This window comes from Manis javanica, chromosome 1 (genome assembly GCF_040802235.1).
Source record: "Manis javanica isolate MJ-LG chromosome 1, MJ_LKY, whole genome shotgun sequence".
NCBI lineage: Eukaryota > Metazoa > Chordata > Mammalia > Pholidota > Manidae > Manis > Manis javanica.
The window spans coordinates 153,828,526-153,972,704 of record NC_133156.1 but is presented as its reverse complement, the minus strand read 5'-3'; the positions used below and the strand labels follow the sequence as shown (position 1 = coordinate 153,972,704).

The window sequence follows — 144,179 nt, the reverse complement described above, 5'->3', positions numbered from 1 at the left end:
TATATCTTGTTTTAAACTGAGTTCCCTGTTTCTTCCCTGGTTCCTGCCCAAAAGCTGCCTTTTATTTTAACCAATCCCACTGAAGATTGCCTCTATTCCTAATTTGGTGCTTTCATCCTAAAGAATTTGTGTGACTCTAATGTTGCTTAATGTTCAACATGGAGTTTCAGAGTTTTAGTAAGAATTTCTTTGCACATATTGTTCTGACCATAATTATCCTGTTTTGCTTCTTCCTGAGGCTCTCACCCTACTCTGTCTAAACCCAAGGTCCCTGTCTCACCTATAATATATAAAAATAAGGTAGGAACATTGCACTTCCTCTTTCTTACCAAGTTCAAAGTTCTATGTTGCCAGCATTAATAAATGATAGATTAGCATAAGCAATTAAAATGCCTGCGGGTGATTTTAAATTTGCCTCCTGCTCAATCCTAGAATTAGAAGATTGTAATCACAGCTTCCAGTGATTAAAAAAAGTGTCCATAAAGTACCAGATGTAAAATCTTTAGCATTAAGAGAAAAAGATTAATTCTTTCTGTATTAGAGATTTTATATTCCTTTGTGAAATCCTTAATTCTCTCAATCAAATCCCACCAGCGGAAAACAGGCAAATTTAAGTAATAATTACAATGACAACTGAAAAACAACACTGAGCTCAGCTGAAGTACTGGGACTTGGGGTCTTTGCACCTCCAGGTGCCTCCACAGAGCTGCTTTCCTGGAGGCTGTGACCCTGACTGGCAGCTTCATCTCTCCCTGGTCCTGCCCTCTGAAGCTTAGCCATGGTTGGTGCTCTTGCCCTGAGCTGGCCCGTGGGGAGTGCTGGCAGTCGCCCGAGCCTGGAGCCGCTCACTCTGCAGTCATTGAGGCTGTTCTCAGTGGTGCAGGATAGAGCTTTCTCTCTACCAGAAACTTCTCTCCAAACGGTCACCTAAATCTTGGCGTCTTATTGGACTAGCTCACAAGGAACTGGGAGCAAAATGCTCAAGACTGAGAGGGACCCCAAGAAGAACCACAGGGTTTGAATCCTGGAGTTCACCAGTGATTGACCTCTAGAGGTGGAGCTCTGCTCTCCATTAACTCAGGCAGGGCTCTGGGCACTGTAGCGCCCTTCTGCAGTATGTCAGTTTTGAGGATTTTCATTGTAAGTCTCCACTGTAAATCTCAAATCTCTTCCACTGTTTGGCCAAATGACCTAATAGCCTCACTTGAATTCTTGGTGATTATTGTAGACTGAATTGTGCCCAGATCAAAAATGTATACGCTGAAGCCAGCGTGTACATATATATATAAAACTCACGGTAGCCCAGCATGTAGCCTTATTTGGAGATGACCTTTAAGAGGTCATCAAGATACTATTGATGCTGGGGTTCTTGTTTGAGGAGCCGAAGAATGAGCTTCACAAACAGTCAAGGTAGGAGAGCAAGATACAGGCTTTTATTTAGAGATACAGTGAAAGGACAGAGCTCCTGGCTCAGGCCAGGAGGGGACAAGAGAGTCCATAGTGGTGCGTTGTCTAGGGGGTTTTATAAACAGTTGAGGATTTTTTGAGAACATGAAAAAAACTTAGGGGTGTGGACTTTTTAAGTGGTCTCTGAATATTTAGAATGAACTTAACACAAGCACCTTCCTCTGATGATTTCTCACTGAGATACCAGTATCTTAGTCTGGGGGCACAGGAAACAAGGCCACCTGCTCAGCCCCCAAGGTTAAAGAGTAAGTTAAGAATTTCTAACTTCTTAACTTCTTGAGTATTAAAATGCAATTTTATCTTTAAGGTGGAATCTTTCCTGCCTTTTACTGTGTTTATGCCTGGGCTTACTTGCTAAATTAGTTGCCCAGTTTGCAAAATCACTTCATCAGATCTGAAGGAGAAAGACAGCACATAGGCCTGGGCCTTTTAGTATGCTAAAGAGAACCTTACACACAATTATAAATGGTTAGCATAATAAAACATGTGCTACTCTTCTTTATCTGGAGAACATTAACTGATTTTACTGAAGAAGAATGATTCTAGAGATCAATGTTTAACATAGAGTTTTAGCAGGGGGGGTTCCTTGCATGTAGTTACATTGCTCTGACTGAAAATATTCCGCCCTGCTTTTCCCCGGAGGCCCTTACCCTAGTCTGACTACACCCACAGTCCCTGACTCACTATGAGGGCAATAGAATGGCCCACCACGGCTGGTGTCCTTACAGGAAGAGAAACTTAAGGCACAAACTCATACAGAGAAAGACAATGTGAAGATACAGGGAGAAGAGGATCTACAAGCTGAGGAGAGAGGCCTGGGTAGGTTCCCCATCACAGCCCTCCGAAAGAACCAACCCTGTAGAGAGCTGGATTCGACTTCCAGTCTCCAGACTATGAGATGATAAATGCCTAGGGTTTAGCCACCCTCTATCTTCAGGCCTTTGTGATGGCAGCCCACACAGGCTAACACAGGGTCAGCTAGGATCCTTAGTCCCTCACTATCTTTATAAAAATCAGGTACAGTTAGATATGTGATGGTCTGGCTATGTACTTGTTCACTGATACAGGCTGATGGGTAGGATAATCATGTTATGATTATACATATATTTTGAGGGAATCAGGGGTGCTGTCATCATTGTTCTGAATAAACAGGGACAACCTAGGGCTCTCCTAGGCCAACAGGAGGACTGGTCATTCATGTAAGGAGTGCATAACAATAGGACAAAGTCTCAACCCTGCTCTCTTTCTCTATTTATTGAAAGAAACCTGTGGAATTTGTCATAGATAGATTTTGGTCATTGCATCCCTGGAAAGTCATTGTATATATTGTTTTAACCCTTTCACTTCTTCTAGGCTGCTAGTTAATGTCTAGAGACTTCATCAGATTCACCTTTGATTGTTTCTGCAAGACCTCATTGGTGGTGCTGGTTGCTCCTGCCGCCTGCGTTAGGAAGCACACACTGCCCAGGGGTTTCTTCTGTGGTTCTAAGTCTGAACAAGGGATTCCTGCATGAAGGCCTGATCCAACTTCCACAGAGTTCCCGTCAACCTTTCTGAGGGTGGTGTCACTGCTTAGGACTGTTGTGTGGGTCCATTATTTTTACTCAGGTTTGCAAAATGATATGTTCTGCCCTTCTTTCTGTATTCATCAATTAGAATTCTATAATGAAGAATTTTCCTGATCACAGATTTTTTTCTTCTGCTACACAGTTTTCTGTGAAAGGCAGGAGAAATCTTTGATTCTTTCCTTTTATTTGCAGTGAAGGCCTAACGTCCTCCAAAGTTAACTGAGTTTGGGTTTATTTACTTTCTTTAGGATCTTCTGGATTTTAACATGTTGATGTCTTTCAGTTCCCCAGTCACTGTCCTTAAGACCCCAGCTGTCCCAGCTTTGACCTGTTGGAGCCGTTTCCACCCTCTGCAGCTGGTTCATGTACACTTGTGACCCCGGAATTCTTTATCAGTGTCTTTGCTTTCAGGTACATGATACTCCAGACTCATCTTGTTCATTTTCTGCCCCAGATCTGGGAGGAGCCATTTTTCAAGGAGCTTCAGTTCTTTGTAGTGGAAAATACTACTTAGATACAACAATCTGAAAACCAGTCATTCTCATTGTAACTGACTTATCATTGTTTCTGGGTCTTTCTGGAAGAGAGAGGTAGAAAACTATTTTTAAAAGAGAATTATATAACAAGTTCATACTGTTATGTTTAGTTCAAATTTAAGATTATAGTAGTTTTACATATTCTCTTTGATTTTATGCAGAGAATGTTGGTTTCTAACATTATTTACACAATTATTTATTTGCTTTGTCCTATTACATATACAATAGTTTCAAAACAGCAATATAACTTTATTTAAGAATTTCATCACTGGTTGCAGTTTAATATATCATGGCCAGTTCTTTCTGTCTTTTGATCTCTCTAGGTCATTTTACTGGACATTGTTATACTTCTCTCCATGGTGGTTAAAACAATTAATATCCCCACCACAAAATATGAGTGCTGTATCCCCCAAGCTCCGCCCCAGAGTGTGGCACACTTAGATTTTGTTCAGTCTGATTGCTGAAAAAATATGTCATTATAGTTTTTTAAAAGAATGTTTTCCTTTGTAAACCTATGTATTTTATCTACTGGAACCTTTATTCTGAAAAGGGGTCCATAGTTTAGGTCCATAATTTAGGAGCCTTAACACTCAAGATGTTTTTAACAGCAGGATTCTACAAAGAAATGACTGTGAGTCACCTCTTTGGCAAGGAATCAGTGTCATTTAAAATTTTTCTTAATAATTTCTTAATTTAATTTCTCTCACAGGGTGCTAGATTGAAAATCTTATTTTTAAAGGTATAATTCTGGGGTAAAATGTGTTCCCAGCCTGGGGTAAATTAAACTTTAAAGCTGAAATCAGTCAACGTGAGTAATAAACGGAAGCCCGTTTATTGCAGGCAGCCTTCTCCTCCTACTTGCCCATGTCTCTGGCCACTCGGCTGTCAGGACTCCACCAAAACTCTCTGGTCCAGTGCTCGCTCACTCCCCAGCCCCTTGTAATCACCTACTGATATGGAGATGGACTACTTCTGTCCACCCCTTGGAAATACCTATTAGTGCAGATACCTACTGCACTAGGGCGAGGCAAGAGATTCTGGAAAGATTGCAATTTTACCAACAAAAGGCCCTCTGCAATTTTGTGTGTGTGTGAATTGTCTGTTCTTATCTCTTGCCCATTGTCCTATACATTTTTTTTCTACTTTTGGAAACTTTTCTAGGACAACCAATACTTTGTGATATGAATAACAAATAGATATTTTCTATGTGTCATTTAGTTACATGGTTTATTCTGTTTTTTATCCAGGTAGAAGCATTTGGATTTTTTTAGTGGTAAAATTTATCCTTTTCACACTTATTACTTCAAATTTGAAAGTTATAGACAAGAAATATTTCCCATTCCCAGGTTTTTAAGAGATTCACCCATGTTTCTTCGAACAATTTTATGGTGTTATTTGTTCAGTAGTTCATTATTTTTTTCATTTAATTCTTTGAGCCATTTGGTTTATCATGTTGTTTTGTGAAGAATGTATCAAATATTATCTTTTTCCACATTGCTTTTCTAGTTATCCAAATGTTTCTTGTTTAGGAGTCCATCTTTATTTCACTGATGAGGTGCAGATTTTTCATGTCATATTATATTATAGAAAGGTCTCTAGTATTAGTCTTCTCATTCAAAGTTTTTATAGTTACTGAGGCTTGCTTGCCATTCCAAGTGAGCTTCATGATCACTGATCAAGCTTCATAATAAGAAGAAAACATCTGAAAGCAGTTTTCCTGGGCTTGCAAATATGTCCAAATAAACTTACAGTCTTTCCTCTTTCTCTGTCTCCTCCTGCTCTTTCCTTAAGGACTTTATAATGTTTGCGACACATTCCATGTAAAGGAATTCAGTTGATGCAGAAAATGTAAGAAGAGACGAAAAAGACTCATGCAATTCCCAGATAAAATAATTTTATTAAAATGGGATATTTTTAATCATGCTGTATATCAAATTTTAAAAGCCATTAATTTTTTCAAAATTGTAATGGAAGGGAAAAGAAACTAACACGAAACTGAAAGGGAAATATTTGTCGTTTCTTTCTGTTCCACACAGTCACTCAGAAACCCAGGACTCCACATCTTATCCCATTTCCTCTATTACACATGGAAAAAGTGGAGAATTCACAAGGACTCAACTGTCCTGGCTGTGAATAACACCCACTACTTTTTCCCATATCCTTTAGCCAGAGCTTGTCACTTGGCCTCCACCAGCCTGAGAAGGGCTGGAGAGTGTACAGCACGTGTGGGTGTCATAACCACCAGGTACGGTTATGTGCGTCACCACACAGGTAGGTGTGTCCAGGCAAACATTGCTCTGCTCACGTACTGATATGAAGTAATCTAACAATGGCCTTGCTCTCCCATGTAGTTTATTTTTATTTCCTAAATGCCTGCAAATATTTTCTTTATTGTTGAAATTCATGTCTTAACTTGTGTAGTAAGTAGTTCTTCAATTTTTTCCCATTAGAATAGAGAGGTTTTTAAGTCAAACTCATATTTTTCCTTTATTTCAGTACAGTTATTCAGTTACACATTTGAACATTTTCTCCATTTTATATGTTGAATTTTCTCAGCATAAGTTACCCTTTTACATATTATCATGTTTCCTTTTACATTGCTCTTTTCCTCAGATCTGTTCTTTTTTCTTTTGAAATCACCATGATTATCTTGTCTTTCTTCTATGTTAATAGTAGAATTTTGACATCTCTATTCTTTCTAGCTGCTTAAAAGTTATGTAATTTGTGGTATAAAAGTATTAGCATAAGTCCTTAAAACTTTCTGCAAAGTCCCTTTTGTTTCATTCTGTTGTTTAACCATATCTTCTTTGAGCTGCAGTTTTCATATTAGGACCTTATTAAATTCTTCTTGAACATGAAAAAAACTCAATTTTTCCCTCTCATTTTTTGTTCCAGACAAAGTACTTGGCCTGTGTTATGTGTGTTATTTCCTTTTCCTCCTTCCCTTTCCTTTTCTTTATAGAAAATGAGGAATTTGCCATGACATTTCTGTTCATCTTGATCATGCCCTAAACCAGCTGTCCCAGCCCACCCCTTCCTATTTTCTCTAACTTAATGCATGTTAAGTCATCATCCTCCTTGTGGTTATGATTGCAGGCCGGCTACTGTCTATGTCACCCAGATTTTTGAGGCCTAAGCTGGGAGGCTGGGGGGAGTAGGTGGAGGGGAGCCCAAATTCAACACTGGATAGTTGTTAAGAGGACTGGGCTCTATACTCCCTTCTGAGAGAGTGCTTGCCTTCCCGGTGAGATGTGTCTTTCAGTCTCAAAGAGACCTATTGGCTTTGAATCACTCCCCAAATCTAGTAAGTCCTGCGGATTTGCTCCTTTAGGAGAGGGGCAGCCCTGCTGGTGACTGTCTGTGGCAGTTACCGCCCACCAGCAGCACGCTCACTACTCCGCAGGAGGAACATTAAGAAGAGGGTACTTCCTCACTTCTCAGCTCCACTTTGGATGACTTTACTCAACTTAGACACTGGTCATCATTCTTGAATTTTGCTTATTTCTTTCCCTAGCTCCCATCTACGGACATTTCCAACATAAGGGTGTGTTCCTTGTTTGCATGCTGGGGAACGTGTTTTAAAATGTTGTCGTTGTTTTCACTAAGTGCTCTGGAGAGGGCGCTTCATTCCACGAGCTTCTCTCAGAGACCCTTGAAGATGTGTTTACAAAAATGTGACAGTAGAACAAAACACAACAGAAACCCTTAGATGTTTGTAAAACATGGATTCCTAGCTGTCTTGCAAGACAGATATATGGGAACAGAATCTCTGGGAGTGAGGTCTAGTTTACGCATTTTAAATAAATTTGCTGGTGAAAGCTAATCACATCAAAACTTGAAAATCCCTGACTATGAAATCTTACGAAATCTACTTTTCCTGTTTCCAGCCCATTAAGGATTCTTAAGGCAGTATTTCCTTTCCATTCATTTTGAAAAATAGCCAAATAAGGTATCTATAGCAAGAAATAAAGAAATTCCATATTAGTATTCAGGGGTGCCCACAGTTCCATACATATGTAATAAGCCTAATTTAGTAGAAAAATGATCTGATGTTCTTATTCCAGACAACTCTTTAGATAAGAGGGAAATATATACAAAAGAGCTGATGTGTTAAGCTCTACCCAGAGGCCATCTTAATGCTAAATAATCATAATTTAAGTTAATATGTGGGTTTTTATATAGCAACAATATGTAATAATTAGTAAGTTTTAAAGCTTTTCTTCCTATGGGTTTTTCAGGAAAGGAAGATGGGTTGTTTCACTGTTGGGTGAACCACAAGAGCTTAGGCAGAACAAAATTAAGTGTTTGCTTTCTAATGTTTATTTCCATTTCAGAAAATTATAAGATTGCTCATTAACATTAGCACCATTTACAGAGCAACTAACCTTCTCATATGTATTTTCTCACAAAAAGTGTCTGAGTATATTGCTTATGTAGTTCTCAACATCTTATATTAAAATAGTGAAGCTGCACACCTAAAGGAAAGGGAGCAGATAAAAATGTGGGTCCTGCAGTGGTAAAATTATGAGGGAAGTGATAGCTGCAAAGAAGCTTCATCCTCTCTCCGTACAGATGTCCATTCCTTCTGAATAGTTCTCAGACCTGCTTTATGGAGATTACTTTCAGTACAACAGCTGGACCTTCCTGTGGCTCACTCTGCCTGCCATTCCTGGTGCCCATTTCCCCAGGAATATTAGAAAATAAGCCAAGTTTCCTTAGGTGTCATCAACCTTTGGATACAAATTAATACCCTTAAAAAAAAAAAGCAGATGGAGTTTGCAACAACATGGATGGAGCTGGAGGATATTTTGCTCAGTGAAATAAGTCAGGTGGAGAAAGACAAATATCAAATGATTTCCCTCATTTGTGGAGTATAATGATGAAGCAAAACTGAAGGAACAAAACAGCAGCAGACTCACAAACTCCAAGAAGGACCTAGTAGTTACCAAAGGGGAGGGGTGGGGTGGACAGGTGGGGAGAGAGGGAGAAGGGGATTGTGGGGTATCATGATAAGTGCACATGGTGTGTGTGGGGTCACAGGGAAGACAGTGCAGCTCAGAGAAGACAAATAGTGACTCTGTGGCATCTTACTACACTGATGGACAGTGACTGCAATGGGGTATGATGGGGGGACTCAGTAATATGGGTAAATGTTGTGACCACAATGTTTTTCATGTGAAACCTTCATAAGAGTGTATGTCAATGATACCTTAATAAAAAAAAATCAAATTGTTAGACTGGAGGAAGGAAAAACAAGGACATGCAAACAGAACAGAGAGATACCATAAAAGAAGAATAGACCAGACCCCAAGGTCCATGCCTTATATGGAAAGGAGACAGCTCTTCCTGAATTCCATCCTGATGTGCCAACTAAGACCCAGATGTCAGCCTCCTCCCTCTTGGTAGGAAAAAAAGTTTCTAGTTGTCTATTATGTCACCTTTAGCCAATCATAACTCTCCACACCCCCTAGGATAGCTTGCCCACTCCTCCCTGACTGGGTGTGACTTCCCCAGCCTATAATACCCAGATCAGGGAACAGCACTCAAATAAACTGCCTGGCCCTTTGTTGCCTCTCGTCGTCTGCTTATTTTGGCTAGAATTTATCTGACACAAATAAAGGATGCATTCCTTTCCTGTGTACATGGATGATACATCATGAAAAAAATATGCTGGATGTAAATGAATATAAAATATTTGAATTGAATATATGAATATAAAAAATATGGAATTTTAAAGAATATATTCTTCCCTTTATACAGGAGTTAATTGGGAAAAAAAGAAAGCAGTAACATAACCTTAGGATGTATAGATGTATAAGGTACAAGCAGGAAGGGGGTGTGAAATCGGGCAGAAGTATTTTAAAGCCCTTGGTTTGGTGCCCGAGTAGGAACAGTGGACTCTGGCTGGTGTTCAGTAGCAGAATGGGGCCAAGCACATTCCAAGTGTTAGTTCTTAGATAGAAAAGGGAAGAAAATTTTGCATTAGATGATCCTAAAATGTAGTAAAGGAACTCTGCAGTACTTCTGGGAAAATGGTTGATTGGCACAGAGAATTAAATGGCTTTCTCATACCTTTGTGAAATTTTGTTTAACTACATTTTGAAACCTAAATGAAACTTGAGAAATATTTTAGGATACAAGAAAGGATAAAAAAGACCTGTCCCGAAGGATAGACCAGAGTGTGGGAATGAGGAAAGAATGAAGATGCTGAGGAAGGTTTCATTCTAGTAAAAGCAGCTTATTCTCAGAGGATGGCTCATGAAGGTCAGCGCCACCCACTCTTTCCAAGAACCCTCTTTCCGGAGCAGATGTGACTCTTGGTCATGACTAGATAGTTTTATAAGATCGATCTCCTCTGCATCATATTTAAAGTTTCTTTCTCAAAGAGGAGAGGGAAGCACACAGGTGAGGTCTGCGGGGGTGATGTAACCATAGCAACTACCGAGGGAACAACTTCACAGTGATATGCTGTTTGGCGGTCCTGGAGGGATGAAGGGGGGCTAGAGGCTGTTAATGAGGCAGCTGCCCTTCCCTAGGTTTTACTTTTAGTTCATCAACAAGTATGCACTGAGCCCCATCATGCGATGTGTGCATACAAAGATGAAGAAGCCACGGCCCTTCTCTGGGGGAGGCTCACAGTCCACTGGAAACGCTGTCCCATGGACCTCCCTCCTGCGTGGCAAAGAGAGGTTAGTGCAAGGGTCTAAGGAAAGTTCAACGCAACTTATGTCTCCTGAAGGGAAAGTTCCCAATGAGTTAGCCAGGTGGAAAAGCCGAGAAAAAAAATCCAAGAAGGAGGAGCCTGGGAAAAAGGCAGAGCTAGAAAACAGGTGCTATAGGCAGCTTGGTATTAACAAATTGAAGCATAAGGTGAAACATGTAGGAAACAGGGGCCAGGTCTCTACTAGCAAGCTAAGTGAAGGATTTCATTTTGTTGTAAATACATATTTCCTAAAATGTCAGTATGGAACCTAGTGTTTGGGCTCTGTGCACTGTCCTATTCCTCTCTAGTTGGTCAATTGGACTAACACCACACTTTGGAATATACTTTTTGCCTAACTGTCAGTGCCTAGGCACACTGGAAACGTCTGAGACACTGGACATGACTTTGTCCAAAAGTTTCTTGAATGATAGACTATCTCAAAATAAGACTAGACCAGAAATGTACTAGGTGTCACAAAACTAATCAGCTCATTTAAAATTGTTCAATCACTTTCCCTTAATTTCCTTTTTCCTTTTTAATTTGGTAACATTAATCTACAATTACATGAGCAACATTATGGTTATGAGACTCTCCCCATTATCAAGTCTCCCCCACATACCCCATTGCAGTCACTGTCCATTAGCATAGTAAGATGCTATAGAATCACTACTTGTCTTCTCTGTGTTGTACAGCCTTCCCCGTGCCCCCACTACGTTATGTGTGCTAATCTTAATGTCCCTTTTCCCCCTTTATCCCTCCCTTCCCACCCATCCTCCACAGTCCCTTTCCCTTTGGTAACTATTAGTCCATTTTTGTGTTCTCTGAGTCTGCTACTGTTTTCTTCCTTCAGTTTTTTCATTGTTCCTATACTCCACAGATGAGTGAAATCATTTGATACTTGTCTTTCTCCACCTGGTTTATTTCACTGAGCATAATACCCTCTAGCTCCATCCATGTTGTTGCAAATGGTAGGATTTGTTTTCTTCTCATGGCTGAATAATATTCCATTGTGTATATGTCCCACATCTTCTTTATCCATTCATCTACTGATGGACACTTAGGTTGTTTCCATTTCTTGGCTATTGTAAACAGTGCTGCAGTAAACATAATGATGCATATGCCTTTTTCAAAATGGGCTGCTGCATTCTTAGGGTAAATTGCCAGGAGTGGAATTCCTGGGTCAAATGGTATTTCTACTTTGAGTTTCCACAACGGTTTCCACAATTGCTTTCCACAACGGTTGAACTAATTTACATTCCCACCAGCAGTGTAGGAGTTTTCCCCTTTCTCCACATCCTCATCAACATTTATTGTTGTTTGTCTTTTGGATGGTGGCCATTCTGATTGGTGTGAGGTAATATCTCATTGTGGTTTTAATTTGCATTTCTCTGATGATTAGTGGTGTGGAGCATCTTTTCATGTGCCTGTTGGCCATCTGAATTTCTTCTTTTTTTGTTAGATAATTATTTTTTATTGAAGGGTAGTTGACACACAGTATTACATTAGTTTCAGGTGTACAACACAGTGATTGAACATTTATATACCTGATAATTCTAGGTACCAGCTATCACCATACCAAGTTGTTACAATATTTTGACTATATTCCTTATGCTATACATTACATCCCAGTTACTTATTTATTTTACAATTGGAAGTGTGTACTTTTTTTTTCTTTTTGTGAGGGCATCTCTCCTATTTATTGATCAAATGGTTGTTGACAAAAATAAAATTCTGTATAGGGGACTCAATGCTCAATGTATAATCATTAATCCACCCCAAGCCTAATTTTCGTCAGTCTCCAATCTTCTGAAGCATGACGAACAAGTTCTTACAGGGAGAACAAATTCTTACATAGTGAATAAGTTACATGGTGAACAGTACAAGGGCAGTCATCACAGAAACTTTCGGTTTTGATCATGCATTATGAACTATAAACAGTCAGTTCAAATATGAATATTTGTTTGATTTTTATACTTGATTTATATGTGGATACCACATTTCTCCCTTTATTATTATTATTATTATTATTATTTTTAATAAAATGCTGAAGTGGTAGGTAGATGCAAGATAAAGGTAGAAAACATAGTTTAGTGTTGTAAGAGAGCAAATGTAGATGATCAGGTGTGTGCCTGTAGACTATGTGTTAATCCAAGCTAGACAAGGGCAATAAAACATCCACAGATGCAGCAGATTTCTCTCAGAACAGGGGGGGAGAGGTTCTAAGCCTCATCTCTGTTGATCCCCAATTTCTTACCTGATGGCCCCCCTGAGACTGTGCCTGTCTTAGGTTGTTCCTCCCTTGAGGAATCTTACCCGTCTCTGGCTAACCAGTCATCTTCCAGGGCCATACAGGGAAATATAAAGTTGGTAAGTGAGAGAGAGGCCTTATTGTTTGAAAAGGTTAGTTTTTTACTTCTTTGCATATTTATGCCCTGTGGCTTCTATGCCCAGCATTTGTCTTGAGGTATCTTTACCACTTGGAAGAATTGTGATACATGGTAAATTCGATATGAGGCACGAATTCTATTTAAGGGTTGTAATTAGGAAGGAAGAAGAAAAGCTATAGAAGTAGCAGGCAGAAGAAAACATGGTAAGATTGATTATTTCTTTGACATATCTTCTTGTAGAGTAACTTCAGCATGTATAAGTTTTAAACTACTAATTAAATTGCGCACACACATTAACATAATAGGAGTACAGTTACATAACCAAAGCATACCTATAATTACCAGCCATCTCCAGTGAAACCAAGAAAACCAGTTAGGCACCTTAGGCATTTGTGAAAACTTATCTATGATATGGTGGATATTGTCCAACTGAACTTGAACTGAATTTCTTCTTTAGAGAACTGCCTGTTCAGATCCTCTGCCCAGTTTTTAGGTGGATTATTTACTTTTTGTTTGTTGAGGTGCATGAGCTCTTTATATGTTTAGAGTGTCAATCCCTTATCGGATATTTCATTTATGAATATATTCTTCCATACTATAGGATGCCTTTTTGTTCTTTTGATGTTGTCCATTGCTGTACAGAAGCTTTTCAGCTTTATATAGACCCACTTGTTCATTTTTGCTTTTGTTTCCCTTGCACAGGGAAATATATTCATGAAGAAGTTACTCATGTTTATGTCCAAGACATTTCTGCCTATGTTTTTCTCTAAAAGTTTTATGGTTTCATGACTTACATTCATGTCTCTGATCCATTTCAAATTTACTTTAGTGCATGGTTTACATGTAGCTGTTCAGTTTTGCCAACACTAGCTGTTAAAGAAGCTGTCACTTCCCCATTGTATATCTGTGGCTCTTTTATCATATATTAATTGATCATATATGTTTGGGTTAATATCTGAACTCTTTACTCTATTCCACTGGTCTGTGGATCTGTTCTTGTCCCAGTACCAAATTGTCTTGATTACTATGGCTTTGTAATAGAGCTTGAAGTTGGGAAGCAAGATCCCTCCTACTTTATTCTTCCTTCTCAGGATTGCTTTAGCTATCTGGGGTCTTTTGTGGTTCAATATGAATTTTAGAACTATTTGTTCCAATTCATTGAAGAATGCTGTTGGTATTTTGATAGGGATTGCATTAATCTGTAGATGGCTTTACTCAGGATGGCCATTTTGACAATATTAATTCTTCCTACCCAAGAGGATGGGATGAATTTCCATTTGTTAGTGTCATCTTTCATTTCTCCTAAGAGTGTCTTGTAGTTTTCAGGGGATAGGTCTTTCACTTCCTTGGTTAGGTTTATTCCTAGGTATTTTATTCTTTTTGATGCTATTGTGAATGGAATTGTTTTCCTGATTTCTCTTTCTGCTAGTTCAACATTAGTATATAGGAAAATAACAGGTTTCTGTGTATTAATTTTGTATCCTGCAACTTTGCTGAATTCAGATATTAGTTCTAGTAGTTTTGGAGTGGAGTCTTCAGGGCCTTTTATGTACAATATCATGTCATCTACAAATAGTGAACAGTTGACTTCTTCCTTATGAATCTAGATGCCTTGTATTTCTTTGTTTTGTCTGATTGCTGTTGGTAGGACCTCCAGTACTATGTTGAATGGAAGTGGGGAGAGTGGGCATACCTGTCATGTTCCTGATCTTAAGTGAAAAGCTTTCAGCTTATCACTGTTAAGTATGATATTGGCTGTGGGTTTGTCATATATGGCTACTTTATTATGTTGAGGTACTTGCCCTCTATACCCATTTTGTTGAGGCTTTTTATCATGAATGGATGTTGAATTTTTTGAATGTTTTTTCAGCATCTATGGATATGATCATGTGGGCTTTTGTCCTTCATTTTATTGATGTTGTGTATGATGCTGACGGATTTTCCAATGTTGAAACATCATTGGATCCCTGAGATGAATCCCACTTGATCATGGTGTATGATCCTCTTAATGTATTTTTGAATTCTGTTTGCTAATATTTTGTTGACTGTTTTTGCATCTATGTTCATCAGAGATATTGGTCTGTAATTTTCTTTTTTTGTAGTGTCTTTGCCTGGTTTTGGTCTTAGAGTGATGCTGGCTTCATAGAATGAGTTTGGAAGTATTCCCTCCTCTTCTATTTTTTGGAAAACTTTAAGGAGAATGGGTATTATATCTCCTCTAAATGTCTGATAAAATTCAGGGGTGAATCCATCTGGCTTGTGGGTTTTGTTCTGGGGTTGTTTTAGATTACCAATTCAATTTATTTGCTAGTAATTAGTCTGTTTAGACTTCCTGTTTCTTCCTAGGTCCTTCTTGGAAGGTTGAATTTTTCTAGAAAGTTTTCCATTTCTTCTAGGTTATCCAGTTTGTTAGCATATAGATTTTCATAGTATTCTCTAATAATTCTTTGTATTTCTATGTTGTCCATAGTGATTTTTCCTTTCTCATTCTGATTCTGTTTATGTTTGTAGATTCTCTGTTTCTCTTAATAAGTCTGGCTAGGGAATTATCTATTTTGTTTATTTTCTCAAAGAACCAGCCCTCAGTTTCATTGATTTTTTCTATTGCTTTATTCTTCTCAATTTTATTTATTTATTCTCTGATCATTATTAGGTCCCTCCTTCTGCTGACTTTGGGCTTCAATTGTTCTTCTTTTTCCAGTTTCAATAATTTTGACTTTAGACTATTCATTGGGGATTGTTCTTCCTTCTTTAAATAGGACTGGGTTGCTATATGCTTTCCTCTTAGAACTGCCTTCTCTGCATCCCACAGAAGTTGGGGCTTTGTGCTGTTGTTGTCATTTGCCTCCATATATTGCTTGATCTCTGTTTTAATTTGGTCATTGATCCATTGATTATTTAGGACCATGTTGTTAAGCCTCCATATGTTTGTGAGCCTTTTGTTTTCTTTGTACAATTTATTTCTAGTTTTATACCTTTGTGATCTGAGAAGTTGGTTGATAGAATTTTAATATTTTTGAATTTTCCGAGGCTCTTTTTGTGGCCTAGAATGTGGTCTATTCTGGAAGATGTTCCATGTGCACTTCAGAAGCATGTGTATCCAGCTGCTTTTGGGTGTAGAGTTCTGTAGATGTCTATTAGGTCCATCTGTTCTGTGTGTTGTTCAGTGCCTCTGTGTCCTTACTTATATTCTGTCTGGTCGATCTGTCCTTTGGAGTGAGTAGGGTGTTGAAGTCTCCTAAAATGAATGCATTGCATTCTATTTCCTCCTTTAATTCTGATAGTATTTGTTTCACATATGTCAGTGCTTCTGTGTTGGGTGCATATATATATTTATAATGTTTACATCCTCTTGTTGGACTGACCCCTTTATCATTAAGTGGTGTTCTTCTTTATCTCTTGTTACTTTCTTTGTTTTGAAGTCTATTTTATCTGATACAAGTACTCCAACACCTTCTTTTTTCTCCCTATTGTTTGCATGAAATATCTTTTTCCATTCCTTCAATTTTAGTCTGTGTATGTCTTTGGTTTTGAGGTGATTCTCTTATAAGCTGCATATAAATGGGTCTTGCTTTTTTATCCATTCTATTACTCCAAATCTTTTGATTGGTGCATTCCGTCCATTTGCATTTAGGGTGATTATCCATAGATATGTATTTATTGCCATAGAAGGCTTTGGATTCATGGTTACCAAAAGTTCAAGGGTAACATGTTTACTATATAACCATCTAACTTTAACTCACTTATTATGCTCTTGTAACCACAGTCTGATGATTCTTTATTTCTCTCCCTTCTTATTCTTCCTCCTCCACTCTTTATATGTTAGGTGTTTTATTCTGTACTCTTTTATGTTTCCTTTGATTCCTTTTGTGGATAGCTGATTTTATTTTTTGCCTTTAGTTAGTATTTGGTTTGTCTGCTTTCTTTGCTGTGATTTTATTTTCTCTGGTGACATCTATTTAGCCTTAAGAGTACTCCCATCTAGAGCAGTACCTTTAAAATACCCTGTAGAGTTGGTTTGTGGGAGGCAAATTCCCTCAACTTCTGCCTATCTGGAAATTGTTTAATCCCTTCTTCAAATTTAAATGATAATCTTTCTGGGTACTGTATTCTTGGTTCAAAGCCCTTCTGTTTCATTGCATTAAATAGATCATGCCATTCTCTTCTGGCCTGTAAAGTTTCTGTTGTGAAGTCTGATGACAGCCTGATGGGTTTTCCTTTGTAGGTGATATTTTTTCTCTCTCTGGCTGCCTGTAATACCCTGTCCTTGTCTTTGATCTTTGCCATTTTAATTATTGTATGTTTTGATCTTGTCCTCCTTGGGTCCCTTGTGTTGGGAAATCTGTGGGCTTCCATGGTCTGAAAGACTATTTCTTTTCCCAGCTTGGGGAATTTTTCAGCAATTACCTCATCAAAGATACTTTCTATCCCTTTTCTCTCTCTTCTTCTGGTACCCCTACAATGCGAATATTGTTCTGTTTGGATTGGTCACAGAGTTCTCTTAATATTCTTTCATTCCTGGAGATCCTTTTATCTCTCTCTGCCTCAGCTTCTCTGTATTCCTGTTCTCTGATTTCTATTCCACTAACAGTCCCTTGCACCTCATCCAGTCTGCTCTTATGTCCTTCTGTTGATTGTTTCATTTCTGTATTCTCCCTTTGGACTTCATCCCTTAGCTCTTCCATATTTCTCTGCTGTTCCATCAGCATGGTTAGGACTTTTATTTTGAATTCTTTTTCAAGAATATTGGTTATATCTATCTCACCAGGCCCTCTCTCTGGCATTGTTTGAGTGATTTTTAACTGGACCAGGTTCTTCTACCATTTCCTGGCAATAGAAGTGATCTATGGCAGGTGGCACGTGTGTCAGCTTGGAGAACAAAGTCCCTTCCTGATTTCTAGTCACCTTGCCCTTCTTCGCTGCCGTGATGGTTACCTGCACACAGGGAGCAGTCTCTGGGTTAATTCCTTGAGCTGCCATGGGCAGGGTGGCCCTCAGGACAGCCTAGGGCACTGCCGGGTGTCACAGGTACACCGGGTATGTTCTTCCACCAGAACTGTGCCCCTTCGTGCCTTCTGAACTTTTCACTGGCCTCCTCTGCCTCTGTTGGGCAGCTGCATGCTGGCAGCAGCCTCTGGGTCTGTCCCAGTTAGTTGCACACTGGGAAAAGACTCTGTGTGGTTTCTGTGGGCATGGCTGCTCTCCAGCTGGTCTGCAGCAGTGGCAGGTCAGCCAGTTTGCTTGCAGCACTGGATGGGGAATGGGGGAATGAAGGGCACATTGCTTATTGCCATGAGGGATTTCGTAGCTGCATTGCCACCCAGGGGTTTAGGGTGCCTGAAGTTCCTTAAGATTCCCAGTCTGCTGGGCTGAGTGTGCCAGGATGATTTTGTCCACCTGTTAAACCCTTGTCCCTTTAAGACTTTAAAGTGCCTGCTTTTCTTTTGTCCCAGGGGAGCCAGCTGTGGGGACCTGCTTGCAGTCTCAGTCTTGGATTTTACTTTTTCGTTTCTCTAGTATCCAGTACACCATGCTGTGTGTGTCTGTGCTCTCAGTGCAGATTACTAGGGCTGGTTATTTAGCAGTCCTGTGCTTCCACTCCCTCCCCACTCTGATTCATTTCCTCCCACTGATGAGCTGGGGTGGGGGGTGTGCTCGGGGCCTTCCGGGTCACAGCTTTGTATCTTACCCTTTTTGTGATATGCTGGGTTCTCGCAGATGTAGATGTAGCCTGGCTGTTGTACCATATCTTTGGGTACCTCTTTTAGGAATAGTTGTATTTGCTGTATTTTCAAAAACATAAATGGTTTTGGCAGGAGATTTCCGCTGCCCTACTCATGCCGCCATCTTGAGTGCCTCCCTTAATTTTCTTTTGTGGATTATCAAAATGTTGCCTATTTCCAAATATCACATTAGTTTAATTGGTTTAAAATGTTTTACTTCTTAGTCTCACATTGACAAGCAACATAAACAGGATGCTTGACTTGGTGACATCTTCATAATGCTGTGCAGTCCTGGTGAAGAATGGGGGCAGCTCTGCTTCTCTGCATGCTGGGCTGCACAGTGAAACTGCAAATGCAGAATGTTGCTTACCACAGAACCAGCAAATGTTCCATTATTCACACTTCAAGAAGTTTTCTTTGTGGAAGCTGATATCTCTCACTGAACATTTTATTGTCCTCATGGAAGAATCCAGTGTTGAGATAAATGTTATTCCTGGAACCAAAAGTTGATCACTTGTTGAACACTCTTCTTGTTGCTGTAAGCTGTGAATATTCTATGACTGATAGTCTTAATATTTGATTTTGGACATAATATGAATGCTGGCACAGAGATAGGAATGGGGTTAATCTAATTTATATATTGGAAACCTTGGACATATCTTTAGCTTTTGAATCTCTCCTTCATATGTAATATGGGCATACTCTATTTCACTCTGAAATGCCTTTGGAGCTTCTCTTTCTACTGAGAAGTTCAAGGAATAGAGTCAGGGTACACTGGACTGTCAGGAGATGCTAGCTTCTGGAATCAAAGATACTTGGACTGAGACTCCTGAAAGGATGGAGACTTCCCACCTGTTGCTAGCTTTTCTCCTTCTGCAGCCTGTGAAATGCCAAAATGTTTAAAAAACAAGAAGGTCACACTTTGAGAATCCAAATAAAAGCTGGAGAAGCACGTGGGGTGTGGAAGGAGAGGGGAGTCATGGCTCAGGTTGGAAGGGGAGCGGCAGCCATGAGCTCCTTTCTTCCTACTCAGGGACCTTGGCCCACAGCCAAGGACCCAACAAAGCACAATGATGCTTGCGCAGTGAGCCAATTGGTGAAAGGAAGGCACCTCGGCACCTGCAGCTTCCTTTGCCCCTCTGCCATCCCAACAGGAGACAGTACAACCAAGGGGAACAGTGCAGGGAGGACAGTCTGCTGACCCTCAGGCTCGTGCACTGTAGGGCTGAGTGCCCAGTGGAGAATAAGGACCCCAGGGTTACTGCCCTGTAACTTATCAGGCTTCTGTCATGGCCTGTCCCATGTCCCGACCACATCCAGAACAACCCATAACACCCAGGAGTTGACTCACCAAGACCTGTTGCCAGCTACCTCTCCGCATACACATTATAGGCCTGGGCATAGCTGACATCCCCAGGAATAATGTGCTTATTGACAAGCATACCATCATAAATGTACATACTTGAGCATTTTCAGTAGATGAGTAGGGATCAATGGACCAAATTAAGAACTTAGAATAAGCATAGTAAATATTCTCAAATAGGTTAAAGTGAGTAATGGAAACATGAAATAAAAAGAAGCAGTTATACAGAAGAAGAAACTTAATGTACTTGGTTTGACAAACGTAACAATTGCAATAAAGATCTTGATTAAACAGGCTAAATTGTTAAAGGCAAATGAGTGGGCATACCCTGAAGGCATTAGGAAAAGAAGAAGATAGAAACTGTATGATGAATGGAGGAGAGAAGTAAAAGTGTTGTCATTCATGGAATCATCTTATTTCAAATATAGAAAAAGAAGTAAATGGAAGAAGTAGATAAAGAAATAATGATTGCTAAATTCTAGGGAGTAGGAACAGATGAGCTTCAGATTAAAAAATCTCATAGAGGGTTTATGGGATGGATAAGGAAAAAACTCCACACATGGACATATTAAAATAATTATATTATTCTATTCTATTAGAATAAAATATAAGAACATCAAAGACAATAGGAATGTTTTAAAAGCTTCCATAAAGATCGCACTAATCACCCACCAGACAAAAAGAACCAGGCTGGCAACTGAGTAATAATTTCAAAACACTGAAGAGTAGAAATTTTGGCCCAGAATTTTATATTTAATTATATATTGTAAGTGTTAAAGTTAAATAAATTTTTTTTGAGGCATGAAAAGCTCAGTGGGTTTGACACAGAAAGACTCTTTGAAGATAGTCTTGAAAAATTCTACTTTCAGTAGTATGGGGGCCAGAATTTTTGAATGGCCTTTTTGAACCACATCAAGTAGGTGAAATCTTCAAAGCATAACACCCTCCTAAAGTTTTGAGATGAAATATGATCTAGAAAATGAGCTGTAAGCACAAGATAAAGATAAGCCCACCTTGTGGGCATGTGCCACCTCCTTATTGCCATCAGGAAGCTGAGCCTTGGGCAAGTGTGCTGTAGAGGGAAGATGCTCCCAAATGGCAACACACTTGCTCGGATTGTGGAAAGAGGCTAATGCAGGGCCAGGATGGTAACAAGTCTTGGCCCCTAGAAGGGTAAATGCATGTCCTCTGTGCCAGAAATTCTCTTTATTTCATGACTGCAGATTTTTTATGGATTAAGAGAATCTAAATAAGATCTCATGATCAAGGTCACCAAAGAAACAGAACATGTGGTTGAATATAAGCAGAAATAAGAGTAACAGATCTGAACACAAGGATTTCAGATATTACAATGATCAGACATGTAATAAAACATTATAGAAGCTCATCAGTCACTAAGCAATAAAAGGCTATTAAAATATAACAAGGCAGATTTGCAAGAGAACCAGCTAGAGGTTTCAGAAATGAAAGTAAAATTAGTTAAATGAACAAAAGTGGGTGGTTTAAACAGTAGATTAGATACAGTTGAAAAGAATTAATGAATTCTTGAAAACAAGGCACAGATGGATGTGAAGAAGCTGTTTACCATGGTGAGCACCTGGGCATGATCCTCCTGGAGCGCCCGGAGGAGCTCTATAGACTGTCCATCAGAGTTGGTCCATAAAGGACTGAAGCCTGGAAGCTCTACCCACTGCCTTCCAGTCCCCTCTGGGTGGGAGACCCCTGAGTGCTGACACCCCTGTATGGTGTGGGGAGGAGCCAAGAATGAGTTGGAGGTGGCTGCCTACAATGTGCAGGGAGCTGCCCATGAAATCATATGTGCAGAATGGTCATGATATGAGGGCAGCCAGTGTCCTGCAGACTGAAGAGTCAGCTAAGGTGAGAAAGTTACTGACCCAGGTGCCATGGCTGCATGTCTTAGAGAATCATAGTGCCTGTAAGTGACTTGAGAATCCACCCTTTTTAGAATACATCTCCAGTGCAGTTTGCTCTGCTCACTAAAGTTGGAGAAATCCTAGTGTCCATTATCCGCAATTTTAAAAATGTAAGCTCATTCTATTTCTTCCTAATATATATGTTTTTAATATTGCCATTGCAATGGCCTTGGAAAAAACATCCCATGTTACTGTCTATTTTAAAAAAAGAAAAAATAAGAAAAGGAGCTTATTTGACGTCAAGACTTGAGTTCCAGCAAACACCTCCAATTATGTGCTTCTCTCTCTCACTCCCTTTGGGTTACAATAGAGTAAAAAGTAAATTGCAGAAAATACTACACTACTTTGAAAAAGTCTGTAACTATTTCTCCACATTCAGTTTTGTCTTTTTCTGACTAACTTTTCTGCCTCACTTTACTGCTCACATTTATACCTGATATCATAACATCCTTTTCCAACCTCATAATCTCAGAAAAAAGAAGGGCTATCTGGAATATTTACCTTTTGGGGAAAACTTTCAAGAAAATAAAAAAAACTTCTTTTATACCTGTCTCCATATAGCTAAGTGGTTTTAGTGAGTCCTTTCTTTTAACCACTTTGTCAGGACATCCAATTTTTTAGTTCCCCCCAAAACTTAACTCTTCCACCAATGGCAATTGATCCTACAGACTTAGGACATGAGATAAACCAAGCACTGCTCCCATAAAATGTATTACATAAATTATTTACACACAGAAGACTTTCCTAACTTGCTAACACCTTTCTCATTTATTTGTTTTGACTGCCCTGATAATGTTGCTGGGGTTCTTGTTCATGGAGTCTAATGAACTTCTTGAGAACACTCAAGGTAGGAGAGCAAGTGAGCGGCTTTTATTTAGAGATAAAGCCAGAGGACAGAGCTCACAGCTCATGCCAGGAGGGGACAGGAGAGCCTCGGGTGGTGTGTTGCCTAGGGGTTTTATAGGCAGTTGAGAGACAAAGGGCTAGGGATGTACACATTAAAAGTAGTCCCAAAATGTTTATCTTTGAAGAGATATTAAGTTTCTTATTAGTTTTCCTGGTTATTTACAAGAAATTAACTGCTCTGATTTCCTCCCAGGATAGCAGCTTCCTGGCCTGGATGCATATCACTTAAGACTGCCTGCTTTGCTCCCAAGGTGGGCTGAGTTACTGTCTGTTTGTTAAAGAGTATGTTAGGAAACTTACTCTTTAACAAATTGGGTTATAAAATGCAATCTTATTTTCAAGATGGAATCCTTCCTGTTTTTACTACTTGTTTTGGACCTGCTTGCTACATTGCCCAGGTTGCTAATCATTTGTTTAGGGCTGGAGGAAGGAAAGCAGCACCTGGGTAGTAAACACAGAAAAACAAGCTGGGCCACCCAGCAGGCCAAAGCAAATCCTACAATGGATTATCTTGATTTGTTTTTCTGGAGGCCCTCACCCTACTCTGTCTAAGCCCATGGTCCCTGTCTCAATAAAATATTAAGGCAAATCATGAAGACAAAAAATAAAGACAAACTTACATTTCATTGCATGTCTCAAGCCAAAACTAAATGGTTTGAAGAGGTTTTCTGTGGATGCTAACCTAGGGCTCCTCACCCGCATATAATATGTGGTCCTTGAATTTCCTTATTCTTTCACAGCATCTCCCTCAGTTTTCCTTTGTGCCTTGATAATCTTGTATTGTGATCACCTTCCTTTCTATTCATTGTTTATGGGGAAAATATCTATTTTAAAATCTTTCCAGCATTATTCACAATAGCTAAGATATGGAAACAACCCAAGTGTCCATCAGTGGATGAATGGATAAAGAAGATGTGATGAGTTTTATATATATATATATATATATATTTAAAAAAATGTTTACTACATATGTATTAAAGATAACTCCTCAGTTGCCTTCAAAAGAGGTACTTTATGAAGAAAGAACGTTTTATTTATGACTTATTTTTATTTCAGTATGTTATTCTGCTGATGGTTGACAGTCCACTGAGAGCTCTTCACTGTGGATGTTTGTGTGAAACACAGTCACAGTTTTCCTTCTTTCTTCTTTCTTTCTCTCCCTCCCTCCCTTTTCCTCTCTCCCTCCCATCCTCTTTCACTGCTCCCTCCCTTCCTTCCTTCCTCCCTTGTTTTCCTCCTTCCTTCTTTCTTCGCCCTCATGCTTTTTGAGACCTTTCTGCAAAGGGCTTAGCTCAGGTGAAATGGACTTAAAAATACTTGAAATACTAAGCTGGTTATCATAAGGGGCAAATGTCCAGAGAAGCTCAGGGAAATGACTAAGAATTAATGAGCAAACTGTAGATGATATGCAGATGAAAGCTGTACTGAGTAAATCCAACTGCAGTTAGTCCAGGGAATCTTCCAGGGCTATTAATGTACACAACACAGTCTTTACTTCTTGACTTCAAAGCAACTGAAACAATCTGGTTACTTTAATACTATAAGAAATGGAATTCTGCAAGCTGTAAAAGGTCTTTATGTGTAAATAATGTAGACAATAAATTTTTTAGCAACAGTGTTGTGGCTCCTTTCATGCTGTAGAAAGTAGGATGGCCATATGTCCTAGTTCACACAGGACCGTTCTGTTTTATGCCTGTTGAGCCCCAGTGTAATAATCAGTAGAGGCTTTTATTCCCAGAAGCATCCTCATCTGGGTAATAAATGACACATTCATACAATAGATCTGCAAAGTATTTACACATAGGTATACTTGAGTTATGTAGACTTCTGGGTCATCTGGGCTCCTACTTCAACTGTAAATCTTTAGGGTAAAAAGGATCCAGAGGTGTAATTATGGTTGAAGTTCTGCTTAAGCAGCACACAGCTGAATTATGTCTGTCAACATATTATAAAATTATAGCCTCCATACTGGCCAGACAGAATAACTGCTGACCTATGTCTGGAGGAAGGGATCTTGCACTGCAAAAACTATTATGTTCTGTGAAAGGGATCTGGAGGAAGTCATGAGCAAACTAAGTTAATGAGTGGGGATGGTGGAAACCTAAGTCATCAGCCTGAAAAAAGGGGGAAAATGACCTCTGCATCAGGAAGCTTCCGTTGACCTTTCCTATATTTAAAAGTAGAAAATCAACTGAAACTGAGACTTCTCCTGTTAACCAAACTGATCCAAATGTAAAGAGGAGCAGGGAAAAGAAACATCCAAATAATTCAAGAGCCCTGAGGCCTACAAGTAATAGAAGATGCAGGGATAGAAAAATCTGGAATGATGTTAATATGAATGACGCATGCCTCCAGAGTTTAGATTTACATGGTGGTGCCATTACCATAAAAATACATGTAATTTTTACTTTAACAATTTATTTTAAGGGCTTCAAAAGGAATTTTCAGAAATTCAGTATTCAGGGTACCTACAAAAAATAAGATGTTTATATGACTTAACTATAAGTCATATTTGGTAAATTCTTGGAGGTCAAGGTGACTTTCAATCATCATTACCAACATGAGAACATATTAAATGCAGCCAAAACATTGTCTTTTGCATTTTACAGAAAGATGTGAAGTTTAAAACCCTCTTCTAACATTCATTTCTCTCAGATGCCTCTCAGTAAGAGCTAAGAGAGAAAGAAGGAAAAAGATCCTTGGAGCTTTATGTCAGGCAGCCATTATTTGCTGTATTCTAAGAATTTGTCTGTGTTTGTGTGTTCATGCATGTGTGTGCAGGTGCATGTGCACACACACACGCACTTTTCTGTGCTGAACTCTGTACTTCACCATGAGCGGCAATGACACATTTTATGTGTTGTCCTAGAGATAGGTGCTGTCTGATAATTTAGTAACTACCAAAAGGGTATCAGATGTAACTGCATGTGTCACTCCACATATTTAGTAGAAATACCAGGAGAAAGAGATAGATTTGCTGTCACTTTATCATCTGATGGGGTAGTGTTCAATATAGCTTTCTTTTATGTTTCCACCAAGAACCTTTTTTGATAGTACAGATGTCATCACTGACTTGTTCCAACTTGGAACAGGTCTAACAGTTAAAAAACGATGCTAAAATTTGACCAAGTTTTTAATCCCAAAAGTTGTTAAATACTATTCATTCTAAAAAAGAATTTGCTTCAACTATTTGGTTTGATACTTTGGAGTGTCTGAAATTTAGCAACCTATTTCAAAATCTTTCTTTCAGTATTGGTTATACAAGTCCACGAAGTTAAAAAAGTTAAATCACTCTTGGTTAGAAAATACACTCACTAGAACCATCAAACTTGATAAAAGATGACTGAGGTAATATTTTGCAAGTGTGGTAAAATAAATCTGGATCAAAATGTCTTTACCCTTTATTTCCTTTAGAGATACTTGATGTTGTGCTAGTAGAGAAAAATCAGAGAGCAACAAAAAGAATAAGAAATTTCTAAAAAGCTATCGGAAAATTTAGAACATTTTCTGCCATGAGTGTTACAGCTTCTGTCAGTTCACATAAAACTCTCCAAATCTTTGTTCTGAATGGAACCATTTTTTAGAGTGAAATCTGGGTCTAAGAGGTAAAAGTAACTAGATTAAGGTATACACACGGAGAGAGGTTTCTTTGTGAAAGCTAAAGGACATTATGAATTAGATATGTTTTCTTTAAAAAGAGTCAAGTGTCTTTCCGTAAGTGTGTTTTTGTTTAATTCTACAGTCTTTTAGCACATGTTGTTACTTAACAGTGTGGCCCATGCAAACTTGCCATTCTGAGGCAAGATAAAGAAAAAAGTCATTGTTGAATAGTTGGGAGTAATTTTATATCTGTTGAATCTAATTTTTAAAAGGGAAGCCTTATTATATCTTTTTAGTCTCTAGTAATTGTTTTATAAATATTATACAACTGGAAATTCTTAAAACCTTGTATTTCAGCATACATAGTTTGGGAAACATTTTTCTAGCATTCACAAACAATTTCTAGTTGGTTTTCCAAAAATAAAGATGTACAATGACTTCCAAATGCCTTGAAAAATCACAAATCATTTAGATCAGAGTGAGCATCAAAATTAGTAATGGTAGTAGTATGTATAATTTATCCCCAGGTGATTTTTTTGATGGAGACAACTAAATAAGAATTGATTGAGAATGTATTTTGGAAGCTGTCTATAATTTATTATTTCTTTTACAAAAACATAAGGCCATGATGTGTAAAGAACAGAAAGAACAGAGTCGCCTAGTTAAAATTCTTAAGTTGGGAAATATTATTCCAGCTTCATACAGAGGACTTTTTCTCAAGCCTTAAGTTTCTTTCCTTGTGACCTATGAGTCCTGTTAAGTGGTATCAGATCAAAATGGGAAGGCCAGAAGGAACTTGACCTGGGTCATTCTCTGCCTGTTAGAGGGGTGTAAGACCAAGGAAAGGAAATCCTGAGGCAAAGTACCTCTAAAAACCAAAATCAGTCAAAGGGAGAAAAAAAGTTTAAAACCCATTTATTGTTTACAAACTGCAGTCCAGGGTGGTCTCTTGCTCCCCTGCTCCCGAAGAAGCAAACCAGGCCCTCCCCTTAAACTCTCAGTTTCAGACATGCCCTCAGTTGCCCAAGTAATAACCCATTGACATGGAGATGAATTTGTCCCCACCCCTGAGGATGTGCAAATATACTAGAGCCAGGAGAGATACTCTGGAAATGTTACAATTTTACCCACAAGGGGACTGCCTCACAGCAGGGCAGGACGTGGTCAGCGTGGGCAGCACTCACAAAGGGAGAGAGCTTTCTTGCTGTGGTCCTGAGGAACACCCATGTTCACCAAGCTGAACCAAAGTGCTAGGCTGTTAAGTCCAAGATGAACTACCTTCCTTTAAAGTGTGCATGGAAATGAAAACTTAGATCAACATTCCTCAGTTTTAAGCTATTTACCATGATTTTAAAACTCATGGGGTCTTCCTCTCTGGATTTTCTTTCCAGGAATAGCTATAAAGAGCTTGAAGGGAAGTTTCTCTTTCTTTAAATGTGATTTCTTAAAAATATTTCATGCATTAAAAATGTTAAGATGAGGAGATACATATTACATGGAGCTATGTATTTTTGTTAGGAAACTATCTTCCTAGAACACAAAGAGGACTTGTTTATACTAGAAAACAACACGGCATCCAGGTATTTGCACCTGAATAAATTCTGAGATTGAGTGGCTTAGATCAATGCATGACCAGTCCTTCCTATTCTGCACAGGTGGACCATCTATTCATACTGCAAGAACTAGGATTTTAAGGCACTTTTTTTTTAACATCCCAGAATAGTGTTCTCTTTAAAGGCATGTGCAGAACCACCTCCTTACTTCATTGCAAAGGAATTAATTGCTTTTGTCCATTCATTCATAAATATGTATTAAGTGTCATTTGTATGCCAGGTGCTAGGCTAGTTACTGGGTGCCCAGCCACTTCATCTAGTCCTTATCCATCTGTTCAGCTTTTCCTAGAGATGGTGGCAATTTATCTCCTTTCAGATCATTCTATGAAAACATCTTCATTGTCTATCCGTATGGTTCTCATAAGAAATTTACTACCAAAACTCATTCCAATTTGCCATTCCAGATCAACTGAATCAGAATCTCTGGGCATGGGCCCAGGCACAAATATTTTTTAAAAGAACTTCTGTTGATTCTAATATAGAGTGAAGTTTGAGAAGCTCAGCTTCTGTACCAGTAGACCATCAATGGCATCATGGTGAGATACCCCTGCAGGCTCCATCCCCGACTCACAGGGGTCTCCTAGATCAGCCACAGCCAGCTGTGCTGGCCAGGGCAGGCCACATCTTACAGCCCTGCAGAGGCCAAATGCTATTATCTCTTCCTGGTTATGACTAGGTTCTCCACATACCTCACACTCCATCCCTGTCCTATCAACCTGCTTCAGAAATACGCAGGTGAGCTATGACTTGCCAAGAAAAAATGTCTACCACTGAAAACGTATGCCTCCCAAAAGGACATACCCCAGGTTTTCCTTTTTCTTCTCATCACTATCTTTCTCCCCAGTGCTTGGACAGGAGGCGTGGGTCTGATTCAGTCAGCTGTCAGCTCCTTTTCCTCATGCCATTCCCTCACCCTGGTGTGCTCTCTTCTTATACTGATCACACTTTCTAGATTTTCTGCAATGGCTTTGGTATCAAACCAAATATCGTTTAATGTGTAATGTAAAATTAAATGTTTTAGAATTCAAATGTTTGAATATTAAGACTATATTCAAAAATCACTCCTTGTACCAAAAGTAGAAGAAAAAAAGGCATGCAACCCCCTCAGAGGAAGCATGAAGTCACTCTGCTCCTCCTCATTACCCACTGAAATCCTAGTTAATCTCCATGGTCTGATTCAGAGGTGACCGTCTTTATGAGGCCTCCCTAGATCAAACAAGAAAGAACTAAGCTCTTTCTTTCTTCTGAATTCCTAAAGCAGGCTGTCTGTATAACTTTGGGAATTCATTACAAATTGCCCATGATAGATAATTTTTATAGACATTGTTGTGCCCAAAGTCGCGAATCCCAGAAGACCAGCAAGGAGCCAACACTGATGCAAAAGCAAAGAGCCTTTATTCGAACTAGCTCGAACTCACTCTCTCATCTACACCAACGCAGTGGCAAGATGCCAGAGAAAGAGAGCGCGTTTTCCCCAGAACAAAGATTTTATGGGTTTCCAGGGCAGTTTGGGGGCTGATAGCTGTGGCGCTGGAGGATTGGCTGGGCCTGGGGGTAGTTGGGGGGGTGATGAGTCGTGGCTTTGGTCAATTGGCAGGGTCTAGGGGTGGTGGGTGTACTTCTTGCTGACTGGAGGAGAGAGAGGCCAAACACCGATTGGGCGAAATAGGATCCGGGTCCCAATTGGCTGAGGTAGGATCCAGGTCTCAATTGGCTAAAATAGAATCTGGGAGCTTGCCCTTTCATTTCCCCCTTTCTCTGGATCCTAAGAAGGGACCCAATCATGGGTCTAATAAGGTTTTGCAGTTGTAAGGAGACAAAGGCTGATACTGTTGTCTTAGCACTATTAGCTTGACTGTATTAATTCTATCTTTAACAAGTTATCAGGTAAGCAGGAGTAACAAGATTACTAGGGGCTTGTATTGAGCAAGGAGGACTATCAGTTGGACGGCCCCCACGTGGCCTCTGACGACAATCTGGACCAGCCTGTTGATGATACAGGGCCTAAGGGTTAGTAAAAGGAGTAGGATGGCAAGGGGTCCTTGATTAAAGATAATCTCCTGCCTTGATTTCTCTCTGGGACACTGGCGCCTTGGTCCAGGGGCACATTAAAAGACTGCGTGCCCAGCCTCTAAGGTGGGCTGAGATAGTGTATATTTGCTAAAGAATCCTGCCTTTTACTATGCCATCTACAGCTGGGTCTGCATGCTAAGTCAGTTGCTCAGCTTGCAAAATTACTTAGATCAGAAGGAGGAAAGACAGCACATAGGCCTGAGCTTTTTAGTATGCTAAAGTGAATCTTATACACAATTACAAATGATTAGCATAATAAAACGTGCTACTCTTCTTTATCTGGGGAACATTAACTGATCTCACTGAAGAATGATTCTAGAGCTTAATGTTCAACATAGTTTTAGTAGGAGGGGGGTTTCCAGCATGTGGTTACGTTGCTCTGATTGCAAATATCCTGCCTTGCTTTCTTCAGGGGCTCTCACTTTGTTCTGTCTAAGCCTATGGTCCCTGTCTTATTCTCCCCTCTACAGATAGAGACTATAGCTGCTGCTAGGGAAAAGGGGTGATGACCACTCTGGCTGCTTCGTGCTGAGAAGGGGGCACAGTAAAGGGTGCAGCTAGGTCTCCATCACTGGTCAGTTGAGAGGACCTCAGAAGGTTGGCACTTCTATTCTGGGTTTCATTTCTATTACTATTTGCAGTTTTGTGGCTTCTAGGCAAGATAAAACAAATTGTGGTATTAGGTTATGTAGCAACATCTGGAGTTGGATTTTCCATTCTGGAAGGAAAAACTTGATGAGATTAAGAATGCATGGTTGAATATGAGAACTAGAAATAGTAAAATTTTAATTGCAATGACAGGAGAAAACTAAAACATACCTAGATATTTTGAAGAAGCTGGAATTCTGGATCTAGTTTATGTCCCAATGACTAGATTAGGATTTAGTATGGATAAGGCTGTGTTATTGAAACAAGACTTTCTCTAAAATCACCCTCATTTTTATTAGAAGTAAGCAGGTTAAGAAAATAATTAACAGCTGGCTAGATTATTTGCGTAAGTGCAGCAAGAAGAGCAATTGATTACACAGGCTCTTCCAAATATGCTTTGCTGGAACTTTTTGTTTAAGGAATTTCAGATTGAATTTTTAAGGGCTTCTTGAGGCCAGAAAGCCAAGCCAGACTTGCCATGAGCTTGTGCCTTCAGTACCTGTAGATTTGGGTGAATTCTTCTCTTCTTGAGGTTCCTGCACTTGCCAGGAAGTGACCTTCCTTACTCACCTGGTAAGGCTGCTGGGTACTCTGTAGGCAAGGTACCAGGCCAGTTCTTCTAAGGGGCTTTGTTGGCTTTATAAAATCAATCTTAGTTCCTTAAAGTTGTTCATATCTGAGTTTATGCACATGTCTCTCAGGCATGACATTCCAGTCAAAGCCTTGGTAGTATAACCAGTGTTTTTAATTAGTCTTCTTACAAGGAAAGCAGATTCTTATTGAACTTGTGCAAATAAACATACTACCATGGAATATAAAAATAGTCACTGAAAGTTTTTAAATTCTGGAGGGATCAGGTAGAGAGAAAGATAAATGTTTCAATTCTGCTTATAAAGATAGTCATTTACTAAACTGTTGTCAGCTTAAGAGAACAAGCTTAAAACACTTTATCAGCAACATTTGAAACAAAAAGATACAAAATCATTTTCTTTAGTTTATGTAATCTTATGTAACTAATACCTGTTCTGCTGAAATCTAGTTCTTTACTAGTTTAGGAATAATAAAACAGTGACTATAAATGACAAAAGACTTACAAATGACAATGGTTAAATACTTGATGAGAACTTACTATAAGAGTTGATACAAGAAAATTTGGATATTTCTGTAACACAAAACATTCAGTAACAAAGTTTAGCATCATTCTCTTTGACAGTGCTTTCCTAGTAAATATATATATATATATCAGATAAATAAGCCAAATTACTCAAATACTTTCTTCAATGAGAAAAAATTCCTCTGACATGTTCCAGGGGCCCTCTGGAAAATATCAGAGTTAGCTAGAGGTAAAAGCACCTTTTTGCATTTAATTTTTTTTTTTTTTGGCACTTACTTAAATAGGATTATAGGTTGCTATGAAGCAATACTTATCTATTTAACTAGAATGATAACAAAATATTTCAAAGGCAAGTAAAGGTTACACAGTTGTTAACAAACTTTAGCTTTTAGTCTTTTTAATATTAAAATTTCATTTTTTTAAATATTCTGGCAACTCACTGAGACTTTAAGCATGAGAAACTGCTTTGATTAAATAAGAGAACCTTTTGCAATCTTTCAACATTAAGAGCAGACTAACAGTTAAATAAAACTTTTTTTTTTTAAACTGGAAACAAAATTCTAATTTTGCTGTGCACTTGATATCAAGACTTACTTGCTTTAATTTCACATAGCATGACTGTATCTGTAAGAATATAGTAATTTATTCTTCTTCTTTTGCCCCATGGTCCCAAGCACATAAGCAGGTAAGAATTATGCCTAGGCTTGCCTGGGGCTTGACTGAGTTTATCCCACCTTATCTCTAAAGATCCTGACTCTCCCCCAAAGCAACAGGCTTAGCGGATCTGCCACAACAAAAGGCACCACACTGCTGCACCACACTGCTCTCTCTTTGTCTCTGTCTCTCTGTCCCCCTTTAAATAAATAGCTGTACTTTAGAACAAAGTTACTTTCTTTTATCAAAAAACACATTCTTTGGCATGCAGATGAGTTTTCATTCTTTACACCTTCTCTTATTAAAACATACATCTTTTAGCATAGAGAAATGTTTTCCTTATTTAAGTAGTTTTCATTAGAACTTAAAATCATTTGATACTTTAACTTTCAGTGAACACTGAAAAATAGGCCACCATAAACTGTTACACTAACATTCTTCATATTGATACATCTATGAACATATATTATCATTTTTGGAAATGTGCTTTACAACACAATTTCTCATTAGGCACAAAATATGTCTATATAACTTAGAAAACTTTAAAAATTTTGGTTACCACAAAAATTCTCAGGCTGTTTGCATATATACACACTGTTATACATTAATACAGTATTATTAAGATGGTTATTTGCTACACTTGTTTACTTATTTTTAGCAACCATGCTAGATTACTTAGAAAACTTTAACTAAACGTTAGACAAAGTCAAGCTTTTCTTTAAGCATCTTCTTGAAATGTTTAACAGGTAACATCAACTTAAATGACTTTAAGTAAACTTAGGCAGCTGATAACTATAAGGACATGCATGTGTCAGCCAAACCCAAATTAGCATTAATGCTTAACATTTTTTTATCAGATTTTCTGGAAGTTTTAGAATGCCCAATTTTCACAAGCACTTGTCTTTAAATCAATTTCATTAATACCATCCAGAGGTAGAAAGATATTTTCATTTACACACTTAGACACACAAACATACAGACTGAGACATAATGATAAGGTTCCCTCTGGCAGCCATCCGACATTGAAAACTGGCTACTCGCTAGAACAAAAAGTCTGCCACCGACCCTTCTGGACTTCCACTCTGAGGTTGTTAGCTCTTCCCCTGATATCTTTAACCTGTAAGAGAGTGGTTGGATTAAATGTTCCCTCCAGCAGCCAGCCAACGTTAAAGGACGGCCACTCCTGTAAAGGAGTGCAGAGAGCATCAAGAGTCAGGAAAAAGAACTAATAAAACTTAGCTAAACCTTAACAGCAGACCATTCCGGAATAGTAAGAGATTCAATGTCTAAACTTAGAGAGAGGCTGGGGCAAAGGAAGAGAGAGCGAGAGGCCAGCCAAGGGCTATTTGAATCCTGGTTTACTAAATCCCCATGGTTTACAACCCTGATATCCACCCTGCCAGGGCCCTTGCTTATTTTTATGCTGCTTCTCACTTTAGGTCCCTGTATCTTAAACCAGCTAATAGCCTTTGTTAGGGAAAGAGTGAGTGCTGTTCAGGTGCTAATGCTGAGACCGCAGTATCATTCACTCACACAGCAGGAAGAAACAAACATTCCATGATTGGAATGGTCAAAAGAAAGTGAGGAAATGTAGAATCTAAGCATTAGTAAGATTAGTAAACTGGCATAAGCATAGCCATCTTAGAAACCTAGAAACCATTTCCTGAGGGTGTGACTCAGGAAGAAGAAGAAAAAAAAACCTGGACCTGGGTAAGGCCTTGAAAAACAAGTTAATAATGAGCACTGGGTTGTGGGCAGCTGTGACCCTTGGTCAGCTAACCTTGGTCAGCTAATCTTACATACCAAGCTTATCGTGCAGAACCTCCCTAACCATTGAGGAGTAGTCTTATCCTGCCCTTGCTTAACCCCAGGATGTATGTCTTGCAAGAATAATGTAGAGTTGTGGAAAATTACTATGAGTTAAGGGCTTTGAAAATGCTATATAAACCCTTGGCTCTGAGTGCTTGGGGTCCTTGTTGAGACCCGCTGCGTCGGGCTGACACTTGGACCCCAGCTAGCTGGCTGAATAAAGACTTTGCTTGAATTTACATCTCTATGCCTGTGTAGTTTGTTCTCTGGAGAAGCCTCGGAAGCCTGGACCCTAACATTCTGAGGTGCAGAAAACACGAAATTTTCCCTGACATCCGTGCTCAAATTGTGAGCTCTCTCCCTAACGTCTGAGAAAAATGGTCTGTCATGAGAGAGAAGGGGGTCGTCTGAGTCTGTCCCATTTCTTCTGTCAAAAAGACTTAAGACAAACACAAGAAACAACAAACAGGCACCTACAGAGAAGAATCTGCCGTGGCCGCAGAGGCAAAACTGAAAGTAAGTTGAGGGCTTGTTGGACTGCAGCGGCAGCCAACTTTCCTCACAGATGAGGACTTCATCCTCCAGACGGGAGCAAGGGACATCTCCCAAGACCCCTGGTCGACGACCTGCCAGCGCGTCCACCTAAGTCAATGCCGACCCTGATACAGATTGGAGCTCCTACAGGCTTATACAGGCTTGTTTGCGAACAAAAACAGTGAGACACAGACAAAGACAGACAGATAACTGAGTGCACTCACCCGCTGGCACAGGGCTCCCTGGGTCGGGGGTCCTAGGGGTCTCTGGGATCCCGGACGAGCCCCCAAATGTTGTGCCCAAAGTTGCGAATCCCAGAAGACCACCAAGGAGCCAACACTGATGCAAAAGCAAAGAGCCTTTATTCGAACTAGCTCGAACTCACTCTCTCATCTACACCAACACAGTGGCAATATGCCAGAGAAAGAGAGCGCGTTTTCCCTAGAACAAAGATTTTATGGGTTTCCAGGGCAGTTTGGGGGGTGATGGCTGTGGCCCTGGCTGATTGGCTGGGCCTGGGGGTAGTTGGGGAGGTGATGAGTCATGGCTTTGGTCAATTGGCAGGGTCTAGGGGTGGTGGGTGTACTTCTTGCTGACTGGAGGAGAGAGAGGCCAAGCTCCGATTGGGTGAAATAGGATCTGGGTCCCAATTGGCTGAGGTAGGATCCGGGTCTCAATTGGCTAAAATAGAATCTGGGAGCTTGCCCTTTCAGACGTAGGGCATTCCTTCTGCTCCCTACTCAGATAAAGGTTTATCGAAGAATTATTTTTACCCTTTGTCTCAATTTATCACAGTCTTTTGCAATTTTTAAAAATACATGGGTCAGTACATAAGTCAGTGGATGAGAACGTTAATCTGAAATATCATTTTACCTGACTGATTGTTCAAGTTGTTTGGCAGGAAAATAGATATAAGCAGGGTGGAAAGAAAAAAAGACCCAAAATTCATCCATTAAAGTCAAAAAGCCAAGAGCAACTTGGCTGCCTGGAATGTTTGAATATTTTCCAGATAAAGGAAGGTACCTCAGCATAGCCCATGTCTTTGTTGTGTTAATCATGCAGGCCCAGTTTACTTCTTTACCTTTACCTATATGCTGTTTTTATCTCCTTCCAGCCTAATTAAATAGTTTGTAACCTAGGCAACTAATTCAGCATGCAGGCCCAGCCTTAAACAACATAGCAAAAGGCAGGAAAGAGTCCACTTAAAGATTGTATTTTAATACCCAGGAAGTTAAAAATGTAAGATTCTTAACTTACTCTTTAGCAAACAGACAATAGATCAGCCCACCTTGAGGGCTGGGCAGGCAGCCTGTTTGATCTGCTCCCAGACCCAGACGCCGGCATCCCAGGGAGAAATCAGAGCAGGAACTTCCTTGCCTTAAGTTAATTCTAAGTATTCAAAGACCACTTGGCAAGTCTGCACCCCCAGCCCTGAGTCACATTCCTAAAGAATCCTTAAAAGGGGGAACCCCCAGCCTTTCAGGGCACTCCTCTCTCTGAGGTCATCCACACTTTCTAAGTGTGTAACGTTTTATCTTAAACTTTCTCCAAACCTTTCAGGGCGCCTCTCCTTCCTGAGGTTGCCTGCAGCACTTCTCTCTTTAAATTACTTTAAATAAAACTTTTATTCTGCTTCACTGCTGTCTCTGCCCTTCAATTCTTTGTCGCGGCGGGGACAAGGACAGAGGAAAATACACAACGCTCCCCCAACAAATCAAGTCAATCATATACTTCAGCAATGTACAAAAATCCCTGTAATTCCTTAGGGACTTATTTACTAAACTCATCATATGATCACAATATCAATATTATTAAGTAGCTATTGTATTCTAGGCATTGTGCTAAGTGGAACTGTGGGATACTGTGGTGAGAAAAAAAGAAATGTAGTAATTATCTTTGCATCTTTGCTCTGAAATGTATACACCAGTGGGGAACTGTGGGTAAAATTGAAACATTTCCACAATTTCTTGTCTGGCTTTGGTGCATCTGCATATCAACAGGAGTTCAGAGGTGTAAACAAGTAGGCTTTAGTGCATTTGCATCTTTCCTCAGGGATGGAGAAGTTCATCTCCATATCAGTGGGTAATTACCTGGGCAACAGAGGGCTTATCTGTACCTGAGAGGTGAGGGGGAGGGCAGGTGTTGTGGCTGCTTGAGCAGGAGAGATGGGCTGGAATGCAGTTTTGTAAGCAATAAATGGGTTTTAAACTTTATTTCTCCCTTTGACTGATTTTAGTTTTTAGAGGTATTTTTCCCTGGGATTTCCTTTCCCCGGACTTATAATTGGCATAGTTGGCAGGATTCCTGTGAAACCAAAATCTGTCATAATGGGTGCGACCTTTGGAAGGGCCACCCCTAGAAATAATGGGGAGAAGCAGCACTCGCACTGAGGGACATGTGTCTACACTCGTGTGGTCTTGGAGGCCCAACCACCACTGCTGGCCATGCCGACCCCACCCGTGGCCTTAGCCTAAGGCTACCGCTTCTGCCACTGCTGCTGCTCTTGCTGCTGGCTGGAGCCTGGCTGCAACCATGGAAAGGAGCAGAGGTCCGGGTCACCTTGATAGAGAAACAACTGGTTGCTGTGTACCATGCCTTGCTGGCTACAGAGCCCATTGCTGGAACAGCTTTGACCGAGGTAATAACAACTATCCCATCGCAGGTGGATGTGAGAATGGACCCAAAGGCCACAGAGTGGCGTGGCACAGACATCTACTATATATTATGTGACTGGCCACTTGCCTTTGGCATCCCCAGGAAATGATGAAGCAGACACATTGGCAAAGATGTACTGGCTAAAAGGAAAGCCTGCCTCTGATGTGGCACAATGGCTACATCGGGGTGCAGTAAAGGGTGCAGCTAGGTCTCTATTACTGGTCAGTTGAGAGGGCTTCAGAAGGCTGGCGCTTCTATTACTATTTGCAGTTTTGTGGCTTCTAGGCAAGATAAAACAAATTGTGTTATTAGGTTATGTAGCAACATCTGAAGTTGGATTTTCTATTCTGGAGGCTGCAGTTATTGAAACAATACTTTTCTCTAAAATCACCCTCATTTTTATTAGAAGTAACCAGGTTAAGAAAATAATTAACAGCTGGCTTGATCATTTGCACAAGTGCAGCAAGAAGAGCAATTGATTACACAGGCTCTTTTAAATATGCTTTGCTGGAACTTTTTGTAAGGAATTTCAGATTGAACTTTTAAAGGCCTCTTGAGGCCAGACAGCCAAGCTAGACTTGCCATCAGGCTTTGCCTGCAGTACCTGTAGATTTGGATGAATTCTTCTCTTCTCGAGGTCTCTGAACCTGCCAGGAAGTGACCTTCTTTACTCACCTGGTAAGGCTGCTGGGAACTCTGTAAGCAAGGTACCAGGCCAGTTCTTCCAAGGGGCTTTGTTGGCTTTATAAAGTCAATCTTAGTTCCTTAAAGTTGTTCACATCTGAGTCCATGCACATGTCTCTCAGGTATGACATTCCAGTCAAAGCCCTGGCAGTATAACCAGTGTTCTTAAGTAGTCTTCTCACAGGAAAGCAGATTCTTATTGAACTCATGCAAATAAACATACTGCCATGGAATACAAAAACAGTCACTGAAAGTTTTTAAACTCTGGAGGGATCAGGTAGAGAGAAGGAAGTTTCAATTCTGCTCATAAAGATAGTCATTTACTAAACTGTTGTCAGTTTAAGAGAACAAGGTTAAAACACTTTATCAGCAACATTTGAAACAAAAAGACACAAAATCATTTTCTTTAGTTTATGTAATCTTATGTAACTAATACCTGTTCTGCTGAAATCTAGTTCTTTACCAGTTTAGGGATAATACTATAAATGACAAAAGACTTACAAATGACAATGGTTAAAGATCTGATGAGAGCTTACTGTAAGACAGTTGACATAAGGAAATTCTGATATTTCTGTAATACAAAACATTTAGTAACAAAGTTTAGCATCATTCTCTTTGACAGTGCTTTCCTGGTAAATAAATAAATATATATCAGATAAATAAGCCAAATTAGTCAAATACTTTCTCTAATGAGAAAAAATTCTTCTGACATGTTCCAGGGGCCCTCTGGAAAATATCAGAGTTAACTAGAGGTAAAAGCACTTTTTTTTTTGAACTTAGCATAAGTGTCCAAGACCAGATACAAAAAAAGCAGAGAAAGTGCTTAAGTCTACAGGTCTTCTCTGAAAGCTTCAAGAATGTTTTACTCTTTAATAGTAGATATAAGCTGCTATGCAAATTCTATTAAAAGCTCTAAGATCATTTGCATTAAAAAAATATGAAGAGTCCTCTGAAGGACTACTACTAGTAAGATGGCAAACTTCCGGCTTCTCTTCGGGGGGTCCTTGGTTTCCGCCGGCGCCACCTGAAGCCCAATCACCTCTCGCTCCCCTCCCAATCCCAGCACCTAGCCAACAGCCACCAGCTCCGTAGAAGTGACACCTCAATCAATTCATGCCCCTTCTTATATAACCCAGCACCTTTCCCTAATAAAGCGGAACTCTCCGGTTAATTGCTGCTATGTGTCGCTTCTTTCCTTTCATCCCCCATGTTTTTTTTTTTTTTTTAAAACATACAGCATATAAATTAAACAAGACCTGGTGGTTGTCAAAAAAATCTATTACAACCTTTCTCAAAAGTGGTCACACGTTTGTCCATTTAAACTTTTACAGTGAAACTTGTTTTTCTGGGAGAAACATAATCTTGTCTAGATTCTAGTTTAATTTTTAAGAATAAATTTTGGTTTGTTAACTAAGTGCATTTAATCAGCTGAAAAAAGCTTTGTTACCATTCTGCTTAGGAGGATAAATTAAGAAAACAAATAATCAGTAACAACTTTAATCATTTGTTGGTTAGAGATTTTTCCACTTATAAAAATATATGGAATAAATAATTCAATTTCTCAGGCCATGCAATCGTTTTCAATAACAAAATATTTCAAAGGCAAATAAAGCTTATACAGTTGTTAACAAACTTTAGCTTTTAGTCTTTTTAATATTACGATTTCATTTTTTTTTTTTTTTAATATTCTGGCAACTCACTGAGACTTTAAGCATGAGAAACTGCTTTGATCTTTCAACATTAAGAGCAAACTAACAGTTAAAGAAAACTGTTTAACTAGAAACGAGATTCTAATTTTGCTGTGCACTTGATATCAAGACTCACTTGCTTTAATTTCACTAGGCACGACTATATCTGTAAGAATATAGTAATTTATTCTTCTTTTGCCCTATGGTCCCAAGCACATAAACCAGTGAGAATTAGCCTGGGCTTGCCTGCGGCTTGACTGGGTTTATCTCACTTAATCTCTAAACATCCTGACCCTCCCCCTCAAAGCAACAGGCTGAGCGGGTCTTCCACAACAAAAGGCACCACGCTGTTTTCTCTCTTTAAACAAATAGCTGTACTTTAGAACAAAGTTACTTTCTTTATCACAAAACACATTCTTTAGCATGCAGAAGACTTTTCATTCTTTATACTTTTTCTTATTAAAACATACATTTTTTTAGCATAGAGAAATGTTTTATTACTTTAAATAGTTTTAATTAAAACTTAAAACCATTAGAAACTTTAATTTCCAGTGAACACCGAGAAGCAGGCCATTGTAAACTGTTAAACTAACATTCTTTAGATTGACAAATTTATGAACACATTTTATAATTTCTGTAACCATGAGCTTTACAGCACAATCTCTCATAGAGTATATCTTCTTAACTTAGCAAAACTTTAAGGTTTTAGGTTTCTACAAAGATTCTCAGGCAGTAGGTAGGTATACACACTGTAACACACAATTAAAAAGAGGTTCACTTGCTTCAGTCATTTAGTTCACTCATTCGTAACAACTATTCTAGATTACTTACAAGACCTTTACTGAATATTAGACAAAGCCAAGCCTTTAAGCATTTTATTTTTAAAAGATTTAGCAGATAACATGACTTAAATGACCTCAGGTAAATTTAGGCAGCTGATAACTACAAGGACATGCCCGCCTCAGGCAAACTCAAATTAGCATTAATGCTTAACACTTTTTATCAGGTTTTCTGGAAGTTTTAGAATACCCAATTTTCACAAGCGCTTGTCTTTAAATCAATTTCATTAATACCATCCGGAGGTAGAAAGATATATTCATTTACACACTTAGGGGGTCGTCTGAGTCTGACCCATGGTGAGAAAGAAGGAAAAAGAATATGAGGGAGACAAAGGCGAAGGATGAAGATGCCACTTCAAACAAAATGACTGTTGTATGTGCTTGTGAACGAGTGCCTGTCGTTGCACAGTTTTCCTTCCACGGGGGACGCGAATTTATCTGGGATTCGCGGCTGTGACCCCCTTATCCTGTCACGGGAGTCTTCTAGCGGCGGGCGCCCTAATGGCTCTTAATTGCCCGACCCGTGCCCGCGGGGAATGATGTAGTGGCAGAAAGGAGGAACGGAGAGAGCAGGAGAACCTTAGAACAAGGAAACTTAAAATGAGAAGCGCAAAAAAATATAAACCGAAACCAAAACACAGTAAAACAGTCAATGATAACACCAAGCACACACACACCACATCTGATCGCACTCGTTCGGACCGGTCCTTCTCTCACTCTGGTGCGCACCACACTCACCACTTTCAGGGTCTTCAAAAACTCTCGTAATTCTCCTGAAGGGCGTCCACTCGGACTGCCGCAGGGTGACGAGCTCGATCTTTTCCTCCTCGGGCGCCAGTTTTCTGCCGATCGGATTTGCCTTCCTAAGGCCGAGTCACTCGGACCCTAGGGCCAGGATTGGTTACCTGGGCTTCACCCAGGGTCGCTAACCTGGGGGCCGGGACTACCAGCCCGGACTTCCTCACTCGGGACAGTGTTTGTTGCATGTGGGGCAAAAGACAATGTGGGCCTGTCAGTGGGGCTTGCCTTTCACCTTTGAAGAAGTCAGCTGAGCCCAAAAAGAGTGCCCTGACATTGTGCAGATCAGCAAACCTCCAAGAGGGGCCTAGATTGTCTCTTGTTGCTGGTGACTGAGAGCGATCAAGGTACCCACTTTATTGGACATGCGTTGCAAGGATGGGGGCAGAAATTAGGAGTAAAATGGACATGGCCCTGGACATTTCAACACATGGATCGGCAATGGCTGGCTCTTCTGGCACCTTGGGAAAAAGGCCTGGAAACTGGCCTTCTGTGTATTCCTGTATTAACAGCAAATTGGCCCCTGACAATCAACGGTTATTTGCTTCTATGGTCTTTGTGTCCTGGATGTGCCCCCTGGCTTCAGCTGTCACGTGATGGCTGGAATGGATGAGTTTTGGACTTAATCTGCATGGGACTTTGAACCTAGCTGAGTCCTCTGGTTTGTGAATTATGATTGTGTTGCTGTTGTCAAGAAAGTAATGTTTAAAGACAGGCTTGACTTTGTCTAATGTTTGGTAAAAGTTTTGTGAGCAATCTAGCATGATTGTTAGGAATGAGTAAACAAGTGTAGAAACATTTTGTGCTTAGTGAGAGATTGTGCTGTAAAGTACATTTACTTAATCTGCATAGGCTGAATCCTCTGGCTTGAGGATTATCAAGATTTTGTTGCTGTTGCTATTGCATATTACTAGATTGGTTGGAAGAGGGGGATTGAGTAAATTGTAAGGGGAGATTTTTGGAGGGGTAGACTGTGGGTAAAATTGAAACATTTCCACAATTTCTTGCCTGGCTTTGGTGCATCTGCATATCAACAGGAGTTCAGAGGTGTAAACAAGTAGGCTTTAGTGCATTTGCATCTTTCCTCAGGGGTGGAGAAGTTCATCTCCACATCAATGGGTAATTACCTGCACAACAGAGGGCTTATCTGTACCTGAGAGGTGAGGGGGAGGGCAGGTGTTGTGGCTGCTTGAGCAGGAGAGATGGGCTGGACTGCAGTTTTGTAAGCAATAAATGGGTTTTAAACTTTATTTCTCCCTTTGACTGATTTTAGTTTTTAGAGGTATTTTCCCCCCAAGATTTCCTTTCCCTGGACTTACAGGGACACAGACATTAACCGATTTATCACACAAAGGCATGAATAATGACAACTGTATAAAGCACTTTGAAGGAAATGTCCTTCTTTTGAACATCATATTTAAAATACTGTGTGTCTTTGTTGTATTTCTTCTATTTGCCTTATATGTTCACAAGGCTCTGATTTCAGAACTGAAACAAACTTAGAAAATATAAAGAGAATGAACTGATGAATGCCTGTCCCACAGTAGTCAGCATTTCAGTCACAGCTGTTGCTCATACCTCCAGTGTTTACACACCTTAGGTATTTTCAAGGGTGCTAATAACCTTGACCAGGGAGCTGCTCTGAAGGAGCTTAGAAGATTAATTCTGTAGTTAGAGAAAAAATGCCCCTGGGTTTCTTCATTGTTAGAGACGTCTGAGAGCATAGAAAAATCATTCTATGTAATAGAATCATTCTGAATGATTTCACTTTGATGCAAGCAGATTTATTTCTGAGTTCAATGAATTTTGAACGTTACTGTTGATTCTTTCAAACTTCCAATATATAAAGGTCATTATTTATATACACATACATACATACTTCTTCACTGATTTAAATAATCAATGTTAGGAAAGAATAGAGTTTTTAATCTCAATTTTAATAGTGCCTTTCTCTCTTTAATGAGATTTCAGGGGAATTTTTGGTGTTTTTTCTTATAAGTTCCAAATTTTTAAAAATCAGTGTATTTCACTTTTGTAATTTAAAAATGAAGCTTTCCAATTAGTAAAACTCCACTATCATGACAGAGGGGGATGTCAGCTCTCAGCAAATTCACTCTGGATCTGGTGAGACTGAATAACAACAACAGAACATTAAGGGTAGAAGAGTTCATGCCAAGCTTTATTCTCAGAGTGGCAGATCTAGTGCTATAATCACATCTGCCTCTGGCAAGACCACAGTCCATCTCTGTTTCCGCCAGCTGGCCACCAGGCAGGGCACTGGGTGGAGCTCTTTATACAGCAACACTGACAATAATGGCTCATTGCCAACAGGTGTGTAAGCATGTGCCCAGCAGCAGGCAAACAACATCATCGCATGTGCACAGTGGCAAGTAGATTAGGGTGAGGATCCTGGCCATGGGAATTTCCATTTTCCCTACCTGCACATTCTTAATTCAAGTTCTGCATAGATTTCCTGCTGAAGAGGTAAGCATACTGCTGTATGACATGCATAATGGGAGGGGCGATGGCAGCTGCTGACACTCAGGCTTCTGCTCCCATCTTAAGGGTTACAGTGAAGGTTAATTAGATGCTATTGTGGCAGCTGTGTCTTCACAACAATAACCACCAGACTTCTTAGAGTGAATGTCTGGGCTTGCAAAACATCTGTTCTCCATTAAGTTTGCTGGGACAATTAGCAGAAGTACATAATCATGCTCAATGTCCTATGACTAGAAAATCCCATTTGCTCTGGGCCAACACAGTCCAACAACTGCTTTGCTTTTAGCAAGAAAGCCTTCCATTTCTAAACTTGCCTTTGGATTGGAAGCCCACATGCAGTGTGCTGTTCTCTGATGCTCTCTTGTATGTGTGTTACTATGGCTGCTGTGTACCGCTGCAATATTTAATAAGCTTTTATTGGACAAGCTCCCTGAAGGTCTTACTTAAGTGGAGGGCCCAGCTTTGAACATCCAGTACATAAGCATATATGTGCTCTGAGAATGAAAAGGAGGAGAGTGTTTAATTTACCACTTGATGCAATTCTTCCAGATGCTGATACTTGCATTTGTCAGAAAATATTGCCAGCATTTCCTGAACTAGTATGCCAACTTGGGCTGACCTAACAAAATACCATGGACTGGGCAGCTTAAACCACAGGCATTTATCTCTCCCAGTTCTGGAGGGTGGAAAGTCCGAGATCTGGGTATCAACCAATTTTGTTTGGTGGGAGGCCTCCTGGTCTGCAGATGGTCTCCTTGCCGTAACCTCCCATGGTAGAGAGGGGAGAGAGAGAGAGAGCTGTATTGTGTCTTCTTAAAAGGATACTAATGGCATCATGGGGGCCCCACCTCAAGACCTCAGCTCAACCTAATCTAATTATCTCCCAAAGGCCCCATCTACAAATACCATCACATGGGGAGTTAGGACATCTATCTGTGAATTTGTGAGGTGGAAGGGAGGTAAAATTCAGTCTAGCATCTGGCTTCCATCCCATTCTGAGCACCTCACTCTGGGTTGGGGTAGGAGGAGAGGGGGTCACATCACGTACACAGGCTGCCTTAGAGGTAGTGAGGTCCACATTTTAATCTCTCAGGGTTAACTGTTTTGGTCTTATAATAACTATGTTTCATTCTTCATTTTATTTTTTCTTCTCCTACATAGACTTTTTTATAATAAGTGTGCTTACTTATTACATCATTAGTTACTAAGCAGACAATTCACTTTTCATTGATTTTTCATTTCTAAAAATGCCTCACAAATGGCTACTATTGTTAAGTTTCCAAGTTATTATTAGTGGTATAAACAAGTCACCCTGGGGGTAATTAGTAAGTGAGCAGGGAACTGCTGACTGCCTGTATTTGCTCAGTCCCAGAGTCTGTCTCTGGGGCACATTGACAAATTTGTAGGTTGTAATAGCTGTCTCTTCTGTGAACTACTGCATCTGTTTTTTATTTCACACAGCACATGATAGTCTTCTTTGTTTTAAGGATCTATTACTGTCCAGTCAAATTCTGAAAATAAAAAATTCCCAAATAAAATGTTTTTATTTTATAAAGGTTAAACATTCTCATATCCATAATATATATTATAATTCATATAACAAAATAATGGAAGCATTTTTACATACAAAATTAAGCAAACTTTTAGTGGAAGTACATTTTCATCAACTTGAGGTGTATGTCTAGGAAAGGAACTGCTTGCTCATATAGCAGCTTTATGTTTGACTTTTTGAAAAATAGCCAAAATGCTTTCCAAAGCAGCTGTGCCATTTTACAATTCCGTCAGAATGTATAAGGGCCCATTTTCTTTATGTTCTTGCCAGTATTTGTTGTTGTCCGTCGTTTTTATTCATCCCAGTGGATGTAAACTGGTATTTCACATGGCTTTGATTTCCAGTTCCCTGGTGACTAATGATTTTAAGCATCATTTCATGTGCTTATTGACCATTTGTATATCTTCTTTAGATAAATGTCTATTCAAGTCTGTTGCTAATTTTTTACACATTTATTGAGATACGTTTAACATATAATATTATGTAAATTTAAAGTATACACTGTGATGACTTCAAATGTATTCATATCATGAAATGATTACCACAACTAGGTTATTAACACATCCATTTTTTAACACAGTTACCATTTTCCTGTGTATGTGGTGAGAACATTAAAGATCTCTCTTAACAACTTTCAATTATGAAAGGCATACACAATGTATGATTAATAATTATAGTCATACTTAATATATAATATAATACATAGCTGTGTATTAGATCCCCTAAACTTATTCAGCTCATAAATGGATGTTTGTGTCTTTTGACCACCATTTCCTATTTCCTTGACCCTTTAGACTCTAACCACAAATCTACTCTCTATGATTTCAGATTCTTTAAATTCTGCATATATGTGAGATCATACAATATTTGTCTTTGTCTGACTTTTTTCACTTAACATAATACCTTCAGGTTTCATCCATGTTGTTGCAAATGGCAAGATTCACTTCTTTTTTTTATGGCCAAGTCCACATAAAAACTTGAACACAAACATTCATAGCAGTGTTATTAATAATAAAACATAGGAACAGCCCAAATATCTATTAACTGATGAATGGATAAACAAAATATGTCATATCTACATAGTAGAACATAACTGGCAATTAAAAAGAAGAAAGATATATGCAGAGATATACTATGTCCTGGATGAACCTTGAAAACATCAAGCTAAGTGAAAGAAGCCAGTCACCCAAGCCCACAAGTATGTTTCCATTTGTAGCCCCCAAATAGACAAACTCATAGAAACAAGAAGTAGATAAAGGGTTGTCAGATTGGTGGGAAGGGGAAAATGGGGCATGGTTACTAAGGTGCATAAGATTTCTTTCTCAAATGAAGAAAATCCTCTAAAATTAGGTAATGGGGAAGATTTCACAACTCTGTGAATATACTAATATTTTTTGATTCATGGAAATATACACTTTAAAAGGTTGAATTTTATGGTGTATAACATATCTCAATAAAACTGTTAAAAATTTTAATTAAGCTAATGTTATTCATGTTTTCACTACAGGAGTATTATGGTCTAGTACAAGTCCTATGAGCAAGATTAAAGATTTAGAAAGTTGAATAAATATGGCCACTTATTTCTTCAATTAAATTATCAGCGATAGTAATAGATTTTTCCACCTTTACATTTAAAAATTGTTTCAAACCTATAGAGAACTTGAAAGAATAGTATAATAAACACTCAAATATACTTTGTCCATATTCAATAATTAGTAACATGTTCCCACATTTGTGTGTATATATATTCTGAATCTTTTAGTAAGTCACAGATTTCATGACAGTCGCTCATCAGAGATTCCATGTCCAGAATGTATTTCTTAAAACAAGGATATTCTCCTCCATAACCACAGTACCACCATCAGGTAAGAGATCCACAGGTTGTAGCTTATGCAGTACATTAGTATACGATATGCAGTTATAGTCATATTTTCCCAACAATAAATTTTATACCTTTTTATTATCCAGATCAAAGATATATCATTGTATTATATCTAATATCCTTTGATCCCAACTTCCCTGCTTCTATTTTCCATGACTTGACACTTTCAAGGAGTCAAGACCAGTTAGTTTTTTAAATAATCCTAATTTTCCTAAAGTTTTGATTCATGTTAAACACTTTGGGCAAGAATATCACATTGGTGATAATGTATATTATCTGGTAACATAGCATCAGCTGTCCTGTTCTTAGTGAAATTCAGTAGAATAACTCCTTTAAGACCGTATCTGTTAGACCTCTCCATTACAATGGTAACTTTCTTTCAATTAGTATTGTTCTTTCCAAACAGTACTTTCTTTCCAAAAAGTAATCAATGAACAATCTTTGTAATTAATAAATAATAAAAATGCATATTCTGCTCCTCTCCAAAATAAAACAAGTATTTTAAAAAGCAATACATTTTAAAGTGTTTCCAGTGGCCCATGTCGGTGTTGCCTATGCTGAAGCTGCCTAGTGGGGAAGTCTGGGGGACTGTCAATTTTCGAGTTAATTGTGTCAACACAGAAAGGATGTGGGTTAGAGAGTATTTCTTAATCTATATCAATAGGAAAATCACATGGAAATTTGAAGACTTAACAGAGATTTAATAAAATGAAAACAAACTCCATATACATATACTGCTTATATTTAAATTAGATTTGATAGTTAAATTTAATGATGGAGGTTTCTCAGAAAAACTGTTTATAGAAAAACTGTACAATCAAGTAATTCTACTTTTAGGAATTTACCCAAAGAAAACAAAATCACTAATCCAAAAACACATATGTGGAGAAAGTGAAGGTTCCTGTGGCCAGGATTCTCATCTGGCCCTGGCTGGTCAGCTTGCTCACATGCCTACATGTGCAGGTAATATGCTGTTATTGACTCTATATAAGAGCTCTGCCCAGTGCTCTGGCCTGATGCACAGCTGTTACACGGCTGCAGGAGAGCAGACACTGGAGTGGTGACAGTGCTAAGGACAGAGATTGAGATGACTGTGGGAGGCAGAGAGGCCCAGAGGCAGAGACTGGCTTGCTGCGTGCAGACTCGCTCTGAGTTGACGGGATTCTAGTGATTGACATGCCACTCTGGGAATAAAGATGGGTATAAACCCTTTCACTCCAAGAACATTCCATTGTCATTTTTTCATTCTCACTGAATCCATAGTGAACTTGCCCAGAGCTGAAACCTATTAGCAAGACATAGATGCACCCCTATATTTATTGCCGCATTATTTACAATAGCCAATTTGGAAACAACCTAAATGTTCATCAGTAGATGAATGGATAAAGAAGAGGTGGTACAGATACACAATGGTATATTAGCCATAAAAAGGATGAAATCTTGCAATTTATGACAACATGGATGGACCTAGATGGTATTATGCTGAGTAAGTTAAACAAAGACAAATATCATATGATTTAACTTATACATGGAAAGAAAAACAAAAATGAACAAAACTATAAACTCATAAACACAGAGAACAGACTTGTGATTGTTGTGGGGAGTGTCTTGACGATGAGTTTCAGTCCCCAGCAAGTTCACCGTGGATTCAATGAGACTGAAAAATGACAATATACATTTTTGGGGTGAAAGGGTTTATACCCAAATTTATTCCCACAGTGGCAAGTCAATCACTAGAATCCCATCAACTCAGAGCGAGTCTGCATGCAGCAAGCCGGTCTCTGCCTCTGGGCCTCTCTGTCCCCATAGCCCTCTCAGTCTCTGTCCTCGGCACTGCCACCACTCCAGTGTCTGCTCTCCTGCAGCTGTGCAACAGCTGTGCAGCAGGCCAGAGCACTGGGCAGGGCTCTTTATATAGAGACAATAACAATGTATTGCTCACACGTGTGTATTGAGCTAGCCGACCAGGGCCAGGTGAGAATCCAAGAACAATTAACTGTGACAGTGTGGAGAAAGTGAAGGTTCCTATGGCCAGGATTCTCACCTGGCCCTGGTCGGCCAGCTCACTTTATCTACAGGGGGTCAGAAACTGGTGAAATAGGTGAAAGGGGAAAAAGTAGCGAGAAGCAAATAAATAAATAGAAGAGATTTAATTGTACCTAATTCTGTAGGATTGTGCTAGAGAAGAATGCCCATGGAAAATACTATATGTTCTTAGAGTTAGATAAACTATTGTTTCTGTCCCAAGAAGAACATGTCTGAATGAACAGCAAGTTAAAAAGATGTTTAGAAATGACATTTTGCATATCTAGAGCAGTTTTGTACTTAACTTGATATACTCACAAACTGTTATTCAATCCACCTCTAGGAGAAATACAGGTGGCAATGTACTAGTTAGAGCATTTCCTCTGAGGGCTGGAGGAATCCCTACCCAAGAACTGTACCCATTACATAAGGCCATCAGTGTCACTGTGGTGGGGCTAGGGAACCTTAATGTTCTTCCTGATCATTTCTTTGGCAGTAATGAATAGCGGGTTTGTCCTCTCATTGGGGGCTACCATGAGCAAAATGGAAGGTGAGGTCAGCTGAGCTGCTACCTGCTTGAAAATTGCAGTCACGTTTTCTGAGACACTTGCCTATTTCTAAAAGCACCCTACAGTAATAAAGGTAATTTAGACAAAAAGGAATGAATTAATGTGAAGTGAAGGAGTGGAGAATAATTAATTAATAACTACTCAAAAATATTTTGAAGATTTAGTTCAGAGGCAAAGCTAGAAATATAGAATTGTATTACCCTGGTTTTGAATAGGATTTCCAAACACTAATTTGGGTCCTAACCCTCTTGTAAAGCAGATTGTTTTACTCAAAGGTCAGTTAGGAAGCAGAATGAGAAGTGAAAAGACTTTTTTTCACACAGCTTTGTTGACCTTTCTTCTTCATCTCACTCAAGGACTAAAGATGGGAAGACAACAAAGGTGGAAGTAGCTGTAAGACCCCATGTGGGAGAGAAAAAAGAAGGCCTGGGCTGCTGGCTGCATCAGCAGTGCTCAGAGCAGCCCTCCTCAGCCTGTGGGCAGTCAGTGGACAGTAAGAAGGCCTGAAGAATGTGAACTTGGTAGTCAGCTTCACAGCAGCCCTGGAGTGGCTTAAGGCTGTTACCCACCTAGTGGGACACACAGATGATACAGGCATTCTAGTCAGGTGTTGGGACTATCTGCTCCCACTGCTAGGCCTTCCAACCTGGCTCAGGCTTGGGGGATCTCCTGTCTGCCCTAACAGAGTGCCCGCTGCTATTGCCTTAACTCCAGGTGCCCCTGTCTTCACAAAGGACTCTATATCAGTATGTGGAAGACTTTCCCTCATGGACTTACTCAGCACCAAACAGTATTTTGATTGTGTAATATTAGTTGCTAATGCCCTCTCTGATCCATTTTAAGTGGTTTGGATTTCAGATACATATAATTTCTAATACAATAGCATCTACTTCATGACTGAAATTTTACATCAACCCTGTGAGGAAAGTTGATCAGAAGCTAATAGGCTCTCTCAGTTTCCCACTGGCTGAGTCATGAACACCATCCTTCTGATGCCAAGCCTGGAGATTCCTCATTCCACAGTCCAGGAAATGTCTCCTTTGCTGGAGTCAACTCTGTTCCATTGATTTCTGCAGCTTACGGCCAAAACAGTGTCTCTGGAGAATATGGTAAGCTGTTGAGCACTGGAGCAAGGACTGACAAATTTAGAGGAAGTATCTGGAATCAGTAGTGTTTGTAAGTGCAGAGTTTTATAGGGTTTTAGAGGCTTCTGATAAGAAACTGTAAGTTAAATTAGCTAAATCTCTCAACATAAGGAGTCATTGTACATCTAAATGTTGCTTGTACCTTTTCAGAGCACAAATCATCCATCAGCTTTAGATTTTAGCTGTATCCATGACTGTCATCTACCTTTTTAAAAAATACGTATTTTAACAACAGAGACTGAGTTGGTATTTAGACGTATTTTTGCAGGACTCATATCCAAAGAAGATTGTAGGAAAAATGGACCTTCCTATGACCAGGATCCTCACCTGACCCTAATCTACTTGATGATGTAATTGACCTACTGTGTAGGGTAATGCTTCCACACTGGTTGGCAATGAGCTGTGTTGCTATGAAAGGAACTCCACCCTAGGGAAGAACAGGGCCTGGAGCAGGGCAGAGCCTGGAGAACAGAGCAAGGGAGAGCCAGGGGCACAGGCAAGGGCTGTGAGGCAGCAACCAGCTTGCTGCAGGCAGACTTCCCTGAGGTGGATGGGATGCCAGCCCTTGACCTGCCATCACAAGAAAAAATCTGGGTATAAACATTTTTACCTCAGGAATGTTCTGTTCTTATTTTTTGGTCTCACCAAACCCAGAGTGAACCTGCCCAGGGCTGAAACCCTCAGATAACACAAAGGTAAAAAAGAATATTAAAAAGTTTGAAAAACATCTAGCAGTCTCTTTACAGAGAATGATCTTATCATTCTTTTTCATACCTGCATATCCTATGTAAATTTAAGAATAGATTTCCTTCAACAAGTTTATATTCAGGGAGATGTCTAAAAATACAAAGGTTTGTGAAGTTCAGATTCACTCTTTTAAAGGCAGAGGTGCATCCATTCATTCTCAGGTCCCCCCAAATCCTCAGTGAGGATGACTTTTCATCCTTGCTTCTTGGAGAGCAAGTGTGTTTACTTGGTGGGAAGCACTGTTTTTACAGATTTACACTGAGCTCATACTGCTGACAAAATTTCCACTGCTGTGAGCAACTTAGACATAATTGCAGGAAAGAAGAAATACTTCCGGTATTTGCAGAAGCCAAAATGGGAAGCAAAACCTCACCAGGGACTCAGAGCTACCAATTAACAACAGCAAGATGTGCACCAATTACTCAGGAGTCAGCAAGAGCCAGTCTAAGAGCCTGCACACTGAGTGTTTCTGGAAGCACAATAGCTCATGTTTTAATTCACATGGGGTGATTTTGCTTATTTGGGGCAAATTAATATGTACCTATTTGCATGAAACAAATCCAGTGCCCTCACCTAAGACTAAAAATAATTTAAATTCTATCCATTAATCCATCTCACCTCTCTAGGTTTTAGAGGTGGCTATAAAGAGGGAAGAAGCAGGAAGAAGATGGAGAATTCTTAACACACTATTGTTTTAACTATACAAGAACTGGAGGATACAGTGTTAGGAGGAGTGAGGGGGAAAGACTGATGAGGCCAGGTGATAAAGAACTCTGCAGAGAAAATAAAAATTCCTGTGGCCAGGATTCTCACCTGACCCTATCTGCTCATCCACTGCCCACCTGTGGGCAATATGTTACTATTGACTCTATATAAAGAGCTCTACCCAGTGCTCTGGGCTGTTGCATGGCTGCAGGGCTGCAAGGCTGTAGGAGAACAGAGGCTGGAGTGGTGGCAGCACTGAGGTCAGAGGCTGAGATGGCTGTGGGGGTGGAGAGGCCCAGAGGCAGAGATGGGCTAGCTGCGTGCAGACTCGCTCTGAGTGGACATGATTCTGGTGATTGATCTTCCACTGTGGGAACAAAATTGGGTATAAACCCTTTCACTCCAAGAACATTCCATTGTTATTTTTCTGTCTCATTGAATCCACAGTGAACTTGCCCAGGGCTGAAACCCATTGTCAAGACAAACTCCAAACAGAAACAAGAGACAAAAAAAGAGGAAGATATTTGCTAAGAAATAATGAAAGAAACATTTTCAGTTTCTACATGACAGGGGCCCAGTGTGTGTCCTGCATTAAAATGGAAGACAAAAAAAAGAAAACCTATCAAGGATATTACATCATTGCCTCCCCAGCCAGCACTTTCCCATCTTTGCCCCTTATTTCGGACTGGGAATTCATTGGTTCCTGGGAAGTAGTCTCCACCCCCAACCCTCAGGCTAGACTATGTAGCATATTTCTTGCCCCTGGCTACAAAGTGGACAGGCTACTTATACAACCTCAGCTTCTGGCTCCCAGAAGGTTTTCTGGGAATACTGGGACAAACCAGCTTTTTTTTGAGAAATGCTAGAGCCAAGCAAGAACACAGAGAGCAGTGGCAGACCACTTGGTACCATGACCTGACGCGGGAAGGCTAAGTGGGGACAGAGAGAAGTAGGATTGGCATCCACATCTCTGTTTTTGGGGAACATAAATTCCTTTATTGTTCAAGTTCATTCTGGCTTCGGTTTGTTTCTCTGTGGAAGAGAAATATTTACAATTGAATGATAGCAAAACAAAGTTCATCAAGAAATTTCAGAATACCAAGGACAACAATACAGTTTTAGAACCTAGAAAAAAAAACCTAGAAAATAGAGTTTGCAATGTTTTAGAACCTTGCAAAAAATAAAAAGTTGGCATTCAACTTTTCATTAAATTGCTAGATGTTAAAAACAATGAAGAGATAATCCCCAAATTGTGAGGGAAAATTATTTTTATCCTAGAAATGTATATAACTAATCTCTTCTGTAGTCATGACATTTTCAGATTTATATTTTTGTTAAATTTACTCCATGTACACTTTCATAGGAAGTTACTTAAAGATGTGCTGTCAGAGAGATGACAAGAGGGAGGGTGATATGGCATGAGGCTGGTGTCCTGCCCAGGCAGTTAAGGATGAAGAGACGCCCCAAGGCAGCAGCTGGGCAGCAGCTCTGGGAACAATGGGGCATGGGTGGGCAGGAGCAGAGGGTGGGAGGGACATCCCTACAGGAGCTGCTGCTTATGAGAAAAGTTGACATAATAGGACAGATTGGGAAATAAAAGGTATGGAGAAAATTAGGCAAGTGAAATAATCAGGCAGGTATTCACTATAGAAAAAAAGAAAACTCTACAAAAATTTTAAAGCACACAATTATTATCAGTGATCCTACTGTGAAAACTGATTATCGCTCAATTATAAAAAGATGCATGCTGCTATTGGGGGAATGGGATGTGGCTTTTGGAGGGTTCAGTCTGCATCATGACAGAGTAAAATGCACCTGTATTGTATATAACTTACAGATAATTATGAATGAGTTTACAGTTGACTAGTTAACAAACGTTTTATTTCACAATCAATTGAGCAGTTAGGAATTTTATTTTTGCAATTTTCTTTTCGTATTTTGGAACAAAATTTGTTTCAGGTTTCAAATGAAAATCCTTATAGGTCCTGAGCAGTTATTTATAGAACCCAAAAGATAACATGTCATGGGAGTGTTAAAACATTATATCTTCACCAGTCATAAAGTGAACAACTGGAAAACATGATGAAATCATGATTAATGACAGTATCAACAACTAGTATGTGCTGAGTGCTTACTATAAGCCAGGCATGTTCCAAATGCTATTTATGTCTTATTTTAGATGGTAATCTCACCAACCAGATGGTATTGGTATGGAGGGCCAGATGTGATGTCACCCCAGAAGTGACATCACCAGATCCAGACACCAGGAAGTGGGATCACTGGAAGCAGAAATGACAACACTGGATGAGAGATCAGACCGGAAGTGAGCTTGTGTATATAAGTGGTGCTCAGAAAATAAACTGTATCACTTGCCCGCATAAGCAATCAGTGAACCTCCTGATCCCAGCTTTGGTTTCCATGTTTTTCTTGTATATTTCTCTGTGTTTTTTAAAGCTCCTCACCCACTCCACTCAGGTTCAGCTGATTTGTGGAGCTGGTCTCCACAGGTAGCACCCAAGTACAGAGTGAAGGGGATCTGAGAAGAGTCGGTCTTGTGCAGATGGCCAGCAATTTCGATGAGGAGCTTCCTGTAGGTGAATAGACGTGTGTCTATATGGTAAGGACTTGGTGAAGTCCTAGATGTAGTACGGGAATAGTGTTATCAGGAGTAAAACTTGGGATAGCATGGGTCAAAGGACTTGGGATAGTATGGGTCAAAGGACTATTAACCCTTAAAAACTTTGTATATATGCTTATGCTTAAAGCTAAAAATATGGGTCAGTGTGGATCACAAGACAAATCGCTTTTTGTATTTATGCTTAAAGCCATGCTTCACGCCCACGACAGTAATGTGTGCAGCTGGCAGTTAAAATCTTTTCTTGCTTTTGAGCAGACTTGGCAAGAAGTGCGGCTACAGTTTAAACAGCCCTTCACCCTTCATGGGCCTCGGTACTGGGCCTCAGGACTTTCACGTGGAAACATTTGCCCTGTGGAATTTAGTGAAAGAAAGTTTAGACTCTTTCCCTGCAGCCTCCCCTTTGCTAGATAAACCTCTGGAAGGAAACATTGTAGCTGAACAACTTAAACAGGTGGTGACTGGTGCTTGCAAAATCCACAGCCTCAAAGAGTGATGAATGTTTGCCACGCAAATATGAGCAGTAACTAACTCAGAAGGAATAACAATACTTCCAGAAAGAATCTGGGTCATGGGGTTGGGGAGGATAATAATGATGCAGATCCACCTACTGACTCCAAGTCAGAGCTAGGTGACCTTGGAAAGCCTAAAATAACCTCTTCTTATCTCCCATTCCCTCCCTTTGCAAGTCCACCTCATTCTCCCTAGTAATTTGCAAACTAGGCAATTAATTTAGCATGCAAGCCCAGCCAGTAAACTACATAGTAGAAGGCAGGATGGATTCCATCTTTAACTTACTCTTTAGCAAACAGACAATAGCTCAGCCCATAATCACATCATCAATTTGCAATTGAATATTAGTAACTAGAAAATCTTTGTTTTCAGTTCCTGTCTGTGTATGTATTCTTTTATGTTGACTGTAGTCATTGCATCTCAATCTGTGTATTTGTATGTCTAAATGTGTAAATGAAAAATATTTTACTACCTCTGGATGGTATTAATAAAAACTAATTTACAGACAAGTGCTTGTAAAAACTGGGCATTCTGAAACTTCCAGAAAATCTAATAAAAAATATTAAGCATTAATGCTAATTTAAGTTTAACTGAAACAGGCATGTCCTTATAGTTATCAGCTGCCAAAGTTTACTTAAAGTCATTTAAGTTTATGTTACCTGTTATATATTTCAAGAACATGCTTAAAGAAAGGCTTAACTTTGTCTAATGTTTGGTAAAAGTTTTATAAGTAGTCTATCATGGTTGCTAAAAATAAGTAAACAAGTGTAGCAAATGAACATCTTAATAATAATACTGTATTAATGTATAACAGTGTGTATATCTGCAAACAGCCTGATAATTTTGTGGTAACCAAAATTCTTAAAGTTTTGCTAAGTTATATAGACACATTTTGTGCTTAGTGAGAAATTGTGCTGTAAGGCACATTTCCAGAAATGATAAAATATGTTCATAATTGTATCAATCTGAAGAATGCTGGTGTAACAGTTTACAAGGGCCTCTTTTTCAGTGTTCACTGAAGGTTAAGGTACCAAATAGTTTTAAGTTCTAATTAAAACTACTTAATATAATAAGGAAAACATTTCTATATGCTAAAGAATGTGTGTTTTAAGAAGAGAAGGTATAAGGAATAGAAATGCATTGTACTGAAAGTAAAAGAAGGTAACTTGTTCTTAAGACTGAGTGCTTAAGAAAATAAGAACTTAATATTAAAAGGACTATAAAGTAAGTGTTGTTAACAACTATGTAACCTTCTGTATTTGCCTTTAAACCTTCTTATTATCATTTTGGTTAAATAATAATCATTATTTAATAATATACTATAATTTATTTAAGCAAGTGCCTTAAAAACTTTTGACAACTTCCCAAGACCAAATTTTAAAAAGTACTTTTACCTCTAGTTAACTCTGATATTTTCCAGAGTTAGCCAGCAGCGGTGCTGATCTCGGGGAGACGTCATGTCTGCTACAGGTCCTCTCTGGCTCCCTGAACAGCTGCTCAAACATCATCATACAGTGGTCAACTCCTAAAATGAATATGAAAACCACCCAAGAAGTCCACCTCCCTCGGAGTCTTCTGCATCATGACATGAGGGCTCAGTCTGCATCATGAAGGCAACAAATGGCACAACTCAGCACCCAACATCACCTACAACTTCAATTAAAGAAAGAAGGGGGAGAGCTCCCAGCTATGCCCTAAGTTTTTGCCCTAAGGTTTCTTCCAGTCTTTTCAACTTTCTTCCTGTTTGCTGGTTCTGTGATTTTCTCCTTCCTTCTCAAACCAAACTTTTTCTAAAACCTCACTACCCTGTTGTTCCAGAAGAAGTATCTTACATTATAAAAGATGGCCTGAGTTCCCTGAAATGCATTACCTGAGCTAGGACCCTGCCAGCTGGCAAGGGATCCCTAAAGCAGGTACTGGGTCATGGAGGCCATGGAGGCATAAACAGCCAAGGAGGCAGAAAACCGATGCTGCCTCTTTCTCACTCTCATACCTCACATTGCCCTGACTGGCCCCCGAGGATTGCTGGTTAGCCAGAGATGGGTAAGATTCCTCACGGGAGGAACAACCTAAGACAGGCACAGTCACAGAGGGGCCATCAGGAGAGAACTTGGGGGCCAATAGAGGTGAGGCATAGATCCTTACCCCCCCAACTTCAGAGAGGCCTGAATCTTCACCATCTCTGAGAGAAATCTTCTCCTCTTATGGCTGCTTTGCTGCCCATGCTTGGCTCAGATTGAGAACCAGGCTGTGGTTATAATCCTACTTTTCTATTTCACTATGGGAAATTAAATCTTTATATGGGAAATTAAGGGAAGGACTATGTTAAAAATGGGATATTTAAGGAAAGACTTTCTATAATCTTTATTATATATCTATCTATTACCTTCATTTTTAATAAAGTAAAAAAGGGGGAGGTGTGGAGGGCCAGATGTGATGCGACCCTGGAAATGACATCACCAGGAAGTAAGATCACTGGAAGCAGAAGTGACAACATCGGATGTGAGATCAGCCTGGAAGTGACATCATTATGAGCTTGTGTATATAAGTGGTGATCAGAAAATAAACTGTGTCACTTGTCTGCTATCAGCAGGCAGTGAACCTGCTGATCCCAGCTTTGGTTTCCGTGTCTTTCTTACATCCTTCTCTGTTTCCTTAAAGCTGCTCACCCACTCCACTCAGGTTCAGCTGGTTTGTGGAGCTGGTCTCCACATATTGGTATTGTCCCTTTTACAGATGATGAATTGATGTACAGCAATGTTAAATCACTAGCCTAGAGCCACCATGCTATCTTTCTCCAGAACCTGATACCAACCTAAAACATAATTCAAGAAATAGCAGAGAAACACAGTCTTAAGAAACATGAAAGTCAATACCAGAAGGAAAAAAATGAAAAAAGCTTAAAGTGGTCTTTGAGGAGCGGGTTTAGGGGTAGTCTGCGGTAGGTAAGAAAACTGCTGTTTTATCATTGTAAACCTTTTTTTTACTGTTTGACCTTTGAACTACAGGCATGTATTAGCCTACAAGAGATTTAAAAATTAACAATAAAATGAAGGCAACAAATGGCACAACCTCAGCCGCAAACAAACTTGATTCATATTGCTTTCCATATGGGATTGAAGTGTGGTGTTTGTCAACTCCTTTAGTACCTGAGTAATAGTTCCAGAACATTCCAGCTGGACGACTGTCATTCCCAAGGATTGGGTCTTGCCATACTATGATGCTTTTTACTCAATTTTAGAGTATAACTCTAATTAGTAAAAATATAGAATATAATTGAAATGATGATGACACAGAGAATCTCAATCAATCATTTGCATTTTGAGTAATAGGAGGACAGAAGCAAGGTAATTTGCCCTGCCAAATAGCCCTCCCTCCATTTATATGTTAAAATTCCTATTCCTTTGATCATTTGCCTAATAGCATCACATTGAAAAATGTTAGCTGATGTTAATATTAGTTCTTATTAGTTCTTATAGTCATATTAGTTCTTGTTGGTGGAGGGGACTGCTAGGTACATATGAGTGAAATGGGAGGCAAAACCATCACAAGAAGTCTCAGAAACTTAGTTGGGGTGTATGTGTGTGCGTGGTTGTGGGTGGGAAAGGTTTAAAGGTAGAGAAACTAATCTCATCTACCAAATTAGTCTAACTCCTGAAAGCTTGATTTTTATGGTCCAATTCTGATAGTTGAAATATCCTAGCACAATTGAATCTTTGCACTCAGGCAGATTTTATCTAGGCAGTGCATTATAAAGAATTGAATTCATCCTTTAGCATAGTGTTGGACATTTTGTCTCATATTATAATGTAGCATTAGAATAATTATATTTTGAGTCTCTCAGACATTGCTCATTTTTTCTTAGAACCCTCTGTCCATGTCAAATATTTCTCTTCATGGGACATCACCACTCACTGCCGTGGGTGAACACACAGTTGAAGACTTACAAAGATAAATAGTAGTAGGATGACAAAATCATGATAAACACAATTGACAGTATCCTTTTTGACAGATCATTACTGAATCTGAAAAGTTTAGTAAGGTTGGGTGAAAATTAAGATATTATAAGGTGAATTCTCTTCCAGCAGGGGAAGGGGAGTTATTAAATATCCCCAACACATTTTAAAGTATCAATGAATGAAGCAGACCATACAGCAGGGGAACAACAGAAAACCAGTCATCTGAGCACAAAAAAGAAGGCGTGGCTATGCTCAAGACGACAAGTCACAGAACACAGAAGTGCAAGATGAGGAACAAGGAATAGAAGAACATTGATGGCTGCATCGGAGCAGTGTGTCAGCAAATTGTGGGAGGCCCATTTACTTATTCTTAGTCTTCTCCATAGTGCTGTTATCTGTGATAACCTGAGAATCAATTAAGCTCCATTTTATTTCTCTACCTGTCAATAAGGACAATAGGTATTGTTATTGGAGTCTTGGAAGCAGGATTTGTTTGAACCTACCTAGGCTTTTTGTCTCCGGAGAGGTGGTCACATGTCAGAGCAAGGGCTACCATTGCTGATTATTGACAGCAAGGTCAGATTTATGATCCTCTTCCAAGTGTGCTCTGACCCATTGTCTAAATGTTACTGTGTTTTCCTTCATTACTCATAGGTGTGTGACAGAGGAAATAGTATTCTTGTCAATTTTCACTATTAATATATTAGGGAAATATGTTGGACTATAAAATTTTAGCTTTTTCTCTGTTGATATTCCTTTGCCTTCCCTTCTACAAGGAGAAAGTGAAACTCAGTATTACAGCTTCTTGATGACTTTGAAGAACAAGTAATGTGCTTTGGTTAAATAAAGACCAAATTTACTCAGATGGTTCTCTTAGACATAAAGAACTTTTTTTGAACTGCACTAATTCATTCAAGCCATTTAGGAACTGCCAATATATGAGAAAAAAGAAAAATGACATCTTCACCAGAGGTAAGTCAGGAACCTTCTGTCTTACATTATGCCAATTGAATATACTTTAAAGAATTCACTTTAAAAATTCAATCAATTGGACTGAAATTTTTTCTTGGGGTTTTAATACCACAATTTTAATTTAAAAATATGAACATTTTTAGAAGGCCAAAGACTCAACCAGGAAGGTAGGGAAGTACGTGCCCAGTCATGAGCATCTGCTGTGGTTCCCAGCTTTGAGAAGCCACACCAGAAACCACAGACCTTGAAAAAGCTTTCAAGGGAATTGAACCAAATTACCGACTTTTTACTTCATTAAGTAAGCAAAAACAAGCAAAATCAACACACCAAACAAATGAAAAAATTTTTCCTTGAGTTCTCAACATCAATGTATAAAAGAAAGAATATGTTGTAACATCTTTCTGTGTTGACAGATAGTTACTGCACTAGTTGCAGTAAGGGTTTACTAACATGGGTAACTGTTGAACCACTGTGTTACATATCTGAAACCAATATAATATTGTATATCAACTATATTTCAATAATAGAAAAGTAAATAAAAATAAATTAAATATAAGTAAAAAATACATTTTTTAAAATAATGAAAACATGGAGGGTCTCAGAATAAGAATTCTTTAAGTAATTTTAGCTTTATGAGAAATGCAGTATATTTTTTCTGATACATTTTGTAGGTTCTTTCTTGAGAGATAAAAATGTTATCAGAAAATAACTGGATATTTTTATTACTTTGTGGAAATCACTGATTTAAAACGCTAGCACCTCACTCAGCACCACTAATGGAAACAGTTCAGATAATGTGAAAAAAAACCAAGCACATCTTTATTAGGAGTTCTACTCCTACCAGATGAGTGAATAGGGTCCCTGGGGGACTAGTAGAAGAAGCTAGCAGACACATTGGTTGCTACCATCCTTAACAGAGACAGAAACATGGGAATTAAGATACAGTGTTCACCTTGAAAGGTAAACACTTCTAGAAGTATGTTACATAAAGCATCGCTTTCAGAGGTTGCTCCGTGAAAAGTGACCTAAATCCGGTCCGTGACTTCCGGAACTTCACAGTGCGTGGTGCTGGAGCAGAGCTCTGACTACCCTCCCTGATGTACCACGAAACCTGATTAACTTTGTTCAGACAAATATTTAGCCTCAGAGCTCCCCTTATAGTAACTATAAACCTGGAACGCATGTCAGATTCTCCAGGGTTTTGCTAATCTATGATGCTTCTATGTCTTTCAGGGAATTAAAGCCGTAGCCTGTCTAAGCGTTGCTGCTGTGCCTCCTTGACGGTATCCATTCACTCATCAATTCAGTCACTGAGTACTGACTGCATGCGTCATGCTATTTTAAACAATGTGAGGAATTCAGTAATAAATGAGTGAAATATAAGGTGTTTACCTTCAAAGATTACAATCTAGGGAGAAAGTAAAACATATTCAGGAAGCAAAACAAAATATAAGGGTGTTAAGTAAAATCAAGGTAACATTCAGAATCACTGAAGATTAAAAATAAAGAGGAAATAAGAATGAGCTGAAAATAAATCTCTAACATTTTTTTCCTAAGCCTGAAAAATGTTTTATGACCCTTAAAAAGTGATTTATTACCTCACCCTGTCCCGACCAAACTTCCCTTACCTGAAAATGAAAAAATGAGATAAACCTTTCCTCCCTTCTCTAAAACTTGGTGCTATGATTCTGTGACAGAGATTTCCATCAGACAAAAACAACATTTGAAGAAAATAAGGGATTTTCTTTAATCAAAACCAGTAGATAGTTCTATCATCGATGTCCAGATCTCTAGGGATTACTCTAGTGAAATACTCTACACGCAGTTGTGGAGAATAGTGTGCTTGACAAGCAGCTCCAGGAGCAATCTGAGGGCAGGAAGAGTCTGCCGCTAATTCACACCACACACTGGTGCCAGATTCATCTTCCTGTTAGACTGTTTTCAGCATCTTAGGCTCCTGCTTAAAACACTTAAACAGCTTTCTACTGCATCCAGAACTCCTTTTGCATTGAGTATTGAGGTCGCTTAGTCACTCATTTCAAACTGCCTTAAACTTGTGTCTCATGATTCTTTTCTTAGTTATAAATTATTGGATTGCAAAGAAGATAACTCCCACAAGCTATTTAATGCAAAAGAGAAGTATATTAAAAGGATGCTGGGAAATTCTTGAAACATAGGGTAGTAACTACAGCTGGCCTTTATGACAGTTGAGCTAGGGATTGGAGAACATAAATAATTAAGATTTCATGTTTACTTTTATTGAAATGTAATTCTAATGCCACAAAATTCACTACTTTAAAGTATATAATTCAGTGCTTTTTAGTGACTTGCTGTTTTAGATTTTGTTTCCTCCTGTGGAAAAGCTGCTTTTCAGGTGAGGAATGTTTCAGTTCATCTTTCCAGGAGTGCTTTGTATCTGTGAAAAGAGAGAAAGAAAAAAACAAATCAAATGCAAGTGTTTGTCAGGATCTGGTGAGAGCTGAGCCTAGAGAGATGTGCACTTGGTGACAGAGGCCAGGAGCTCCTGCAGAGGGTAGGGGCTGAAGGGGGAGCTGCAGGCTGGCTGAAGGAGAAAGTGAGAACCCCGATTTAGAAGAAAACCTCCCTAAAGTCACAGCCAGCCTGTGTTACAGGATGTAGGGGCCCTATTCCTCACCCTGTCTGGAAGCTGCTCCAGGCTGCTGCAAAGCCTTGGCCACTTGCCTGCTGCCCTTTGCTCAGCAGCCACTCCTCTCCTGATAGCCTTCATCTGGAGTGAAGCGATGGCTTTCTCACACCTCCAGGGAGAGATGTGCTTGGTTGAGCACCTGTCACACACATTCAGAAACAGATCACTCTGGAATGAGGGGACCCTTGGCGGAAAACATGTCCTCCTCTAGCTCTTGCCTCAGTCTTGAGGAGGAGGAGCAGGCTGTGGAGGGAGTCCTAGAATGTGAGAGCCAGCTGGGACCACAGAAACATATCCACGTCCAGTTCCACCTTTTACACGTAAGGGGCTATGGTGCCAAGGGACTGAGGACTAACCAAAGTCATGTGACCTCTTACTGACAACCCTGGGATCACAGACCTCTGGCCCTTTGCATACATTTGGGAAAAGGGAGAGGAAAGGTGTCAGCAGGCAGTAGCCACTGTCAGGCCAGCTGGGCTGGACAGGTATAAGGCTTGGCTGAGAAATCCTGCTCCAAATAGCTCAAAATGGAGTTAGTGAAACGAAAGCAGGGAGTGTAACCACGGACCCACTCATTTTCATCCCATGGACACCAACATTCTCTGAAGGGGGTTTCACACAAGGATACACTTTAGGCTGTTTCTACGAATATGCTCAATAGGTAGACCCACAAAACTCAGAAGTGAAGGTGAAAAAGCGTTTGATCTAGTTACACTAAATTCTCCTCACTTTCTTTTCCAAACATCTCCCTAAGGAAAGAGTCTCTCTATGTATTTAGTGCTAGAGTAAAGAAGGGCATAAAAAGGATAAACGAGGAGACCTCACATTTGTTATTGGGGTTTTGTATAAAGACAAAATTTGATAAAAAATAGTATTTTCAAATACAGTTTGAACCAATTAGTGGGCTGTGAAATCAATTTAGGGAATCGTGAATTGCAGGCTTCATTTTAAAAGTAGAAAAGAAAGCATTAAATTCCACTACTTATAGACAAGGGAGGCATTATTTTGGCACACTGAGTTTCTAACATAATAGTTCTTTCTCCCTGTATCTGGTATTATAACTAAACTGAGAGACTGACATACAAATACAGAGATTATATGTCTAACCCATCCCTCTATCTTTTTTCTCTTCTGTTTTCCCCAGTTGTAGAAACAGTTCTGTTGAGAGAGGAATGCTGATTCCATCAATGGCTGATGTTCAGCTTTTCTATGAAATAGCCACACACACAGGACACCTCTTTGCTGGTTACTGAGATCCTGCTAAATCCATAGACCTTCTAATAGCTAGATGCCCATTCGTGGGGCTTTGTAAAAATACTGACACAAACCTCACTGCAGAATGCCTGAATCAAGATTGCAAGGAATTGGGACAAGGCATTCTTATTAGCTCAACACTCACTCGGTATTTATTTTATGATAGTATGATTTGGAGTTGCTCGCTGGACCTACCCTGTTTCACACCATTCTTTTTCCTCTCGAATTCTCCCAGCATGAGTTTCTTTCCCATTGGCCCGAGATTTTGTCTTCTTTCTGACGGTCTCAGGTAAATCACTTTCCTTCTTAATTGGACTTGTCTAAGGCAAAGATTGTCTTGTATTCTTGGGCCTCCCCATGGGTTTTCCTAAAATTGGCCCAGAGTTAATTTACTACAATGTTCTCCTGTATTCTCTGCCTCAATTTCCAACTGAGTTCATTGTTCCAGGTTCTTAACTGAATATGCAAGGGTAGTAATGGCAATAAAGGGGAGAGGGCTGAGTGGCTAAGCACCTCATATGTGCGCACTTGGGAAACCTGGCCTCTGCTTCTACTTTTGGCCAGTGTCCCTGTAGGGTGCCATCTACTGTCCTCCACCTAATGTCAGCTCCAGTGAGGCCCTCATAGGCACATATTGAGTCACTGGAGGCCCCACGCAGATTAGCACAGGCTTGTGCATCTGGGGCTGAGGAGAAACCTGACACCAGGCCACTACGGCACTCCCACCTTAAGACAAGTTCTCTATTAATTTTCACAATCAGGGCTCTTTCTCTTTAGTTTCAGTACTTCTTATTCACATGGAGAAGCTGAGGGATAAGGGTTATCCTAGTTCGGTTCCTTAAAATACCCAGGAGGAGGATCCTTGTGCAAGTGACTCATTTGTACAAAGCACCTGGAAGAAAGAGGCCTCGGAGGTGGGGGAGAGGGAAGGGAAGGCAGTGTGTAATGCTCTTCTGATGGGGAGCACCATGGGTCCGGGTGTCCTGTGACTGAGGAACGGTGAGAAGGACCATCAGGACAGCAGCAGTGAGAGCGTACCAGAGATAAGAGCGCAAAAGGAGATGGTGGTGAGAGGCTGCCCCCTTGGAAAAGAGGGAGCAGCATCCGCTACTGGAGTGAAATAGGAGAAAGAGTGAGAACAGGGGAGAACAGCTATTATCTTAGATAGACAGCAATAAAAATAAGTGCCTCGAAAATCCACAGACACAATTACCTCAGTTCCCTAAGCTTGAAGGCCAGGGGATCTGCATGCTGGTCTCCATTTTCTGAACAGCACTTTTCTTTGGAGAATCTTCTCTTTTCTGGTACTCAAGGCATTAATGTAGCCAGACACTGGGCACTTGTGCTTTTCAGCAGCTGTGCCCTCAGAAACATCACCCTCTGGCTTGGGAGGCTTCCTCTTTCCAACAGAAACATCCAAACCCAGCTCTGTAAAGAAAGCCACAGCCGCCAGGATCCACTGGTGGGACATGGACTAAAGAAGTGGCCAGAACAAGAAAGACCATCTCAAAGTCACGAATGTGGTGAAGTCAATGGACACACTTTGATATGTCCTTTTTGTTTTCCCATTTTTGTCAGTTGGGAGTATGTTCATCTGCTAGCAATCTTATCATTGTTGTGTAGTGTAAGAAAGATCAACAAAAAAAGTATTTTCAAGAAAATTAGAACTGGCAGATAGAAATAATTCCTAGGTAGAGAAGACAAATCCAATGGTGTCATGCTGAACACAGGTTGTGCTGACGGGAGGGAAGAGACTGTAGAGATCAAGCAAGTCAAGGTGATGGAAAACCTCAAGAGAGAAATGATCTGGGGAAGACTAAAGGTAGAGAATTTATAAAACTTGCATTGATGCATAATGTACTTTGTATATGTACACTGCATATAATATCCACCCCAAGTATCTATAATGTATATGACATATGATACCAATATCGTTTGTACATGTATGTGATTATCCAGGAGAATAAAGGACTAAATAGGGATTTTGCAGTCATTGCATATGACATCTTAATCACTATTCTAGTCAGCTGAAATTGGAAAAAAATTAGAAATATGAATAAGAAAAGCTGTGGCGAGAAACAGACAAATGTTGGACACCAGGAAAGAATTACAGGGTGGAGGGGAGTGCAAATAAAATATAGGGCATTAAAAGAATGTGCTGCAGAATGAAAGTGTACATCCCTCCAAAATTCACATGCTAGAACTTTATCACCAATGTGATGGTATCTGAAGGCAGGACCTTTAGAAGGCAGAACATCCTGAATGGAGTTAATGCTCTTACAAAAGAGGCCTTACGGATCTCTCTTGCCCCTTCCACCACATGAGGCCAGACCAAGAACCAAGTCATCTGTGAACAAGGAAGTGGTCCTCACCAGGCACCAAGTGTACCTGCACTCTGACCATGCACTAGCCAGCCTCCGAAAGTTGAGAAATAAATTTCTCTTGTTTATCAGTTACCCAGTCTATGATAGTTTTGTTAAGGCAGCCAGAACAGACAGAAGGAAACTATCCTTGGCCAAATAATCTGACATGGAGCCTAGTTTTATGCTTAGTCCTCCGTGGAAAGTGAGCAGGAGAGAGAGACTGAGCCAGTGGGTCTGGGGCTGGATGCTCCCTCTGAGAGCTCCATGGTGCGACATTGGTGCTCACTGTGTCACCTCCACCAGAGAACATGGGTCTCTTCTAATTTCCTAGGTGAGATCATGGCCTGACAGCTGACACCAGGCAGCACGCAGGTCTAGGAGGAGATATCACGAGTGCCAGGGGATAAGGATGAACGTGACCAAGAGGAGGTGGATGTCAGGGCGTAAAAGCTCAGTTTTCAGAAAATCTGAGCAGAAGTGGATCCTGGTGACAAAGAAGCTGAGGACATGACCAAGTAGATGAGTGGAGATGATGAATTAAGTGGAGTTTCAAACAGACTAATTCATGCACTTTATGTAAAAAGGTGGCTCTTGGTTTTAAAAAGAGGGGGGGAATCTGAAAGGCAAGCAGGAGACTGAGCTGTGGGGCCAATATGGGCACTGTGGCTGAGAGCACCTGCATGGAGGAAACTGGCTCCCTGCTGCATGCTGAAAGGAGAGGAAGAAAACTGGCAGAGGTGCCATTTCTGAGAAAGCAAGGGGAGGTGGGGTCCCGAGGAAGTGGGGCCCAGGAGGGCGGCACTGCTCAGACGAAACAGTGCATGTTACACCACTTTGTAAGTGCTAGTTAAAGCATCAGAAAGGTACAAGGCTTAGATATCACATATTCATAGTTGTTAACAAGCAGTTTTTGTGGAATCAGGCACTCTAGAAACCATGTTGCTTATCACTCCCAACAACCATGGGATATAGATCGGATTTTCAGGGGTTTCAGATGCGGGAACTGAGACATGAATACCTAGAAGAAAAAGGGCAATGAATTTAAAACAGTGTGGTAGATGTTCATCCAAGAATTCAATAAACACCTTAAACCTCAATCATCTAACTAAACCAGTTAAAAGATAGACTGCAAGAGTGGATACAAAAACACTTAACAATATGTTGTCCACAAGAAATCCACTTGAAATAAAAAGGCACACATAGATTAAAAGTGAAAAAATGGGGGGAAGATATACATACAACAGTAACACTGATCAAAGGAGAGCTGGAGTAGCTATATTAATTTCAGACGCAGCAAACTTCAGAACAATGAATGATTAGAGATAAAGAAGAATGTAACATATTGAAAAAGGGATAATTTCTCCAAGAAGATAGAACAGTTCTTAATTTGTAGTACCTAGCAAAAGAATACCAAAACACATGATGCGAAAACAAACTGTGAGGAGAAACACAAGGATGCACTAATACACAGCTGACCCTTGAACAGCATAGATTTGAACTGTGTGGGTCCACTTATACATGGATTCTTTTTTCAATAAACATGTTGGGAAACTTTTTGGAGATTTGCAACAATTTGAAAAAGCATTTTCTTTCCTCTAGCTTATTTTCTTGCAACAATACATACATATATATATATATAACATACAAAATAGATGCTAATCAACTATTTTGTTTCAGGAAGATTTCCAGTCAGCAATAGGCTATTAGTAAAGTTTTTGGGGTGTCAAAAGCTATATGTGGATTTTTGACTGCATGGGGTTGTTTGGCTAATCCCCATGTTGTTCAAGGATCAACTGTCGTTAGAGATTTCAACATCCCTCTATCAGAAACAGACACATCAGCAGGCAGAAAATCGTAAGGGCATAGTTGAACTAAACAGCACCATCAATCAACTGGATAAAAATGGCATTTATATAAATACTCCACAAAACAACAGAAGAACAAACATTCTTCTCAAGCTTACATGGAACAGTCAGTAAGATAGGTTCATTCTGGGCCATGAGAACACACATTAACAAATTTAAAGTAGAAAACATATAAAATGTGCTCTCAGATCCCAGTGGAATTAAACAAGAAATCAATGGCAGAAAGATAGCTGCAAAATCCTAGAACACCTGTAGATTAAACAATATACTTCTAAGTAAAACAAAGGTCAAAGAGGTCTCAAGAGAAGTTTAAGATACTTGACCTAAATGAAAATGTAAATACAATAAAAACTTGTAGAATGCAACAAAAACAGTGCTTAGATGGAAATTTATAGTATTAAATGCATATATTAGAAAAAAAGAAAGATCAAAATCAATAATCAAAGCTTCCATCATAGGGTACTATGAAAAAGAAGAACAAATTAAATCCAATGTAAAAACATTAATACAGAGAAATCTTAGGAAATACAAAAAAATCAATACAAAGTAGAGCAGAAATCAATGAAATTGAAAACAGGAAATCCATAGAGAAAATCAACAAAACCAGAAGTGAGTTCTTTAAAATGCTCAGTAAAATTGATAAACAACCTAGCCAGGTTAACCATGAAAAAAAGAGAGAAGAAACAAATTACTAATGTGACAAGTGAAAGAAGGACGGTCACTATGGACATTAAAAAGATCCCATGGACATTAAAAGGATAGTAGAGGAATATTGAATAATTCTGTGCCCTAATGTTTGAAACCAATCATTTACTTTAATGATAGAATCTATCAGAACTCACACAAAGAGAAATAGATAATCTGAATAGTCCTAGGGTCTTCTAACAGAAGTTGAGTCAGTAATTAATCACCTTCTGAAACAGAAAGGGCTGGGCACAGATAAATTCACCGTTGAATTCTGTCAAACATTTAAGGAAGAAATTATCCCAATGCTCTACAATCTCTTCCAGAAAATAGAAGCAGAGAAGATATGTCCTACCAGATTCCATGAGGTCAACATTACCCTAATACCAACACCAGACCAAGTCTTTAAAAAAGGGAACACTACAGGTCATGATTTGTCATGAACATCACTCTTCAGTCTTCCTGGCAGCACACTATGTCAGACTCTTGTCATCGGTGCCTAGATTCATCTGTCTCCTTCCTCTTTTCTGATTCTACCACCTCCACACTATCAATTGCTCCACCAGCCTCATCACCCAGAAGTCCTGTTCTCATCTTGTCCTATATCTACCTCTGAAAACGATCTTTCTACTGTCCTCTACCTTAAACACTCCACTGGCCACAAACTCTAAACTCCTCTATTTGCCTTTGTGTCCTTCTGTTCTGGCCCCTCTCTCATTTCCAATAACACTCCCCACAACTTCCTTATATGAATCTTCCATGACCCCAGCCCTACCAGGTCTTTCTCTACAACCAATTCTTTGGGCTGGTGTGCTCACCATCTTTCCTCAGGGTATTAATCATCAATCAATGTAATTTAGGTGAATTACTGGCTGTCAGTGTCTCTGAGGCAGCTGGGCAGCAGGGCACAGCGCTAGGATACCCTAGATAGTTGCCCCATTGGGACATGGGAGTAAGAGAAGAAAACCTCTCTGGGGCAGGTGTTGGTAAAAGACATGGGCCTCATAGCCTGTCACTGCTTTTCCGTGGAGGGATCCTAGAACTGTAGCTCTGCCTGGAGGGGCTGGATAAGCCACTGGCTCTGCTCACATGGCAAAGTGCACTGATCCATTAGGAGATGGATGGTGGCCACAGTAGTTCTTTAGAGCAGCCTTGCAATTTTTGTGTTTAAATTCAAAACTGTTTCAAATAATTTGGTCCAAAAGCAGAAAGGACAGGGTGAGCACCACTCCTGCTCAGTCCTTGACAGATCAGAAGGCAGGGGACAGCGCATGGAGACTGAGCAGGGAAGTCAGGCCCCTGAAGGGCCGCTGTCCCACCACACAGTGGCTCGGGCTCTTGGGCAAGTGAAGTGACCTTATTGAGCCTCAGCACCCTCGGTTCTAATGTGAGATGCCACACTGAGTTGATAGGGTCCCTGTGAGCTGAGTGGGTGACAGGGAACAAGGAGCTCACTTCCTAAGGGGCACAGCAGAGAACAGATGCAGAAAACTTTCATTTCTGCTTTGTGAATCGCTGTGATCCTGAGGAAGCCTTTATTTATTTCCAGCTCAGGGAAGAATGAGAAACAGGAAAGAGATGGTCTAGCATGAAAAGGCACTTAGAGGGGGGACAAAATTTTTCATAGCCAATTTCACTATAAAATATTAAGATAGAGTAAGGAACATCACAGAGTTCTTGCTTTTCCTACAAGATGATTTGATGAGTAAAGTTTCCTAAGAACCCTCTGCTTTGCCCAAAAGAGAAGTCCAAAACATAGCCTGCATGAGAAAAAAATGATTTCTGGAGATCATGGAGTGGGGAGCCACTATGCTTTGTTCATAAATCAGGCCAGGGCCCATAAGTCATACAGGTTGTTGATGGTTTGTGCTAGATTAGAACACAGAGACGAGACACATGATTAAAATTATAGGCCACACATGGAAGAAATCATTGGGGCTGCACAAAGGTGAAACCACAGCCATTTATGGAGGCTGTCAAAGCAGAGCCAGAGTTATAACTTCCCTGAAACCTTGGACAGAGGCAGAATTTGTTGTTCAGGATCTCATTTCTCAATGCTTCACAGGGAGGTAGGCACCCCGAGGGGAAACACTTTGGACTTGGGAACAATAGAACATATGTTGCAAATACACAGCAGACTGCAGTGGAAAGACTCTGTGGGAAGCCAGAGATGCTTTAAGAACTACTCAGGAAGTACTAATGTCATTGTAATCTCATGAGGATAAAAAGTCTTATCCGGAATAAAATGAGGTGAGTGACACAAATTTCTCCAGGTGAGATGGTGGCAGCTGAGATTCGGCCATCATCCCTCCATTTCCCATCTCTGGCCTGATGTGGTGCCAACAGCCTGCACTTGTGAGAGGGGCCAGATGACAGAAGAAGAAGAGAAAATTGCCTGACCCACAATCATGTGCCTTTTGAAAATTGAATCTAAGAGCAATATTAAAACCAGTAGGAGTCTACACGGCCTGTTTGCAGGGATGCATCTCTCAGCCCACACAGGGTGTTGGATACAGAGAATACAGAGGTTCTTGGGGACCCAGCAGGAGTTTATGCCCTTCACAACAGGAGTACTCACTGTCTACCTCCAGCACCATGAAGACTTGCTGCGCATCAGGTGTCGATGAGGCACTTCTGGAAGGCCTATAGGAGGCCAGCAGGTCAGAGACCCTCGAGCAAGTCAAATAACGTTCATGCACTGCGTCCTGTGGGACTTCCTTCTCTTTTACCATCAGCAGCTCCTAACTGAGTCTCACTGGGCATGGAGGATCAATGATTAAATAAGCAGGATTAGTACGCAGAGTCCCAGCCAGTTAGATGGGAAGGGTAAGGAACTGGTCCCAGTAAACAAATGGGAAGCCCCTGTGAAGGGAGATAAAGCAATCCTCCTCTCTCTGGGGCCTGAGTTTGGTTGCAGTGGGAACAGGAAAGACAAGGAGGGAGAGAGGAAGAGCGGGAAGTGCTCAGAGCCCTGTCCAGTGTACAAGCCCATGAGGAAGGAGACTGAACTACCACAATACAGAGCTCTCATGACACACAGCACAACAGAAACCACAGAGGTGGCTCAACATTACTGCACAGATTTTATTGACATTTGCATGCCCCAGCCCAGGGGGCACAGGCTCGGACAGCATTGCAGACTCCTAAAATCTTGTGTCTACAAGGTCTATTTCTCTAAATACTGAGACATGACAGGGTTTTTTTTCTAGTCACTTTCATTATCATGGAATACCTGCTCATATGGTCATGCCAGTCAGGCAAAGGCAGATGGGCATCCCATGCTGGCTTTGTACAATGGGTAGAGCAATCAAATGCAAAAAATCCTATGACTGATTATGACACCTGCATCAAGTTACTAAATTTGAGAGTGATGAATAAAGGGGCCCATACAAGTACCAAAGGGAAAACAGACAACATTGCTAATGGACACTCTGTGGCTATCTGTATGGGTGAAATAGATATATACAGTACTTCCTGATTTTCCTAGAATGGAGATCATCAGACGTCAAAACTGAATGAAGACCCACAATTCTTCAGGGTTACCTGGAAAAAATGTGGTCTTGGTCTTCCTCCTCCTCTTCCAGGTTAGTATGATTTCCTACAAATAAATTCAGACAGGGCCAGTCACATTAAACAGATACCCCATTGTACATTAATAATCCAGTGTCCAATGCCAGGGCAGGGACATAAATATCCCTAATGTGAAAACAAAGTATTGTATAAGGACTATTCCAAGGGCCTCAGGTTGTGTCTTCAGAAAGTGCCTTGGTTTGCTTTCCTGGGCTATCTGGCAATATCTCCCTGACCTAGTGGGCCCTCATGCACAGTCTGTATGAAGAGTGAGACATCTCTTCCCAGATTTTGGGGAACTAGCATACCTGTTGATGGCTGAGTGTAATTTTCACAGAGAGACTAGACTGATGGATGGTATCTAAAAACTCTGAACTGGTGGTACACAGAACTGAGTGAGGGAATGGCAGGGCTTTACCATGCTTCTGGGACACTTATAACCAGGATGACCCTAGAGGTGTTTATGTCCAGAGACTCAAGTGACTGCTTGGTTGAGACAGCCAACTTAGAGGAGACTGACACTGGGGATGACAGCAGTGAACCTGGCGCAAAGATAAATCCACAGATGTAGATAAGGCTGCCACATGTTCAGAAAGACTAGAAACTCAAGAGACATTGTTAGGGAAAGAAAATGAGAGCACAGAAGGTGAAAAGAGGCATTTGATGAAAATCAGGAGCAAAGACATACATCTGTCCATGTGCTATGATGTGAGTTTATCACTTTTGTCTGGGTCCAAAATTGGGCTCAAAGCATCCTAGGCTTGTCCTGGGACATGGAAGTAAGGGCAGCTTCTGCCTCACTGAGGTCTGTGCTTATAACTCTATCTTAGAACCTGATTCAAACCACTGTGACCACAGGGCTTACACACAGTGATGAGAAATCTCAACAAAGCCAAAGGTGCTGGATACCAAACAACGGGGTCTACCTGGGAGTTCAGGTGGAGGTTTATCACTTCAGCGGTGGAATACTTACTGGCTGCATGCAGAACAGAACAGACTTCCAGTTCCTCAAATGAGCTGATGGCTGAGCTCCTATAAGGGCAATGGGTGTTACACAGGTCAGGAAGAACTGAGGAAGTCAGATAGCAACCATCCAGTGAGTCCTGTGGGATGTCATGCTGTGCGACCTCCCGCAGCTCCCCGTGGAAGAGTATGGAGGATGTAGGGCTGAGGACTGAAACAAAAACAGATCCCACACCAGCCTAGCCAGTGTTGCCAAGAGGGACAGCAGTGTAGTCACAGCAAAGTGGCACACCCACAGTGAGAGAATGTGACAGAGTGTGGAGCAGTAGACACAGAGAGAAAGGGAGAGACAGAGAGAAAGGCAGACAGAGAGAGAAAGAACAGTAGGTCCTCAGTGCACTGGCCACGTAACTAGCTTATGAGCAACAAAGCTCAACCATGCTGCATGGAAGTCATGACTCACAGCACACATGGAGATTCATACAGGTAGCTTCAATATTTGGGATACATTCTGTTGACCCAACATTCAGTGCAAAAGTAAATGCAGGCTTTAAAGGTATTATTGACACCAGGAGGTCACATGTCTTGAAGGCCTCTTTCTCTTAATACTCAGATGCAGGACTTCTTTCTCATTCCTTTTCTACTATGATATGCCAGCAATGTGCTAACCCCAAAGAGGCAGAAAGCAGATACGCCTCTCACTCTGGTTTTAACAAAAGCAGAGGACAAGGAACTACAGGGAATCCAATACCTGTGGTTGATTAGGTCACCTATTTCAGCTGGCTGCAGGTCACTCAAATTGAGGGACAAAGAAAGGACTTACATGTGCCATTGTGAGGAAAGACAATATTGTTAAAATGGATTCTTCATGAGCACAGAACAGATGAAAATGGGTCAAATCAGCACTTTCTGTTTTTCCCTTGAAATGTAGTTGCCACATGTCATCATGGAAATAACAACCCTTGATTCTTCAGTTACCTGAGGTGTATCTGGTCTTGGCCTTCCTCCTCTTCAGGATCAATTTGATTTGCTAGAAATAAATTCAGACAAGGCCAGTCACAATAAGCAGATCCCACATCACACATGACTATCCCAATGTGCAGTCCTAACACAGGACACAGATACCCTCAGTGTAAGAATAGGTTCAGTGAAAGAATATTTCAGGAGGTCTCAAATACTGTATTGTGATAACTGGCTAGGTCTCCTGCCCCGAGGACTGGGCATTGGCCGCATCCAGGAGATCATCATCACAACCTCTCTGCCTCAGGGCTGTGCAAGCCCTGCAACAGATCCTCCCACAGCAGGGGACCTGGCCTGCCTTCATTCTGAAAGAATTAGCACCTTATTCAGCCTTCTCTAATTAGATGCCTGGTAAGTAAATGCTTGGGGATGACATACACAGAGACCAGACTGATGGACGGAATCCAAAAACTCTCAAATAAAAATCAGTCTTTGGTGGTAGATAGAACTTCGGCTATTCATGGTGAGAGAGCCAAGACAGAGCTTGGCTGTAGGAACCATGTGAACAGGTAATGGTAGAAGGGTTTATGACTGGTTTTCAAAGACTGCTTAGGAAAACAAGCCAAACTAAAGGAGACAGGGAATGGAACTGAGAGCAGGGAACCCTGAGTTGTATCTTCAACAAAGGTATAGACAACTATGCCAATTTTTTGCAGGAGGCAAAGAATTTTAAGGATTGTGGCTCAAGAGTGAATCTTAGAGCACTGCAGTTAAAGACACATTATGTCCGAGTCAGGAGGTCTGACCAACATCCTCTGTGCTTGTGCTGCAGAAGTGACTCGTTTGTCATGCCTGCCTTTGGTCCTGAGACCTGACAGTGGGGCCAAGGTGATGTGGGCATGTCCTGGGACAAAAGAGATCAGAGCTCCTCACCCACCTGGTTCCTGTGCCTACAGCTCAATCCTGGAGCCTGATTCAATCAGTATGTCTGTACAGGGCCTACACACAGAGACGTCTCTCAGCTCAGCCAGGCATGTGGGATTCAAAGAATACAGAGTCTACCTCGGTTCCCAGTTGGCATTTGATCACCTTGATTAACAGTACTCGCTGGTTATATCCAGAGGAACACAGGCTTCCAGTTCTTCAGGTGAGAAGACGGCAGTGCTCCCATAAGGGCAGCAGGAGTCTAGATAGATTGAGGCTTCTTCCATCTGAAATGCAGTTTGTTAACGGTTCAATGTATATGTTCACATTAGACTGATGAGTGGAACCTATGCAACACCAGATAGAAAAATCATAAATGCTACAAAGAAATAGTGGCTATTTATGGGATAGGGAATTTCCAAGGCCCTGCCTCGAGTCACGGTATACACAAAGTGACTTCTGAAATGAGATGAGATAATACAAATTAAAGGAGATAGACTCTGGGTGGAGAGAACTGAGCCAGGAGAGTGACATTTCCCAATATACGGACAAGACTGCCAATAGCCTTGGAGAGACATTTAAAAAATCATGGGATATGGATTAACAATGGAAATTAAAGTGTTGCAAGTGGATCTGAAGAAACATTCAAAATCAGAGGGTCAAGAAGTCACCTCCCATGCCAGAGTTGCAGAGATAAATATGAGTGAGGCAGGGCAGTCTTGATTTTGCAATGCAACAAATATGAAAAAGGTGTCCCTTAAAATAGGATATGAGAAAACATCAACGACTCATGGATGGCCTATTTCAAACTCAGTCCTAGAAAGTGTTCAAATCAGTGCATAACTATAGGCTATAAGAGAACTGAAAGTCTCAATCTAGACAGGTTGTGCTGAAAAAAGAATATACCGGCTACCTGGGAGACCAGGTGGAGTCTCATCCCCTTCAGAATGGGAGCTTTCATAGGCTCCATTCAGAGCACCGTCAACTTCATGTCCAGCAAGTGGGAATTTTCCCTCGTTGTATGGCTGGTAGCAGTCAGACCCTTCCTGGCACGTCAAAGGAGTCAAAGCACAGGGATCCTGGGAGGCCGCAGGACTTCCTCCTGCTCCACACTGTGTCAGGGGGTACAGAGAGGACGGAAACAAACCAAGGGGGGGCAGATGCCATGACTTCTCCGCTGGTGCTGACAGCAGCGGTAGGGAGTGGTCCCTGAAATCAAGGGGCAACAAACCGTCCTACTTGTGAAGGGTGACTGCCTTGGGCTGGGAAGAGAGGGCAGAGGAGAAAGAGAGACAGAGCAGCAGATGCTCAGCACACTGGCTACATCCCAGTGAATCAAGGAGACTGAACTCTCCTTGCAGGCTACAGTCATGACTGGCGCACATGCACAGGACTAAAAGAGTGGCTTCAACCATCCTGTGCACATTGTTTTTAGTTATACACACAGTGTCCCAGTGAGTACAGATGGCTCTTGGGGCACTATAGCTCTAGGTATTCTGCTCTCAACAATCATTTTCTCAATATTTTGATGTAACAGGAATTCCCCTGCCAACCCCGGGTTCTTCTCTTGCAATCAAATTCTTGCCAACATGCTGCTGTCAAGCAGGCACGCAGCTGACATCTCACCCTGCCTGTCACCACACAGGAGGGAACAGCTGATCACAGAAACCCCTGAGTTTGGTTAGTTCATCTGGGTCACCTGACTGCAGGCTGCTAAGCCTGGGAGGGATTAAGAAGTCAAACCTACACAACTACCACATGAGGTTGTACAGTATGGGAGAATATTTTCATAAATGACAGATCCGATAAAGGCTTGACATCCAAAATATATAAAGAGCTCATGCTCCTCAACAAACAAAAAGCAAATAATCCGATTAAAAAATGGGCAGAGGAGCTGAACAGACAGTTCTCCAAAGAAGAAATTCAGATGGCCAACAGACACATGAAAAGGTGCTCCACATAGCTAGTTATCAGAGAAATGCAAATTAAAACCACAATGAGATATCACCTCACACCAGTAAGGATGGCCACCATCCAAAAGACAAACAACAACAAATGTTGGCGAGGTTGCGGAGAAAGGGGAACCCTCCTACACTGCTGGTGGGAATGTAAATTAGTTCAACCATTATGGAAAGCAATATGGAGGTTCCTCAAAAATGCTCAAAATAGACTTACCATTTGACCCAGGAATTCCACTTCTAGGAATTTACCCTAAGGATGCAGCACTCCAGTTTGAAAAAGACAGATGCACCCCTATGTTTATCGCAGCACTATTTACAATAGCCAAGAAATGGAAGCAACCTAAGTGTCCATCAGGAGATGATTGGATAAAGAAGATGTGGTACATATACACAATGGAATATTCAGCCATAAGAAGGAAACAAATCCTACCATTTGCAACAACATGAATGGAGCTAGAGGGTATTATGCTCAGTGAAATAAGCCAGGCAGAGAAAGACAAGTACCAAATGATTTCACTCATCTGTGGAGTATAAGAACAAAAGAAAAACTGAAGGAACAAAACAGCAGCAGAATTACAGAACCCAAGAATGGACTAACAGTTACCAAAGGGAGAGGGACTGGAGAGAATGGGAGGGTAGGGAGGCATAAGGGTGGGGAAGAAGAAAGGGGGTATTATGATTAGCATGTATAATGTGGGGGGTGGGGGAAAGGGGAGGGTTTTACAACACAGAGAAGTAGTGATTCTACAACATCTTACTATGCTGATGGACAGTGACTGTAACGGAGTTTGTGGGGGGGACTTGGGGTAAGGGAGAGCCTAGTAAACATAATGTTCTTCAAAAAAATTAAAATAAATAAATTATATATATATATATATATATATATATATATATATATATATATATATATATATATATATATATAAGGTTGTTAAAGGAGATATTTGGCTATTGGCTGAGTGGATGAAATCCTTATATGCGGCCCTCTCTGTTTTCTCCTGGGTCTAGAGGACCACAGCTGTCACCACTGAAATTCATAGCCCACAAGTCTTACGAGTTACCTGGGGCACACTGGCCATTGTCCGTCTTCTCCCTCATGATCATTCTGATCATCTGCAAATGAATCCAGAGACAGCAGGTCACACTAAAGACATCACACTTCACACATTACCAACTCATTGACCACTGAGACCACAAGGACATTAATATGTTTGGCACAAGAATGTAATGTTCTAGCAGGCATATTTCCTGGATCCCTCAGGTGAAATCTTATGACAAAGAGACAGGACTGCTTCCAGACCCATTGGGGAAATTCTCTCCCTCATCTGCAACTGGATCACAATAACCTCTGGTCTGGTTCTGTGCAAGCAGGTAATAATGTATGTCCCACAGGAATCCCAGCGAGGGAGCCCAAGCTATTCCTGGAAGTGTGGCTGCGTATGAGCCGGTCCCATCAGATCCGTGCTCTGCAATGGTCTAGAGGAGTTTCTGCCTGAGACTAGACTGATGGGTCAGCTGCCTACACCCTCAAGTCAGAAGAAAACTTTGGTGCTACGCGGCACAAAGGCTCTTTGTAGTTTGAGGGATGGCAGAGCCCAGCCTGGCTTCACAGAAACATGCAGAGAAGCTAACGATAGAGTTGGGCATGGCCTGGCTTTCAGATGACTGCTTAGCTAAGGCAAGACAACAGGGAGAGGGAGAGACGGACTGAGAGCAGGGAGACCACCTCTCCTGATATGTGACACGCCTGCCAGTGCTTTTGGTCAGGCATAGGATCCTCAGGGATATTGTTCTAAACCCCAAATTGGACCATTGCAGGTGACAAGAGACATTTGATCTGAACTAGGCTGTCCGATAGACACCACCTGTGGATGTCCCCCAGGTGGGTGAGACTTTGTCATGCCTGACTTGGTTATGATGGCGTGACACTGAGGCCAGGGGGACAGAGGGGTGGCCAGGGCTTGGACGGGCTGAAGGCTCCCTAGCCCACCTGATGCCTGTTTAACCCAGTATGTGTCATAGTGCCTGTCTTCAAGGGGTCATGACCTTCCTCAGTTTAGGCAAGTGTGGGTAACAAACAACATGGAGCTTACCTAGGAGACCAGTTGTAGTTTTATCCCCTTCAGAATGGGAGCTTTCACAGGCTCCATCCAGCTCACAGTCCTGTGAGCCCTGTAGGACTTCCTCCTCCTCAACTTCCTGAAGTTGTGCCGGGTGGTACAGAGAGGACAGAAGATTAAATAAACAAAGAGTATCAGACACCATGGCTTCCTAGCTGGTTCTGATAGCAGGTGTAGCGAGCCGTCCCTGAAAGCAAAGGGCATTCCCCTCGAGAGGGAAACAGCTGTCCAATTTATGGAGAGCGCCAGGGGACTGACATAGGGCAGGGTAACAGAGAGAGAGCAGCAGATGCTCAGTGTACCAGCTGTAAGCCGCCTAAGAAGATGAGTCCCAAACCTCCCATACTGGGACAGATATTATGTGAGACACAAATGGAGACCATATCACGTGCCACCACCATGCCTCTCTGTGCTGTGGGATTTATCAGAGTGTTCAGTTAATCGACACCTGGGGTATTATAAACTGTCAGATAAATTCTGCCTTGCAGGCTTCTTTCTCTTAATATTGCCATTTGGCAAGTAAATATTTGTGTATGTTCTTATCATGGTGCTTTATTTTGCTACTTATTTATTTACTAATTATTTAGCTGGTTACCTTCCTACCAAGGATCCAGACAACTGTGTAGGCAGCTGATATGCACCTTTATCCTGTTGCTCATTTATAGGAGAGAATAGGTATTTTCTGTGTGTGCAAGAGATCTGAGGCTGGAGAGTTCACCTGAGTCACACGAACAAGTACCCTAGAGACAACAGACAACTAACCAAACTGTGCCATTCCACTGTTGGTTGAGTGAATTAAATCTATACAATCTGCAGTTGTGCTTATCTTCCCGCCTGCCACCTGTGACTCTTGACCTCATTTATGCCCCCATATTTTACCTCCTCACCCTCATTACCAGCTCCCAATGGCTCACTTTACCTGGGAGTTACTGTTCCTTCTGTGTGCTTATACTCCTCATCTTAATGGTTTCCTGAAAAGAAATTCAGAAATTTCAATGCAGCTATTTCACACTTTGCCCACTACCAACCCAGTGGGTTCTGCAGCTGTAGGAACATAAACATCTCTGTGTGTGTTAGTGTCATCTTGAGGTTCTAACGTGTTGCTTTAAAGCACTGCTGTAGCATGGGTTTCAGACCCATTGGACGGTGTATGTCTGTTCTGGTGAGTCACTACTGTGCCATGCTCTGCCTGAGACTGGGCAAAATTTAAATTGTCTTTTGTTCCCAATATCACTGGATGCATATTCCTGCTTCCATATATATTTCTGCAACGGTATCCTTTATCCTGCCACAGTCCTGTCACTGACACAGGTGTGTGTCCGTCACTGCTCTCGCATAGAGCCCTCTCCTTCCGCCAAGGACAGGAGAAACCACTCTGCCCCCCATTCTTACACTGGGGATGTCATGGGTCCCCCAGTGGCTTCTATGTGATGTCACGGGAAATTCTCCATATAGAAAGTGTACCCGTCTAAACAATTTCCCACCAAGCTCTGCTACATCAAGTATCTTATTGAAATCCACACAGAGGCTTACATCTTTCTGAAGTGCATTCATAAATGCTCCCACATTTGATCATACAGCAACCATTAACAGCTTATCTGGTATATTTTGCAGATGATGAGATGGAAATTGAGGAAATAATCAGTCATTTGCCCACAGAGAGTAATGACAGCTCTCAGCCTGGAGCCTGGGAACTTCCACATGCAAAACAGGGCTCTTTTCTCTCTAACAAGCTGCCTCCTGCCACATCCTTCCTTTTGTCCTTTACACTAGGTGGGTGCTGCCTCCGGGCCCCAGAGGCCACAGTCCATCAGGGAGGAAGCAGACAGTCAGCACACTCTGACCCCCACCCTGTGCATTTCTCCTCTCTGTTCCCACCCAGCCAATTCTGGCTCTTTCATTTTCCCAGTTTCTACATGGAAACCAGGACAGCTAATAAAACATTACTAGTGGAGGTCCTCAGGCCCTGGCAAGTCAGAGGAGCTAGGGTCAGAGCCTGTGGCCGCCTCCCCTGGGCTGAGCTTGAGGACAAGGCGCTCCACCAGCCTGCGTCTTTCCACCAGTTTCTCTCACAAGGCCTGTCCCTGGTAGTTGTCCGGGTCATCACGGCTGAGGACGTCCTGGAAGTGCTGTTTGAGGAGGACAGACACCTTTCCCACTTCCTGTAACTTATGCTTCAGCTGGGCCAGGTCTTGCTCCTGACCTTCAGTCAGGGTGATGCATTCCCTAAGGTGGGAGAGGAGAGAGCATTTAAGAGTCAGAAAGGATGAGTGACAGGGTCTAAGGATTTTCAGAAATATTTCTGTGAGAATTTCCCCAAGAAGCCATTGCAGCAGAATTCTGACACAGGTTTGGTAGAGAAGGGAAAACAAAAGTTTCCTGTGGGTCAGACTGTGCTCCTGTAAGGTCCTTTGACACCCCATTCATCTTTTTTTTCAGGTAGCAAAAAGCCAAATGTCTTCCTAAACCTGCTTCAAAAAGAAGGCCCTGTAAAATGTGTAAAGAACTCATACAACTCAACACCCAAAATTCAAATAGCCCAATTTAAAAATGGGCAGAGGACATAAATATACCTTTTTCCCAAGAAGACATTCAGATGTCCAATAGGCACATGAAAAGATGCTCCACATGGCTAATCAAGGAAGCGCAAATCAAAACCACAATGGGATGCTCCTTTCACCAGTCAGAATGGCCACCGTCCAAAAGACAAGAAATAAGAAATGTTGAGAATGTGGAGAAAAGGGAATCCTCTCACACTGTTGGTAGGAATGTAAATTGAGCCAGACACTATGGAAAGCAGTATGGAGGCTCCTCAAAAAACTAAAACTAGAAACATCACATGACCCTGTTATTCTATTTCCAGGAATTTCCCTGAAGAAAACAAAGTGACTGATTCAGAAGGGTTCATGAACTCCTAGGTTTATTGCAGCCTCATTTACAACAGGCAAAATACGGAAGCAACCAAAGTATCCATCAATAGATGAATGTATAAAGAAGACGTGCTACATGTATGCAATGACAATGGAGTATTTTTCAGTCATAGGAAAGAAAGAAATCTTGCCATTTGCAACAATATGGATGAAGCTAGAGTGTATTATGCTAAGTAAAATAAGCCAGGCAGAGAAAGACAAATACCGTATGACTGCACTTATGTGTGGATTATAAACAAAACAAAACAGAAATAGAATCATAGATGCTGAGAATTGATGGTAGCTACCATGGGCAGGAGCTGGGGTAGGTCTGTGAGATAAGGGAAGGTGATAAGGAGGCACCAGACCTCACTCATATATACATTAGTCAAGGATGAAAGCAGACCATAGAGAATGGAGTTAATAATTAAGTAACATCATTCTATACTGACAAATAGTAAGTACACTACTTGGGGTAAGCACTTAATAATGTAGATTACTCTCCAATCACTATGTTTTTTACTTGAAATCACCAAAGTGTTATATATCAACTGTACTTCAGTGAAAAAAATAAGATGTCCATTCAGTTCCTCACTTCAGCCATGCCCATTTCCACATAAAATGACACACCACACAGTGAATGGACATAGAAAGACACAGAAATGTGGACAGGTACTACTGGTGCTCACGGAAAGAACATGAGATTAGCACAGTCAAGAAGACAGAAATGCTTTTTTAAAGAAAAAGGTGTAATAAGTCAGTGGATGACTGAGATTAGAGGTAAAAGAAGAAATTGCATGACTTTGGGAAGGTACTGAACACCACTGAATTGTTCACTTGAATTTGGTCAACTTTATGTTGTGTGAATTTTAGTTCAATATGTTATCTTTAAAAAAAAAAAGAGTAAATGAGGCTCTGAATAATTAAAATTCACAATTTACCCGTTACTGTTCTCTAATTGCTTTTCAAATATTTGTGCACATGGGCCTGCCATGGAGATTTCTCAGGGCCCAAAGTTGCTCTTTGCCCCACTTCAGAGGTGCCCACCCCTTCGTGCCAGCATCCCCACACAGAGCCCTCCTCACTTGAGCATATCTGCCAGCATCTGCCTCTCTGCCAGCATCCCCTGCCCAAGGTGCAGCTTCTCCTCCAGCATGGGTTGGATGATGTCTTTGTACTCCTCAGACTCTGAGAAACAGAGACCCTGCATTGGTGGGAAGCTGGACACACTGCTGTGCTCACTGCCTTCAAGGGAGGAGGCAGCGTCCATTCTGAGACAAAGTAACCATGTTGGAGACCATCGCAGAGAAGATGTGATCGCCAGGTGATCTGTGAGCTGGACCCCGGCAGTCAGAGGTCCTTCTCCTTGAAAGTGTGTCCTGCCTGCCCTCCCCACTTCCAGACTGCCTCAGGGTCACAGCCTTGAGTTTCTGGTGTGGTGTGGTGTTGAGACCATCTGGCCAGTAGACGGGACCAAAGCCTAGTAAGGCTTCTCTAAAACTGACGATTTGGTGGGCCAGTGGGGAGATCTACTTGGCTTGTGGCCGCCCAAGATAGGCTTCCTGGAGTCCCTTGCTTATTCGACCTGCCACCTACCAACCTGGAAGGGCCAACTCTCTCTCTCCTCTCCCTGCCCTCTGCATGTGGGGGCCAGCATCAGACTGCACCTGGAGAGCTCCTGAGGAACTTGTGAACCAGCAGACCTCAGGACCAGCATCTGTGCTGGGATTTCCGCATCTAACTCCTCAGCCTCCCAGCTACATGGCATTTGACTGCTCCCTGTTTGGGAGCTGTGGACAGAGAAGCTCCAAGGCGCACAGAGTAACTAGACAAGAGTAACTGGATTCTGACAAGGTCAGGATTCACATCCCCTGGCAATGACCCCGAGTCATGGGCCCTCACCAAGCCTTTCAGTCTCTTAAGTAAAACACTCAGCAATGACATGAAGCAGCGATTCCTGCATGCCAGGGAAGGCCCCTAGGACCATAAGGCCAAGGGTTCCCTTATGACTGGTTTTCAATAATGAGCAAGTTCTCTCAAAGATGAAAATTTCATCTGGATACACTTGTGTGAAACATAATGCATAAAACCATAAGAACCAGGAAGAAATATGCCCAGATGGTAATCATCTGTGATATTAGAAGAACTGTGAACCATGTTTGCAGTGTGATAGATACTCTTATAAGAGCTTTCCAAGTATTTACTCATTCATTGCAACTCAGAGAAGTGGAGAGGATCATTGCCATGCTAACAGACAAGGAGCTCAAGGCACGGACAGGTGGGCACTTGAACCTGAGCCCAGGAGGGCTGGCCCAGAGCTCATGCTGTCCACCACTGCACCCTGTCACCTGGAGACCAAGGGCTGGGCATATCTTTCTTCTTCACCATCTTCAAAACTTGTTTCTCACAGTTGGGATTATAAGGAAGGATATAAACTAAACAGCGTGTCCTTTCCCAAAAGCTCATCTCTTCACTTTCTGAAATAGCAGGCTTCAATTTTTACTTTTCTCTGTCATTTTTAATTAACACCGCTCCCCTGCATCCCCAGCTGATTTATTGAAAAACAAGTGTAGGAAAAAGACACAAATTTATGCTCAGCACTGCCAAAATTCCTTCTAACCACTCTGGTATGCACGTGGCACCATCCCCACGGACCCTTCTGTCATGACACTCCCCTCGTAATGAACAGGCACCTGAGCTCCCAGTTGCCAGGTTGACTGTGGGGGGAAGGGCCTGGCCCACACACTGACTGGGGCTTACTTGTGCTGGTGGCCCTCCACGCTGAGCCTCTTCTCACTTTGGCCATGTATCTCAGAGCCCAGGCCTGGCCCTGCTGGCCATTCTGTAACCCCAAAGCCTCACCTGCACAGGAAGAGACAGACGGGGTGGTACAGATTCCCTGATTTCCCCAGAATCACCCCCAAACTCATTGCAGGGGTCCCATGATTCCCCTAGACTCAGGAAGATGAGCCTATGCCCAGGAAGCATGGCTTCCCTCTCACCTGGGCAGGGCCTCTCTTGATAGCATCACTCATGGGCACCAGGTACAGTGAGGGGCCGACCCATCTTTCAGCTGCTTTAAAGCAGGTATGATTCCCCGCTTCCCCCAGGGGTACTATCACCACGGTTCCCCGTGTAATGAGGGCAGTGCTTTGCTGACAGGACCTCAGAGAAGCTTGAATTGATGGGAGTTCATTCATCGCAGACATTTAGGCCAACAGAGATGCAGGAAGTGCCAACGCAGAGAGGATCCCGAGAGAAAAGGGCATTTCTGTGGCTGTGCCAGGAATCGCTGACTGAGATTCTATTTCTAATCCCACCGTACACCTACCTCACTGCAAACCTGGAAAAGTTACTATATTTTTTGTCCTCAGTTCTCCCTACCTGGGAAAACCGAGGGTAAAATGCCCACTTCTACCTTTCCTGGACTGTGGTCAGAATGAAATTTATTTTGAGAAGGGAATAGAAGACAAAGCCTGCGGAGGTTTGAGTCTCTTAGAGGGGAGACAGGGGTCGCTCCTCACCGTGGTGACCATGGCCCTGGAGGAATCGCTGTGTTTCTTCAGCTGGTTGGCCAAGGAGCAGGCAGTAGCTCTGGTCATAAGGAATTTCTCCCTGAGGTCTCGCAGTTCCTGCTTGCACTTTGCCAGCTGGGATTGAAGATCCTGGTTGCCTTCCCAGAGGCTAATTTCTGTGCTTGGATCAGACAAGGGCTCCAGAGATTCTGCCTTGGTGACATGTAGCAGAAGTCCTAAGGCCATGGGCTGGGGAGAACAAAGCCAAACTTATGAGGGACTAAAAACAAGCGAAATCAAATAGGATTCTTCAGGACTAAGAGATGACAAAAGCTGGGATTCTTCACTTCATGTTGGGAACAGGCTGATCAACACCATGGGATCCGTAACAGTCGGTAACTGCAAAAACAAGGGTCAAGATGCCAGAGCTCAGAGCTGAAGGCTCCGCCCACAGCTCAGACTCGGGCAGAGTGGTGAGGGGCAGTGCCAAGCTAACAGTCTACAGTTGCAATAATAGAATTTGAAGGTGGGCGGTGCCACAGAATCTTGGGAGCCACTGCCTCCCAGGGGCCTAGACTGCACTGACCTGCAAGGCTGATGGGTGTCTTTGGGCGGTCACCACAGGTGGGCCCCACCCCACAGCAGCCACTTCCATGCTTGGCTAACCTTGCGCTGCTTCCAGCCTATCTCCTTCCAAAACACATTTGACTGTAGTTCCCAGTGTTCATTCTTGTGTGTATACAAAATCATCAAGACAGGGATGGTCTCCCAACAAGGTTTATTTGTAAGCACTGTCATTGTGTCGTCCTACCTTGTCTTTAAATTAAAACAGATCTTAAGGCTTTTCCATGAGTGAAAGACATCAGACTTTTAGACTCTCCCAGTATTCTTCTTTGAGTCTTCTCCAATATTCTTAAAAAGCATAGGACCAAAAGAGAGTAATACTAAGAAGATGAAAAACTAATTTCAAAAAATGTTTTCTGTCCTGACTCCCTCAGTATTCTCCCTGCTGCATCCCTGTGTTCTGTTGGCTTCTCCTCCCTCAGGGGGCCAGCACGCTGGCTTTTCATTAAAAATAAGCCACATTTGACATCCCTGCCCCTAAACTTTCCCTTCTCCAGGTGTGGGTTCCTTTGTCGTTTCTGTGTCACTGTACACAGCATCTCATATGGACACTTAGGGATTTTCTTTAGTCCAACAAGAGCTCTTTCCAAGTTTGTGTATTCTGAACACTAGACACCTTTCAGATTATGTTTTTGCAACTATTTTCTTTGATTTTGTGGGTTGTCATTTTCACTTCTTTGTTAGCATTTTTTGAAGCACAAAATATTTTAATATTTAGGAAGCTCAGTTTGTGTATTCATTAGCTGTTTTTCCTTTAACAGTCATATATAAGATACCATTACCTAATAAAGATCACAACGATTTATGCTTTCTTTTCTTCAACACATCGCTTTGAAGAAATTTCCTGTGTCTTTGGGGTATGGGGAGATTTTTGAATCTTGTTTCCCATAAATTGATGCATATCCTTCCTGACTGGTGTTCACAGGCCTGCCTCCCAAGCCAGTGGAGCATCCATATGCTATAACAGAGATCCGGGGGATGCTATTTATTAATATCTTGCCTTCAATTTGGGTGAGAGTTCTAGCCATGTGGTTCAGCTTGGCCCTGACCTCTCCTGGTTTTAATATTTTGACAAAGAGTTGAACAATTGATTGAGTCTTTCTGGGAACATGTGGGAGTCCAGGTTCTAAAACTATAGTGGACTTCTTCGTTTCATTCCAGACAGGGAAGGCTGCAGGGGTTGGACCTGGTCAAGACTTTCACCTGTGGTCTTAGATGGAAACTAGCCCTGCTTCAGGGTTTGGGGATGGCTGTTCAAAAGGCTCTTGTTCCTCTCCAGTTCTTTTTACTATATATGTGACTTCTTTCCAGAAATGGTGGGAGAATATTTATTGTAGAACATCTTATATGTTCTCTGCCTATTGTTTTCTGTCTAGAAATTTAGAGTGGGTAATGGAGGACTCAAAGCAAATATATTCTTGGTGTCTATTATCATTCAAGTGACCACATTTAATCCTATGAACTATCTTATTAGTTAGCTTTGTCATTTTCCTTATTAGGAAAAAAAAGTGCAGGAAGATTGCAAAATCTCCCAAGGTCACAGATCTCATGAGGAGAGGACCGATCCTGGGAAAGCATTCCTGTTTGGCCTTCAGAGCCAGCCTTGTACAGTTCTATCAAACTGAATGTTCCTATTCCAGGAAGGGTGCCTACATGTTGAGGGACACAAAGAGGACCCTGCTTCCCTAGGCTGGGCTTTTAGTACCTCCACTGTCTTTTAAAGTTTCTCCTCTACCTTAAATGTTGGGGAATCTTAGCTGTCATATGGGTCATTTTCTTATAAAGACCTGTAATTTTACTCTCCTCCTGGAGAAAAGAAATGGCTGAGAGATCAGTTCTAGGGTTTCTCCTAAGCCACCTGGGGGAGTTGGAAGAAATCATGACTGACTGAAATCAGGTCAATACAGAGGATCCGGAGGGGCATGAGGTCATGGGGCAGCCCCTGATGGAGACAGAACCGCGGCATGGCCAATGTCAGATCTATTCAGGCAGAGAGGACATATCAACCAGTTTTGTGGGTAGGGTACCCAGCCATGTCATTCCAGACTTCTGATCTAGAAAACTGTGAGATAGCAAATGTGTGTTCTTCAAAACCACTGTTTTTGTAATCTGTTAATATGTGACAATAAGGAACAAATTCAGATGTGTATCTCTATTCTCCAGATGTTTTAACTTTCAGAAACATCTATGTTAATCCCTGTAAGAGCAAAAAAAAACCCAAGAGGCCCATTAGAAATCTCATGCTCACCTTCATGTGACCATTGCCAAGCCCTTGGGACATCAAGGACACTATGAAGGGCATTCCAGATGTTGAAGGAATGTCTTCTTAATGTCACCAACCAAATTTCTGAAAGAATAAAGACGGCATAACACTTAACTCCATGTGACATTGTCTGTGAACCCACCATCTCTCTATGTCCTGTGGCAGACCTTTCTCACTCCTTATTCTCCTGAGCTTGCCCAACAAGGTTTTATACCGAGTTACGAGTGTAGGTGGCCAGTTTAAGGAAAGTGATAGAATAGCTCCTTTCTTAAGCTCCCCCAAAGTCCTTTGAAAGTAATCTCTCCTCTTATTTTGACTAGAAAGAAAGATCTAATTTTATATTCTTATTCCATCAAAAATTTAAACTTAAATATTTCTGTTTTCCAATGTTTATCTTCTCAAGCCCCATCATGGAGCCCTTCCTCCTCAGGGTGAGTGGGTGCCCAGTTCTGTGCAGCCTGGGCTTTCTACCAGTGGAAGTCAGGCAAACCCAGCCTCAAATCTCTTCTGTGAACCAGCCTCTCACCCTCAAACCCCAGAAAAATGTGGAAACCCAAGTAAGAGTGATATATTTGCACTGCTCTTGCCTCAGATTATGTAAGAGAACAGAGAAGTAATAAAATCTGGCAGAGAAAAAATCAGATTTATGTCAGCTTTTCCAGAATACCACTTAGGTTAGGCCATATTGTAAACTTATGTGAGTAAATCTCTCAAGAGTTTAACTGTTAGCAAAAATAAATGGTAGGTACAGATGCTATCCAATGTTGGCAAGAGGATGGAGAAAAGAATATTCTCAGAAATAATTGCAAATATGAATTGGTAAAGCTTCTATGCAAGGCAATAGGGCAGAAATTAGTAAAATCAGATATGTACAAATATATTTGTAAACATCAATTTCCTTTATAGGAATACATTCTAGAGAAATGCACAAGTGTTGATGAAGAGACATAGATATATTTAGATGTCCCTATAGCATTGTTTATAACAATAAAAATTACAACCAATTTTACTCTATCAATTGGGAATACTTATCAATAATGGCCATCCATATGCTGAAGGGGTCAGTAGTTGTTTGAATGAACAAAGCAGATAATAAAAATGACGGTGATGAACTGGTAAGAGTCAATACGTATTGAGTAGTTATTATGTGCCAGGCACTGAGCCCAATGCTTTATGTGCATATTTCATTTAAAACCTAGGACAACTCAGGCAGGAAGAACTCCTGTTTTACCCATTTTTAAATGAGAAATTGGGCCATAGAAAAATCAAGAAACAGTCAAAGTTACACTGTTACCCAGTCAGGTTTGCACCTATGGGTTGTGAGACAAGAATGTCCTCTATTCTTGTGTTCTCTATTTTACGGATTTCTAGTAAGAAAGAAAATACCAGACCCACTACCCTGAACTGATCAAACACTCATAGCCTGACCGTTTTGCTCTCATGTTGAAAATAGCGTCAGATACTGAATATCAGCCTCAGATTAGATTACCCTGAGACTTACATAAAATGAGATAAAACGAGGCCTCATAATTTTGCCGAGTTACTGGCAAAAACAAGTCACTGTGCAATCTACAAAATCCCAAACACCCTCCTCTTTTCAGAGGGACATGCCTGTTGTTCCTTGACTCCAGTCATAGAATCGCGCATGCTGACTGACAGTGCCCAGCAGAAGGCAGCCTGCTTCCTTCCGTCCTCCCCCAGATCATAGAACCAAAGGCCGAACCCTGTACTAGTTTCTTTGGAACACCCACTTACCTACTCCAAGAAGTGTGTTCTTTCTGGCCACAAGGAATAAAAAAGGCAACGTGTTTCATGGGAGGGGCGTTCCGATGACTCAGCTTAAGGGAACTGACACCAACTTTCTGGGAATAAGCAGCTGTAAAAACCTAGCCTCTGGAAGAAAAGTTATATTGTCTGTGGGATACCTAGGTGTTGAAACTCCAGAACTTGTTTTTACCATTTAAAAAAATGAATTTTTTTCTACCAAACCTGTTAGGGTTCAGGCAGGATCTTACCAAGTCTGGTTTAAATTTAATGGAGATTGAGCATAAGGTTAGAAGAGAAAGAAGCTAATAAAGAAAGTATGTATATTCACAAGGTTGTACAACCATCTCCATTCTCTGATTCCAGAACATTTTCAGGCCCCAGAAAGTAATCCAAACTCATTACTGTCACTCCCTACTCCCCCACCTCCCGTCCTATAACAAGTTTATTCACTATCTTCATGCATTTTCCTATTCTGGACATTTCACAAAAAATGGAGTAGGTCATTAGGAGGCCTTTGGTATCTGGCTTCTTATAGTTAGAAAATGTTTGCAAAGTACATTCATTTGCTAGCATGTATCAAGATTTCATTTTTTATGGTTGAATAATATTCAATTGTATTGCTACACCATATTGTTTAATATATTCATCAATTGGTAGACATTTAGATCATTTATACCTCTTGGCTATTTTGAATAATGCTACTCTAAATATTCATGGACAAATTTTATATAAATGTGTGCTTTCATGGGTATACTTCTTGGATTGGCCTACGCCTAGGAATGAAATTGCTGGATTGCATAGTGTTAGGGATTGAATTATATCCCCTTAAAATTCACATGTGCAAGTCCTAAACCCCCGTAAGTTAGAATGTGACCTTCTTTAGAAATACGGTCATTGCAGTTGTAATTAGTAAGGACGAAGTCATACTGGGATAGGGTGGGCCCCTAATTCAAGGGCACTAGTGTCCACATACATGGGAAATTTGGACACAGGCATGTGGTGAGAATGCCACATGAACAAGAATGCAAAGACTGTAGCAATGTGTCTGCAAACCAAGTAACATAGAAGATTGCTGGCCAACCATCAAAAGCTGGGGTCGGGGCCTGGAAGAGCTTTGTCCTGTGAACACCTTGATCTAGGACTACCAGCTTCCAGAACTGTGAGAGAGTAAGATTCTGTTGCTTCAGGCACCCAGTCTAAGGTACTTTGTTATGGCAGCCATACAAACTAATACATTGGTAATTCTAGGTTTAATATTTGAGGAACTGGTGAAGTGTTTCCCGTGTGGCTGCACCATTTTACAGTCTCACCAGTAATGTGTGTTTCACTTTCCTATTATTCACATCTTTCATTAATGTGGCACATTTGTTACAACTAATGATCCAATGCAATTTTGAAATAATATCATAATGATAATGATACAAAATTATTAACAGGTCTATAGTACACATTAGGGATCACCCTGGTGTCATGCATGCTATGGATTTGACAGATGTATGTGAATCCATCATTACAGTAACAGAGAGAATAGCTGCACTGCCCTAAAACTCCCCTGAGCTTCACCTAATTGTTGCTTCCTCCCTGTTTCCTTCTGAACTCCTTGGAACTATTGATTTTTTGCTATGTTCCTACTTTTGTCTTTTTCATAAAGTAATATAGTTGGGAATTGCACAGTATGTTGCCTTCTAAGATAGACTTAGCAAAATACATGTAAGTCTCTTCCATTTTTTTTTTTGTAGCTTGATTGCTCATTTCTTTCAATCACTGAATACTATTGTATGTATGCATGTGTCACAGCTTGTTTATCCATGTTCACTATTAAAGGACATCTTGGTTGCTTCCACTTGCAGCACTGATGAATAAAGCTGCTGTAAACATTCCTGTGCAGGGTTTTTATGGACACAGGGTCTCAACTCCTTTGGGTAAATATAAAGAAGTCCAATTGCTAATCATATGGTAAGATTTTGCTTAGTTTTATAAGAACCTCTTTTCCAAGGTGGCTGTACCATTTTGTACTCCCATCAGCAATAAATGAGAGTTCCTGCGGCTCCACATCTTGGCTCAGATTTGGTGTTGTCCATGTTCTAGATTTTAGCCAGTCTAGTAGTAATCACGAAGAAGTATCTTGTTACTTTAATTCACAGTTTCTGGATGACATGCTGTTGGACATCTTTAGATATGTTTGTTACCATCTGCATATCTTCTTCAATGAGGTATCTCTTCAGGTATTTTGTCCATTTAAAAATTTTGGTTGTTTGGTTTCTTTATTATTGAGTTTTAAATCTTATTTTTATATTTTACCACTCTCATATTTATAAAATATGCATTTTGAAGAGAGTTTTCACCTGGCCTATAGCTTGTCATTCATTCCCTGAACAGCAATCATGAATCATACTTCAGTATTACCTTAAAAGTCATTGTCAAACCCAAGGCATGTAGATTTTTCTCTCATGTTACTTTCTAGGAGTTCTATAATTTTAAGTCTATAATCTATTTGTTGTTGTTGTTTGTTTTTTTCAGGAGAGCAAGTGAAAGACTTTTATTTAGAGATAAAGTGAGAGGACAGAGCTCCTGGCTCAGGCCAGGAGGGGACAAGAAAGTCTGTGGTGGTGTGTTGCCTAGAGGTTTCCTAGGCAGTTGAGAGACAAAGGGCTAGGGATGCACACCTGCTAAGTGTCCCAAAATGTTTATCTTTGAAGAGACATTAAGTTTCTTATTAGTCTCCTGGGTTATTTACAAGAAATTTACTGCTCTGATTTCCTCCCAGGATAGCAGCTTCCTGGTCTGGGAGCATATCACTCAAAATGCCTGCTTTGCTCCCAAGGTGGGCTGAGTTATTGTCTGTTTGTTAAGGAGTATGTTAAGAAACTTACTTTTTAACTAACTGGGTTTTAAAATGCAATCCTATCTTCAAGATGGAATCCTTCCTGTTTTTAATATGTTGTTTTGGGCTTGCTTGTTAAATTGCCCAGGTTGAAAATCACTTGTGTAGGGCTGGAGTAAGGAAAGCAGCACCTGGTAAAGTAAAAAAAATAAGGGGGGCCCCTCAGCAGGCCGAAGCAAATCCTACAATAGATTATCTTGCTTTGTTTTCCCGAATGCCCTCAGCCTATTGTGTCTAAGCCCGTGGTCCCTGTCTCATTCCCCCCTCTACAGATGGAGACCCTAGCTGCTGCTAGGGAAAGGGGGCGATGACCGCTCTGGCTGCTTCATGCTGAGTGGGGGTGCAGTAAAGGGTGTAGCTAGGTCTCCATCAGTGGTTGGCCAAGAGGCCTTGGAAGATGGGCATTTTCATCCTGGGCTCCATTTCCATACACATTTGCAGTTTTATGACTCCAAAAGGATTTAGAAAACTAGCTCCATATCATAGTAGTCGATGGGATTTCTAGGCCTTACATAGTTTGGACTTGCTTTCAGAGGTCCTGGAGTGAATCAGAGACATTTTGTGAATAATTTGGAATGTATACACAACACTCAACTTTAATTACAGCACAGGTCCCACCCTGTGCTGCTGTTAAGATGTCTAGTAACATTCTATTTTGTATAACTGCTTGGTGCATTAAACTTCAGTATGAGGCCTTTTGAGTAAAATTAGTTAAGGATTTGGTATGCCAAATTATATCTCCTAAACCAAGACATGGTATAAAAATGGAGGCTAGGTGATTATACCAGTGAAAAACACTACTAATCCATTGATGTTGGAGGCTTGGGAAGTTTGCTTTGTGTGGATATTCTTAACCCAACATCCTTGTAACCAAGAAATTCAGTTACTACACTTATTTAGTTCACTCGTTCTTAACAACCAAAACCTTCCCTAAACATTACAAAGTCAACCCTCTCTTTAAGCATTTTTTTCTTTTGAAAGATTTAAGCCAGGCTGTATTGCAAAAGATAAATCCTTCTCTTTCAAGGAGTCTAGTTTAAAAATCTCCCAATTTTTGAGGATAATGATGAACCCAATAAGTGGAATAGATTTCCAATAAAAGGATTTAGAAAAAGAGTTTTATATTGTAGTAGTCTGCAGGACTTTTGACCATTTTGTTTCCCTATGGCAAAATAAATTTAGCTGCATAACCTTATTATATTGTGTATTTCCCTCAGGGGCCAAGCCTCTCTAATCAGAGAGTTTGTATTGAGGCCAGGCTTATATGCAGAAGATAAGGCACTACTTTTACAGGGTTTGGGGATCAAATTCCTCCAAATTCTTCAGAATGCATGCCAGAGGTGTGTCTGGCTTTAAACATGAAGAGGGAGCTCCCATCTGGCCTTTTCTCTGTGAGGGCGTCCCCTCGCCTTGGAGCCTGGGTGACAGTGGTCAATCACCCCCTCTGTCAGGCCTACTGGACTTAACCACTCCTTACCAGCATGGCCTGCACCTTGCCTTGATCTCCCTCTTGCCTTCCCACTAAGCATGAGTTGCCTCAGAGCTCTGGATTTAGTGTGCTCTTACTTTACATCTTTTGGGAGTTCTAATCCAGACCCTAATTTCTTCTGCACAGGCTTTAGCATAGTACACTTGGGATCATTCTTTGATAGGCCCCTGCCTGTCCAGTAAATGCAGGGACTGTGTGACCTCTCGCTGCCAGAGCCGTGGTCAGTTAGAGTCACAAGCGTGTTTCACTTCCCTGGGGCTGCAGAAAAGGAAATGCCACAGCCCCAGGAGGACTGCCTTTAAGGAAGGGAGGTCAATAGAATAGAGCCATCTATATGTTGGGCTCAGTTTTCAGCTTGACTACTTCACAAATCTCATTTACACTACCCAGGAGAAAGCGGTACAGCCCCAAGAGGAGTGCTTTGAATGAGGAGCAGGGGAGCTTATTCTAAGGCCAAAGATAAAATTCAGACAGAGGCTGCCATGGACAGTTATGAAGGGGGGGTCTATACTTTCAAACACCAGTTTCTGCCACTGCCAGGGAATTATCCTGCTAGTCACCCACTGTAAGAAATATGACATGTCAGATAAAGAGGTCAGGGGTCATCTGCAACTCTCACATAGGCAGCAGCCTAGCTGGAGGTTCACTCGGCACTATCAGATCAATCAGCCGGAGTGGGGATCCAAGGGCCACTGTCTACTAGGAGTCCGCAGATTAGGATAGGAAAGTGGGAGGTAGGCTCAGTCACTCTCCAACATTCCCATCTAGAGGCGGGGGATCAAGGAGCAGCAAACACCAGGAAACCTTTTACCTGAGACTTAAGACTGGTGACTGACATGAATCATCTTTTAAGTGGCTAATGGGTGCCCAGACATATTTTTATGAAAACAGCATTTAGTCAAGAGTAAGAGTGAAGCATAGATCTCCCACCTTACGGTAGTGATCATCGGGTTCCATGAAACTGATGAACTTAGAGGCCCACATAGAGGGTGTAAAGGAAGTAAAGAGCACCCTGCCTCACTCAGAGGTCAAGGGTGGCCTGAAAAAACAGGCTGAAAGTCAGACAGAGAAAGAGAGACACGCCTCATGGATACCCAGTCGGGCTGTCGGGGTCTGATTACAGACACGTGGGCCTTTGAGAAGCTGCTGAAGTGTAGCCTCAGCCTAGGCTCTCGCACTTGCCCACGGCCTTCCTCAGTCCCTCGCATCCAGGGAGATGCCTCTGAAGGGGAGTCCTGGCCTCCACTCAGGTGACTTTCCCAGCTCCCAAGGGAGAAGGGGGATCCACTGAGGGAGGGGAACCCGTCACTCGAGATTTTGAGGTCGGCAGCCAGGCTAGTCCCATTTAAGTGGTTGACAAGTGTCCCATGTTGTGAGCCACAGATGGCTTCCTTCTATAAGGACAGTGAAAGAAAAGGCAGGCTTGGATGCTGATACTCACCTCTGAAGTTATCCCAGACGAGTCCCCAAAAATGATGCCGGGGTTCTTGTTTGCAGAGACAAAGAATGAACTTAGCAAACACCCAAGGTAGAAGAGCCAGGGAGAGGCTTTTATTTAGAAATAAAGGAAGAGGACAGACCTCCTGGCTCACTCCAGGAGGGGACAAAAGAGTCCCTGTCTACAATCTCTTTTGAATTAATTTTTGTGAAAGGTGTAATGTTTGTGTCTAGTTTCATTTTTTTGCATGTGGTTGTCCAGTCAGGATTCATTTTTTCCCACCATACATATATCAAAATATCCAGTACTGTTCAGTAATAACTAATTGCACTCATTTTTGGTTTATTCTTCCTGCGTTTCCTCATGCATAAATGAATAAATAAGTGCATATACTTCCTTACATTATTAAAATGAATGGTAACATACTAAAGATGCTCTTTTGCACTGTGCTTTACTTTAAAAATTACAACCCAAAATCATTCTGTATCAGTTTGTGGAATATGGTACATTCTTTGTCTTTTTTCAAATTATTTTATTAGCACATAGTGCAACAAAGTTACTGAATTACTCTATTTATTAGCATCCAGAGTCCTTGGCAATGTTTCTCAGTGTCAAAAAAATGCTTCGTTGAATAGCCCTGAAAAAATTTATACACAGCTATTCAATGAATATTTGAACATATATATCTCTATATATTTACACATATTATAGATAGATAGATAGATAGATAGATAAATATTCCAGGGATGAGGAGAACCATTAATGTTTGTGGAGTTTAGTTATAGCTGAAGAACTTATATTCAATCCAGACATCTTTGGAAATGAGAGGTGAAAAGGAGGGATGTGAAACTCTAGGAGAGATTTTCAATTGCAAATCAGAAGAATATTAAAAAAAATAAAACTTTCAGATACATACATAACATATGGAAATAACAGAAAATTCTCTAAATAAGTGGATTTTTCCCAACTCAAAAGTTGCTTTTTCCATTAACAAATTGTTTTTGTCTGCAATGAAGCCTCTTTATTTAAAGATTCTATTATTTCTCTAGTTTAAAATTTAGATCCAATTCTTCATTGAAAGATTTTCGTGTATATTGCATTTTTTCAGCATGTACTGCCCTGGGTCTATTTAGGAGTTCCCTCAACTGCTTATTCATAATTGACTGAAATATTTTACAGAATCTGATCCAGGCTGAGTCTGACAATGCTGTGAATTACGGAACAGTTCTTGATCTAAACAGTTGGTAGTCTATGGAAATCCACACAGCTTGAGGCTGTTATTTCAGAAGGTTAATGTTCAGACCCTTAACTTTGTGGACATTTATGACTCAGACATTTCTGGTGTTACAAGTAAAGACAGAGACCAGTAATCTCAGGAGGCCCTTAGTGAACATTTGTCTGAATCATATAATTTTTCTAGGCATTTAAACCCTACAAGGGAAGAGTCTAAAGGGCCCTTAGAATCCAACTTTTATTTTAAACATAAGCTGGCTGAAGCTCAAGCAGGGTAAATGACTTACTCATAGTCCCACAGCTCGTTGGCTGCTGGAAGTAACAGGTGAGAGTTTGTGTTTTCTGCATCTGTGACTCCTAGTCCATGTCTCTCTGCAGGTCATGGGAGGCAATCTGCTGGGTGGTCCCCTCACAGTCAGAGGAGTTGGAATCAAGGGTTTCATTAGGTAGAGAAGTCCGGAGGCAGAAAAGGCCAATCAGAGACATCCAGGAGTACCACTGTTTTTCCTGAAAGCTAAAATGGAAAACAGAAATATATCAGGGAAGTGCAACTTTCCCTAGTAAAGGGCGAATAGAGAAGGAAGACAAACGTGACTAGTGGAGGGGGGGTGGGGGTAAAATGAGTTAATGGATATCTGGGGCCAGTGGAGTGTCAAAAGGAATGAGAAGGTGGATTCTGCTTCTGTGACTATCTTGGGTCAGCTGGCGACCTTGAGGAACAGAAAAAAAAAACACAGGCTCCTACAGAATCATTCAGTGGGAAACTGTGAGCAAATACAAACTGTGCCACTTCAAGATGTGTATGTCAAGGTCTTGGTAGGTCTAACAGAAAATTAAGGAATGAAAAGCAATTCCCCCCCAAAAAAGTGGATTCTTCTAAATGTATGGCTAAAATGGGTGTATCTTTCAGTCAGAACAACTCTTTTACATGAAGCACTTTGAAATTGTTATAATCCTTAGCTAAGAATGCTGATTCTCAAAAATAATAATAATAATAAAACTCCCACACACCCAAAATGAAACAGATAAAGATTTCAGGAATTTAGTAATGAGGCAGAAAGGAAATGACTTTATGCTGGCTTTCATAATCTTGTATATCTTATGCAGAGACTAAAAGAGGCTATACACACCAAACAAACAAAATCATACCAATAAAAATACCCCAAGTTTCTTCAAATAACTGAACATTTGATAAGATTTCTGGATATTTACCTATTTACCCCATCACACTGAAGTGTGAGGTATGATGATCCACATGCAGAACTACTCACATTTTTAATTTCTTTATAACCAGACATATTAATCACTTGCCATGATTGGATCATCAATCCCTGGAATGGAGGTCCTGAAGGCTGTTGGTCTTTGGAAGGCCATTGATTGATGGAGTTCATTGGTAATTATTTGTCTGGGAATAATGTGTTATTGGCTATTACAACTACCTTAAACATGAGTAAATTCAAGTTTTAGGGGAAATATTTGATAGTATTTTCTCCCAAATGATCAGAGAAGAGAACAGAAATAAATATCAGATAAGAATAATTAAAACCAAAACCTTCTGTTCATTAGAATCAGTCAACTTGATAATGGAGCAGAGTTACATTTACACTAGTATAACATATACATTTTTATTATTGAAAATATTCTAAATATTTACATCATCTGTCACTTTAGATGTTATAAAACTCTCCAACAGAGTGCTTATTTAATATTCTCTGTAGTGCTATGGGGAAGTATGATACAATACAAAACTGTATTTGTTTTTTGTCCCTGGCACATTATTCCTAAAACCCTTGATATTTCCTGAGTGCCTTTGGTATTTATAATGAGCCCCTATCCATCACACCTGAGTTTATGCTAATGCGGTGACAGGCTGGGCCCCTAGATAGCCTCATGATGGTCTTAGGACCAAGTGATGAGAACGTTGGAAATTTCAACCCCACCTACCACCTTCAAGGGGTAGGAGGAGGTCTCTAGTTTGAGCTCTATGAAAGTTCTTAAATAAGATTTGGAAAGCTTCTGGGTTGGTGAACATGTTAAGGACCAGGGAGGGTGGTGCACCCAGAGAGGGCATGGAAACTCCCTTCCCCTGTATCTGTACACAGGTGCCCTACGTATCTTTCCAGTTGTCTGTTCCTGAATTGTATCCTTTATAATACACTGGCAATTATAAGAAAACCATTTTCCTAAGTTCTACAAGCCATTTATCAAATTATCAACACTGAGAAAGTGGTCACAGAAACCCTCAGTCTATAGCCAATTGATCAGAAAAACAGGCGGCAACCGACATCTGAAATAGTGGCACCTGTGGGACTGAGCCCTTAACCGTGGGGTGTGTACTGAGTCTGAATAGTTAGTGCCGGAGTTGAACTGAATTGTAGGACATCCACTTGGTGTCTGGAGAGCTGGCTGCTGGAGGGTAAAACAAAAGACACATGTAGCAACAGAAACAATGTGAGTATAAACAGTTCAGGCAGCAAGGCAGTCTCACCCCTTTTTACAGAAGATAGAAGTAAAGCTTACAAAGTTGCACTAATTAACCCAAAATATAAGCCACAGTTGGTGCGCATATAATATTCATGCCTTATTCTTGAACTCAGTACCATCCCACAAGCACATTCTCTGACCAATCACAAGATGACAACTTTGGTTGTCAAAATTGCAGAAACTAGACTAGCAACCAAATACTAGGTTAGACACAGAAGAATTGGACAACCAAGTCAATATAAGTTAGAAACTGGGTTACTGAAACCTCCTCTTAGAAATTGTATGAAAGCTGCTTATAGCTATTTATTAAGGTTATTATTCAAATCCTCTTGAAAGTAACTTATGGTTTCTCCTCAGCAAGCTGATGCAAAAAGACATTATCTTGTTTATTTCCACACAAGGAAGTTCACCTGTGTCATAAACTTATCGTAAGAGAAAATGGCATGTATGAAACCAGAGACACCATTTGGTTGGGGAGAGATCAGGGAGGTTTATTAAGCAGAAAATTGGCTAATGGCTAATGTTGCTGATGGTATCTTCCTCCAGATAGCAGATCCAAAAAGGTTAGCCTGAACTGGCAAATGGCAGCAGTGTGTGTGTGCGTTTGGGGAGGGGTTGTGGGCAACGACAGAAAACAGTTTAGGCTCACAGAAAAGCTGTCTTTAATGGTATCAGCAGCCAACACAAAGACGGAGTGGTTGCTGCACTCCACACCACGCATTACTGGGAGATGGCAGCACAAGGCCGTGCATCTGCGTGCAGCCATTGTATGGTGAAAGCCATTCCTAGCTGCATGGGGCGCTTTAGATCCCACTTAGAACACTTAAAATGGACAAACCCAGTGATTTTCCTTAGACACTTTTATTGTAGCTGTGTTTTAAAATATGCAAACATTTTCTAATGATGTTAGCTTCATCTTACTTAGTTCACCCATCTATGACACATTAAGTGCCATCCTAAACTGATAAATCTGGGCTATGTTTTCAACATGCAGTCCTGTGTGCATTGTTTTTCTTCTAAAATGATCTCACAAAGCTTCAAATGGAATAAAACTCTAATGGCAAGTTGGCTAGATAGGTTCTATGGTCATTTCAAAACCTGAGTAAATAGACACAAATGTTACTGATAGATGGTCTTCCTTGATTACTACACCATGCACCAAAAATGCTAATCTGCTAGATGCTGTTTCCTGAGGCTTTTAATACATATCACGCTTAGCACTCCAAATAGTCTTGATGATATACTCCAACCTCCTTGGTGAGTCTGGATGGGCTTCTACCCATATCTGGTCTCCCCCTAATTGCTTGTCCTCCATCACTGTGCATTCTGGCAAACTGCCCTGCCCCCATATGTTCCCATGTTCTCAAGAGTCCTTCGGTTGTGTGCCTGGAATAGCCTTCTCCCGCCTGTCCATCTGGCTGACTCCCTCCCACTCATCATTCAAGCCTAGGTCAGATGTCGCATTCCCCACCTTTTCTGAGGAACCCTCCCTCTCCATCAGGCCGGGTTTTGTGTCCTAGCTCCTTCTCTCACATTTGTCTTTCTGTTTTTATTACATCCACCGTCACATAGGATTTTCTCTGTCTATATATCCTTGCCATTGAGGCTATTGAAAAGCAGACACTGTCTAATATTATGACCCTAGTACCTATCAGCATGATGGTGCACGGCAGAAAATGAATAACTGAGTGAATGAATAAAGTCAATATGAAACACACTCATGGCCTCCCTTTCTAACACAGATATATTAGAAATAAGTTTTACAGACCTGTTGCAACTATCCTGGTTTATTTAAAAGTGATGTTTACCAAGGTGGGACATGGGCTGACCAAATTTTACAAATGTATGTAGAAAATGGTTAACTTGTATGGATCATTTAATTTAATAGAATTTAAAGCCAAGTAATACATTGGAGGGGAGTAGCATTAATTATTATTTTCTTCTGTTAATTAAAAAAAATTATATCATTCATGCTAGATCATGCAAAGGGTCCTGAAATTATATTTTCACTTAATCTCCCCTCCTTCTTCCTATTCCTCTGCTGCAGAAGCAATGGTATGGTTGAGCAGTGGTACAGAGCAGACTAAGGTTTAGGAGAAGAGGGAATGGTGATTGAAAGGGTCAAGGTTGTTTTTTCAAGGAAAAGTTGTTTGCCAAAGGAACCCCTACTGGGCAGTATCATGATTTGACAACACGTGCACTTCCGTAGTACAACTGCTTTCCTGACAGTCCAGTCAAAGATTTCATAGCTTTTCTTCTTACCCCAAACACATATCTCTTTTTCAGATGATAATCTTCCCTTCCACCAAGAAAACTGAAGCAACCAAAAGGGGAACTTTTTATCTGCCCTCCGCAAATCTACCATGCCACCTGCATCTTCAACTTTTCCAGGAACAAGGGAAAATTATTTATATGCCTATAATTCCTCACGACATGGTGGAAACAATCCCCTCTTGCCTTCTCATGATTTCACTCATGCATCACATCTTATTATTATTGTTTCTTACATCATCATTTTCTTTCTATTGGTTTATTCCCATTGTAGTGCAATATCTCTCACCTTGAAGAAAATACATAAGCTCTTCCTTAACTCTACAACTCTTCCCTGTCATCACCCCATTTCCTGGGCCCAGACTACAGCTGAAAGAGATCAGAAAATGCCATCCCAAAATGTATCACTTTGGCATATAGGATTATTTTGAGTGAAGGTAACTGGGAATCACCACATGTAGAAATAAGCCTTCCTGTAGCTTCCCTTATCTGACTAAGAGTAGAAAATTCTGGGAAATAAGGACTTCCATAAATCCTCTCTCCCAGGGGAGTTTTATAGCCATGAAGAAAACAAAAAGCCAACAGTGAAATGGGCTTGCACAGATAGAACTTAGGGAATTAACCCCTGTCTTTTATTAATTTTCTGAATATTTACCTTCCCACAATTTACTGCCCCCAAAACGTCAAAGCCCTTTTCTTTTGTCTTGTCACTACACAAATTTATTGCCCTTTCTTAAAATGATATATAAGCCTCCAGGCCTGATCACATTTTCAGGGTTTTCATTGAATTTCTGTGAAGCCCCTAATATGCATAAGAAAAAACTTGATCCTGTTAACCTGTCTTCTGTTAGTTTAATTTTCTGGAACCCAGTTACTGGCCCTAAGAGGACAGGGGAAAAGGGTCTTTTTTCCTTCTCTAATGCAGCTGAATGTCTTGAAAAATTATCTATAATCAACTGATTCCACTTGATCACATCCCAGTATTACCCAAACTCACTGCCACCAGGGTGTGGGCCCCACCAACCTTTTGTCTGTTTTGCTAAGTCAGTCAATAACCTCCATCTGCATGTGTCAGTGCAGCTGACTGCTGTGACCCGGCCATTCCCTGGGATTCTGTGGCAGCTCACTCTCCAGGTTTCTACCAACTCGACTGCTCCTTCCCAGTCTCCCAAGGTGGTCCCTACTCTGTCCAACATCTAAATATTAAAGACTAAATACTCTTATAGACCCTCTCTTGACTAATCACCATTTCTCTTTATATAATTTCAACAATAGCATTAAAATTTTTTATATATTTGTTGAGGATGTCCAGATTTGCATTTCCAGCTGTCATACAAGTCTCCAACCACAGATCCAACTCGCCTACTTGAAATCTCTATCTGAATGGCTAACAGGAACCACTAGATTTATAAGCCAAAAATAGTTACTTAATTTCACACCTGAACCCTTATGATTGCCTCCCATGTCATCTATTTCAGTAAATGGCCTACCATTTATGTGTTGTGCTCGAAGTCGTGATTCCCAGAAGACCACCAGGGAGCCAACACCAATGCAAAAGCAAAGAGCCTTTATTTGAGCTAGCCCAAGCTCAATCTCTCATCTACACCATCACAGTGGCAAGATGCCAGAGAAAGAGAGTGAGTTTCAATACCACAAAGGTTTTATGGGGTTCTAGGGCAGTTGGTGGGGTGATGGTCATGGCTCTGGCTGATTGGCTGGATCTAGGGGTAGTTGGTGGGGTGATAGGTCGTGGCTCTGGTCAATTGGCAGGGTCTAAGGGTGGTGGGTGAGCTCTTTGCTGACTGGAGATGAGAGACCAAGCTCTGATTGGGTGAAATAGGATCCTCATCCTGATTGGCTGAGGTAGGATCTGGGTCCCAATTGGCTGAAATAGAATCTGGGAGCTTGCCCTTTCATTCCCCCCTTTCTCTGGATCCTAAGAAGGGACCCAATCATGGGTCTATCTAATAAGGTTTTGCAGTTGTAAGGAGATAAAGGCTGATACTGTTGTCTTAGCACCATTAGCTGGACTGTATTAATTCTATCTTTAATAAAAGTTATCAGTTTATTGAGGATACATGGTCTAAAGGTAACAAGATTACTAGGGCTTATATTGAGCACGGAGGACTATCAGTTGGACGGCCCCCATGTGGTCTCTGAGAATCTGGACCAGCCTGTTGATGATGCAGGGCCCAAGGGTTAGTAAAAGGAGTAGGATGGCAAGAGGTCCTTGAATAGTAAAGATAATTTCCTGCCTTGATTTCTCTCTGGGACACTGGCACCTTGGTTCAGGCGCATATCAAAAGACTGCGTGCCCAGCTTCTAAGGTGGGCTGAGATATTGTCTATTTGCTAAAGAAACCTGCCTTTTACTATGCCGTCTACAGCTGGGTCTGCATGCTAAGTCAATTGCTCAGCTTGCAAAATTACCTAGTCAGATCTGAAGGAGGGAAGACAGCACATAGGCCTAGGCCTTTTAGTATGCTAAAGTGAATCTTATACACAATTACAAATGATTAGCATAATAAAACATGTGCTACTCTTCTTTATCTGGGGATCATTAACTGATCTCACTGAAGAATGATTCTAGAGCTTAATATTCAACATAGTTTTAGGGGGGGGGGGGTTTCCAGCATGTAGTTACATTGCTCTGATTGCAAATATCCTGCCTTACTTTCTTTAGAGGCTCTCACCTTATTCTGTCTAAGCCTATGGTCCCTGTCTCATTCTCCCCTCTACAGAAGGAGACCCTAGCTCCTGCTAGGGTAAAGGGGCAATAACCACTCTGGCTGCTTCGTGCTGAGAGGGGGCGAAGTAAAGGGTGTAGCTAGGTCTCCATCACTGGTCAGTTGAGAGGGCCTCAGAAGGTTGGCATTTCTATTCTGGGTTTCATTTCTATTACTATTTGCAGTTTTGTGGCTTCTAGGCAAGATAAAACAAATTGTGTTATTAGGTTAAGTAGCAACATCTGGAGTTGGATTTTCTATTCTGGAAGGACAAACTTGATGAGATTAAGAATGCATGACTGAATATGAGAACTAGAAATATGAATACTCTAATTGAGAATCATAGTCAGGTACTTTGGGAAAACTAGAATTCTGGATGAAGGGCCCCAACCAGTAAGATGGCGAACTTCTGGCTTCTCTTCCAGGTCCTCGGTTCCCGACGGCGCCACCTGAAGACCAATCACCTCTCGCCCCCCTCCCAATCCCAGCACCTAGCCAACAGCCACCAGCCCCGTAGAAGTAACACCACAATCACCCTATGCCCCTTCCTATATAACCTAGCACCTTTCCCTAATAAAGTGGATTTCTCCGGTGAATTGCTGCTGTGTGTCGCTCCTTTCCTTTCATTGGTGCCGAAACCCAGGAGATGGGACACCTCAACTGGGCCCCGTCTTTCCCCTGACACCAGCAGCAGCTTGCCCTTGTCCTCTTTTTCCAGCGCTGGCTCATCACACTCACCACTCCTCTTTGGCCTTTAGGTAAGTTTTCCCCCCAGAGTGGGCCACTCTTCCCCGATCTATTGCAGTGCCATTGACCGTGATCGTCTGGCAAGGCCCTGATGCTCGGGGATGAGGAGGGAACTCTCCCCACCTCAGGCCTTCACGGCTATGGTGGACCCTCAGGCCCCTCCTCCAACAGCCATAAATCCCCACCTCAAGCCTTTACGGCTGCGGCGGACCCTCAGGCCCTTCCTCCAACAGTCATAAACGCATTCACCGTCCCTTGCATCAGTGCTGAAACATTTTAAGCAAAATTTCCCTGGAGTGGGCCACTGTTCCCCGAGCTATCGCAGCACCATTGACCATGATCGTCCGGCAAGGCCCTGATGCTCGGGGACGAGGAGGGAACTCTCCCCGCCTCAGGCCTTTACAGCTGCGGCGGACCCTCAGGCCCCTCCTCCGACAGCCATAAATCCCCGCCGCAGGCCTTCACAGCTGCGGCGGACCATCAGGACCCCCCTCCAACAGCCATAAATGAAGTGACTCCTTTGCGGATGAGAATGCTCCCTTTTTCCTCCCCTCCTTCTTCTGTTCCATCCGCTGAAATCTGTTCTGTCTGCCGAAAATTCCTAGTGCTAGGTACCTCGTAACTCTGGCAAACTGCCTTCTTAGGGAAGTCTGGGTGACAACCCACATTTCCTAAGAAATTCTGACTCATATACGAGTTTCCGCAGACCACCAAGGATCATCGGGGACGCCCTTTGTCTCCTTGTGGTCTGCTTCCAGTCCGAGGATCTCCGCTCGTCTTCCCCTGTTTGTCTCCTTCTCTGTCTTTTAGCCATGGGAGCCTCTTCATTCCTCCCTGAAAGTTCACCTCTTGAATGCCTGCTTAAGCATCTGGCTACCCTCTCCCTGACGCCTGATATAAAACCAAAACTTCTCCGTAAATATTGCTCCCAAGATTGGCCGACATACCCCCTAGACAATAAGAACCAATGTCCCGCAGGGGGCACTCTTGATCCTAACATCACTCACAATCTCTTTAACTACTGCCAGTGCCTGAAAAAATGGAAGGAGATTCCCTATATCGAAGCTTTCCGTCTCCTCCTCCCCCCGCCCCTCCCAAGTTCTCCTAGCCTGCAAGCCACCGCCCCTGCAGAAGCCTCCTGTTCACTCTTTTTCCCTTCCTCTCCTACAACAGCTCTTCTCCCTTCCTCCCCCACCATCTCCTCCCCCATTTCACCTCCTCCGCCTTCATCCCCCGCAGATTAAGTCTGAGCCTTTCAGCCCCCACTTTAACTAGTTCCTGGGGGCCTCCTCCGTCTTTGCACTCATCACCTGTTTCTCCCCTGTTGGGGACCACATTTGTCTTCTCACATGTTTGTAGGGAGAATGGGAAAGCACCTTCCCCCATGTCTGAATGCAGCATGGGAAAGTACAAGCTAGAGAACAACCGGTGAAGTCCTTGGAAGTTATCTGTCCACAAAAACATATCTTGTCCTCGAAGACGAGCCAAGACTCCTCACTCTGAAAATAGGGAGACCTTGAAGATGTGTAGAAACACCGCCCCTGCTTCTAGCTATGCCCTTCCCCCACTTGCTGATGTGGCAGGAATGGAGAACAAAGAACATTCTGTTTACGCATTCCATAAGCAATTAACTGGAGCCCTGCTGTAGCCCAGTTAGTAGAGCATGGGACTCTTAGCCTCAGAGTCATGAGTTCAAGCCCAACTAGAGCGGCAGAGGCAAGCAGCTGGGCTGCTGGCTGGTGACACATGGGTCCTATTCTATCTTTCTTTATTTTCTTTGCCACCCTTCCGCACTTCAGGACCTGCTCGACTAGGCTCAGCTAGACTGTGTCACTCCCCCACAGACTGAGACAGAACCCTTCAGTCCCCCTCAGACTCAGTCCCCAGGGCCTCCCAAAATTATCGCCCCCCTCTGGGAAGTAGCAAGATCCAAAGGCATCGTGCGCATTCACGTCCCTTTCTCCTTAGGAGATTTAGCCCAACTAGAGAAACGCCTAGGTTCCTTTTCCACTGATCCTACGACATACATCAGGGAGTTTCAAAGGACCCTCCAGTCTTACAGCCTCACATATCATGACATTTTCATGCTCCTGGCCAATACTCTCCTCCCTGAAGAGCGTAGACGAGTTTGGAACTTATCCCAAACACACGCTACCGAAACCCACAGGCCTGACACCACCTATCCCCCTGGCCCCACTACTGTCCCCGAACAAGACCCACACTGAGATTATAACACCGCCATGGGTCTCCGCTCTCTAGATATTTTTGCCTCCTGCTTAATAGCAGGTCTGAAAAAGGCAGCTCGTAAAGTACTCAATATTCAAAAGCTCCAAGACATAATTCAAAAGAGAGACGAAACCCCCTCCGAGTTCTTAGACAGACTCACTCAAGCCCTATTACAGTATACCAGCCTAGACCCAGAAACACCTGAAGGAAGACAGGTCCTTATGACATACTTCCTAGCTCAAAGCTACCCCAACATTAAAGGTAAACTCAAAAAGTTTAGAACAGGGACCCACTACCCCACAGACTGAGATCCTAACAGTGGCCTTTAAAGTCTTCCATAACCGAGAAGAGGAGAAAGAACGCCGTAAACAAAAGGCTGATCAGGCCAATTTTCAAATGTTGGCCCAGCTGATAAAACCACAACCTGGGCACCCCTCTACAAATAAGACCCCCCCAGGAGCTTGTTTCAAGTGCGGAAAAGAGGGACATTGGTCAAGGGCGTGCCCCTCCCCCAGATCTCCTACCACCCCATGCCCCAGATGCCACAAAAAGGGCCACTGGGGGTCTGATTGCCCAACCACCCGAAGGGGAGGCTGGACGAACAACCCCCATCCTAAGCCCGCCGTAGTGGGGCTGGCAGAAGAAGATTGACAGGGCCTGGGGGCTTCTCACCCGACAATTTCTATCACCAAACAGGAGCCCAGGATTACTTTAACAGTAGACGGTCGCCCCATCTCCTTCCTCCTAGATACAGGAGCCACCTTCTCAGTCTTGCCAGAATACCGGGGCCCTACCATGCCAGCCATTACTCCTATAGTCGAGGTAAGAGGTAAACATATTTTCCCATTAAAGCCCCCCCTTTTATGCACAATCCAAGACAATCCCATACCTTTCTCCCACTCCTTCCTGGTTATGCCCCAGTGTCCCATCCCTTTACTAGGACGGGACATCCTTTCTCTCCTCAATGTTTCCATAACTATATCCACTCCCACAGCCCCCAGTACTCCCTTTCTGATGGCCCTCATAGCCGATGACCCCCCCTCTACACAATGAAAGCTCCGGTTCCACCCTCATACACCCTGTAAATCCCAAAATTTGGGACATTACAAGCCCCTCCGTGGTCCTATGTCCCCCTGCCTCTATCAAATTATGTGACCCCTCTCAGTATATCTGTCAGGCCCAATACCCCCTAACCACTTCAGACCTCATAGGCTTCCAACCCATCATTCAGGATCTCTTAAACAAAAATTACCTCAGACCCACTCACTCCCCGTTTAATACCCCCATATTAGCTGTTAAAAAAACCAAAAGATCTTTCCGCCTCGTCCAAGACCTTTGCCTCATCAACATGGCTGTTGTCCCTATCCATCCCTTAGTTCCAAATCCGTACACCCTTTAATCGCAAATCCCTGCCTCAGCCTCCCACTTCTCAGTCCTAGATCTCAAAGACGCATTTTTCCTATCCCTCTGGACCCCTCCTCCCAAGATTTTTTTTTCCTTCACCTGGATGGACCCATACACAAGATATTCTGAACAACTCACTTGGACAGTTTTGCCACAAAGCTTCCGATATAGTCCCCATATTTTTAGACAGGTCCTAGCTCAGGACCTCAAACAGTTTCATCATGATCACTCCAAGTCCACCTTATTACAATACATGGACAATCTTCTACTCTGCAGTCCCTCGTGGGAACAGTCTCAACTTGACACTGCCTCCCTACTTAACCTTCTAGCTTCCAGAGGTTACTGAGTATCCCCCATCAAAGCTCAAATCTCTTCCCCTCCTGTCACTTACCTCAGATTCCTTCTATCTCAACAAAGAAAGTCCATTACCTTAGACAGAAAATGGCTCCTCTCTGATCTGCCCGTTCCCAAAACCAAGACAGAAATCCTTTCCTTTCTAGGCCTGGCTAGATATTTTAGAGCGTGGATCCCTAACTTCTCCCTGTTGGCAAGACCCCTATACGACCTCAGCAAGGGCCCCCCTGAAGAACCATTATCCTCCTCACCCCGACACTCCTTCATTAAGCTCCGTCAAGCCCTTGTGGAAGCTCTCCATCTTCCTGATTTGTCGAAGCCCTTCTCATTATACATTCATGAGAGGTCCAGGCAAGCTCTAGGACTCCTAGGCCGATATTATGGCCCATCCTTTTCCCCAGTAGCTTATCTCTCCAAGCAATTAGACCCCACAGTTCGGAGATGGGCCCCCTGCCTATGAGCATTAGCCGCTAGACAGCTCTTACAGAAGGAAGCTCATAAACTGACATTCAGGGCGCCCCTTACCATTCTGTCCCCACATCACCTAAAAGATCTCTTAACCTACAAAAGTTTACAGACTCTCCATCCCTCCGGACTCCTGACCTTACCGTCCTCTTTCCTCCAAAATCCCGTTCACCCCCTTTGCCATCCATACCCAAATCATGACTTTTTCCTCCTTTACTGCTCTCTTGCTTTTTTCCTCATTCTTATTGTCTTTCCCGCCACCCCAGCCTCCTTTGTATGGCGATTCAAAGTCAGACAGACTTACACACAGCATCAAACAAAAGTTACTGCCCTCATTGCCACATCAGACTGCCCGCTGAAAGGCTGCTCTGAGCCTTTATACCTCCACTTTCCTCCCTCCACCGAAGTGTTCACTAGCAGCTACCCTTATTCTCCCTACCTCTGCTTCCTCTATGACCAAAAACAAGCTATTGTAGGCGATGGCCAGACACCTACAGGAGATGTCCCTACTAGTCTTGCGCCATTCACTACATGGGTAATTTCCAGTACCCATGGTATTACTCCTCCAACCATTTCATGAAATATCCCAACAGCTCATTCTCCTTATCAATCCCAGATCCCTGGGACTCTCGATGGGCTGCCAGAGTCACAGCCTCAGTTTACTATGGGGGGTCCTCAAACCCCCATGGTACCCTTCATATCTCTCAAAAGTGTGTTCCCTCTCATTCCCAGATCTCTCAAGTTGCATCAGATATCAGACATTCTGAAAAAGTCATTATCCAAACTCTTGATGGCACCTCTTCATCTTCTTATCCCCGCCCCTCTTCCCATTTCTCCTACTCTTCGTTACAGCTCATTCAGGACACCACCATCTTTCTCAACCACACCCTTAACACCGCCAATTGTTTCTTTTGCGCATCACTACAGTGCCCACTGCTGGCTGCCGTGCCCCTTAATATTTCCAACTACTCCTTCCATGCAGAAAGACAACCCCTCTGCCCCCTGGCAGACATACCCCTATGGGAACCAGAATATGCAGATAATCTCACCATCCACCACTGTGTAGGCCTGACTCCACCCCTCTCCAGCGCACTTCACTGTCTCCCAACTCCAGCACACCCTGCATTCTCGTCACCCTAATCCCTCAGCTTACAGTTTACAGCATGGCAGAATTCCTTGAGCTCCAACCTCCCTTGCCCTCATGCACAAAAAGGGCTGCTTTCCTTCCCATCATGGTCAGTATCTCTTTGACCACCTTAGCCATTGAGGCAGGATTTTCTGAGGGTGCCTTGGGTCACTCTCTATAGGCAATTAAAGATCTCAACGCCAAAGTTGAGGGAGCCCTGACATCCACTGCCAATTCCCTGGCCTCTCTCCAAAGACAGGTCACTTCGCTAGCTAAAGTCACCCTTGAAAACCAGTGGGCCTTAGATCTGCTTACAGCTGAGAAGGGCGGCACCTGTGTCTTCCTTCGGGAAGAGTGCTGCTATTACATCAACAAATCCAGCATTGTAGAAACTTGACATTACCAAACTCACCGACCTTGCCTCCAGCCTCCACTCTGCTTCCAATTCCAACCCATTCTCGTCAATACTAACAAACCCCTTCCTCAACTGGCTCTGGCCCATTGCAGGCCCCATAATAATCATCCTTCTCGCCTGTCTCTTCTTACCCTGTATAATAAAGTTCATCAAATCCCAAGTTGGAAAAATCTCTAATCAAACTTTCAACCAGCTTTTAGTCAGGAACTATCAGCTTCTGGCCACAGAAGATCCCTCACCCTCACGTAACCTCCTCCCCACACACTGAGATGGACCCATCTCTCCACTAGAAATTGTTCCTGGAAACAATTGCCGCAGACGCCTGGCTTCTGGCACCCGTATCCTCCTGGCACCACCATTAGAATCAGCAAGTCCTCAACGTATAGTTACAGGGAACCTTCATTGATTTCCAACCTGAAGAAGTCCACATCTACTGGTCCTTACTGTGGGGAGTCCTATCAACCCTTTCCTCCCAGTCCTCAAGCCCTCACTCCCTTCTCCGACCCTGTTCAGCAGGAAGCAGTCAGAGAGAAAAGCAACATCCACAACCCCATAGAGGAGAAAGGGGGGAATGAAGGGCCCCCACCAGTAAGATGGCGAACTTCCGGCTTCTCTTCCAGGTCCTTGATTCCCGACGGCACCACCTGAAGACCAATCACCTCTCTCCCCCTGCCCAATCCCAGCACCTAGCCAACAGCCAACAGCCCTGTAGAAGTAACACCACAATCACCCTATGCCCCTTCCTATATAACCCAGCACCTTTCCCTAATAAAGCGGATTTCTCAGGTGAATTGCTGCTGTGTGTCGCTCCTTTCCTTTCACTGGATATTAGGATTTACTATAGATAAGACAGCATTATTGAAACAACATTTTTCTCTAAAATCAACCTTATTTTTATTAGAATTAGCCAGATTAAGAAAACAATTAAGAGTTGGCTTGATTATTTGTATAAGTGCAGCAAGAAGAGCAATTGATTACATAGGCTCTTTTAAACATGCCTTGCTGGAACTTTTTGTAAGGAATTTCAGATTGAACTTTTAAAGGACTCTTGAGGCCAGACAGCCAAGCCAGACTTGCCATCAGGTTTTGCTTGCAGTACCTGTAGCTTTGGGTGAATTCCTCTCTTCTTGAGGTTCCTGGGCCTGCCAGGAAGTGACCTTCCTTACTCACCTGGTAAGGCTGCTGGGAACTCTGTAAGCAAGGTACCAGACCAGTTCTTCCAAGGGGCTTTGTTGGCTTTATAAAGTCAACCTTAGTTCCTTAAAGCTGTTCATATCTGAATTTATGCATGTGTCTCTCAGGTATGACATTCCGTCAAAGCCTTGGTAGTATAACATGTGTTTTTAATTGGTCCTTTTACAAGGAAAGCAGATTCTTATTGAACTTATGCAAATAAACATACTGCCATGAAACATAAAAATACTGAAAGCTTTTAAATTCTTAAGGGGGCAGGTAGAGAGAAAGATAAATGTTTCAATTCTGCTCATAAAGGTATTGTCATTCATGAAACTGTTGTCAGCTTAAGAGAACAAGCTTAAAACACTTTATCAGCAACATCTGAAACAAAAAGTCACAAAACCATCTTCCTTAGTTCACTTAATCCTATGTAACCAATACCTGTTCTGCTGAAATCTAGCTCTTTACTAGTGTAAGAGTAATAAAACAGTGACTATAAATGGCAAAAGACTTACAAATGACAATGGTTAAAGATCTGATGAGAGCTTACTGTAAGACAGTAGACATAAGGAAATTCAGATATTTCTGTAACAAAAAAACATTCAGTAACAAAGTTTAGCATCATTTCCTGTGGCATTGCTTTCCAGGTAATTAAGCAGGTAAGTATATATCAGATAAATAAGCCAAATTAGTCAAATACTTTCTCCAATGAGAAAAAAAAAATTCCTCTGACATGTTCCAGGGGCCCTCTGGAAAATATCAGAGTTAACTAGAGGTAAAAGTACCATTTTTTTTTTGAGAGGGCATCTCTCATATTTATTGATCAAATGGTTGTTAACAACAATAAAATTGTATATAGGGGAGTCAATGCTCAATGCACAATCATTAATCCACCTCAAGCCTAATTCTCATCAGTCTCCAATCTTCTGAAGCATAACGAACAAGTTCTTACATGGTGAACAAATTCTTACATAGTGAATAAGTTCTTACGTGGTGAACAGTACAAGGGCAGTCATCACCGAAACATTCGGTTTTGATCATGCCTTATGAACTATAAACAATCAGGTCGAATATGAATATTGGTTTGATTTTTATACTTGATTTATATGTGGATCCCACATTTCTCCCTTTATTATTACTATTATTTTTATTTTTAATAAAATGCTGAAGTGGTAGGTAGATGCAAGATAAAGGTAGAAAACATAGTTTAGTGTTGTAAGAGAGCAAATGTAGATGATCAGGTGTGTGCCTGTAGACTATGTGCTAATCCAAGCTAGACAAGGGCATTAAAACATCCACAGATGCTGAAGATTTCTCTCAAAACAGGGGGGGTGAGGTTCTAAGCCTCACCACTGTTGATCCCCAATTTCTCACCTGATGGCCCCCCTGCAACTGTGCCTGTCTTAGGTTGTTCCTCCCTTGAGGAATCTTACCTGTCTCTGGCTAACCAGTCATCTTCCGGGGCCATACAGGGAGATGTAAAGTTGGTAAGTGAGAGAGCAGCCATATTGTTTGAAAAGCTTAGCTTTTTACTTCTTTGCAGATTTATGCCCTGTGGTTTCTATCCTCAGCATTTGTCTTGAGGTATCTTTACCACTTGGAGGAATTATGATATTCAGTAAATTCTATATGAGGCACGAATTCTATTTAAGGGTTGTAATTAGGAAGGAAGAAGAAAAGCTATAGAGGTAGCAGATGGAATAAAACATGGGAGGATTGATTATTTCTTTGACACATCTTCTTGTAGAGTAACTTAAGCATGTATAGGTTTTAAACTACTAATTAAATTGCACACACATTAACATAATAGGAATACAGTTACATAACCAAAGCAGATCTATAATTACCAGCCATCTCCAGTGAAGCTAAGAAAACCATTTAGGCACCCTAGGCATTTGTGAAAATTTGTCTATGATATGATGGATATTGTCCAACTGTACTTGAACAGTCTGAGAGAAATCATATAAATTAAAACAACCTATTCCTGGGAACTGTTCACATCCCATATGTTCTTTTAACAGTAGATAGTCTGTAGTTGTAAGATTTTGGAGCGCTACAACTTGCACTTCTAATTCTTGGTTGAGTTCCAACAGTATAGATCCAGTCAAATTTGTTTTACTGAAAGCACAGGCCAGCTTAGATATCTCCTTCTTCATTCCAATGGCAAGTCTAGGAACCAGTGGGATGGATGCAGCTACAACTGTAGCATCGCCTGGATCTTTGTTGAGGTTTTTTGATGATCATCTTCTGGTATGACTCTTCCAGAGAGTGCTGATGATGGAAGTTCTTCTTCATATCGTATCTTAGTTCATTTTCTGGGTAGCCAAATTAGGCTTTGATCCTCTGTATAAACACAAACAGACCCATTGCCCACACTTTGATATGCCCTTTATACCTTTGTGTAGACCTCATTGGAGGTCACCACACAGGAACTGCTTTTTTTTTTTAAGAGAAAGGAATATTATCAGAAAAGTGTACCTCCATAGCCGATCATCTGACACCCTTTAAGTGATCAAAATTAAGGATATTTAAAGCATGCATTAATCGTTGATTTACAGTTAGTTTTATCCTATCAAGGAGTAATCCCCCTTTTCTTTCTTTCTTTCTTTTTTTATTTTATATTTAATCTACACTTACATGAAGAATATTATGTTTACTAGGCTCTCCCCTATACCAGGTCCCCCCTATAAACCACTTTACAGTCACCGTCCATCTGCATAGCAAAATGTTGTAGACTCACTACTTGACTTCTCTGTGTTGTACAGCCCTCCCCTTTCTCCCTCCCCCCCATGCATGCTAATCTTAATACCCCCTTTCTTCTTCTTCCCCCCCTTATCCCTCCCTACCCACCCATCCTCCCCAGTCCCTTTCCCTTTGGTACCTGTTAGTCTATTTTTGGGTTCTGTAATTACGCTGCTGTTTTGTTCCTTCAGTTTTTCCTTTGTTCTTATACTCCACAGATGAGTGAAATCATTTGGTATTTCTCTTTCTCTGCTTGGCTTATTACACTGAGCATAATACCGTCCAGCTCCATCCATGTTGTTGTAAATGGTAAGATTTGCCCTCTTCTTATGGCTGAATAGTATTCCATTGTGTATATGTACCACATCTTCTTTATCCATTCATCTACCGATGGGCATTTAGGTTGCTTCCAATTTTTGGCTATTGTAAATAGTATTGCAATAAACATAGGGGTGTATCTGTCTTTCTCAAACTTGATTGCTGCGTTCTTAGGGTAAATTCCTAGGAGTGGAATTCCTGGGTCAAATGGTAAGTCTATTTTGAGCATTTTGATGAACCTTCATACTGCTTTCTACAATAGTTGAACTAATTTACATTCCCACCAGCAGTGTAGGAGGGTTCCCCTTTCTCCACAGCCTCGCCAACGTTTGTTGTTGTTTGTCTTTTGGATGGCAGCTATCCTTACTGGTGTGAGGTGATACCTCATTGTAGTTTTAATTTGCATTTCTCTGATAATTAGCGATGTGGAGCATCTTTTCATGTGTCTGTTGGCCATCTGTATTTCTTTTTTGGAGAACTGTCTGTTCAGTTCCTCTGCCCATTTTTTAATTAGATTATTTGTTTTTTGTTTGTTGAGGCATGTGACCTCTTTATATATTTTGGACGTCAAGACCTTACCAGATCTGTCATTTACAAATATATTCTCCCATACTGTAGGGTTCCTTTTTGTTCTATTGATGGTGTCTTTTGCTGTACAGAAGCTTTTCAGTTTAATATAGTCCCACTTGTTCATTTTTGCTGTTGTTTTCCTTGCCCACAGAGAGATATACTCAAGAAGAGGTCACACATGTTTATGTCTAAAAGATTTTTGCCTATGTTTTTTCCTAAGAGTTTTATGGTTTCATGACTTACATTCAGGTCTTTGATCCATTTTGAATTTACTTTTGTGTATGGGGTTAGACAATGGTCCAGTTTCATTCTCCTACATGTAGCTGTCCAGTTTTGCCAGCACTATCTGTTGAAGAGACTGTCATTTCCCCATTGTATGTCAATGGCTCCTTTATTGAATATTAATTGACCATATATGTTTGGGTTAATGTCTGGAGTCTCTAATCTCTTCCACTGGTCTGTGGCTCTGTTCTTGTGCCAGTACCAAATTGTCTTGATTACTATGGCTTTGTAGTAGAGCTTGAAGTTGGGGAGTGAGATCTCCCCTACTTTATGCTTCTTTCTCAGGATTGCTATGGCTATTTGGGGTCTTTGGTGTTTCCATATGAATTTTTAAATTATTTGTTCCAGTTCATTGAAGAATGTTGCTGGTAATTTGATAGGGATTTCATCAAATCTGTATATTGCTTTGGGCAGGATGGCCATTTTGATGATATTAATTCTTCCTAGCCATGAGCATGGGATGAGTTTCCATTTGTTAGTGTCCTCTTTAATTTCTCTTAAGAGTGACTTGTAGTTTTCAGGGTATAGGTCTTTCACTTCTTTGGTTAGGTTTATTCCTAGGTATTTTATTCTTTTTGATGCAATTGTGAATGGAATTGTCTTCCTGATTTCTCTTTCTGTTGGATCATTGTTAGTGTATAGGAAAGCTACAGATTTCTGTGTGTTAATTTTGTATCCTGCAACTTTGCTGTATTCCGATATCAGTTCTAGTAGTTTTGGAGTGGATTATTTAGGGCTTTTTTATGTACAATATCATGTCATCTGGAAATAGTGACAGCTTAACTTCTTCTTTACCAATCTGGATTCCTTGTATTTCTTCATTTTGTCTGATTGCCAAGGCTAGGACCTCTAGTACTATGTTAAATAACAGTGGGGAGAGTGGGCATCCCTGTCTAGTTCCCGATCTCAGAGGAAAAGCTTTCAGCTTCTTGCTCTTCAGTATAATGTTGGCTGTGGGTTTATCATATATGGCCTTTATTATGTTGAGGTACTTGCCCTCTATTCCCATTTTGCTGAGAGTTTTTATCATGAATGGATGTTGAATTTTGTCAAATGCTTTTTCAGCATCTGTAGAGATGATCATGTGGTTTTTGTCTTTCTTTTGTTGATGTGGTGGATGATGTTGATGGATTTTCGAATGTTGTACCATCCTTGTATCCCTGGGATGAATCCCACTTTGTCGTGGTGTATGATCCTTTTGATATGCTGTTGAATTGTTTGCTAATATTTTATTGAGTATTTTTGCATCTACATTCATCAGGGATATTGGTCTGTAATTTTCTTTTTTGGTGGGGTCTTTGCCTGGTTTTGGTATTAGGGTGATGTTGTCTTCATAGAATGAGTTTGGGAGTATTCCCTCCTCTTCTATTTTTTGGAAAACTTTAAGGAGAATGGGTATTATGTTGTCTCTGTGTGTATGATAATATTCCAAGGTAAATCCATTCGGCCCCGGGGTTTTGTTCTTGGGTAATTTTTTTATTACCGTTTCAATTTCTTTGCTCGTTATTGGTTTGTTTAACTTTTGTGTTTCTTCCTTGGTCAGTCTTGGGAGGTTGTATTTTCCTAGGAATTTGTCCATTTCTTCTAGGTTTTCCAGCTTGTTGGCATATAGGTTTTCATAGTAGTCTTTAATAAATCTTTGTATTTCTGTGGAGTCTTTCGTGATTGTTTCCATTCTCACTTCTGATTCTGTTGATTTGTGTTGATTCTCTTTTTCTCTTTATAAGTTTGGCTAGAAGCTTATCTATTTTGTTTATTTTCTCAAAGAACCAGCTCTTGGTTTCATTGATTTTTGCTATTGTTTTATTCTTCTCAATTTTATTTCTTCTCTGATCTTTATTATGTCCCTCCTTCTGCTGACTTTAGGCCTCATTTGTTCTTTTTTTTTCAGTTTCAATAATTGTGATGTTAGACTATTCATTAGGGATTGTTCTTCCTTCTTCAAGTGTGCCTGGATCGCTATATACTTTCCTCTTAAGACTGCTTTTGCTGTGTCCCACAAGTTGGAGCTTTGTGTTGTTGTTGTTATTTGTTTCTATATACTCCTTGATCTCTATTTTGATTTGTTCATTGATCCATTGATTATTTAGAAGCATGTTGTTAAGCCTCCATGCGTTTGTGAGCGTTTTTGTTTTCTTTGTAGAATTTATGTCTAGTTTTATACCTTTGTGGTCTGAAAAATTAGTTGGTAGAATTTCAATATTTTGGAATTTACTGAGGCTCTTTTTGTGGGCTAGTATGTAGTCTATACTGGAGAATGTTCCATGTACACTTGAGAAGAATCTATATCCAGTTGCTTTTGGATGTAGAGTTCTATAGATGTCTATTAGGTACATCTGCTCTAGTGTGTTGTTCAGTGCCTCTGTGTACTTACTTATTTTCTGTCTGGTGGATGTATCCTTTGGGGTGAGTGGTGTGTTGAAGTCTCCTAAAATGAATGCATTGCAGTCTATTTCCCTCTTTAGTTCTGTTAGTATTTGTTTCACATATGCTGGTGCTCCTGTATTGGGTGCATATATATTTAGAATGGTTATATCCTCTTGTTGGACTGAGTCCTTTATCATTATGTAGTGTCCTTCTTTATCTCTTGTTACTTTCTTTGTATTGAAGTCTATTTTGTCTGATATTAGTACTGCAACCCCTGCTTTCTTCTCACTGTTGTTTGCCTGAAATATGTTTTTCCATGCCTTGACTTTTAGTCTGTGCATGTCTTTGGGTTTGAGGTGAGTTTCTTGTAAGCAGCATATAGACGGGTCTTGCTTTTTTATCCACTCTATTACTCTGTGTCTTTTGATTGGTGCATTAAGTCCATTTACATTTAGGGTGACTATTGAGAGATATGTACTTATTGCCATTGCAGGCTTTAAATTCGTCGTTACCAAAGATTCAAGGTTAGCCTCTTACTCTCTTACTGCTTAGCTTGTTTATTGAGCTGTTATATACACTGTCTGCAGATTCTTTTCTTCTCTCCCTTCTTATTCCTCCTCCTCCATTCTTCATATGATAGGTGTTTTGTTCTGTGCTGTTTTTAGGAGTGTTCCCATCTAGAGCAGTCCCTGTAAGATGCCCTGTAGAGGTGGTTTGTGGGAAGAAAATTCCCTCAGCTTTTGCTTGTCTGGGAACTGTTTAATCCCACCATCATATTTAAATGATAGTCATGCTGGATACAGTATCCTTGGTTCAAGGCCCTTCTGTTTCATTTTATTAAATATATCATACCATTCTCTTCTGGCCTGTAGGGTTTCTGTCGAGAAGTCTGATGATAGCCTGATGCGTTTTCCTTTATAGGTGACCTTTTTCTCTCTAGCTGCCTTCAAAACTCTTTCCTTGTCCTTGATCATTGCCATTTTAATTATTATGTGTCTTGGTGTTGTCCTCCTTAGATCTTTTCTGTTGGGGGTTCTGTGTATTTCCGTGGTCTGTTCGATTAGTTCCTCCCCCAGTTTGGGGAAATATTCAGCAATTATTTCTTCAAAGAGACTTTCTACCCCTTTTCCTCTCTCTTCTTCTTCTGGTACCCCTATAATATGGATACTGTTCCTTTTGGATTGGTCACATAGTTCTCTTAGTATTTTTTCTTTCCTGAAGATCCTTTTATCTTTCTCTATGTCATCTTCTATATGTTCCTGTTCTCTGGCTTCTATTCCTTCAATGGCCTCTTGCATCTTATTCATTCTGCTTATAAATCCCTCCAGGGTTTGTTGTACTTCTGTGATCTCCTTCCTCACATCTGTGATCTCCCTCCAGACTTCATCCCATTGCTCTTGCATTTTTCTCTGCATCTCCGTCACCATGTTCATGATTTTTATTTTGAATTCTTTTTCAGGAAGACTGGTTAGGTCTGTCTCCTTCTCTGGTGTCTCTGTGATCTTGGTTTGCCTGTAATTTTGTCTTTTCATGGTGATAGGAATAGTTTGCAGAGCTGGGACGAGTGACGGCTAGAAGAGCTTTCCTTCTTGTTGGTTTGTGGCCTTCCTCTCCTGGGAGAATAGCTACCTCTAGTGACTTGTGCTGGGCAGCTGTTCCCAGACAGGGCTTCTGCTTCCTGTCCGGCTGCTGTGGAGTTTATCTCTGCTGTTGCTGTGGGCGTGACCTGGCTCTGGCTGCTGCTCCAAAATGGTGGATCCTCATTGGAGGGGGACCGGCCAGGAGGTTATTTATCTCCGTAAGGGCCCTCTGTGCTCCCTGCTGCCCAGGGGGTTAGAGTGCCCAGAGATCCCCAGATTCCTTGCCTCTGGACTAAGTGTCCTGCCTTGCCCCTTTAAGACTTCCAAAAAGCACTCTCCAAACCAAAACAAGAACAGCAACAAAAAACAAACAAACAAACAAAAAATTAAATAAATATTAAAAAAAAAAAAAGAAACACGCACAATTTTCTTTGTCCTCAGGCGCCCTTCTCAGGCATCCGCACACCGGTCTTGCTTCCCTGTTTCCCTAGTATTGGGGTCCCTGTCCCTTTAAGACTTCCAAAAAGCACTCGCCAAAAAAAAAAAAAAAAATAGTGGCTGCCTCTGTATCTTTATTATCTATTGTCGGCCTCAGGCACCCGCTCACCAGTCCTGCAACCCTTTTTCCCTAGTATCCAGGACCCCACACATGCACTGTGTCTGCATCTGGTCCGGATGGCTGGGGCTGGGTGTTCAGCAGTCCCGGGATCCTTCTCCCTCCCTGCTGACTCCTCTCCTCCCACTGGGAGCTGGGGGTGAGGCGCTCAGGTCCCGCCAGGCCGGGGCTTGTATCTTAACCCCTTTGTGAGGCACTGGGTTCTCGCAGGTGTGGATGTGGTCTGGATGTTGTCCTGTGTCCTCTGGTCTCTATTTTAGGAAGAGTTGTCTTTGTTATATTTTCATAGATATATGTGGTTTTGGGAGGAGATTTCTGCTGCTCTACTTATGCCGGCATCTTGGCTCCGCCCCAAAAGTACCTTTTTGAATTTGATTTTGGGAAGTCAGAAGAAAGTTTATTTGGCACTTGCTTAAATAGTATTATAGGTTGCTATGAAGCAATACTTATCTATTTAACCAGAATGACAAAATTCCTCAAAGGCAAATAAAGAAGTTTACACGGTTGTTAGCAAACTTTAGCTTTTAGTCTTTTTAATATTAAGATGTCATTTTCTTAAATACTCAGACAACTCATTGAGACTTTAAGCATGAGAAACTTCTTTGATAAAACAGTTAGAAAGCCTTTTGCTATCTTTCATCATTAAGGGCAGACTAACAGTTTAAGAAAACTGTCTTTTTAACTGAAAACAAAATTCTAATTTTGCTGTGTACTTGATACTGAGACTCATTTGCTTTAATGTTATATAGCATGACTATATTAAATTCTTCCAAAACTTTCTACAGCCTTCTTCTTATATTTAGAGTTCTCCCTCTAAATAAACAGCTGTACTTTAGAACAAAGTTACTTTCTATTATCAAAAGACACATTCTTTAGCATGCAGAAATGTTTTCTGTATTACTTTAAGTAGTTTTAATTAGAACTTAATACCATTAGGTACCTTAATTTCTAGTGAACACTGAGAAGCAGGCTATTGTAAACTGTTACACTAGCATTCTTTAGATTGACAAATTTATGAACATTTTATAATTTCTGTAACTATGAGCTTTACAGCGCAATCTCTCACTAAACATAAAGTATATCAACTTAGCAAAACTTTAGGATTTTAGGTTACTACAAAGATTCTCAGGCTGCAGGTAGGTATACACACTGTAACACACAATTAAAGAGGTGTTCACTTGCCACACTCATTTATTTCACTCATTTGTAACAACTATGTTAGATTACTTACAAGACCTTTACTGAATATTAGACAAAGCCAAGCCTTTAAGCATTTTATTCTTAAAAGATCTAGCAGATAATATCAACTTAAATGACCTTAGGTAAACTTAGGCAGCTGATAACTACAAGGACATGCCCACCTCAGGCAAACCCAAATTAGCATTAATGCTTAACATTTTTTTGTCAGATTTTCTGGAAGTTTAGAATGCCCAATCTTCATAAGTGCTTGTCTTTAAATCAATTTCATTTATACCATCTGGAGGTAGAAAGATATTTTCATTTACACACTTAGACACACAAACATACAGACTGAGACATAATGATAAGGTTCCCTCTGGCAGCCATCTGACATTGAAAACTGGCTACTCGCTAGAATGAAAAGTCTGCCACCGACCCTTCTGGACTTCCACACTGAGGTTGTTAGCTCTTTCCCTGATATCTTTAATCTGTAAGACAGTGGTTGGATTGAATGTTCCCTCCGGCAGCCAGCCAACGTTAAAGGACGGCCTCTCTGAGGTGCAGAAAACATGCAATTTTCCCTTCCTGACATCTGTGCTCAAATTGTGAGCTCTCTCCCTAACGTCTGAGAAAAATGGTCTGTCATGAAAGACAAGGGGGTCATCTGCATATGTCCCATTTCTTCTGTCAACAAGACTAAGACAAACACGACAAACAACAAACAGGCACCTACAGAGAAGAATCTGCTGCGGCTGCGAAGGCAAAACTGAAAGTAAGTTGAGGGCCTGTAGGACTGCAGCGGCAGCCAACTTTCCTCACAGATGAGGACCTTGTCCTCCAGACGGGGGCAAGGGACATCTCCCAAGACCCCTGGTCGGCATCCTGCCAGCGCGTCTGCCTAAGTCAATGCTGACCCAGATACAGATTGGAGCTCCTACAGGTTTATACAGGCTTGCTAGCGAACAAAAACAGTGAGACACAGATAAAGACAGAGTGAGACACAGGTAGACAAGGACAGACAGATAACTGAGTGCACTCACCAGCCAGCACAGGGCCCTCTAGGTGGGGAGTCCTGGGGGTCTCTGGGGTCCTGGATGAGCCCCCAAATGTTGTTCTCAAAGTCATGATTCCCAGAAGACCACCAAGGAGCCAACACCGATACAAAAGCAAAGAGCCTTTATTCGAGCCAGCTGGAGCTCAATCTCTCATCTACACCATCACAGTGGCAAGATGCCAGAGAAAGAGAGTGAGTTTCAACACCACAAAGGTTTTATGGGGTTCTAGGGCAGTTGGTGGGGTGACAGGTCATGGCTCTGGTCAATTGGCAGGGTCTAAGGGTGGTGGGTGAGCTCTTTGCTGACTGGAGATGAGAGACCAAGCTCCGATTGGGTGAAATAGGATCCAGGTCCTGATTGGCTGAGGTAGGATCCGGGTCCCAATTGGCTGAAATAGAATCTGGGAGCTTGCCCTTTCATACGCAGTTGTTCAGTCCAAAAATCCAGAAGTCAAGCTGTTCTTCCTCTTTCTATTCAATCCACCCCTAAGACTCTATCTAAAAGTATGTCTCATATGTGACAAAGTCTCGCCATGTCTATTGCTGCCACCCTCAGCTATGCCAATATGCAGTTTTGTGACAAGCCTCCTAACTAATCTTTCATCCTCTGTTCTCTCTACATGTAGCTGCTGAAGTGATATATTTTAGTGCAAGTAAAGTGTGTCCCACATCTGCTCAAATGTTTGTGGTTGGCTTTCCACTTGGAATAAAATATCAAAATCCTTAATACAGTCTCAGAGTCCTACATGGTCTCTGTCTGCTTCCCCTATCTGCTTTCTGTCTCTCTATTACTTGCTGTGCTCAGTCTCACTGCCTTCTCGTTGTTTATGGAGCGCACCAGCCTCGTAACTGCAGTAAGATCATGCCACAGGTGGTATCCTCTGTGGACTTTTCTTCTAGTAGATCTTTACTTGTTTCCCCTGCAGTTATTTGTTCCTTAGATCAAATTTAATAATATCAGTGAGATCTTCCTTGACAACCCAATAAAATTAGAAGTTTCCCAAATTTACCTGTCTCCACCTAACCCCTAATATTCCACCAGTTTCATTTTTTCTTCATATAATTGTCCACATGTATTTATGAATACAAATATAAACACAGACTTGTGATACATGCAGACATAGCACACACAGACACACAAATACCCAAGCAAATTTCAATTCCCAGTGGAAAATACCCACATCTCTTGCTTTATTCTAACCTCAAAACTTAAAAGTTTCCTGTCTATTTGCAGTAGCTGGACCAGGTAGAGGAGATAATGGTAGAAACCTACCACCTACACAAAAGGTAAGGAAAAGCCTTAAGCAAGAAGAGCTTTAATATTTGCTACCTGCTCAGGGAAGGATAACACCCTGAGAAAAGAGAGGCCAGGGACTTCAAGAGGAAATAAGTAATTAAAACTCTAAGAGACTGAGCAAAAAGAGAAAGGAATAGCAGGAAGAACAGAGAGGAAGACCAGAGGGGACATCTCAGCAGGACTAGGACAACTGGTGTGGACACATCATAAATGTCAGCAGGGTGAGGTTCCTTGTTCCTCTCTCTGCTTTTCTATCCTCTTGACTCCAATTCAAAATGGGTGGACCTTTGTACATAAAATGCTTGACTCCCTTGGTTGGCTCTGATCATACATGTGAGATGAACTGGAAGTCTCCCCCAAACTCATCTGCAAGCCAAGACACAAACCAGTGACCTGTGTTGCCTGCCAATAATTGGTTGTGTCTCAGTTAAGACACACTTAATCTCCCTTGTCAGGCATGATTTCAGGTCCAAACTTTTCTTAATTGCTGAATTCCAATAGTCACTGCACTTAGTCTGCTCTGTTGAGCACTCCTAAACCTCAAAGGACCATTTGTTGGTCTCTAAGAGGCTGCTTGCCAGGAGCAGGGTTAGTGTTCTGGAAGTGCACACTCACCCTGCAAGTGAGCAGAAGAGAGTATTGCAGCAGTCCAAGAACGCCACAGCATTAGGTGGATGGAGACAAGGCGCGTAGAATGGCCCATTGGTTCAGTACACGGGGGGAGTTAGAGGGTATGCTCCGGTTGTCCCTTGTACTGCAGCTCAGAGTGCCCCAGGGATCAGGAAGGAAAAAGTCAAGGAACCAGGTGGTAAATAATGAGACATTCGCTATGTCACAGAATGAGGTTGCAATTTCACTTTTCTGTCCTGGAGCCAACAGGGCAGTTTCCACGATCTTACAAAAACTGCTTTATTTGTGCACACTTGAAGTCAAGGCCACCATGAAGTAGGTTGCTGGAGAGCACATGACGGCCTGACACAGAAGAGTACATGCTTCTCAGCTCCAGAATAATCTGACCTGCACAACCTGGGATGGTTGCTCCCCCTAAAATGAGGAAGGCTTATGTAGTTTGGCAAAATTAGCATGCAGAGGCTGAAAAAACTCAGAAACGGAAGAGATCATTATCAGAGAATAAACTATTGCAAATTAGGGTGGTGCTGGGGTAGCAGCATGAGTGCATTGTATGCAAATATGCCTCAGGTGAGTTAGCAGTAATTAGTAAAGAGCTGTGCCTTTCTAACCTTCTCTCCCCTATTCCTCTTTGTGCACTTTCACTTTTCTGTATTTCTTTTTGTCTGTCTAGATTTTATTGGGTCAGCTGGGAGGAGCAGCACATGGCTGTGACTGTAGTAGGAAAGGGTGAACTTATCTTGGGATGTCCATACAGAGAGCTTCAGGCTACTCCTGCAATTCCTACAGAGCATAGTTGGGGAAACCTTTTCCATATACTGTGTGCATGTGTGTATATATTCATGTGTTTATTTTGTATAACAACTGCTACATTATAGAACCACTGGTTTGATCATTTCAACTTTGCTCTGCTTGGGAAACTAATAGAGCAAAAACAAAGAAAAGATACCAAAGTTACAATTTATTTAGCATTATCTTCATCTGTCACTGGAGAATTGAGTTGCCTGTGACCTTCAAGAAGGTGTATCTGCCAAGAAATAGACAAAGAAAGGCAGATTAGGGACCAAGAAACCTCTCTAATTTGCTTCTGAGAATTCTTGTAGATGGCTGCTGTTCTAAATGCTAAGAAGGACTTATATATGTAATATTGTTGCAAGAGTTCCCATTTAATTATGCAAAAAGCTTCTCACTGAATCCTAAGCACAGATTTAGTAATGCCCTCCCTTCTTTGTTCACCTCTTCCTCCTTTAGACAATCTGCTTCCACTTGTGTGAACCACTGCTTCCTGCCTCTCCTTTAGTCATCTCACACCCAATACCTTCATCACAGGAAAATAGGAGCATAAAGGGAAGTCTAGCATTACTTTCTTTCATGACCAATTGTAGTGGAAACTCAAGTAAAAAGAACAAGGAAAATATATACAGTGGCGCTGAGGAACACAGCATCCCATTCTTCCACTGTATGAGTTCTATTCTGTTTTGTTTGTGCTATAAATTACCTGTCAGCCTTGTCTGCTATTAAACTAGAGTCCATGGGGACAAAGCCTGAGTCTTGGCCTATTTTATTTCTAGCAAGTATCTGGCACATGAGAGACACATAAATAGCTGTTGGGTTACTTTAAAAGGTCATTGAGGAAGGGTTCATGAAAGATAAAAGTTTTAATCAGCTTATTCATCTGATAACAGGAAAACTGGAGGTCAGAAGCTGGAAATCAACTGTGTTACAATAGTTCAGATTCATAAATTAAAGTAAAAACAAATTTAAATATTTTATTCATTTATCCTGTTGTGGGGAGAGGCGTTGTGTAGTTTCCTCGGTCCTTGTCCCTGCCGCGATAAAGAATTGAAGGGCAGAGACACAGTAGTGAAGCAGAGTAGAAGTTTTATTTAAAGTTGCTTAGACAGAAAGAACTGCAGGCGACCTCAGAGAGAGAGGAGCACCCTGAAAGGTTGGAGAGAAAGAGTTTAAGATTAAAAGGTTACACACTTAGAGAGTGTGGGCGACCTCAGAGAGAGGAGCGCCCTGAGAGTTTGGGGGTTCCCCCTTTTAAGGATTTTTTCAGGAATTTGACAAAGGGCTAGGGCGTGGGCCTGTTAAGTGGTCTCAAGTATCTTTGATGAGATATTAGGTTTCTTATTAGTTCTCTAGGTAATTTTGCAGTATTAGTTTATCAATCGAGACTGCCCTTCCTCCAAGGTGGGCAGAGTTATTTGCTTGCTAAAGAGTATGTTAAGAATCGTTCTTCTTAAACTTCCTGAGTTTTTTTCAAGATGCAATTTTGGCTTTATGGTGGGATCTCCCTGTCTTATTATGCTGTTTATAGGTGGGCCTTTCAGCAGGCTTGAGTAAATACTACAATGACCTAATTGACACAATGAAGACATGGGCTGTGTTCAGGTACTTTTCTTTATCTGGGAACTATTCAAACATTCAAGGCCAAGTTTCTATTGACCTTTTGAGCTTGAGCTGATTAACTCATTCACTCTGAGTCTCTTCTAGCTTTCTAGTTTTAACTGGTTAACTGAGTCCTTTCTACCGGGCTTTACTGACCTTGTTCTCTTTCCACCCCGCTCATATCTATTTCCTGCCTAACAATCTCACAAATATTTAATGTCAATTATGTGCTAGAGAAGCAGCAATCAAGAAACCCAAAAATCCCCACCACAGATAACTATGGCAGGAGAGTCAGACAACAGACAAGTGATACACACACACACACACACACACACACACACACTTTACATAGTTCTAAGGAAAACAGATAAGGCAGGGAAGAGGGTTAGGAAGTGCTGAGGGGTGTGTGAGGCACTGACATTTAATTGCAATGACCAGAGGAAGCCTCACTGAAGGGACCTCTGAGTAAGCACCCAGGGGATGTGTGGGAGTGAGCCATGTGCATACCTGAGGGAAGGATGCTCTGGTGCACAGGCTATGAGGTAGTATGCCCGTATGTTCTAGAAATAGCTAGCAGCCAATCTGGCTAGAGCAGGATGAATGGGGAGGTAAGTAGGAGGTGAGCCCAGAGGGAGATCATGGAGAATTTTGTAGGACATAGTCAAGGCTTTTATTCATTTCCTGAGAGACATGAGGAGATATTAAGCAGAACAGCGGATCCCATGACCTGTATTCCAGCAGGTCACTGTAGCTCCTGTATGGTGAGAATATACTGATGAGGTAGAGGGTAAGGATACTAATTTATTTTTTAATGAAATATTTTAGGAAAGTGTGGTGGTAGATTGAAATACATAGCTGGAACTATACAGTGATGGAAAGTAATAAGATTCTGGATATATTTGAAATTATAACTAACAGATTTCATGTTCTGTGATGTAATTAATATAAAAGGAGAAAAATGGAATTCAGGGGAACTTTATTCTAAATAATGGAGGGATTAGCTATTAACTGGGATTGAGAAGAACATTTGAAATATTAGGGCGGTGCAGGAAAGGTGAAACATCAGAAGGTTAACTCAGGACAGGTAATTCTGAGAAGCCTGGTGCGCCCTGGAGTGGGATGGGCCGTTGCACATGTGGGGGTGGAGTTTAGGGGAAGGACCCGGAGACAGGCATCTGGGTCTTCATCACGTAGATCTGTGAGACTGCAGGAGAGCGCCCAGCAAATGAGTGTTCATGAGAAAGGGCAAACGTTTAAGGAAATATCAATTTTAGGGGTTGGAAAGAGAAGGAAAAATGACAAAATAGACAAAGAAGGAGAATCCAAGGAAATAAGAAGGAAATCCGATGAATATAGGTTCACGGAAGCCAGTTAAAGAAAGTTTCAAGGTTGTGAATAATCAACCATGTCAAATATAAGAATAAATCATGTGAGATAAAGACTTAAATGTTTCCACTGTATTTTTTTTTAGCTTTTAGTTGTCTTCCTTTATTTCTGGTAACATTTTCTATTGACAGAATTTCAAACAGAAAAGTTGCTAGAAAAAAATAAGGAGCTCATGTTATCTTTATCCATATCCACTGAGTGTTTACATTTGTCCTCCATGTATTATATCCATCTATAGAGATAAACGTATATATCTATCTGAATATATAGATATGTATTTTTTTACTGAATCATTTTTTGGAAACATTGTGTCCCTTTATTCTACATAGTTCAGTATTACCTAAGAATGAGGACCTTCTCTTGTAAAATGGCAATACAGTTGGAAAAATCAACAAATTTAAGAAATATTAATATATAATGATCTAATACACTGTTTCTATTTGGATTTTTTCAGTTGCCCCCAAAATGTTTTTTTATACGTTTTTTACTATTCTAGGATGAAATACAGGAGCTTACATTGCAATTAGTTGTCATGTCTCTAGTCTCTTAATTTGGAACAGTTTTTCAGCCTTTCCATATTTTTCCTGACCTTGACATTTTATAAGAGTATAGACCAATTATTTTTTAGAATGTACCTCAATTTGAATTTGCTTGATGTTTCATCATGATTACATTGTGCGTCGTTGGCAGGAATAGCATTAAAGTGATATTACGTCCTTCTTAGAACATCTTATTAGGAGGCACATGATGTCAGTTAAGGTGGTGTTTGCCAGGTTTCTGTAAAATAAAGTTACTATTTTTCCTTTTAGGTAATTTTTGTGTGACAATACTTTGTAAGGAGATCATTTTAGACATGCAAATATTCAATTAAACTTTTGCCTATTAGTTTAAATATGCATTGATAATTTTTAAACTCCACCATTCCTTTTATATGACTTGATCATCTCCTATAAGGAAAAGCTTATTGTTCTTCATTTTTCTTTATTATACTGTAGCTTGTTTTGCTTATTTATATGATTATGCATTAGTGGCTTTCATATTATTCCATGGGTGGTAATCTATTATTATAATTATTTATTTTTATGCTTAAATCGAATTGGCCAGTAAGAACCATTAATGTCAGCTCTGGTGACCTTGGACATCCTCTATTATTGTTCAGTAAATTCATTTTCTGGTAAAATATGATGCTCCAGGATCATCTTGGAATTTCCATGGTGTAGCTGAGGCATCGGTAATTTTCCTAAGGAAATCCATTTTCTTTTACTAGCAAATTTTATTTAGAAACCAAAGTCTAGGCATTTATTAGACATTTCTGTATCTTCCTTTGTGAACTTTCTATCCAAGTCTTTTGCCCTTTTTAGCAGGTTTTCTAAATTGTCTAAGTATACTAGATGTAAATCCTTTGTCAGATCTATCTAATCTCCAACATTAATCTGTGGCTTGACTATTATTTTTCTCAAGTGTGAGTATGAAAGAATAAAAATTGTTAAGTATTGATTAGGTTTACTTTGTCAACATTTTTTTATGTGTAATGCTTCCTGTGTCCTATTTAGTTAATCTTTGCCTACTCCAAGTTACAGAAAAAATCCTCAGTGATGTCATTGGGAATGACAGATTATGAACTTCTAAAATTAGACCATCCTCTTTATAAAAACAAAAAGAACCCTGGCAAAAATTTTCAAAATGAGCTTTTTTATAGCTCTGAGAATTAGCCAAAGGCTTAAAACTAAGAAAAGTAGCTGTATCTCAGTAAGAACAGTGGGTTTTGTGGCCTTTTAATTTACCCTATGCTCAAGATGGTATCTTTGAAAATCAATATCCCATAATCATTGTGCAAACTAGCAGCCTTGCAGCCACTGGAAGGGTCAGTATGAGCTGGAGTTCTTTTAAAACCCCATTCTCAGAGAATTATCATTACAACCCTTTCTGGAAAGTCCCACTCACAAAGACTTGTCTTTATTTGACCTGACTCAGGGATCACTTAGTGAGAAATGTCTTTTCCTCAGGGTGTTTAGCAAAAAGAATTATCAGTGATTGTTTAATATTGTGCCTGAGGAGGTCATACCAGTTGGGGCAAACAACAAGCTAATCAAAACTTTAAAAGGGAAAGGTAGGCAATTAGATGCCGATAAGGGACTTTGAAAAGTTCAGATGTATTCTTGGAATCTAGAATGTCACACCAGTGTGCAGGGCTGTGAACTTCCTCAGAAAAGACCTAAGAAGAAAATATACTCTCACCTTTGGTTGACCTTGAGTCTCTGTGAAATCAGAAAATCTTTGAAGGCAAGGAAGAGCTTTAAACTGCCCTGTTGAATATTGTGGGCATGCCTCAGCAAACAGAGATGCTCAGCAAATTGAAAGGCTATTGTTCCCTGAAATTTAAGGAAATCTCGTCTATACGGTAAATGATTACTCAACTAACTCAACAGAGTAGCCAATGGCCACAAAGACTAAAGAAGAAAAATTTCAGAGAATTAGTTCATTAAAGTCTCCAAACAAAAAGTAGCAATAACAACAAGAAAAGCAACAAACAGAAACACAATTCTGAACAAGAGGGAGAATGTGAAGTACTGTTCTATTCCATTCTAGTAATTATATATATGGTATTATGATATATTACATCATGTTATAATATATATTATTATTTAACAAGTTCAGTTTTCAAAAAATATGACATGAAAGAAATAGGAAAGTACACGCATAGGAAAAAATGCAGTCAAAGGAAACTGCCCATGAAGAAGAATAGATGTTGGAATTACTTGGCAAACACTGAATATTTGAAATATGTTTAAGGAATTAAACCATTTCTGAAGAATTAGGATAAGTATGTGCTCAATATTTTACCAAGTAGAATATAAAGATAATAATACACACACACACACACACACACACACACACACACACACAAAAGAACCAAATCGAAATTCTAGAGTTGAAAAGTTGAATAGCTGTAATGACAAGTTCACTAGAGGGATTCAACGTCAGTTTAAACAGGCAAAATAAATAATCAACAAACTATATGACCAATTGAGATTATACAGTCTGAGAAACAGGATGAGAAAACAATGAAGAAAAATAAACAGAAACTCATAGAGGTTTTGGGTAAATCAAGGACACCAATATATACATGATGGGAATCCCAGAAAGAAAGGAGGAAAAAGAGTAGAAAGAATATTTAAAGAAATATCTAAAACTCCACAATTTGTTGAAAACATTACCGCATACATCCAGAAAGTTAAATGTCTACAAGTAGGATCAACACAAAATAATGTACAACTGAACACATCATGATAAAATGTTGAAAGTCAGAGACTGTGACAGAATCCCAAAAGCAACAAGAAGAGACTCATTATGTAAAAGCATCTTGAATAAAAGTATTAACTGATTTCTCATCAGAAACCATGGAAGCCAAAAGGTAGGGAGATAGCATATTTGAATCAATGAAAGAAAGTTCATCACCTGAGAATTCTATATCAACAAAACTATCCTTCAAAAATTAAGAAGAAAATAAGATTTTTCCATATAAACAAAATCTGGCTCTTGGCTTTAGCAAATCTATCCTATAACACATATCAAGGAGCATCTTTTAGGCTGAAATGAAATAGCACTGAACAGTAACTTGAGTCTACATAAAGAGTATTAATAAAAGTATATATTTATATACCTATTTAACATATGTTAGTAGAAAGCAGAGTATGATGTAGTTTTATTTGTAAAATTTATTTATCCTATTTGGCTTAAAAGCAATTGCATGAAGCAACAATTATAAATCTGTGTTGATAGACATATAATGCATGATGATAGAGTTTATATGACCAAGACACAAAGGAGGAGGAACATAGAAGCAAGTTGGTTTTGTTTTTGTTTTTTGTATACTATTGAAATTAAGGTGGTATTAAATTGAAGTAGATAATTACAAATTAGGATGGTAATTATAGCCCAGGGCAACCATTAAGAAGCAAATTCTTTCCTTCCTTCCTTCCTCTTCCTTCCTTCCCTCCCTCCTTCCTTCCTTCCTCCCTTCCCCCTCCCTCCCTCCTTCCTTCCTTCTTTCCTTCCTTCCTTCCTTCCTTCCTTCCTTCCTTCCTTCCTTCCTTCCTTCCTTCCTTCCTTCCTTCCTTCCATTCCTTATTCCTCTCTTCTCATTCCTTCCTCCTTCTTTGTTGCCAAGCTGCTCCTACAACTGTGAAACATAAAAGAATGGTCACAATAAAAATGGTACTCAGTATGATAAAAAAAGCTAACTCAAAAATCTGTAGTAAAAGGAATGACAAGGCAATTGAAATGGTACACCAGAAAACATGTTTAATACAGAATAATGCAAAAATAGACAAATAGAGGAACAAAAAAAGACAAGACATTGAAAACAAATTTTAAAATGGCAGACAAAAATTCTACCTTACCACTGACTACACTAACTGTAAATATATAAAACACTCTTCTCAAAGGCAGAGACTGACAAGAATGGATTTAAAAAAAAAATGACATGACCATTTACATACTTATATCTATATAGAAAGAAAAAGAAAACTAAGCCCAAAGCAATATGAAGGAAGGAAATAATGACAGCATAAATAAATTAGAATTGAAAAACAAAGAATAAATTGAACTTCAATAAAATTAAAACCCTTTGTGCTTGAAAAAACACTATCAAGAAAGTAGGAAAAAAACAGAAATTTTACGGGTCAACAAGTTATCACATGACATTTTCAGCTGAAATATTTTTACCTCAATCCCTCATCTCCCCAGATATGCCAAATCAAACAAAATCAGGAAGACTATTCTAAAATAGCTTGTAAAAACAAGACACATTATCCTTTGGTAAAGATCCTTCATTATGACCTATCAAGGTTTCAGGTCCTAAGAAAACAAAAGAGGACAAAAGGAAATAGGAAGAAAAAAAATCCCTGGTTCTGTGATCAAACAGTACCTTCTTCTGTCCTTTGCTCCTTGGAAATGACTTTCAATCACCCTGTACAGTCAACAGTTCTGGTTTTATTAAACTTGTTCTTCTGTTTGTCTCTTAGACCTTTGGCATGCTCTCCTTTGTGCTTAGCCCCTTCTCCTCAGTGTACACTCCCCTTTCACTCACTCATAAGGGGGTATGTGCCTCTATTCTGGCTTACTATGGGCAGTTTCCCTAAGTGCTTACTCATCTATAACCTTTGTCCTCTGTGTTTGGAGTTTCTGGAACTGAAGATTTCCTTGCATTGGCAAAGCTATTATTGCTCTGAATCTAGTTTCCCTGCAGTCATTTGCTCCAGCTGATGATGATCCACATGTTTTTATTTATCAGCCCTGCTTTTAGCTAGGCTCATATTTTTCTGGTGTAGCCAGCCTTAAAATAGGCTTTTCCACAAACCAGATAGCCTCTCATACATACACACCTTTGTTCCAATTATTAAGGGTCCTTGTTTTCCTTTATTTTGTGTCTTCCATTTCTTGATCTTATGTATGTAAAATAATGCATGCTTTTATTATTTATGATATGCCTTACCCACTGTTGGTAGGTTAATGGATAATTTTTACATTCATTAAGATAACTGAGTATATGTAAAACTGAAGTTTAACATCTTAGACAATTAAATTTACTACAGAAAAATGCCCATATGAAGACTGATAATCAATGCTATTAAAACTTTAAAAGATTAATGTATCTCAGAAGAAGAACCAGAATCTTATGAAGGGATATCTGAATTAAGTGTTATGATATCTGGTATCATTAAATCTGTTTCTTTCTCTCTTTGTCTATATCATGTATATCTATCTATCTATCTATCCATCTATCTATCTATCTATCTATCATCGATCATCTATCTATCTATCTATATCTGTCTACCGGTGGTAGATTAAGGAAATGACAAGAGACAAGTCTTTTGTTTAAGTTTTCAGGATAAGATAGATTGAAACAGCAGCCAATATCAGAAAATCCAAAAATAAAACAAAAATCACAGTATGGTTTCTTACTGGGAGCAAATGCAAACAAAGAGAAAGGGAGGACTTAAGAAATCACATGAAGATTCTATAAGAAGCATTAAGACTTACTTTCTATTAACATTGCTGGAGAAAACAATTCTATTATATTTTATCAATGCATTATTTTTTCTTATTGGCAAGTGTGGGTAAAATTGTAACATTTCCAATATATCTCACCTGGCTTTAGTATACCTGCATTTCGATAGGAGTTCAGAGGTGGAAAGAAGAATGGCTTTAGTGCACTTGCGTCATTCCTCAGGGGTGGAGAGTTCATCTCCATATCAATGGGTAATTACCTGGGCAAGGAGGGCTTATCTGTACCCGAGAGGTGATAGGTCACTCTTTTGTCGCTATTAAAGGGGAGGGTTGGTTTTGCTTTTGCTGGAGCTGGAAAGAGAGAAGGCCCCGACTGGAGTTTGTCAGCAATAAATGGGTGTTAAACTTCATTTCTCCCTTTGACTGATTTTGGTTTTTAGAGGTATTTTGCCCTTGGATTTCCTCTCCCTCGACTTACAACAAGAAAAAAAGATTTCTGGAAATGGTAGATTCCTTTCTTATGACACATACGTTTTTTCAGAGAAGACTGTTTGCATGGACACATCATTAAAAATATCCAGTACTTGGCAATAACTTTCAAATATCTCAGATTTTAATTGTAACAGCTCCAAGAAATTATAGAAAGAAAATTAAAAGTTGCCATTTTTGAACTTAGAAAAATATATGCATTTAGGGTTGAATATGGAAGATTCTGATCAGAGGAAATTGACTTCAACATTTCAAGGGAGGCTTATAGATGAATGAAGAAATCATCTTTAGAAAATACGGTTTCTTACATGTATATTTCTTTAGTATTGAAATCTTATGATTTCCATTTTTGTTTGTTTCTTTTATTTTGTTTTCTGTTTTTTCTTACAGGAATTCTCACAGGACATTACCATGGTGCCCTATAAAATTTATTCCATAATGTCAGAGCTATTTGCTCATTCTTTATTTTCTCTTTTTGAGACCTACAACTGTGTTGAATACTAACAGTAGGAAACTTGAAAATATGGTTACTTAGCCATCACCCCATGTACTTAGAATAAGGTTAATTGTTTTACATGTATAGTCAGAGCTAAACTTTACTCAACATATTTGTCTGCTGATACATCGTGCCAATCCTGGATGGTGAGGTGTGCCCTAGAAGATGCCTCAGAATGTCTTAAACCTCAAGAGACATCTATTTCTGTAAGATGAGAGATATCTAGGACTTGACATATAGAGGCTTGACTCAATAGGTTTTGTTTTTCTTTACTTGGCCTGGAAGTTTCTCCCTCAGAGAGACTGATAGAAACTTATTTTGTTGTCCTGAGCAGCTACTCATCAATGTTAAAGCAGATCATGGGTGTTAGAGCATGTATGTATCTAACAAAGATTTACTATTCCTTCAATTTGGTCTTACTCATTATGTGTCCAAAAAATTGTACATGTCTTCTAACATATCAGAACTATAGGCTTTATTATGGCATTATGTGAAGGGGATCAACAGCACAAATTGTAAAAACATTAATGCTAAGAGTTATTTTTTTATACTGGGCCAAGCATTATAGACAAATCACATGCATTATTTTATTTAATCCTCACAACAGAATGAAAGCACAAACTATTTCTATCACCCTCTTACTTACTTAAGAAACCTGCAGTTTAGAGAGGTTAATCTCACAGAGTCAGGAATTGAACTCACCTTCATAATCACTACTCTTTTATGCTCTTTGTATTACCAATCAATAACATGAACCTTTCTTGTATTTTTCTATTACCTTTCATTTCAATGCTTCTGTTCAAAGTTGGATGAGTTTTTATCTCTAATTTTATGATTTCTTCTCCTTGTTTATTTAGTGTTCCATCTGTAATCACTGACTGCTGTGTTTCTTCAATTAAACCCAGTGCCTTATTGTTTGTTCTTCAAGTTCCCATTGCCATTCCTTTAAAGACTCAGAATTTTAATAGAAAACATTTGTTGGGAAAAGTTTTATGATGGTCTCAGTGCTTTTCAATGCCACTTTTATTGTACATTTTCAGCTATGAGCAAAATTATTCTAGGATAATATATACCTTTCATAAGAACTGACTCACTCTTTGTTATTTCTAGACCCACATCATGATACACTGTTAAGAATTTGCATTTGTAATAGCTTGTAATAGTTAATTCCATGAAAATATTATGGTCAAACAGTCATAAAGATACAAATACTATGTATAGCAAAATAAAAAATTCTGGATAGAAATTTCAGAAGCTTTATTTTTTTCTTCATCATAGTTTTTCTCATGTAAAAAATGTTAACATAAAAATGTATAAAATACAAAATACATGCACAAAAATATTCAGTAATTTTTATATACTTAAAAATGTATGTATCAGGCCTTAAGAAAGAAACAAATCCTACCATTTGCAACAACATGGTTGGAGCTGGAGGGTATTATGCTCAGTGAAATAAGTCAGAGAAAGAAAAGTACCAAATGATATCCCTCATTTGTGGAGTATAACAATGAAGCAAAACTGAAGGAAAATATCAGCAGACTCAGAGACTACAAGAAGGCACTAGTGGTTACTAAAGGGGAGGTGTGGGAGAGGGTGGGTGGGGAGGGAGGGAGAAGGGGATTGTGGGGCATCATGATTGGTGGACATGGTGTGTGGGGGGTCACGGGGAAGACGGTGTAGCACAGAGAAGACAAATAGAGACTCTGTGGCATCTTACGGCATTGATGGACAGTGACTGCAATGGGGTGTGTGGGGGGGATTTGATAATATGGGTGAATGTAGTAACCACATTGTTTTCCTTGTGAAACCTTCGTAAGAGTGTATATCAATGATACCTAATTTAAAAAATAGGTTTATAATGATGAAAATGTATGTATCAGTTGAAAAAGTTTGAAAATCTATATATTATGATTTGTTCTACTGAAAAAATAATTTTATTGATGCATGATTTATATATCTATATAATAAAATCCAATGGTTTCAAGTATACAATTAAATGAATTTTGAAAAGTGTATTTAGTTGTATAACTTCATAAATATGATATAGAATGTTTCTGTCACTTCAAAGAACTCCCTTGTTCCCCTCTGCAGTCAATTTTCTCCCTATCTCACTGAACGCTGGGAACCAGTATTCTTTCTGTTACTGCTGTTTTGTTTTTTCTAAAATTTCATATAAATTTAACCATTAAATGTGTAGTCTTGTTTGTGCCTGGCTTGTTCCATTTGGCACATGCTTTTTGAGACTTAGCCATGTGGCTGTGTATTGTGCACAGTCCACCCTTTGTGTCGCTGAGTGCTGCCCCGTTGCTGGATGCTTCACTATCTTTTCACTAGTTGACAGACATTTGAATTGTTTCCAATTTGAGGTTATTATGGCTCAAGCTACTCAGAATATTCATGTAGAAATTTTTATATGAGCATGCCCTTCCATTTCTCTTGGTTCTATACTTAACTTTGACTTAATGGGTTCAATATGTTCAATGGGTTGTATGGAAAATGTATGACTACCATTTTAAGAAATTGCCAAGCTTTTTTGCAAAATGGCAATACCATTTCTCATCCAAACAATAAATTGTGAGAATATCAGTTGATTCTCATCCTTGTAAACACATGGTGTTGTCAGTCTTTTTTTATTTAATCCATTCTAGTAGGTAGGCAGGGGTTTCTAATGGCAGTTTTAATTCTCTTTTCCTTAATAACTAAGGATGTTCATAATCTTTACACTGCTTGCTTGTCATTGTGCAGATAGTTCTCACTTGTCATGGAAATTCAAGATCATACAACAGAGTGTGTAAGCTGAAATGATGCAAAGCTATCTTAAGAGTAAATGAGAAAAACTACCATTGTTCCATGACCTCTAAATTTTTTTGTCAAAACATGAAAAGCCTCTTACTGTTAGCTATTAATGTATAAAAAATAGCAGAACTAATGTTTAGTACGATATACTTAAAACTTTGAAAACACTGAGAAGTATTTTATCCTCTGTGAAAAATAACCACATATCTGTTAACTACTTTTTAACTGCTAAGAGTACTTTAAACAGTGCTTGCTCTCTTCCCTCATCATACACCTTATAATAGAGTGAGCATCTTTTCTGTGCCTAGGCAAATTTCCGTAGTCCTTTCTAAGTTTGGATCAGCTTACAATATTTCATCCTTTGTCCTTTTAATGAAATGAAATATCTCCAAGAGCTCCTTCAATGTGTTTTTTTTTCTTTGCCAGTGCTTTTATCTGGATCATCTTCAACTTTTCATCATAATCACTTTCCTTATTTATGTCAATAAACTCATTTTCACGAAGTTCCTCTGGCTTCCTATATAGAGTCTCTGAGACAATGCACTCAACATTCCCACAGTCAACTATTTCTTCTATAATTATTTACATTCTTTTCAAATTTCACTTCCAGCATATAACTATTATTTTCTGTTACACTTGCATTCTTTTTGGTCAATTGTCTCTTATGGTTGTAGTATTGTAAATCATCATGTGGGATTGCCATGGAAGACAACACAACTACACTCTTTGCTGTCTGTGAGTAAATCAAATAAAAAATGTACAGTGATCAATCACTGACAGGCACTGAAGGAACTGATATCACTGGTCACTGATTATGATACACATCTGTTAATGTAGTGAGTTTTGGACTGAAGAGCTAGCAGCAAAATTCTACTTTATGAAATTAATCATGGTTAATATACCATGGTAAGTGAAATTCAAACAATGTTTCTTGAGGACTGGTGTCATTAAACTAAATATAGTAACTGGTATCCATGACTATTGGATCCATGTTAAGTAAAGACATCCTATATTTGCTTGATTGATGTGTTCTACTAAAACCTTTCATCCATTTTAAAAATAAGGTTGTTGATCTTGTTATTGGGTTATAAGAAATTGTTCTGTATTCTGGATACAAGTCTTTGTCAGGTATATTTTTGGAAATATCTTTTCCCATTATTTACTTGAGAAGCAATTTATTTCATGTCTTTTAGTGAGAAGAGTTTCTAAATTGATAATCAAATTTATTATTTTGTTCTTTTATTGTTTATTGCTTTTGTATGTTACCTAGGTAATCTTTGATATACCCAGGGCCTCATATGTTTTCTTCTGTTTTATTATTTTTTCCCCTAGAAGTTTTACAGTTTGGAACACATATTAAGGTTATGTTATATTTTCAAGTAATTTTGGTATATGGTTTGAAGAACAGGTTAAAATCAGTTGTTTTGCATATGGATAGAAAAATGTTATAGCATGTTATTTAAAAGACTATCCATAACCCATTGATTTACCTTAGCAACTTTATTGGAAGTTCAGCTAAGCACAAATTTATATTTATTTTTTGTACATTCTATTCTTTTCTAATGATCTGTAGGTATATCCTTACACCAATACCACAGTGTCCCATTGTCATCTTGAGATCAGGAAGAAAACTCCTTTAACTTTGTCCCTCTTTCATAAAACTGTTTGGTTATTCTAGATCATTTACACTTTATATAAACTCTAGAATCAGTCAATTTCTAAAAAAAAGCATGTTGGATTTTTTACTGGGCTTATGTTGACTTCATAGATCAATTTAGGGACATGTAGATCTTAATGCTGAGTCAATGAACCTGGTATAACTCTTCATACATGTGAGCCTTTAAACTTGCCTCAAAAGTGTTTGGAGTGCTCAGCATACAGGTCTTGCAAATATTTTGTTGAATTTACCCAGAGCTATTTAAATTTTGTGATTATGAATGGTATTTGGTCTTTAACTGCAAACTTTAAATTGTATATGTATAATATATACTATTTTAGAAATATTTATTTTTCTGTATTGACTTTGAATTTATGACCTTGTATGACCTTGCCAAACTCACTGATTAGTTCTATGGTTTTTTTGTAGATATCTTAGTATCTTCTATATAAGATAGTTATTTTTTTGTGAATAAAGTCAGTTTTATGTATTCCTCTCCAAGCTATATGTCTTCAATGTTTGTTTTTGTTTTGTTTTTTTTTGCTTATGTCATTTCCTAGGACTGCCAATACAATAGAATTTTAAATAAAGTGATAACAGCAGGCACTCTTATATTAACCTCAGTTTTAAAAAAAAAAGTCAATTTTCAACTTACGTAAGATGCTACCTCTAGGTTTTTCAAAAATTCTCTTCCTAGTTTGCTGATAATTTTATCTTTATAAACTGAATTGGTGAATTTTGTGAAATGCTTTATCTGCATCACTTGAAGTGATCATAATTTTCATTTTTAATCTGTTAATATTAGCACTTAAATCAATATTCTATTGCTAAACTAGACTTCCTTGAATATTTTAAACTAACTATCCCACTAAACTGGCATTCCTTGAATATTCCCAAAATAGTCATTATGTATTATCTTTATAATATATCATGTAATTATATATATTATAAATAATGTATATTATATACATATTAGAGTATATAATTATGTATATTTTTATATAATTATATTATGATGTATTATGTATAATATATTACAAATATTATAATATATATTATAGTAGTTTTGATGTGCTAACATTTTCTAAATATATTTGCTACTATACACATAAGAAATTAGTCTGTAATTTTCTTTCCTTGAAATTTTTTTGGTCTGGTTTGATTTCAAGGTAATGCCACCCTTGGGAAGTATTTCCTACTGTATTCTGGGAATATCTGTACAGGATTTGTCCTATTTCTGTCTTAAATAGTAAACTGGGTAAACAATTGTCTTTATAAAAAAGTGTATAATTAGAAAATTAATAATTTTAATAGCTATAGAAGGTTCTTATTGACTGTGTTTTGGCAATTTCTTTCTTTGAAGGAAATTTTTCATTTGAAATAAGCTTTAAAATTATTGATATAAATTTATTCATATTTTGTTACTATGTTTTAAAAATACTTTATTTTCTTAGAACAGTTTTAGGTTCACAGCAAAACTGAGAGGAAGGTACAGATATTTCCCATATACTCCCTGCCCCAACATGTGCATAGGCTACTCCATAGCAACATTCTCTACATTTATTACATTTGTAGGGTACATTTGTTATAATCCATGAAACTACATTGACACATAATCACACAAAGCTCATAGGTTATGTTACAGTTCACTTCTGGTCTTCTGTGCATTCTATGAGTATGAACAAATGTAAAAAACAAGTAGTCATCATTATAGTATACAAAAGAGTATTTTCACTGCCCTAAAAGTCCTCTGTCCCCGCTTTGACCCCTCTCCCATTTCAACCAAAGCAACAACTGATCTTTATTACTGTTTCCATAATTTTGCCCTTTCCAGAATGTCATATATTTGGAATCATATAGTAGGCAGCCTTTTTGTGTTGGTGTGTTTTACTTATCCATATGTATTTAGGTTTCCTTCATGTCATTTTATGGTCTGGTAGTTCATTTCCTTTTATTGAATAACTTTCCATTGTCTGAATGTACCACAATTTATTTGTCATTCACTTACTGAATGGCATTTTGTTGCCTCAGTTTTGGTAATTATGAAAAAAGCTACTATAAACATTCATCTGCAGGTTTTTGTGTGGACATACGTTTCAGGTTGTTTCAGTAAAAGCCAAGGAGTGGGATTGCGGGATCATATGGTAAGGGTAAGTTTATTCTTGTAAGAACCACCAAGCTGTTCTAAAGTGACTGTGACATTTTGCATTCCTCCTAGCAACAAAAGAGAGTTTTGTTGCTCCACATCCTCATAGTAGGTGTGTAGTATTATCTAGATGTTTTATTTTGCACTTCTCTGATGACATATGATGTGGAACATCTTTTCATATACTTATTTTTTTCCCTTTTTTTAAAAACACACATTCATTAAGTACCACCAGGTGGCAGAAATGATGGGAGCCAAAATTCAGTTTACCATATTCTGAATTGCTTTTGTTTCCTTGAGTTACATAGGTATCTATATGCTCCCTAACAAAGAAATAACACTCCCTTGATTACATCTTCTTGATCCCATTTCTAGAGATGCTCCATTGTTAGAATTGTTCATTTTATACTTAAAATCACCAAAGGTGATCTGCTAAGTGAATAGAGAAGATGTCTCCTCATATTACGTTACATATGGTTGAATTTCTAGGTACTGATAGTCAACTATTATTTTCTTGACTGAACCTATGCAAATGTCCTAAGATAAGTCATTTACTACATGTTTAGAAATTATGTACTTAACGCCTACTAAATGATAAGAACATTGGCAAAAACTCAGATTATAAACAGAACATATTTTTAAAATATCTTATTCATAAATGAAGAAGTAATTAAATAAAAACTTTCAAAAATTTGTGAAATCCTGTCTATTGTAAAATGAAAGTTAATCAATGTCATTTTACTGTACTTTTATTTAGCCTCTATCCATGAATAGTTTGTTTTGCTTTAACCAACACTTTAATTTGGAAAAGATATTTTCAAA

The 144,179-nt window shown here is 40.4% G+C and overlaps 1 protein-coding gene and 2 long non-coding RNA genes across 3 annotated transcripts; all 3 read right to left on the bottom strand.

Moving 5' to 3' along the window:
• Positions 1-72,879: 72,879 nt before the first annotated feature.
• Positions 72,880-74,898, bottom strand: LOC118971895 (uncharacterized). Its single transcript, XR_005060632.2, has 3 exons — positions 74,845-74,898; positions 73,877-73,935; positions 72,880-72,931 (listed from the first exon to the last, which is right to left on the bottom strand). It is a non-coding gene; the product is annotated as an uncharacterized lncRNA (long non-coding RNA).
• Positions 74,899-78,753: 3,855 nt separating this feature from the next.
• LOC140849202 (uncharacterized) lies at positions 78,754-82,507 on the bottom strand. The gene is made up of 5 exons (XR_012130904.1): positions 82,405-82,507; positions 81,905-82,057; positions 80,751-80,802; positions 79,805-79,910; positions 78,754-78,824 (listed from the first exon to the last, which is right to left on the bottom strand). It is a non-coding gene; the product is annotated as an uncharacterized lncRNA (long non-coding RNA).
• A 1,341-nt stretch (positions 82,508-83,848) lies between these two features.
• LOC118971883 (NBPF family member NBPF1-like) lies at positions 83,849-124,344 on the bottom strand. Its single transcript, XM_073235961.1, has 6 exons — positions 124,041-124,344; positions 98,241-98,467; positions 89,128-89,226; positions 86,265-86,504; positions 85,501-85,602; positions 83,849-83,928 (listed from the first exon to the last, which is right to left on the bottom strand). The coding sequence occupies exons 3-5, from the start codon at positions 89,179-89,181 to the stop codon at positions 85,552-85,554; spliced, it is 345 nt and encodes a 114-aa protein (XP_073092062.1). The 5' UTR covers positions 89,182-89,226; positions 98,241-98,467; positions 124,041-124,344; the 3' UTR covers positions 83,849-83,928; positions 85,501-85,551.
• Positions 124,345-144,179: the final 19,835 nt, after the last annotated feature.

Excerpts from the sequence above, each read along its gene's own strand:
- LOC118971883 (XM_073235961.1), bottom strand. The coding sequence starts at position 89,181 with ATGCCCTTCATAGTGTCCTTGATGTCCCAAGGGCTTGGCAATGGTCAC. Across the intron at positions 86,505-89,127 it reads TTGGCAATGGTCACATGAAG|CCCATGGCCTTAGGACTTCT; the intron begins GTGAGCATGAGA and ends TGTTCTCCCCAG. Across the intron at positions 85,603-86,264 it reads CCAGGGCCATGGTCACCACG|GTGAGGCTTTGGGGTTACAG; the intron begins GTGAGGAGCGAC and ends CTTCCTGTGCAG.